We start from the raw sequence: 144,179 nt of genomic DNA on the forward strand, positions 1-144,179 counted from the left end.
AATCCTTTATTTGTCCTAGTGCCACCCAACTGATAAGCCTTGGGTGTTTCTACCACGCCGGTGATTTCAGCAACCCGATAGACAGGTTTACTGTTGTGGTTGCCGATGCCAACCCGCACAAAACATCCTGGGACTGCCTTAGCAAAGAAAGGCATGTGACACCACTGTTCCAGCTTGTGCCGGGATAACCGCGCTCGGTTCAACTCTTCAGGCAGAGAAACTGGCTGGGATTTGGGAGGAACCTCTTCCTTTTCCTCTTCTTCATCAGATGATGTCATCCTAGATGAACCATCTGTCTTCTCACTGGACTTATCGTCCTCATCAGAGTAAACTTCACTTGTTTTTAATGGTTGTTTTTTGGCAAGCAGCTCAGCTGTTCTATTCTTCCGTTTTTCTCTCTCTGCTTTCAGTTCTTCCATGGCCTGAGATTTTTTGTCTAGTTTGTTATCCTGCTTGGAATGCCGCTCCTTATTATGGGACATGAGCTGGGACTCTTGAATCTGTGTAAGTTTTTTCTTCTCTCGTTCTTCTTGTTTTTTCTTTTCCTCTTTCTTCTTGGCTATTTTTAATTTCTTCTTCATTTCAGACCTTCTCTTCAGCACCTCTCTCTTTTCTATCCTGTGAAACAATTCCTGTTCTCTCTCCTTCTCCGTCATTTGTTCTAAACGGGCCCTATCTTCTTCATCTCCCGTGAGGTCTTCTCCATACCCATGATGGAATTCCTCATCCTCAGAAGAAGAATCTGAATCTGAGCTGGAGGAGGAACTGTTACTGTTGGAGTCAGACACTTCACCTTCTTCAGGGGCTGAACTCTCAGCTGAGATGTCTTTGTCAGAGCTGTCTGAGGAAGCAGCTTTGTTTGTCTGTTTTTTCATGGTTCCCTTCTTCTCTATCTTCCTAGTTTTTCCTTTTTTCTTATTTTTTGCACCTCCAACTGTGCACTCATCATCACTGTCTGATGTTTTAGAGTCTGAAGAAGCGGCAGGCTGACTAACAGGTTGCTCCTCCTCCTTGGAGTCACTCCGTTTCCGTTTGGCTAGGGGCAAGAGCTCCTGATCCAGGTTCTCATCACTGCTGCTGTCCTCCATGTCAGAGTGGATCACAACGCGGCTTTTCCGCTTCTTGTCCATGATGGTACCCCAGCTCCCACGCCGGACGCCCTGTTCCGGTGCCAAAATGTAAAGTCCAAGCTTGCCCCCTCTGAAGGGCTCCGAATCAGCCAGAGTCAGGGTAAGCAACAGTCCTTGCCTCGAGTTGGAGCCAAAATGTAGTGTCCTGTTGTCTGTCAATTGCGATCCTTCTCTGGGAGAAGGTTTCTTTTCTGTAAATCCTTTTCTCTGTGAGCAGGTTTCTGGAACCTCCAGCCAGAGAGAAGGTAGAATCTCGAATCCTCTTCTTCCTGAATCCTGGCTCCTTTTATCCTCCCAGAGAATGGTGTAAACTCCTTTAAAGGTGTAAACTCCTTTCAGAAGACTAAAGGTGTAAACTCCTTTAAAGGGGAAGTATGTCCTGTGTAATCGAACTCTAGTGAACCAGTTTTCTTCATGGCATTCAGGGAAGTTCTTTCTCCTATGTAACCATTAACATGCTTTCTTATTTGTGCATATATTTACTTTGATTTCCCAACATTTATCACTTTCCTTTTTTTCTTTCTTTTTTTTTTTCTTTTGATAACTTTTTATTGACAGTACGTATGCATGGGTAATTTCACAACATTATCCCTTGTATTCACTTCTGTTCTGAATTTTCCCCTCCCTCCACTCCCTCCCTTAAATGGCATATAGTTTTATACATGTTAAATATGTTATAGTCTATCTTAGATACAATATATGTGTGCAGAACCGAACAGTTCTCTTGTTGTATAGGGAGAATTGGATTCAGAAGGTAAAAAGAACCTGGGAAGAAAAACAAAAATGCAAACAGTTTTCAACAGGAAAAACATTTCCTCTTCACACCGATGTAACCATGATTGCAGTCTAAATCAAAAGGTTCTCTGGGGAGGGACTGGTCCTTCACCAATGGCTTTAGGAGAATCTGGGAACAGTGGCAAAGGGCGGCTTTTTCTTTTAACAGGGGTGGGCTGGAAGACCTGCCTCTAACACAACTTTGTAACCCCCCATGGAGCAGTGTTGTCACAGAATTTGAGCCCCTGGCTTTTCAGGGTTGGATGGGAAGGCCAGGAAGACCAACTCCTTTCCAAAGAATGCTTCTGTTCAATCACTTGTTGAAGCAACACACATTTATCATCCATTTTCTTATTATACCAGGGACACTATCTGGGATGGAACAGGGATGGAAACACAAAAATAAGGCCATCCCTGCCCTCAAGGAGCTTGTGTTCTGTTTGGGGCTTCATCAACACCTGTGTTTAATCAGCTTTTTTCATTCCCCTTCCTTCATGTATCTAGAGCAAGGCCCCACTAGAGGGGATTCTCCTCCAAACAGCTGAAATTCAGAAAGCAAAAGTTGTTTTTTAGCAACAAGGAAACCTCTGAGCTTAACACTTTTGAGGATAATTAGTGAAAATAGGAAGTTGGCAAGCTCCCTGTGAGCTTCTCCCGGGGCCTTCTCTGTGCTAATCCCATGGGAGGCCCCCTCCTCAGGGGCATCTTCCCAGTATCCTGACAGCCACCCAAACATTGGTTGATTTGAGTTGATTGGAGAGGCCCTTCGGTGTTTTTTGCCTGAGGTACAAAAGTGGCTACTTATTTATTACTGGGTGGACCCTCTTGCTTTTCAGGTGATGAAAGAGGCTTGAGAGGTTAAGGTTTGCAAGTAGCAAACAGGGGAGAGCAGACCCTCTGGCTCCAAGCTCAGAGTTCTTTCCCCTGGCCCTCGGTGGGCAGCTTCGGTCACTGAGAAATTTGCTTTTCCCTTGAGCTGAAGTCTGGATCCACTTCACTTCTGGCCTTTCCCCAAGCCTGACGAAACACCATCTCATTGGTGTGTGCGTATTTGAGATATCTGCAAATAAGAAAATCCTTATTTCTGTTCTGCTAATAACTTTCCCTTCCCTTTTAACCCAGAATAAAGATTCTTCATCTGGACTCCATTTTTTGATGGCTGTATTTTAGTAAAATTGTTTTCCCTTATAATCGTGTGCATTATATTTTATGCATTTAAAATGTGATTCTGAGAAGGGGTTCACAGCCTGCCCAAGGGACATTTAACAACAATGGGCAATTGCTATTGAGTAATGGGCAAAGCCATCAGCTGCATTGAGTAAGGGGATATGTTAAGAAAACACATTTTATTTAACGCTTTTTGTGTCTTAGTTCTATGCTAGAATGGAAGACAAGGTGATACGGGTGGGAAACAAAAAATTGGTTTTAGATTCCGATAGTCCACCTTCCTATTCCCCTTGCTTTCATACTTTCTGTGTGATCTTAGTCAATTTTCCTCCCTCTCTCCCTTCCTTTCTTCCTCCCTCCTGAACTATCCTGTTCATAATCTCTTATAGCACTAAAGTATTCCATCATAGCCACACAACACATTTTATTCAGCCATTCCTCAATTGATGGACAGTCCTTCCATTTTCAACTTTTTGCAACCACAAAAAAGACCTGCTATAAATATTTTTATACACATAGGTCCTTTCCTCTTTTCTCTGACCTTTTGGAGTTAGACCTAGTAGTGGTATTGTTGAATTAAAGAGTATGCACAGTTCTATAGTCCATTAAGCATAGTTCTACATTGTTCTCTAGAGTGATTGGGACGATTCACAACTCCACCAACAAGGGATGAGTATTGAGCAAATTTTGTAACCCCCATGAACCTTAACTTTATTTTATGAGTAAAATGATGGGATTATACTTATGTATTTCTAGTTAAAAGATCTATGAATTTATAATCTAAACTCCTACTGAAATACTCAATATTCAGAATACCACCTCTAAGTTCTCCCTCTCTCTTGTCTGATTTTTATTCTTCCACTGTTGTGCTCTTCCTTTTAACTCTTTCCTATTTATTTTGCATGTATCTTACTCTCCCTGTATTTGTTCTTTACTCATTTGTAAGCTCATTGAGGGCAGGAAATGTCTTTTACCTTTTTTTTTTTTTTTTTTTTTTTTTTTTTTTTTTTTTGTATCCCCAGAGCTTAGCATAGTGCCTATCTTATAGTTGGTGCTTAATAAATATTTATTGTTTGATTGATCTTCGCCCCCCCCCCCCAGGCTGGGGTTAATTGACTTGCCCAGGGTCACACAGTTAGAAAGTGTTAAGTGTCTGAGACCACATTTGAACTCGGGTCCTCTTGAATTCAGGGCTGGTGCTCTTTCCACTGCGCCACATAGCTGCCCCCTGTTTAATCTTCAAATTTTTGTCATGATTCCTTTGATATGAAGGCATTAGCTTCCATAGTATTTTTGGCCTTTTTGCATTCATTATTGTTTTCTTTTGAATTATTCTTTTTTCTTATTAATAACCACTTTTATAAGATTAGTCCTGAAAGCAGTTCTTCTTAGTTGACCATCTCTCTCCTTCACTGATTTAAAACACTAGGAACAACCCCTTCATGGCTCTCTGTGTAGCATAATGAAAGTTTAGTCTCTTGGTTCAGTTCTGCTTTCTTTAGACTGAAAGGTCTTTGGAAGCAGGAATTGGGAATCCTGTTTTCTGTTTTCTACATTATCTAATAGAAGCCTTGGCTATAATGGATATTTCTTTTTTCTTTTTCTTTTTTTTTTATTTATTTATTTATTCATTTTTCCAAATTATCCCCTCCCTCCCTGCACTCCCTTCCCCCGATGGCACGTAATCCCATACATTTTACATGTGAAAACGTGCCAAACTTATAGATGGCAATCGAGTTCGGAAGCTGTCCCCAAGAGAGCCACAGCTCAACCAAACCCTCCCAGTAGTCAGTGGGGCAGCGACCAGACATAAGTTCAAGAGTACAAGAGGACATACAAGTCAAAGGTCAGCTAAAACAGTGAGTCCTAATCTAGGGGACTTGTGGATACTGGGGTTCAGAGCAAGTAGAGGATCATAACCCAGGCAGCAGAAGGAAAATTTTCACAACTGATATTATTATGACAAATAGCTAACGAAACCAGTCAGTTAGAAGCCAAATGTAAGGATTCAGTAAGTCTTAAGGGTTTAGATATGGATACAAAAGGTTAGTTATAAAGTTAGTTAGAATTATGCAGGTTAATTGAGTGTAAGAATGGACATAAAGCTCAAGTACCAGCTATTACCAACTTTGATTCCAAAGCTGTAAGACGCTTTTGAGGCACTGTCCATAATGAGATATATTGTGAAACATATATTAAAAATGAAAACAATGTTCAAGTAAGTTATAGTACATCGTATTGGGGATAAACCACAGATATATGTGGCTGGATACAGTGTTATGGGCATAAGAACGAATGGCTGTGTGAGTCAGTATGAGATGATTGGTTATAATTAGGTAAATAAGCACTCTTGTTTGGAATGAGCCACATGTGGATGGGGATAGAGAGCTGATCCTGAAAAAGCATCCTGGAGGGGATCAAAGAGGTTGAAGTAGGAGGGCCGAAGTGCTTCGGAGCTAGTTTACACCTGCTCCTAGGAGAAGCAATTGTTAAATTTCAGTGTGAACGTTTATACCTCAGAAATTGATAAGCATCATGATTCAGATCTTGATTTATGATTTTGTTAATTGCCCAAATTTAAGAAAATGATGGATAAAATATTAATAAAGCAGATTAAATTTAAAAGTATGTTATATACACTTTTTTTGGATCAGAAACTGATCAAAATGTGAATTCCTTAGAAGCCGCTCACCATCTTCAGTGTGAAAGACTATAACAAGAGCAGGGCTGAAGATGTTAAACTAACAGGTGGAAAATGGTAGAGAAAAATTGGTCCTTTTCCTCTTTTACCCACTGTGTAAAAATGAATGAGGCGTCAATTGTTGTTTGTAATGAGATTCCAACTAGAAAAAGCTTTTCAAGTCTCTGTAATTAATTTATTTATAAGTCAAGTGACACAAACCATACTGCATGAAATGAACTAAAATTGTTAACTGGCTGACCTCAAGCTCGTTGCCTAAGGGGGTAATATCACACAAAGGACTCTGGGTTCATGGTCAGTAGACATAGCTTCTCATTCGGCGATCAGTAAATAAATTATTGATCATCAGCACCACAAGGTTCATCTTTTCCTCTCATGGCACCCCCTATCCATCTTCTTCCTAGTGAGCTCCACCCCCAGCCTTGTTCTCCAATCACTCGAGCTAACACAAGGAAACTGGGCTAGGGGAGCCGGAGTGAAGAGTCCAAAGTCATCTAGCTTGGAGGCATCAATCGGGGAGTGGCCAAGATAAAATCTGCCGGAAATGCTTCGAATGCTAGTTTCCCTTTTGTCTCTGTTTTAGGATCTGGGTATTAGTGTTTTAAAATTTTCAATTTTTTTTTCAGTTCTTATTGTCAAAGTATTATATATATAAATATATAATTACATATATTATTTGATATTATATATATATATAAAATTATTTTTTATTAAATTTTATTTAACTTTTACTTTATATAGCAAAACAACCATTTCTATATATTTTCACACAGGATTGGGAAAAATACAAATTACATTTAATTCTATGAAGTTCAGAATGTTGTATGCTTATTTGTTTTTTAAGGTTTTTAAAAGAAGTCTTTTTTTAAACAGCAGGAAATATGAGAGCAAAGCATTCTAGTTTAGTGGTAGTCTCCACCTTTTCCATGTTGGGAGTGATCAATCATGTGTAGAAAGAGAATTAAAGGGTTCAGGGAAGTGTTCTCTGTACTCTTCTTCCTGTCATAAAAATATTGGGGAAGCATTGATTTGGATTGGATTGGAGAGGCTTCTGATTCAGTGCTCCCTTGCTCTCCCCTTTCCCTCATGTCATCTTTTAAATACTTTTTAATTTAAAAAAATTAAATTTGTGAAACAAGCAATTCCATTACGTAGTATAAAAATTGGTTTCATAAAATTACAAATCTATTATGTACATCTTGTTATTCTTTATAAACATATAAGAGTTATCATGGAAATTTTTTTTCCCTTTTATTCTTTCCTTCATCCCTTCCCTACCCTATACATGGCTACCACTATATACAAATATTATATATATATATATATGTATATATATATATCACTCTATATATTTACTTATCATTTCTTTCTCTGGATGCAGATATTATCTTCCTTCCTACATCCTTTGTGGTTAAGTTCAATATTTATAATAGTCAAAATGGTTTATTTGCTTAAAACCATTCTTACCATAATATTGTTGTTAGCGTATACAGTCGTCTCTTGTTTCTGCTCATTTCATTCTTCATTATTTTGTTCAAAATCATTCTGAAATCATTGAGCTCCTCATTTCATATAGTATGGTAGTATTCCATCACAATCATATACCACAACTTGTTCAGCCATTTCCCAACTTATGGGCATCCCTGCAATTTCTAATTCTTTGCCACTACAAAGAAAGCTACTATAAATATTTTAGAATGTATAGGTTTTTTCCTTTTTCCACAATTATCTTTGAAAATAGACCTTATGGTGCATTGGTCAAAGGTTATAGTCAATTTAATAACTCTGCACATAACTCAAGTTCCACAATGGTTGCATTAGTTCTTAATTCCACTAACAATTAGTGTCTCAATCTCCTCTAGCATTTGTCACTTTGCCTTTCAGTCATTTCATTTTCATTTTCTGATAGGTGTAAAATGAAATATCTCAAGATTGTTTTAATTTGCATTTCTCTAATTAATGTTTTAGAGCATTTTTCACATGACTATAAATTGTTTTGATTTCTTTATCTAAAAACTGCCCGTTCCTATCTTTTAACAATTTATCAATTGAAGAATGATTCATATTTTTATAAATTTGATAAAATATTTTGCATTTGAGATATGAGACAAAAGTTTCTGAGATAACAAACATTACCTGAGAAACTATCTATAAATATCCCCCTTCCCCCAATTTTCTGGTTTCCTTCTGATCTTGGCTACATATGTTTTGTTTGTACAAAAATATTTTTAATTTAATGTCATGGAAGTTATCTGCCTTACACATCACTCTGTTCCCTCTTATTTATTCTTAAATTGTTTGCCTATCCATAAAAATTTTTTTTAAAACAATTTTGTCCATCATGTTCTTTTACAAAGATGGCTTTTCTAATGAAGGACTTGACATCCTTTAAGCACACTTATTTCTTTCATCCTTGGTATGTTTTGTTTTTCAGAGTTTAGGCAAATGATGATAAAGAAGTTTCTAATAGTAAAAAAAAAAAAAAAAAAAAAAAAAAAAAAAAAAAAAATTCACACAGGGAGCCTATAGTTTCCTTTAAAGATAATGACCAACCAAGGCAAATGGTGGGCAGCTGTCCCTCCTAAACTCATGAAGGGGAGGTTTAACTTCAGACTCATGGTTATAAAAAGAGGCACATGCCATAAGATGGTGCACATGGCAAACTGCTTAGGATCCTTCTTTTTCTTTAGGCTTTTGAAACTTCCACCTGACTGGATGCCTCCTCCCTTTTCCACTTCATCTCCTTGCTCTCAGTCCAAGGCTCTGGATTCGGCTCTGTTTGTTAGACATATTTTCTTTATCTTATGGAAGTTCATAGGAAAAAAAAAGGTCATAGTATCATTGATTTGTAATTGGATGAAATCTTACAAGTCATCCCATCTAACTTTGCTCTTAGTGACAGATGAAGAGATTGAAGATCGAAAAGTTAAGCGACCTGCCTAAAAGCAAGTAGATTGGTATTTTGAACTCAGTTCTTCTGGTAACAAATCCAGTATTTTCTATTTTTAGCAAAAAAGAGCAGTTAAGAAATCTATTGCCATAGTGTTAGTCTTGTTCCCTGTGTGTCTTTATCTGTAAAATAGGATAATAATAATACCCACTTAGAGGGTTGTTGTGAAGATTATATAAGATGATATTTGTAAAGTGCTTAGCACAGTACCTGGCACATAGTAGGTGCCTAATAAATGTTTGTTCTCTTCCCCCTTTCTTTCTCCCTCTACCACAATGAGGTCAGAGGTGAAGTTCCTGCTCCCATTTCCTGTTATGCAGCCTTAAAGGTGAGAGAGGAATATTATTCCCCAGGATATCAGTGAGAGTTGGATGTCAGGGAGAGGACTAGGGGGAAAATATAATAATAACTAATATATATTATATAATATATATAATAGTAATTAACATAATAGTACTTCAACATACCTCCTAGCCTTGTGAAGTTATATGATGTTATCATCCTATTTTACAGATGAGGAAATTGAGGGTGGAAAAGATTAAGTAATTTACTTGGAGCCACACAATTCAATGTTAGTGTCTATCACAGTGATGTCAATGTCAGTGTCAATCACAGCTATGTCAATGTCAATGTCAGTCACAGCTAGTCAATATTAGCATCTGTCAGAGTTAATGTCAGTGTCTATCATAGCTAGTCAGTGTCTGTGTCAGCTAGTCAATGTCAGTGTCTGTGTCAGCTAGTTAATGTCAAGTCCGAGGGAGGATTTGAAGTTGGCTCTTCTGGACTCAGAGGCCAGGGTTCTATCTATATACTTTATCATCTACCTGTTGATCTCAAGGGGAATGTCTGCTGAGAATTCCACCTGCTAAAAAGCATTCTTGTCATCACCGAGAAAGAGCATTGATTGTTGAACCCTGAAGTGCCCTTGATGATGCTATATATCCAAAGAACAGTGATACAAAGCAGAGAAGGGAATTAATTATTAACATAGACATGCTAAAGCTGAGAATAAAAGATGGTGAAATTGAATGGAAGGGGTGTGTATATGTGTGTTATGTGTGTGTGTATGTGTGTGTTTGTGTGTTGGGAAGCAATCTTTATTCACACAGCCAAAGGAATCCTCTTTGTGGGTGAGATAGTTATGATCTGATCATTAGGCATATTCAGGATCAGGCCAGATAACTTTGACAGGGGGAGTTCAGAGCATTTTCTGCTAGGTGCGGAGGACTGGGATAAATGATCTGAGAAGTCCCTCGAAGGCTGCTAACCTAATAGACACAACTCAGAGCTGACAGGGGAGGTAGTGATTCAAACTTGGCAATAACAGGATCCAAAAAAGCATTCCTGCTCCCTCCCCCCACCCCATTTTTCCCCAAGAAAAGTGAGGTGAAAGTTTCGGCTTGCATGGAATGTGATTAGATTTTTGTCCAGTTTATCATCTTTCTACCTTTCCTCTCATCTACCAGTGACTGGAGTCAGCCATGAGCACTGGTGTGGAAGTGCTCCTCATGCAAATACTTCTCCCTCCTTTCCCTTTTGTTAAGTGCGCCTTCCAGGAACCAGCACTCAGACAACAGTGACAGTTGTAAGAGGTTATTTTATTAAGTGGTTCTTCCTTAGGAAAATGCAAGTTAATTCGGGAGACTTTTGCTCTGCTTCCGAGACTTCTTCAGGAAGGAGCTGGAACTCTATCTTTCCAGAAATCAGCAGGAGTCGGGATCACTAAATGTCTTTATTCTAGATCTTTACCGTCACCTCCAAGGCCAGGTCACGAGTGCAAGTGAGAGTGAGTTCCACCACCCAAGTTTTTCTTACTCCTCCCACACAAGTCACTTCCTTCTCTTTGTCCCACCAATCAAGTCAGCACAGAACAGCTGGGGAGGGTCAACCTTAAACAAGTTAATAGGGAACCGTCCAATTGGCAATTAGTCTCACGTGCTTCATTATCCAAGTGCATTGCTCAGTTCTAGCCCTTTACATCTCAGGCTTTCTTTTGTTTTAGACCACAGGAGGTCGTGCCATCCCTGACTTTTCAGGGAGATGAGAACCCCAAAAAGGAGGTGATACGCCCCCCCTGACTTCTCAGGAGGGGAGATGAAAGCACTAAAAAGGAGATAATCACACCCTCCCTGACATCTCAGGAAGGGAGATGAAAAGCACCAAAGAGAAGTGAGGATTTGCTAGGGGTTTCTGGATTGAAGGGCCTTATTAGAGACAAGTATCCACAAACCCATCAGCATGGGAGTTATTACACAAGCACATAGCAATAACGCAGAGGCTATTAGTGGTGACTCTCCCCACAGTCAGTGCAGACTCGGTGTGGTGTAACAAACAGGAATTGTACATGCAAGGAGTGATATAACAAACAATATAAATTAACATGGTATTGTAAGAGATTTCCAGAAGTCCTAGAAGGAGGGTATGTGAACACCAGACACACATACCCCTTCTTCAGCAACCAAGAGATAGTCCAAAACCAATCTATTGTCCATTGCTTCACTGTTAGGGAATCCAATGATCCCCACAAGTTTTTGAAATCCCACATCAGTCTTTTTATATGTTAGGGAATCCAATGATCCCCACAAGTTTTTGAAATCCCACATCAGTCTTTTTATATGTTAGGGAATCCAATGATCCCCACAAGTTTTTGAAATCCCACATCAGTCTTTTTCTATGTTAGGGAATCCAATGATCCCCACAAGTTTTTGAAGTCCAGCAACAGTCTTATGATGCCTCAGAGAATCCAATAATTCCTGAGGATTTTCAAGTCCTACAATAGTCTTATGATGTCTCAGAGAATCCAATGATTCCTGAGGACTTTCAGTCCTACAATAGTCTTATGATGTCTCAGAGAATCCAATGATTCCTGAGGATTTTCAAGTCCAACAGTTTTTGATGTCCATGGGTCAAACGCCATAACTGCCAGGTTCTTTCAGTGGTGGGCACAGTCAGCAACAGAACCACCCGATGTTTCTTGGGCCTTCTCCTTCGTTTCAAGGGTCTGCTCTGTCTCTCTCCGATGGACAAGGCGAATACGGCTCGTTGGCACCCATCTGATTCCTTCTCCATCTGTAGAGATACAATCAAACCCTCTCCCCCAGGCAGTTAACCTATCTGGTCCCTTCCATTCACCACTTTCTGGATCTCTCCACATCACCTGGCGATTATCTAAGGACAGTGGAGATGCTCGCACTGGACACTGCCCTTCTGGTGGGTTATAAAACCTGTCTGCCGGAGCCAGTGCATCTTTGTCAAAAATTAGAAAATTAATGGTATAGAGAACTAAATTTAGAAGTTCCCTAGGGCTACCTGTGGCTCCCCCTTTCTTTTGTTTTGGAGTGTCTTAATATCTCTGTTTCTTCTCTCTACTATTGCCTGCCCTTGAGGATTAAAGGGTATGCCCGTGGTATGTAAAATCTTATACTGTGCACAAAAGTGTGTAAAGTGTTTAGATGTATATGTAGGTCCATTGTCTGTTTTTATTGCTTGTGGAACACCCATAATTGCAAATGCTTGTATAAGGAATTCAGTGACCACTCGGGCTGTCTCTTTTGCTGCTGGCATTGCAAATGTGAATCCTGAAAAGGTGTCTACCACGACATGGATAAAAGATAGACGACCAAAAGATTTATAATGGGTCACATCCATTTGCCAAATTTCATTAGGTCTCAAACCACGAGGGTTCTTCCCTGGAGGGAGTGTAGGAGCATGGAAAGGAAGGCAAGCTGTACAGGCTTTTACTATGCTCCTAGCTTCTTCTCTTGTTATTCCAAACTGCAAACATAAAGCTCGGGCAGCCTGATGATATTTAGAATGAGACTCTTGTGCTTCTTGAAATAAAGGAGTACTAGCCAGCATGGTTAGAAGGCTATCTGCCTTTGAATTACCATCAAAAATAGGACCTGGAAGTCCACTATGGGAGTGGACATGCAAAATATAAATCTTACCTGGATGCTTTCTCACTTGCTCTTGAAGCTCTTTAAAGAGCTGATATATATTGGAGGCTACAAATTTTATTTGGGCTGTGGCAATTCTTTGTACCACACCTACTGAATAGGCTGAATCAGATATTATATTTATGTCTCCCGGATAATAAGCAAGAGCATACAATTCATTCTGCTGAGTGGACTGAAAAGGAGTTCTGATTACTTTCTTTATAGTTAAGTCACGAGAATACACAGCGCAAATATTATGTTTGGATGCATCTGTAAAGATAGTTGGTCCTTTAAGAGGAACTTTAGAAACCTTTTCTTCAAGAATCAATTGCCAATTATGTAGCAGTCTGGTTATCTTTAATGGAGACCCGTGTGCAAAATTTGGAGCCATAGTTAATAAAATTTGCCACTCTGGGATGGTTTCGCAGCACACATTAACTTGTGCATTAGTATAAAAAGGTATATATCTTGTCAGGTCTTGTCCCAGATAATTGTACTGCTCGTTTAATGGCCTTTAATAAAATTCTAGCCACAAGCACTGGGTAAGGAATAAGGCTTTGTTCTGGTTGTGCTGGGAGGTTCACCCACTCTATCACACTGTCTCCTTGATGAAGGACTGCTGTGGGGGCCTCTTGTGTAGCAAAAACTGATATTTCCAAGGGTTTTTGAGTGACTCTTTCAACCACATTGGATAAAGCCAGTTCAACTTGTCTCAAAGCCTCTTGAGATTCTTTTGTAAGTTGGCGTGGTGAATTTAAAGCACTGTCTCCCCTTAAAATGTCATATAATGGTTGCAATTGACAGGTAGTCAAGCCTAGCACGGGACGCATCCATTGGATATCTCCTATCAATTTCTGGAAGTCATTTAAGGTGTTTAGCTTCTCTGTTCTTAAGGAGAGTTTTTGTATTGTAAGCACCTTAGGATATACTTCATATCCTAAATATTGAAAAGGAGCATGTCTTTGAATCTTTTCTGAAGCTATGTGCAATTTATAATTCCTTAGTGTTTCTATGGTTTTTTGTAGACATGCTTCTAACATTTGTTCCTCAGGTGCACATCCCAATATATCATCCATGTAATGTAATAACATTACTTTTGGAAATGCTTTTCTTACTGGAGTAAGAGCAGCAGCAACATACATTTGACACATAGTAGGGCTGTTTTTCATTCCCTGTGGCAAAACTGTCCATTCATATCTTTTATAAGGCTCAGCTAAGTTAACGCTGGGCACTGAAAAGGCAAATCTTTTCATATCCTCCTTATCTAGAGGGATAGAATAGAAACAATCCTTAATGTCTATAACCCACAGGGGCCATTCTCTAGGCAACTGAGTAGGAGATGGAAGTCCAGGTTGAAGAGTTCCCATAGTTTCCATCTGTTCATTTACCTTTCTTAAATCAGTCAACATCCTCCATTTTCCAGATTTCTTTTTTACAACAAATACTGGGGAATTCCAAGGCCTTAGAGAAGGTTGTAAGTGTCCTTGGTCAAGTTGTTCCTGTACTATATCTAGTAAGGCCTGAATTTTATTGTTATCTAAGGGCCACTGTTCTATTCACACTGGTGTATCAGTTTTCCACTGGATAGGAACAGGTGAAAGTATTGGCAGGCCTTCAACAGCAGCCCTGCCTAAAAAACCGAAGGACTCATTTTTAACCCTAATTGTTGTAAAATGTCTCTTCCTCACAGATTGATGGGGATTTTTTCAACTATAAAAGGAGTAAAAACTCCTGTTTCACCTTCAAATACCCATCTTAAAGGGGTAGCACTAACTTTAGCTGCTATTGATCCTCCTACCCCAGACATGTAGGTGTCTGCCTTTTTCTTTGGCCAGTGAGTGGGCCAGTTGGCACCTCTAATGACTGTGCCACTGCACCTGTGTCTACCAGTCCTTCTAATGCTATGCCATTTATATAGATGGTGAGCATAGGTCGGTCAGCTGTCACAGCTGCTGTCCAGTATATTCCTGGGTTTTTCTGCTTGGAGTCCGAACATGGGTGACTGTCACCAGGTTGCTTATTAGGAGTCTGTATCAATAAACCTGATGCTACTACTTCCCCTGGTTGATAAGTCACACATTGTCTCCCTGTGTTAGTGACTGGGATATTATCTACACATTCCCCAGTTTCCCACATCAGTGTATGAATGAACACTGTCTTGTAAGTACTCTCAGGAGGTGAAATGGTCAAGCCTACTGTGCCTGGAGGCAAGGGATCCATAGGTTGGAGAGGAACAGATTTCACCTCTCCAGGGGGTATCTCAATTGTCCCAGCTGCATACAACTCTATCCTCCCTAATTGTAGTCCCTTTCTCCCATCATGTTGCTTCCTGGCTGACTGATTGTGTAATCCCTTTCTCCCTTCAGATGGCTTCCTGGCTGATTGGTCATGTCTGGGTATTGGACTTGGAGGCACTCTCTGGGTGTGGCATCGGCTGCCATCATGCCCCAAGTGTTTTTTGCTTGGGGCCCTGGAGCTGGGCCCCTCATCCCGTTTCCCTGAATCAGTCTACACTCTGAGGCCCAATGGAGTCCTCTGTTGCATTTTGGACATGGGGTTTTGGGTCTTGTTCTCCCAGCCTGTCTTCTCACTCTGTCTCTATGCCAACATTGAGCTTTCAAATGGCCTACTTTACCGCATTGAAAGCATTGACGAGTCTCTCGGGAAACCCCTTGCCAAAAGGGACCCTGTCTCCCCATGTTGGGATCTTGGGAAGTCTGCATCATAGCCTGGCTATAAAAGGTACTTGTGCCCACTGTGGCACAGCGTCTTATGATCTCCTCTAAAGGAGCATCCTTACATAGTCCTAGTATAATCCTTCTACAAACCTCATTGGCATTGTCTCTAGCAAGTTGCCTCACCAAAGTGTCTGTTACTTCATTTTCACCATTAATCTGTATGACAGCTGTCTGCAAACGTGCCACAAAATCGGCAAAAGGTTCATTTGGTCCCTGTACAATTTTTGTGTAGGTCTCACCCTTGTAGTTTTTACTGGGGAGAGAAGCCCATGCTTTGATAGCAGCAGCAGAAATTTGCTCAAATGCTGTTATGGAGTAATTAATCTGTACCGAAGCGTCTGCATAAGAACCTACACCTATTAGTAGGTCATAGGTGATGGAAGTATTAGCTGGCACTTTGACTATTTTGTTGGGCTTGAATTCTACAGAGCTCAGTAAATTCAGAAAACCACAACAAATTTTGTCCAGGTTCTAAGCACACTTTTGCAATGACTTTCCAGTCACTAGGGGTTAAGGTTTCATAAGCCAAATTGTGTATTAACATCTTAACATAATCTGATGTAGCCCCAAAGACAGTGCAAGATTTTTTCAGGTTTTTAAGGACATCCATATTAAAAGGAGCATATCTTCTACTCTCTTGACCTGCAGAATTATACTGTTGAATCACGGGAAAAATTTGAAGTTTGAAATCATTATCTACTTCTTTTCCATTTTCAATTACTTCAATAAACCCTCTTTCTAATCTAGTTACAGGAGTGGGCAGTTGTTGGGGGGGGGGGCTCTGTGTGTGTGGGGGGGCGCTGATGATGTCACCGCCCCTCCCACTACTCCTCCTCCCTCCCTCCCTGAAGGTGGAGTGGATGTGGGCTGATCAATAATCTGCTCTCTAGGTGGGGTTGAAATTTCTTCCAGACAATCAGAGTCTACACCCTCAGATTCCTCATTCAAATCCCCTTGCCCTCTGGCAATGTCCTGAGTTTGCCTATCTTCTATCTTTTGTTTCTCAAGCTTCCTTCTCAGTGCCTTTTTAGAACTTTTCCTTCTTCTAAACTCTTCTCCATAGCTAAAGTCTAATAGAATCAAGTTGTATAGATAAAATACCTCTGGGAAAATTTGACAAATCCCATTTTTTGAGTAAAATTCTTTCAAGTTCCACTAGCTTCCATTTATCTATACGTAGTTTTTCTTCATTTAAGAACTAAGGGGACTCAATGAGTGTAAGAGATTATTCATTTGTGGGATGGGAACAAGTAAACTTTTCTCATCAATTATCTTAATTATATCCTCTATAGCATTGCTAGATGAGGCAGGGGCTGGGGTTGGAGCAGGGTCAGCTGAGGCCCAGGATTTACCTAACATCTGCCCCATCTCAGTTACTAGAGATTGCTGATTTAGTCCTTAACAAGGTAAGTTCCTTATTTCTATTAGAATACTCACCTAATCTCCTGGTCACAGGAGGACTTCGGTGGAAGTAGGGTGCCAGCCACACGTTGGACGCCAAAAGCTGGAACTCTATCTTTCCAGAAATCAGCGGGAGTCAGGATCACTAAATGTCTTTATTCCAGATCTTTACTGTCACCTCCAATGCCAGGTCATGAGTGCAAGTGAGCTTGAGTTCCACCACCCAAGTTTTTCTTACTCCTCCCACACAAGTCACTTCCTTCTCTTTGTCCCACCAATCAAGTCAGCACAGAACAGCTGGGGAGGGTCAACCTTAAACAAGTTAATAGGGAACGTCCAATTGGCAATTAGTCTCACCTGCTTCATTATCCAAGTGCATTGCTCAGTTCTAGCCCTTTACAGGAAGGGACAAATAAAACTCAGTTAGGAAAAAGCCGAGCCCAATCATGACCCACTCTAATGCATGATTTTTATCTGGCTTTAGGTAATTTGATAAAAATGGCCTAAGCCCCGTAGCTGGTGTCCAGGATTCAGAGACAGTTACTAGCTAATTTGGTACCCAAGGTAAGAATTCTAAAATTGCATCCTCTTTGCCTTCTGGCCTAAAGCCATCGACTGCTTCCGATAGTAAGTGCAACTTTCAGATGTTTTTCTGTGCCCCTCACTTGGGTGTACCCAAGGCAAGTGCCACGCTTGCCCTGCCCTTGTTATAGCTCTGCTGAATGTTTCTAAATGGCTCATACTTAAATGAGGCTCTCACAAGAAAGCTAGAGGCTTCCCTTTTTTGTCTAAAGAGAGAGAAATGTCAAGAACCAAAACTTTGACGGAGTTAAAACCAGGAAAATTGGTGCTCATCCCAAGGAAACTACCAAGAAGATAACCAACTTTAATAATAATAATGATGATGATGAGAGCTAACATTTACTATGGGCCAAGCACTGGGATAAGAATGTTATAATTTTTAGCTTATTTGCTTTTCATAACAACTCTAGGAGGTGGATAATATCTCCATTATACAGATGAGGAGACTGAGGCAAATGGAGGACAACTGGTTTGCCCCAGATCACATAGCTAGTATGGGTCTGACGCTGGATTTGAATTCAGGTCTACACGATTCCAAGCTCAGAATTTATTTTATTTCCTCATTTCTCCAATGAAATCAACATGAAAAGAAAAATAAAATCCTCCTAACAAATATGTATATCCATGTAAAGCAATTTCCCACATTGGCCATGCCCCAAAATGTGGTTCTCATTCTGCATCTTGACTCTATCATGTCTCTGAGAGGAAGTCTTTATCTTCAATCCTTCTCCTATGAAGTGATCAGAATTCTTAAATCTTTTAAAGTTATTTTTAATCTATAATGTCATTGTAAAAGTTGTTCTCTTGGTCCTGCCACTTTACTCTGCCTCGGTTCATAAAGTTTTTCTAGTTTTCTGTGAAAATGTCCAGTTTATCATTTCTTATAGTTTAAGGATATGTCATTACATTTATGTTCCAGAATTTGTCGCAATTCTCCAAATGATGGCCATCCACTTTCAGTTCTTTGCCATTACAAAAAAGAACTGTCGGAAATATTTTTGTACAAATGACTTCTTTTCTTCTTTCTGTGATCTCTTTGGAGCATAAATGTAGTAGTGATATTGCTGGGTCAAAGGGTATATACAGTTCAGTGACTTTTGGGCCATAGTTCCACATTGCTTTCCAGAAAAGGATGGTCTAATGCCATGAGGAAAACTCTGCACTCTGTGTGTGTGTGTGTGTGTGTGTGTGTGTGTGTGTGTGTGTGTGTGTGTGTGTGTATTTATTGGTTTATTGAAAATAGAGGCTTCAGGTCTTTTTAAAAATTAAAATTTTTTTAAAATTACATGAATCAGTTAGTCCCAAGTCCTACTGGTCCTCCAGCTACTTCCCTGAATCATTGCCCAGTGTGAATATTGAGACAGTTAATACTCCAATTCACTATACCTTACGGGTGCTGCAATAGAGTATTGAAAAGTGAGTCCTGGATTTGAAGTTGGAAGCCCTGAGGTTGAGTCTTAACACTGCTAGATATTAGCCATGTTATTCTAAGCAATTTTAACAAACATTGATTAACCACCACCCTCCAAGCACTGTTCCGTGCTAGTTATATGTGGAAAAAACAAAAACAGTCATTGCCTTTAAGGACTTTATACTTCTGTTCTGTCATGGGAAAGTATCTTTGAATTCAGGCCCTCCTGACTCCAGGGCCAGCGCTCTGTCCACTATAGTGCCACCTTCCCTGACCCTCTGAAGACATTTCTAAATTAAATTGTTTAAGGAAGTTCTGATTGATTTGAAAACCAAGGAAGAACTAAGAAGTCATTGGAAGAATCGCATTTTATTCTCAGCCAGTGGAGAATTGATTGTCAGAGCAGGAAGGAATTGTGCCTCTGGTCTCCACCCCTTGTGGCTAAAATGCTTCCACTCTCTTCCCCTGGGACTCTCATGTGACACTTCTCACAGGAAGCTTTTCCCCATCTCCCTTGATTATGAGTGTTCCCTCCCTCCCCAATTTCTCCTGTATTATCTTCTCTTTGTATATGTTATTACTGCGCCTTATATCATACCTTTGATATTTATCAACTGCACAATTCTGAGTAAGTTACTGGGCTTTTTCCCCCTCTTCCACCTCTTCTCCCAAGTCGGAAAGAATGAAATCTGCTGTGTGTGGGGGGGGAGTAGTTCCGGTATGGGAAGTTCCTGGGGCTGACCAGATCACAGATGTTTTGTGGATCTGGATCACTGTTGTGGCTGCCTTTAGAATGCAAACACCTGGAAGGAAGGAGCTGGTTGTTCTAGTCTTTGTGTGAGCAGTCTGTGGTGCCATAGGGAACATGTACTGGGTTGGATTTACAGATGAGGAGACTGAGGTCCAAAGAAGTTAATGAGTCTCAGAGCTAGTGTCCAAGTGCAGCATCGAATCCGTATTTGTGGATTTTCAGGCTGCTGTTCTCCCTACTGTACTGCACCACTTTTCTCGGCTGTTCCTGGGGAGGGTTAACGGGGCACTCATCTTGGCCCTTTGCTACTGGCGCTGAACAATGGCACAGGGAAGCACTTTCAGAGCAAGGAAGGTGGACCTGCGATTCCCAAAAGGCCATAGATTTGTGTGCATTTCTGGGATCACAATCTGGCCCAACAAGACTTTATTGTGATGCACAATATCTTTGTCAAGCCCTGCTCTCCTTTGCCAAGGTCAAGTCCCTCACACTCGTATACCTTTATCTCCGAGTTCAAAACATACAGTTGTCTGTTAGAGATGAAGGCCCGGATCTCAGGAGGGAAGCTGGAGCTAGATTCCCACCTGGGCAGCAACTACATAGAGATGAGTGCTCGGAAATTGCAAACAAGGGAGAGAAAAGAGGGGCTCCAGACAGAGCTTAGGAGCTCAGCTCCCTTACCATCACCATCATCAGCAGTGAGCATGTATTAATCACTTACTGCATGCCGAGGACTATGCATTGGAAATATGGAGAAACCTTTTGTTAGGTTGTTATGGGGTAAAATTACCCATGCATATGTACTGCCAAAAAAAAAAGAAAGTTATAAAAAAAAAAAAAAAAAGTTGTTATGGGGAAATAGCCTGCAAGTGGCTCTGGACACCCAAGAGGCCCCTACTCCAAGTCAGGAGACCTGCTCTGAACTCTGCCTTGGGTACCTGGTGTATGGCTGTGGGAGCATCACTTGGCATCTCCTGGAATCTCAGAGTTTTGTATGTATGAGAAATCCATGCTCCCAAATTGTGCCCCATTCTGTCTTTCCAAGGAGGAGCCTCTCCCACTCACACAGGCAGAGATGCTCCTGGGGCTTCCGGTTCCTAATGTCCGGGTGTCCAGGGGCTCAGGAGGGAGGCCGGGGATGGCTTCCAGGTCCAGGGGAGAAGCTGGACTGGGGGAGCAGTGGAATGAGCACTGTTACCTAAGCACCTGGGGCCACATCTCAGAATACTTATTATCTCTAGTACTTATTATCTGGGTGGCCTAGGGCTCTGAGTCCCTCCCCTTCGGTCTCACCTGTAAAATGAGGGGATTGTTAATATAACTAGAAGGTGGTGATAAGGGGTAGCTTGACTAACAGAAACAAGACTTGGCTTCAAGTCCTGCACTCCTAAATCTGGGGAAATTTCTTAAACCCTCCGAGCCTTGTTTGTTCCACCTGTAAAGTGGGGATAATCACACGCCCAGGACAGAGAAGAAGAGCCCGAGTCCACCTGAGTGAGAGCAATAGCGATTGAGCAAAGACCCTCCGGAAGAGCTCTGATACTTCGCTGTTTTCCCCTGGGAAGCACAGAGCTCAGACCCCCCTGCCGTCTGCCTTCCAGGGAGATTAGGAGCCTAAATGAGAGGGCATTTATGAAGAGCTTGCAGCCACACGGAAGAAAGGTGCGATCTAATTATTTATTATTATTATTAATGTGACTAATGCGGAGGACTGCGGGCTTTTGCTCTTCCCAGTCTTGGGTTTTAGTGCTTTGGGTTGGGGTGAAGGCTGCACTTTTTTTTTCTCTTGCCCAGGGTCCCCCAGCGAATGCTGCACTTATAAGTCAGCCTTCAGTTGAGACTTTGCTGCCAAGAGCATTTGTCCCTTCCATCCTGCCATTTTCTGCGCCGGAAACAGGAGTCTCCGCATCTCCTGATAGCGTCTGGCTTTTCCGTTCATTCGCGTCGCCCGTAGGTTAGGCACAAGCAGCGGCTTCTCCTGTGACAGTCCCTCCCTGCAGCAGGCGATTCTGGAGGTGTTCGTTTATTTTTTAAGTTGATTTTTAAAAATCACACACGCACAAATATGATTTCCCAGGGAAAGCCCAAAACCAAACCGAGGGGCCGGCGTGGCAAGTGGCCCGGTGGCGACCACTGGTTTGTGAGGGTGGCGACAGGAGCCGAATTTCCGCACTGAGTTATTGTCCCCGGGCACCAGGGGGATCCTGCGGCCCGCGTGACTCTGAATGGCGGCGGGAAGACCCTTATCCACGCACCCCTTAGCTTTCTGTTGGCTCCTGGGCAGAAGAGGAAGTGACTGGCGCTGCCCGCGGGAAAGAAGGGGCCAAAGAGAGGAAACTTGCACCCGGGCCATCTGGCAGGAGCCACACTCGCCCACGGGCTCCAGAGGGGGGGAGCCGGCTCGGCCGAGGGCCGCTGTGGGGGTGCTGGGGTGAGATGGGGGGAACCTCAAAAAGAGGCGGAGACAACAGGAAAACTGGCGCATCTCCTGAGTGACACACACGCATATCCCGTGTGTGTGTGTGTGTGTGTGTATGTGTGTGTGTGTGTGTGTGTGTGTGTGTGTGTGTGTGTGTGTGTGTGTGTGTGTGTGCGCGCGCGCGCGCGCCCGCACGGGATAAGTGGGATACAATCAGTAGCATGAGCTTTGAGGGGTGGGGGCAGATTTTTGGTAGAAGGGAAAATTTCAGCGGGACCTGAAAGGGGGAAGCCGGAGGAGGGACGCGGGGGACGCCAGTCATGCGCTCTAGAGGTGGCGGGCCTTCCGGCGGAGCCGCGCGGACACCGCCGTCCCTGGGCAGCCCAGGCCGATGTGAGAGGGAAGGGGCCAGAAACGACGTCTGAGGGGGATGAGGAGCTTGAGGGGCTCTACAAGGCGGCGGGGGGGGAGGGGCAGAATCGGGCGGGGGTGAGTCGGGCTCTAAAACTGGGGGGGAGGGGAGGGAGGAAGAGGGCCGGCTGTGAAGCGACAGGAGCCAGATCCTCCAGGAGACGTGGTTGCTAAGTGACAGCGCCGAGGGAGAGTCCCAGAGCAACAAATATTGGATTAAAAGTGGATCTCGGAAGGGGCATGTCTATGCAGTTCCCTAAAACCCGTCTGCAGACTAGGTCACAGCCAATAAGCCTTTATGAAGTGCTTACTGCATTCCAGGCACTGCGCTCAGTACCGGGATCCAAAGGCAGCAAAAGAGCTCGTCTGCACTAGGAACTCACGGTCTAATAGACAAGCAATGAACAGCCGCACACAGACAAGGGCGACCCGGGGACATAGCCCTGAAGCTGAGCTGATATTGGGGGGGGACTTCCACGTCACACATACATATACACGTGTCTGTGTGGTAAAGCCTGCGCATGCGTACACGTCTGTACACCCCGAGGGGAGGAGCATCCTCAGTGAAGCTGGATCTGCAGTGAGGGGACCGTGGCGTTTATCAGTCTTGTTGTTAGATGTCCCCCTCACGTCTGACTTGCCTTGACCCCATCTGAGGTTTGCCATTTCCTTCTCCGGCTCATTTTACAGATGAGGAAACTGAGGCAAACAGTGCTAAGTGACTTACCCAGGATCCCACAGCTAGCGCTACTCTATTCCCTCAGGCGCCCCCTGGCGTCGCTCTAGGGTCAGTTATCCGATGTCTAGTGTCTGATGGAATTACTCGGTCTTCCTGAGCCTCACGCGCAAATCAGGACCGAGCCAGCTCCCTCCAGCTCCGTTTCCACATCCCTGATCACGCACATGTGACTGCACACGTGCACACAGACACGCTCCTGCTTCTGCTTCTCACAGAGAGAGTCACCTGACCCTCCGCTTCTCCCCTTCCTTGCATTAGGGACAGAAGCGGTGTGGGGCCACCAAGTGTTAGCATACCCATGATCCCTCGGGTCGGCAGTGTAAATGTGGTCTTTAAATAGCTTTCCGGCAGTCCCCGTATTTTTAAACCCACCCCCCCCCCCATCTGCACGGACCCTCGAGAGCCTCCCGCTCACCTGGCTCTCTCCCCTAGTCTTTGCTATTGATTAGGGACCACTTCCGGCCCCGGGGCTGGTGAATTTCTGCCGGCGGGGGAGGGGCGGGCGCAGGGAGGTTCTTGGCCCCCGCAAGCCCGGGGCTCCGGACACGGACCTCCCTTTCTCGGCTGAGGAAGAAGGCCCGGAGAAGGCCCGGGAGCGCCGCTCCTTCCTCCCGGCCGCGCTCGGCAGCGCTCCGCACCTCTCCCGGGAATAACGGCGCACGCGTCCCGAGAGGGCGCCCGAGGGGCTGGGCCCGGTCTCTTCCTGGGCTCGCGGCCCGCGAAAGCGCGGGCGGCCCTCAGGTTTCCCACGGGATTCCACAGATCTCCCCCCTCCCCCATCGCGGGGAAGATGGCTGTAGGATGTCCCCAGGTGTTACATCCCGAGCCCTTCCGACACTGTTCTCTCCCACCTAGGTTGGAGGAGGCGGAAGCAGGACGGGCAGCCACGCGTGGCCGAGCGGGGCCCAGCGCTCTCCGCCTCCTCCCGGAGAATCGAGGCGGCTCGGTCCGAGGCGGGGGACCGGGGTTGAGCCTGCCCGCCGCGTGCCCGAGGGAGGTTACCCGGGCTCCGCGCCCTGGCCTCCTCCTACGAGAGGAGAGCCTGAAGCGCATAGCCTCGAGCGCGGTTTCAGGCTGCTCCCTGAGCCTCCGGCACAGTTTGGGGAAAGGGGGCGATCGGCGCTTCTGCTAACGGTCCCTCCGACTTCCGTTGTCTCCCAGAGCTTGTGTTTGGTTCCGAAGGCGAAGCGTCCGATCCATTTGTGATACAAGTGTGACACTGGCCCGGCCACCGCGGGAGCGCTGACTTCTAGCCCACGGCACTGTCGCAGACTCTAGTTGGGGGCGATTGGTTTTTTTTGTTTTTTGTTTTTTGTTTTTTTTTTGGGTTTTTTTTGTTGTTTTTTTTTTATCTACTTTGCTGACTTTTTGTCTAGTTTAATATGAAAGCGTTCCCCATTACCAGGGGCCTCTGGGAAGTGTGTGGGGCCACGTGTGAGCTCAGGAGCATGAGTCTTTCCCACTCGCCTTCTAGCCACGGAGCCACAAGTGGGCTGATACCCAACAACTCAACATCAAGAGCTGCCTTTTTGATTATTACCACCTAGTAAGACCCCAACATCCCCCCTTTCTTTTGATTTAGATATTACACATAATGACACGATTCCATAAAGACATAGTATCCTAATACATGTTAGAAGTAGGTAACAAAGAACACGCTCAAATCATCACAAAATGGGACTTTAATACATGTTCCTAAGTCCTTCCCAGCACCCCTGCCGCTCCAGCCCAAAGAGGGCAAACCGAGGGAGAAGAGGAGAAGAGGAACATCCTCGTGGCGCATGCAGGGTCCGAAGCAGCAGGCTGGGCTTGCTCAAATAAGTCCTCGTTGTTTCTTATAATCTTCTAAATTCAGAGATCTTTTGGGGGCACCACCGTTGGCTGGGGGAGCCTTTGGAGTGATGGCCAGTGTCTTTAATTCCCAACTGGGAATTTGCAAGTCGATGTTCACATCAAAATCATGCGCTTTGAACAGGTCCTCTGAGAGGTCACTGGCTGACTTAGAGTCGATGTCTTTGTGCTCGTTCATCTCCTTAGGAGCATCTGGTAATGCCCCCGAGCCATATTGTGCGTTCAGCTGAGCCACGATGGCAGCTTGAACAGCAGGGTCTCTGGAATTGGAGACGATAGTCGGTTTGCAGTGCCGCCTAGTGAAGGGGTCCATCTGTTGATTTTTCATGTTGTGACTTTCAGCCACACGGGCTTTCTCAGCCTCAACAATGTTCCACTCCCGATTTCGTTGGTTGATGTCACTGATGGCAGAAATATTCTTTGTTCGTTGCCGATCTAGGGCCTCTGCCCTTTTCTCCAACTCAATCAGTTGATCTTGGATGTGTTTCGCCTTGGCTTGGTCTCCCAAATCTTCTGCTATGGCCTTCTCCTTCAGAAGCTGCATTTTTTTCATGGCATAGTTGGGTGGAGCTTTTCGGAATCTCGCTTTCTCTTTTACAATCTCTTCGATATCCCGATCATTGAATTGATAATTCAAAGTTTCTTGAATGGACACTTCCTTCTTGTTGATTTCATCCAAGGTAGGGAGCTGCAGGCCAGCAGAAAGCATCGCCTCTTTCCATTTCCTAAATTCACTTTCTGTGAACTCTTGGTTTGAGACAAACTCCAAGCGGATTACTCGCTGGTCGTTGCCATGCCTCAACTGCAATCCTTTATTTGTCCTAGTGCCACCCAACTGATAAGCCTTGGGTGTTTCTACCACGCCGGTGATTTCAGCAACCCGATAGACAGGTTTACTGTTGTGGTTGCCGATGCCAACCCGCACAAAACATCCTGGGACTGCCTTAGCAAAGAAAGGCATGTGACACACCACTGTTCCAGCTTGTGCCGGGATAACCGCGCTCGGTTCAACTCTTCAGGCAGAGAAACTGGCTGGGATTTGGGAGGAACCTCTTCCTTTTCCTCTTCTTCATCAGATGATGTCATCCTAGATGAACCATCTGTCTTCTCACTGGACTTATCGTCCTCATCAGAGTAAACTTCACTTGTTTTTAATGGTTGTTTTTTGGCAAGCAGCTCAGCTGTTCTATTCTTCCGTTTTTCTCTCTCTGCTTTCAGTTCTTCCATGGCCTGAGATTTTTTGTCTAGTTTGTTATCCTGCTTGGAATGCCGCTCCTTATTATGGGACATGAGCTGGGACTCTTGAATCTGTGTAAGTTTTTTCTTCTCTCGTTCTTCTTGTTTTTTCTTTTCCTCTTTCTTCTTGGCTATTTTTAATTTCTTCTTCATTTCAGACCTTCTCTTCAGCACCTCTCTCTTTTCTATCCTGTGAAACAATTCCTGTTCTCTCTCCTTCTCCGTCATTTGTTCTAAACGGGCCCTATCTTCTTCATCTCCCGTGAGGTCTTCTCCATACCCATGATGGAATTCCTCATCCTCAGAAGAAGAATCTGAATCTGAGCTGGAGGAGGAACTGTTACTGTTGGAGTCAGACACTTCACCTTCTTCAGGGGCTGAACTCTCAGCTGAGATGTCTTTGTCAGAGCTGTCTGAGGAAGCAGCTTTGTTTGTCTGTTTTTTCATGGTTCCCTTCTTCTCTATCTTCCTAGTTTTTCCTTTTTTCTTATTTTTTGCACCTCCAACTGTGCACTCATCATCACTGTCTGATGTTTTAGAGTCTGAAGAAGCGGCAGGCTGACTAACAGGTTGCTCCTCCTCCTTGGAGTCACTCCGTTTCCGTTTGGCTAGGGGCAAGAGCTCCTGATCCAGGTTCTCATCACTGCTGCTGTCCTCCATGTCAGAGTGGATCACAACGCGGCTTTTCCGCTTCTTGTCCATGATGGTACCCCAGCTCCCACGCCGGACGCCCTGTTCCGGTGCCAAAATGTAAAGTCCAAGCTTGCCCCCTCTGAAGGGCTCCGAATCAGCCAGAGTCAGGGTAAGCAACAGTCCTTGCCTCGAGTTGGAGCCAAAATGTAGTGTCCTGTTGTCTGTCAATTGCGATCCTTCTCTGGGAGAAGGTTTCTTTTCTGTAAATCCTTTTCTCTGTGAGCAGGTTTCTGGAACATCCAGCCAGAGAGAAGGTAGAATCTCGAATCCTCTTCTTCCTGAATCCTGGCTCCTTTTATACTCCCAGAGAATGGTGTAAACTCCTTTAAAGGTGTAAACTCCTTTCAGAAGACTAAAGGTGTAAACTCCTTTAAAGGGGAAGTATGTCCTGTGTAATCGAACTCTAGTGAACCAGTTTTCTTCATGGCATTCAGGGAAGTTCTTTCTCCTATGTAACCATTAACATGCTTTCTTATTTGTGCATATATTTACTTTGATTTCCCAACATTTATCACTTTCCTTTTTTTCTTTCTTTTTTTTTTTTCTTTTGATAACTTTTTATTGACAGTACGTATGCATGGGTAATTTCACAACATTATCCCTTGTATTCACTTCTGTTCTGAATTTTCCCCTCCCTCCACTCCCTCCCTTAAATGGCATATAGTTTTATACATGTTAAATATGTTATAGTCTATCTTAGATACAATATATGTGTGCAGAACCGAACAGTTCTCTTGTTGTATAGGGAGAATTGGATTCAGAAGGTAAAAAGAACCTGGGAAGAAAAACAAAAATGCAAACAGTTTTCAACAGGAAAAACATTTCCTCTTCACACCGATGTAACCATGATTGCAGTATAAATCAAAAGGTTCTCTGGGGAGGGACTGGTCCTTCACCAATGGCTTTAGGAGAATCTGGGAACAGTGGCAAAGGGCGGCTTTTTCTTTTAACAGGGGTGGGCTGGAAGACCTGCCTCTAACACAACTTTGTAACCCCCCATGGAGCAGTGTTGTCACAGAATTTGAGCCCCTGGCTTTTCAGGGTTGGATGGGAAGGCCAGGAAGACCAACTCCTTTCCAAAGAATGCTTCTGTTCAATCACTTGTTGAAGCAACACACATTTATCATCCATTTTCTTATTATACCAGGGACACTATCTGGGATGGAACAGGGATGGAAACACAAAAATAAGGCCATCCCTGCCCTCAAGGAGCTTGTGTTCTGTTTGGGGCTTCATCAACACCTGTGTTTAATCAGCTTTTTTCATTCCCCTTCCTTCATGTATCTAGAGCAAGGCCCCACTAGAGGGGATTCTCCTCCAAACAGCTGAAATTCAGAAAGCAAAAGTTGTTTTTTTAGCAACAAGGAAACCTCTGAGCTTAACACTTTTGAGGATAATTAGTGAAAATAGGAAGTTGGCAAGCTCCCTGTGAGCTTCTCCCCGGGCCTTCTCTGTGCTAATCCCATGGGAGGCCCCCTCCCCAGGGGCATCTTCCCAGCATCCTGACAGCCACCCAAACATTGGTTGATTTGAGTTGATTGGAGAGGCCCTTCGGTGTTTTTTGCCTGAGGTACAAAAGTGGCTACTTATTTATTACTGGGTGGACCCTCTTGCTTTTCAGGTGATGAAAGAGGCTTGAGAGGTTAAGGTTTGCAAGTAGCAAACAGGGGAGAGCAGACCCTCTGGCTCCAAGCTCAGAGTTCTTTCCCCTGGCTCTCGGTGGGCAGCTTCGGTCACTGAGAAATTCGCTTTTCCCTTGAGCTGAAGTCTGGATCCACTTCACTTCTGGCCTTTCCCCAAGCCTGACGAAACACCATCTCATTGGTGTGTGCGTATTTGAGATATCTGCAAATAAGAAAATCCTTATTTCTGTTCTGCTAATAACTTTCCCTTCCCTTTTAACCCAGAATAAAGATTCTTCATCTGGACTCCATTTTTTGATGGCTGTATTTTAGTAAAATTGTTTTCCCTTATAATCGTGTGCATTATATTTTATGCATTTAAAATGTGATTCTGAGAAGGCGTTCACAGCCTGCCCAAGGGACATTTAAGAACAATGGGCAATTGCTATTGGGTAATGGGCAAAGCCATCAGCTGCAGTGAGTAAGGGGATAGGGTAAGAAAACAAATTTTATTTAACGCTTTTTGTGTCTTAGTTCTATGCTAGAATGGAAGACAAGGTGATACGGGTGGGAAACAAAAAATTGGTTTTAGATTCCGATAGTCCACCTTCCTATTCCCCTTGCTTTCATACTTTCTGTGTGATCTTAGGCAATTTTCCTCCCTCTCTCCCTTCCTTTCTTCCTCCCTCCTGAACTCTCCTGTTCATAATCTCTTATAGCACTAAAGTATTCCATCATAGCCACACAACACATTTTATTCAGCCATTCCTCAATTGATGGACAGTCCTTCAATTTTCAACTTTTTGCAACCACAAAAAAGACCTGCTATAAATATTTTTATACACATAGGTCCTTTCCTCTTTTCTCTGACCTTTTGGAGTTAGACCTAGTAGTGGTATTGTTGAATTAAAGAGTATGCACAGTTCTATAGTCCTTTAAGCATAGTTCTACATTGTTCTCTAGAGTGATTGGGACGATTCACAACTCCACCAACAAGGGATGAGTATTGAGCAAATTTTGTAACCCCCATGAACCTTAACTTTATTTTATGAGTAAAATGATGGGATTATACTTATGTATTTCTAGTTAAAAGATCTATGAATTTATAATCTAAACTCCTACTGAAATACTCAATATTCAGAATACCACCTCTAAGTTCTCCCTCTCTCTTGTCTGATTTTTATTCTTCCACTGTTGTGCTCTTCCTTTTAACTCTTTCCTATTTATTTTGCATGTATCTTACTCTCCCTGTATTTGTTCTTTACTCATTTGTAAGCTCATTGAGGGCAGGAAATGTCTTTTACCTTTTTTTTTTTTTTTTTTTTTTTTTTTTTTTTTTTTTATCCCCAGAGCTTAGCATAGTGCCTATCTTATAGTTGGTGCTTAATAAATATTTATTGTTTGATTGATCTCCCCCCGCCCCCAGGCTGGGGTTAATTGACTTGCCCAGGGTCACACAGCTAGGAAGTGTTAAGTGTCTGAGACTAGATTTGAACTCGGGTCCTCTTGAATTCAGGGCTGGTGCTCTATCCACTGCGCCACCTAGCTGCCCCCTGTTTGATTTTCAAATTTTTGTCATGATTCCTTTGATGTGAAGGCATTAGCTTCCATACTATTTTTGGCCTTTTTGCATTCATTATTGTTTTCTTTTGAATTATTCTTTTTTCTTATTAATAACCACTTTTATAAGATTAGTCCTGAAAGCAGTTCTTCTTAGTTGACCATCTCTCTCCTTCACTGATTTAAAACACTAGGAACAACCCCTTCATGGCTCTCTGTGTAGCATAATGAAAGTTTAGTCTCTTGGTTCAGTTCTGCTTTCTTTAGACTGAAAGGTCTTTGGAAGCAGGAATTGGGAATCCTGTTTTCTGTTTTCTACATTATCTAATAGAAGCCTTGGCTATAATGGATATTTCTTTTTTCTTTTTCTTTTTTTTTTTTAATTTATTCATTTTTCCAAATTATCCCCTCCCTCCCTCCACTCCCTGCCCCCGATGGCAGGTAATCCCATACATTTTACATGTGTTACAATATAACCTAGATACAATATATGAGTGTAAATACCATTTTCTTGTTGCACATTAATTATTAGCTTCCGAAGGTCTAAGTAACCTGGGTAGATAGACAGTAGTGCTAACAATTTACATTCGCATCCCAGTGTTCCTTCTCTGGGTATAGTTATTTCTGTCCATCATTGATCAGCTGGAAGTGAGTTGGCTCTTCTTTATGTTGAAGATTTCCACTTCCATCAGAATACATCCTCATACAGTATTGTTGTTGAAGTGTATAGTGATCTTCTGGTTCTGCTCATTTCACTCAGCAACAGTTGATTTAAGTCTCTCCAAGCCTTTCTGTATGCCTCCTGCTGGTCATTTCTTACAGAGCAATAATATCCCATAACCTTCATATACCACAATTTACCCAACTATTCTCCAATGGATGGACATCCATTCAACTTCCAGTTTCTAGCTACAACCAAAAGAGCTGCCACAAACATTTTGGCACATACAGGTCCCTTTCCACTCTTTAGTATTTCTTTGGGATATAATCCCAATAATAGCAATGCTGGGTCAAAGGGTATGCACAGTTTGACAACCTTTTGGGCATAGTTCCAAATTGCTCTCCAGAATGGCCGGATTCTTTCACAACTCCACCAACAATGTATCAGTGTCCCAGTTTTCCCACATCCCCTCCAACATTCATCATTATTTGTTCCTGTCATTTTAGCCAATCTGACAGGTGTGTAGTGGTATCTCAGAGTTGTCTTAATTTTCTGATCAGTAGTGATTTGGAACACTCTTTCATATGAGTGGAAATAGTTTCAATTTCATCATCTGAGAATTGTCTGTTCATATCCCTTGACCATTTATCCATTGGAGAATGGTTTGGTTTCCTGTAAATCAGGGTCAGTTCTCTATATATTTTAGAAATGAGACCTTTGTCAGAACCTTTCCTTTTAAAAATATGTTCCCAATTTGTTACTTCCTTTCTAATCTTGTTTGCATTAGTATTGTTTGTACAGAAACTTTTTAGTTTGATGTAATCAACATCTTCTATTTTGTGGTCAATAATGATCTCTAATTCTCCTCTGGTCATAAATTCCTTCCTCCTCCACAGGTGTGAGAGGTAGACTATTCTCTGTTCCTCTAATCTATTTATGATCTCATTCTTTATGCCTAAATCATGGACCCATTTTGATCTTATCTTGGTATATGGTGTTAAGTGTGGGTCCATATCTAATTTCTGCCATACTAATTTCCAGTTTTCCCAACAGTTTCTTCCGAATAATGAATTTTTGTCCCTAATATTGGTATCTTTGGGTCTGTCAAAGATTAGATTGCTATAGATGTACCCTTTTTTTGTCCTTTGTATCTAATCCGTTCCACTGATCTACCGTTCTATTTCTTAGCCAGTACCAAATGGTTTTTGGTGACTGCTGCTATGTAATATAGCTTTAGGTCAGGTACACTTAGACCACCTTCCTCTGACTTTTTTTTCATTAGTTCCCTTGTAATTCTCGACCTTTTATTCTTCCATATGAATTTTGTTGTTATTTTTTCTAGGTCATAATTATTGAGTTTCTATTGAGTTTCTTGGGAGTCTGATTGGTATAGCGCTAAATAAATAGATTAGTTTGGGGAGTATTGTCATCTTTATTATATTCGCTCGGCCTATCCAAGAGCACTGAATGTCTTTCCAATTATTTAAATCTGACTTTATTTTTGTGGCAAGTGTTTTGTAATTTTTCTCCTATAATTCCTGACTATTCTTTGGTAGATGGATTCCCCAAAACTTTATATTCTCAACATTTGTTTGGAATGGAATTTCTCTTTGTATCTCTTGCTGTTGCATTTTGTTGGTGATATAGAGGAATGCTGAGGATTTATGTGGATTTATTTTGTATCCTGCCACTTTGCTAAAATTCTGAAGTATTTCTAAGAGCTTTTTAGCGGAGTCTTTTTTTTTTTATTTTATAATTATAACATTATTTTGACAGTACATATGCATGGGTAATTTTTTACAACATTATCCCTTGCACTTACTTCTATTCAGATTTTTTCCCTTCCTCCCCCAACCCCCTCCCCCATATGGCAAGCAGTCTTATATATGTTAAATATATTACAGTATATTCTAGATACAATATATGTGTGTAGAACCGAATTTTTTGTTGCACAGGAAGAATTGGATTCAGAGGTAAAAATAACAATTTACATTCATTTCCCAGTGTTCCTTTTCTGGATGTAGCTGGTTCTGTCCATCATTAATCAATTGGAATTGGATTAGCTCTTCTCTATGGTGAAGAAATCCACTTCCATCAGCATACATCCTCGTACAGTATCATTGTTGAAGTGTATAATGATCTTCTGGTTCTGCTCGTTTCACTCAGCATCAGTTGATGTAAGTCTCTCCAAGCCTCTCTGTATTTCTCCTGTTGATCATTTCTTATAGAACAATAATATTCCATAACATTCGTATACCATAGTTTACCCAACCATTCTCCAATGGAGGGACATCCATTCATCTTCCAGCTTCTAGCCACGATGAAAAGGGCTGCCACCAACATTTTGGCACATACAGGTCGCTTTCCCTTCTTTAGTAGTTCCTTGGGTTATAAGCCCAGTAGTAGTATGGCTGGGTCAAAGGGTATGCACATTTTGATAACTTTTCGGGCATAATTCCAGATTGCTCTCCAGAATGGTTGGATTCTTTCACAACTCCACCAACAATGCATCAGTGTCCCAGTTTTCCCACAGCCCCTCCAACATTCATCGTTATTTGTTCCTGTCATCTTAGCCAATCTGACAGGTGTGTAATGATACCTCAGAGTTGTCTTAATTTGCATTTCTCTGATCAATAGTGATTTGGAACACTCTTTCATATGAGTGGAAATAGTTTTAATTTCATCACCTGAAAATTGTCTGTTCATATCTTTGATCATTTATCAATTGGAGAATGGCTTGATTTCTTATAAATTAAAGTCAATTCTCTGTACATTTTGGAGATGAGGCCTTTATCAGAACCTTTAACTGTAAAAATTTTTTCCCAATTTGCTACTTCCCTTCTAATCTTGTTTGCATTAGTTTTGTTTGTGCAGAAACTTTTTAATTTGGCATAATCAAAATGTTCTATTTTGTGATCAATAATGGTCTCTAGTTCTCCCTTGGACACAAACTCCTTCCTCCTCCACAAGTCTGAGAGGTAAACTATCCCATGTTCCTCCAATTTATTTATGATTTCGTTCTTTATGTCTAAATCTTGGACCCATTTTGATCTAATCTTAGTATGTGGTGTTAAATGTGGGTCCATGCCTAGTTTCTGCCATGCTAATTTCCAGTTTTCCCAGCAGTTTTTGTCAAATAATGAATTCTTATCCCAAAAGTTGGGATCTTTGGGTTTGTCAAAGATTAGATTTCTATTTTTATTCACTATCTTGCCCTGTGAACCTAACCTATGCCACTGATCAACTAGTCTATTTCTTAGCCAATACCAAATGGTTTTGGTGACTGTTGCTTTATAATATAGCTTTAGGTCAGGTACACTTAGACCACCTTCCTCTGACTTTTTTTTTTCATTAGTTCCCTTGCAATTCTCGACCTTTTATTCTTCCATATGAATTTTGTTGTTATTTTTTCTAGGTCATTACAATAGTTTCTTGGGAGTCTGATTGGTATAGCACTAAATAAATAGATTAGTTTGGGGAGTATTGTCACCTTTATTATATTCACTTGGCCTATCCAAGAGCACTGAATGTCTTTCCAATTATTTAAATCTGACTTTATTTTTGTGGCAAGTGTTTTGTAATTTTTCTCCTATAATTCCTGACTATTCTTTGGTAGATGGATTCCCCAAAACTTTATATTCTCAACATTTGTTTGGAATGGAATTTCTCTTTGTATCTCTTGCTGTTGCATTTTGTTGGTGATATAGAGGAATGCTGAGGATTTATGTGGATTTATTTTGTATCCTGCGACTTTGCTAAAATTCTGAATTATTTCTAATAGCTTTTTAGCAGAGTCTTTGGGGTTCTCTAAGTATACCATCATGTCATCTGCGAAAAGTGACAATTTGATTTCTTCATTTCCTACTCTAATTCCTTGAATCTCTTTCTCGGCTCTTATTGCCGAGGCTAGAGTTTCTAGTACTATATTGAATAGTAATGGTGATAGTGGGCAACCTTGTTTCACTCCTGATCTCACAGGGAAAGGTTCTAGTTTATCACCATTACATATGATGTTCACTGAAGGTTTTAAATATATGCTCCTTATTATTTTAAGGAATAGTCCATTTATTCCTATACTCTCAAGCGTTTTTAGTAGGAATGGATGTTGGATTTTATCAAATGCTTTTTCTGCATCTATGGAGATGATCATATGGTTTTTATTAATTTGATTATTAATATGGTCAATTATACTAATAGTTTTCCTAATATTAAACCAGCCCTGCATTCCTGGTATAAATCCCACTTGGTCATAGTGTATTATCCTGGGGATGAGTTTCTGAAGTCTATTTGCTAATATCTTATTTAAGATTTTAGCATCAATATTCATTAACGAAATTGGTCTATAGTTTTCTTTCTCAGTTTTCGATCTACCTGGTTTAGGTATCAGTACCATGTCTGTGTCATAGAAGGAATTTGGTAGGACTCTTTCAATCCCTATTTTTTCAAATAGTTTACATAGCATTGGAGTTAGTTGTTCTTTAAATGTTTGGTAGAATTCACCTGTAAATCCATCTGGTCCTGGGGACTTTTTCTTAGGAAGTTGGTTAATAGCTTGGTCTATTTCTTTTTCTGAGATGGGACTATTTAGACTACTTACTTCTTCCTCTGTTAATCTGGGCAAGCTATAGTTTTGAAGGTATTCTTCCATTTCATTTAAGTTATCAAATTTATCGGCATAAAGTTGAGCAAAGTAGCTCCTAACTATTGTTCTAATTTCCACTTCATTAGTGGTGAGTTCACCCTTTTCATTTTCAAGACTATCAATTTGCTTTTTCTCTTTCCTTTTTTTAATCAGGTTTAGTAAGGGTTTGTCTATTTTGTTGGTTTTTTCATAAAACCAACTCTTAGTTTTATTAATTAATTCAATAGTTTTTTTACTTTCAATTTTATTAATCTCACCTTTTATTTTTTGAATTTCAAGTTTTGTGTTTGTCTGGGGGTTTTTAATTTGTTCCTTTTCTAGCAATTTTAGTTGTAAGGCCAATTCGTTGGCCCTCTCTTTCTCTATTTTATGCAAGTAGGCCTGTAGAGATATAAAACTTCCCCTTATTACTGCTTTGGCTGTATCCCACACATTTTGGTATGAGCTTTTCAGCAGAGTCTTTGGGGTTCTCTAAGTATACCATCATGTCATCTGCAAAGAGTGATGGTTTGATTTCCTCATTTCCTACTCTACTTCCTTGAATCTCTTTCTCGGCTCTTATTGCTGAGGCTAGCGTTTCTAGTACTATATTGAATAGTTATGGTGATAGTGGGCAACCTTGTTTCACTCCTGATCTTTCTGGGAAAGGTTGCAGTTTATTTCTATTGCATATGATGCTTACTGAAGGTCTTCAATATATGCTCCTGATTATTCTAAGGAATAATCCATTTATTCCTATATTCTCAAGAGTTTTTAGAAGGAATGGATGTTGGAATTTGTCAGATGCTTTTTCTGCATCTATTGAGATGATCATATGGTTCCTATTAATTTGATTATTAATATGGTCAATTATACTAATCGTTTTCCTAATATTAAACCAGCCCTGCATTCCTGGTATGAATCCTACTTGATCATAGTGTATTATCCTGGGGATGATTTTCTGAAGTCTTTTTGCTAATATCTTATTTAAGATTTTAGCATCAATATTCATTAAGGAAATTGGTCTATAATTTTCTTTCTCAGTTTTCGATCGACCTGTTTTAGGTATCAGTACCATGTCTGTGTCATAAAAGGAGTTTGGTAGGACTCCTTCATTCCCTATTTTTTCAAATAGTTTATATCGCATTGGGGCTAATTGTTCTTTAAATGTTTCGTAGAATTCACATGTAAATCCATCTGGTCCAGGGGATTTTTTCCTGGGGAGTTGATTAATAGCTTGTTCTATTTCTTTTTCTGAAATGGGACTATTTAAGCAATTTATTTCCTCCTCTGTTAATCTAGGAAGCCTATATTTTTGGAGGAAGTCATCCATTTCACTTAAGTTATCAAATTTATTGGCATAAAGTTGGGCAAAGTAACTCCTTATTATTTCTCTAATTTCCTCTTCATTGGTGGAAAGATCCCCCTTTTCTTCTGTAAGACTAACAATTTGATTTTCCTCTTTCTTTTTCTGATCAGATTTATCAAAGGTTTATCTATTTTATTGGCTTTTTCATAAAACCAACTCTTGGTTTTATTTATTAATTCAATAGTTTTTTTTTACTTTCAATATTATTGATTTCTCCTTTTAATTTTTGTATTTCAAGTTTAATTTTTGGTTGGGGGTAAAATTTAAAAATTTTTAAAATTACATGAATCAGTTAGTCCCAAGTCCTACTGGTCTTCCAGCTACTTCCCTGAATCATTGCCCAGCGTGAATATTAAGACAGTTATTACTCCAATTCACTATACCTTACGGGTGCTGCAATAGAGTATTGAAAAGTGAGTCCTGGATTTGAAGTTGGAAGCCCTGAGGTTGTTTCTTAACACTGCTAGATATTAGCCATGTTATTCTAAGCAATTTTAACAAACATTGATTAACCACCACCCTCCAAGCACTGTTCCGTGCTAGTTATATGTGGAAAAAACAAAAACAGTCATTGCCTTTAAGGACTTTCTACTTCTGTTCTGTCATGGGAAAGTATCTTTGAATTCAGGCCCTCCTGACTCCAGGGCCAGCGCTCTGTCCACTATAGTGCCACCTTCCCTGCCCCTCTGAAGACATTTCTAAATTAAATTGTTTAAGGAAGTTCTGATTGATTTGAAAACCAAGGAAGAACTAAGAAGTCATTGGAGGAATCTCATTTTATTCTCAGCCAGTGGAGAATTGACTTTCAGAGCAGGAAGGAATTCTGCCTCTGGTCTCCATCCCTTGTGGCTAAAATGCTTCCTCTCTCTTCCCCTGGGACTCTCACGTGACACTTCTCACAGGAAGCTTTTCCCCATCTCCCTTGATTATGAGTGTTCCCTCCCTCCCCAATTTCTCCTGTATTATCTTCTCTTTGTATATGTTATTACTGCGCCTTATATCATACCTTTGATACCTATCAACTGCATAATTCTGAGTAAGTTACTGGGCTTTGTTCCCCTCTTCCACCTCTTCTCCCAAGTCGGAAAGAATGAAATCTGTTGGGTGGGGGGGGAGTAGTTCCGGTATGGGAAGTTCCTGGGGCTGACCAGATCACAGGTGTTTTTTGGATCTGGATCACTGTTGTGGCTGCCTTTAGAATGCAAGCACCTGGAAGGAAGGAGCTGGTTCTAGTCTTTGTGTGAGCAGTCTGTGGTGCCATAGGGAACATGTACTGGGTTGGATTTACAGATGAGGAGACTGAGGTCCAAAGAAGTTAATGAGTCTCAGAGCTAGTGTCCAAGTGCAGCATCGAATCCGTATTTGTGGATTTTCAGGCTGCTGTTCTCCCTACTGTACTGCACCACTTTTCTCGGCTGTTCCTGGGGAGGGTTAACGGGGCACTCATCTTGGCCCTTTGCTACTGGCGCTGAACAATGGCACAGGGAAGCACTTTCAGAGCAAGGGAGGTGGACCTGCGATTCCCAAAAGGCCATAGATTTGTGTGCATTTCTGGGATCACAATCTGGCCCAACAAGACTTTATTGTGATGCACAATATCTTTGTCAAGCCCTGCTCTCCTTTGCCAAGCTCAAGTCCCTCACACTCGTATACCTTTATCTCCAAGTTCAAAACACACAGTTGTCTGTTAGAGATGAAGGCCCGGATCTCAGGAGGGAAGCTGGAGCTAGATTCCCACCTGGGCAGCAACTACATAGAGATGAGTGCTCGGAAATTGCAAACAAGCGAGAGAAAAGAGGGGCTCCAGACAGAGCTTAGGAGCTCAGCTCCCTTACCATCACCATCATCAGCAGTGAGCATGTATTAAGCACTTACTGAATGCCGAGGACTATGCATTGGAAATATGGAGAAACCTTTTGTTAGGTTGTTATGGGGTAAAATTACCCATGCATATGTACTGCCAAAAAAAAAAGGAAGTTATTAAAAAAAAAAAAAAAAAGTTGTTATGGGGAAATAGCCTGCAGGTGGCTCTTGACACCCAAGAGGCCCCTACTCCAAGTCAGGAGACCTGCTCTGAACTCTGCCTTGGGTACCTGGTGTATGGCTGTGGGAGCATCACTTGGCATCTCCTGGAATCTCAGAGTTTTGTATGTATGAGAAATCCATGCTCCCAAATTGTGCCCCATTCTGTCTTTCCAAGGAAAAGTCTCTGCCACTCACACAGGCAGAGATGCTCCTGGGGCTTCCGGTTCCTAATGTCCGGGTGTCCAGGGGCTCAGGAGGGAGGCCGGGGATGGCTTCCAGGTCCAGGGGAGAAGCTGGACTGGGGGAGCAGTGGAATGAGAACTGTTACCTAAGCACCTGGGGCCACATCTCAGAATAATTATTATCTCTAGTACTTATTATCTGGATGGCCTAGGGCTCTGAGTCCCTCCCCTTCGGTCTCACCTGTAAAATGAGGGGATTGTTAATATAACTAGAAGGTGGTGATAAGGGGTAGCTTGACTAACAGTCACAAGACTTGGCTTCAAGTCCTGCACTCCTAAATCACCCGACCCTCCGCTTCTCCCCTTCCTTGCATTAGGGACAGAAGCGGTGTGGGGCCACCAAGTGTTAGCATACCCATGATCCCTCGGGTCGGCAGTGTAAATGTGGTCTTTAAATAGCTTTCGGGCAGTCCCCGTATTTTTAAACCCACCCCCCCCCCCCAATCTGCACGGACCCTCGAGAGCCTCCCGCTCACCTGGCTCTCTCCACTAGTCTTTGCTATTGATTAGGGACCACTTCCGGCCCCGGGGCTGGTGAATTTCTGCCGGCGGGGGAGGGGCGGGCGCAGGGAGGTTCTTGGCCCCCGCAAGCCCGGGGCTCCGGACACGGACCTCCCTTTCTCGGCTGAGGAAGAAGGCCCGGAGAAGGCCTGGGAGCGCCGCTCCTTCCTCCAGGCCGCGCTCGGCAGCGCTCCGCACCTCTCTCGAGAATAACGGCGCACGCGTCCCGAGAGGTCGCCCGAGGGGCTGGGCCCGGTCCCTTCCGGCGCTCGCGGCCCGCGAAAGCGCGGGCGGCCCTCAGGTTTCCCACGGGATTCCACAGATCTCCCCCCTCCCCCATCGCGGGGAAGATGGCTGTAGGATGTCCCCAGGTGTTACATCCCGAGCCCTTCCGACACTGTTCTCTCCCACCTAGGTTGGAGGAGGCGGAAGCAGGACGGGCAGCCAAGCGCGGCCGGGCGGGGCCCAGCGCTCTCCGCCTCCTCCCGGAGAATCGAGGCGGCTCGGTCCGAGGCGGGGGACCGGGGTTGAGCCTGCCCGCCGCGTGCCCGAGGGAGGTTACCCGGGCTCCGCGCCGGGGCCTCCTCCTCCGAGAGGAGAGCCTGAATGAAGCGCGCGGCCTCGAGCGCGGTTTCAGGCTGCTCCCTGAGCCTCCGGCACAGTTTGGGGAAAGGGGGCGATCGGCGCTTCTGCTAACGGTCCCTCCGACTTCCGTTGTCTCCCAGAGCTTGTGTTTGGTTCCGAAGGCGAAGCGTCCGATCCATTTGTGATACAAGTGTGACACTGGCCCGGCCACCGCGGGAGCGCTGACTTCTAGCCCACGGCACTGTCGCAGACTCTAGTTGGGGGCGATTGGTTTTTTTTGTTTTTTGTTTTTTGTTTTTTTTGTTTTTTGTTTTTTTTTATCTACTTTGCTGACTTTTTGTCTAGTTTAATATGAAAGCGTTCCCCATTACCAGGGGCCTCTGGGAAGTGTGTGGGGCCACGTGTGAGCTCAGGAGCATGAGTCTTTCCCACTCGCCTTCTAGCCACTGAGCCACAAGTGGGCTGATACCCAACAAGTCAACATCAAGAGCTGCCTTTTTGATTATTACCACCTAGTAAGACCCCAACATCCCCCCTTTCTTTTGATTTAGATATTACACATAATGACACGATTCCATAAAGACATAGTATCCTAATACATGTTAGAAGTAGGTAACAAAGAACACGCTCAAATCATCACAAAATGGGACTTTAATACATGTTCCTAAGTCCTTCCCAGCACCCCTGCCGCTCCAGCCCAAAGAGGGCAAACCGAGGGAGAAGAGGAGAAGAGGAACATCCTCGTGGCGCATGCAGGGTCCGAAGCAGCAGGCTGGGCTTGCTCAAATAAGTCCTCGTTGTTTCTTATAATCTTCTAAATTCAGAGATCTTTTGGGGGCACCACCGTTGGCTGGGGGAGCCTTTGGAGTGATGGCCAGTGTCTTTAATTCCCAACTGGGAATTTGCAAGTCGATGTTCACATCAAAATCATGCGCTTTGAACAGGTCCTCTGAGAGGTCACTGGCTGACTTAGAGTCGATGTCTTTGTGCTCGTTCATCTCCTTAGGAGCATCTGGTAATGCCCCCGAGCCATATTGTGCGTTCAGCTGAGCCACGATGGCAGCTTGAACAGCAGGGTCTCTGGAATTGGAGACGATAGTCGGTTTGCAGTGCCGCCTAGTGAAGGGGTCCATCTGTTGATTTTTCATGTTGTGACTTTCAGCCACACGGGCTTTCTCAGCCTCAACAATGTTCCACTCCCGATTTCGTTGGTTGATGTCACTGATGGCAGAAATATTCTTTGTTCGTTGCCGATCTAGGGCCTCTGCCCTTTTCTCCAACTCAATCAGTTGATCTTGGATGTGTTTCGCCTTGGCTTGGTCTCCCAAATCTTCTGCTATGGCCTTCTCCTTCAGAAGCTGCATTTTTTTCATGGCATAGTTGGGTGGAGCTTTTCGGAATCTCGCTTTCTCTTTTACAATCTCTTCGATATCCCGATCATTGAATTGATAATTCAAAGTTTCTTGAATGGACACTTCCTTCTTGTTGATTTCATCCAAGGTAGGGAGCTGCAGGCCAGCAGAAAGCATCGCCTCTTTCCATTTCCTAAATTCACTTTCTGTGAACTCTTGGTTTGAGACAAACTCCAAGCGGATTACTCGCTGGTCGTTGCCATGCCTCAACTGCAATCCTTTATTTGTCCTAGTGCCACCCAACTGATAAGCCTTGGGTGTTTCTACCACGCCGGTGATTTCAGCAACCCGATAGACAGGTTTACTGTTGTGGTTGCCGATGCCAACCCGCACAAAACATCCTGGGACTGCCTTAGCAAAGAAAGGCATGTGACACCACTGTTCCAGCTTGTGCCGGGATAACCGCGCTCGGTTCAACTCTTCAGGCAGAGAAACTGGCTGGGATTTGGGAGGAACCTCTTCCTTTTCCTCTTCTTCATCAGATGATGTCATCCTAGATGAACCATCTGTCTTCTCACTGGACTTATCGTCCTCATCAGAGTAAACTTCACTTGTTTTTTAATGGTTGTTTTTTGGCAAGCAGCTCAGCTGTTCTATTCTTCCGTTTTTCTCTCTCTGCTTTCAGTTCTTCCATGGCCTGAGATTTTTTGTCTAGTTTGTTATCCTGCTTGGAATGCCGCTCCTTATTATGGGACATGAGCTGGGACTCTTGAATCTGTGTAAGTTTTTTCTTCTCTCGTTCTTCTTGTTTTTTCTTTTCCTCTTTCTTCTTGGCTATTTTTAATTTCTTCTTCATTTCAGACCTTCTCTTCAGCACCTCTCTCTTTTCTATCCTGTGAAACAATTCCTGTTCTCTCTCCTTCTCCGTCATTTGTTCTAAACGGGCCCTATCTTCTTCATCTCCCGTGAGGTCTTCTCCATACCCATGATGGAATTCCTCATCCTCAGAAGAAGAATCTGAATCTGAGCTGGAGGAGGAACTGTTACTGTTGGAGTCAGACACTTCACCTTCTTCAGGGGCTGAACTCTCAGCTGAGATGTCTTTGTCAGAGCTGTCTGAGGAAGCAGCTTTGTTTGTCTGTTTTTTCATGGTTCCCTTCTTCTCTATCTTCCTAGTTTTTCCTTTTTTCTTATTTTTTGCACCTCCAACTGTGCACTCATCATCACTGTCTGATGTTTTAGAGTCTGAAGAAGCGGCAGGCTGACTAACAGGTTGCTCCTCCTCCTTGGAGTCACTCCGTTTCCGTTTGGCTAGGGGCAAGAGCTCCTGATCCAGGTTCTCATCACTGCTGCTGTCCTCCATGTCAGAGTGGATCACAACACGGCTTTTCCGCTTCTTGTCCATGATGGTACCCCAGCTCCCACACCGGACGCCCTGTTCCGGTGCCAAAATGTAAAGTCCAAGCTTGCCCCCTCTGAAGGTTTCTGGAACATCCAGCCAGAGAGAAAGGTAGAATCTCGAATCCTCTTCTTCCTGAATCCTGGCTCCTTTTATACTCCCAGAGAATGGTGTAAACTCCTTTAAAGGTGTAAACTCCTTTCAGAAGACTAAAGGTGTAAACTCCTTTAAAGGGGAAGTATGTCCTGTGTAATAGAACTCTAGTGAACCAGTTTTCTTCATGGCATTCAGGGAAGTTCTTTCTCCTATGTAACCATTAACATGCTTTCTTATTTGTGCATATATTTACTTTGATTTCCCAACATTTATCACTTTCCTTTTTTTCTTTCTTTTTTTTTTCTTTTGATAACTTTTTATTGACAGTACGTATGCATGGGTAATTTCACGACATTATCCCTTGTATTCACTTCTGTTCTGAATTTTCCCCTCCCTCCACTCCCTCCCTTAATGGCATATAGTCTTATACATGTTAAATATGTTATAGTCTATCTTAGATACAATATATGTGTGCAGAACCGAACAGTTCTCTTGTTGTATAGGGAGAATTGGATCCAGAAGGTAAAAAGAACCTGGGAAGAAAAACAAAAATGCAAACAGTTTTCAACAGGAAAAACATTTCCTCTCACACCGATGTAACCATGATTGCAGTATAATCAAAAGGTTCTCTGGGGAGGGACTGGTCCTTCACCAATGGCTTTAGGAGAATCTGGGAACAGTGGCAAAGGGCGGCTTTTTCTTTTAACAGGGGTGGGCTGGAAGACCTGCCTCTAACACAACTTTGTAACCCCCCATGGAGCAGTGTTGTCACAGAATTTGAGCCCCTGGCTTTCAGGGTTGGATGGGAAGGCCAGGAAGACCAACTCCTTTCCAAAGAATGCTTCTGTTCAATCACTTGTTGAAGCAACACACATTTATCATCCATTTTCTTATTATACCAGGGACACTATCTGGGATGGAACAGGGATGGAAACACAAAAATAAGGCCATCCCTGCCCTCAAGGAGCTTGTGTTCTGTTTGGGGCTTCATCAACAACTGTGTTTAATCAGCTTTTTTCATTCCCCTTCCTTCATGTATCTAGAGCAAGGCCCCACTAGAGGGGATTCTCCTCCAAACAGCTGAAATTCAGAAAGCAAAAGTTGTTTTTTAGCAACAAGGAAACCTCTGAGCTTAACACTTTTGAGGATAATTAGTGAACATAGGAAGTTGGCAAGCTCCCTGTGAGCTTCTCCCCGGGCCTTCTCTGTGCTAATCCCATGGGAGGCCCCCTCCCCAGGGGCATCTTCCCAGCATCCTGACAGCCACCCAAACATTGGTTGATTTGAGTTGATTGGAGAGGCCCTTCGGTGTTTTTTGCCTGAGGTACAAAAGTGGCTACTTATTTATTACTGGGTGGACCCTCTTTTCAGGTGATGAAAGAGGCTTGAGAGGTTAAGGTTTGCAAGTAGCAAACAGGGGAGAGCAGACCCTCTGGCTCCAAGCTCAGAGTTCTTTCCCCTGGCCCTTGGTGGGCAGCTTCGGTCACTGAGAAATTCGCTTTTCCCTTGAGCTGAAGTCTGGATCCACTTCACTTCTGGCCTTTCCCCAAGCCTGACGAAACACCATCTCATTGGTGTGTGCGTATTTGAGATATCTGCAAATAAGAAAATCCTTATTTCTGTTCTGCTAATAACTTTCCCTTCCCTTTTAACCCAGAATAAAGATTCTTCATCTGGACTCCATTTTTTGACGGCTGTATTTTAGTAAAATTGTTTTCCCTTATAATCGTGTGCATTATATTTTATGCATTTAAAATGTGATTCTGAGAAGGGGTTCACAGCCTGCCCAAGGGACATTTAAGAACAATGGGCAATTGCTATTGGGGTATGGGCAAAGCCATCAGCTGCAGTGAGTAAGGGGATAGGGTAAGAAAACAAATTTTATTTAACGCTTTTTGTGTCTTAGTTCTATGCTAGAATGGAAGACAAGGTGATACGGGTGGGAAACAAAAAATTGGTTTTAGATTCCGATAGTCCACCTTCCTATTCCCCTTGCTTTCATACTTTCTGTGTGATCTTAGTCAATTTTCCTCCCTCTCTCCCTTCCTTTCTTCCTCCCTCCTGAACTATCCTGTTCATAATCTCTTATAGCACTAAAGTATTCCATCATAGCCACACAACACATTTTATTCAGCCATTCCTCAATTGATGGACAGTCCTTCCATTTTCAACTTTTTGCAACCACAAAAAAGACCTGCTATAAATATTTTTATACACATAGGTCCTTTCCTCTTTTCTCTGACCTTTTGGAGTTAGACCTAGTAGTGGTATTGTTGAATTAAAGAGTATGCACAGTTCTATAGTCCATTAAGCATAGTTCTACATTGTTCTCTAGAGTGATGGGGACGATTCACAACTCCACCAACAAGGGATGAGTATTGAGCAAATTTTGTAACCCCCATGAACCTTAACTTTTCTTTATGAGTAAAATGATGGGATTATACTTATGTATTTCTAGTTAAAAGATCTATGAATTTATAATCTAAACTCCTACTGAAATACTCAATATTCAGAATACCACCTCTAAGTTCTCCCTCTCTCTTGTCTGATTTTTATTCTTCCACTGTTGTGCTCTTCCTTTTAACTCTTTCCTATTTATTTTGCATGTATCTTACTCTCCCTGTATTTGTTCTTTACTCATTTGTAAGCTCATTGAGGGCAGGAAATGTCTTTTACCTTTTTTTTTTTTTTTTTTTTTTTTTTTTTTTTGTATCCCCAGAGCTTAGCATAGTGCCTATCTTATAGTTGGTGCTTAATAAATATTTATTGTTTGATTGATCTCCCCCCCGCCCCCAGGCTGGGGTTAATTGACTTGCCCAGGGTCACACAGTTAAGAAAGTGTTAAGTGTCTGAGACTAGATTTGAACTCGGGTCCTCTTGAATTCAGGGCTGGTGCTCTATCCACTGAGCCACCTAGCTGCCCCCTGTTTGATCTTAAAATTTTTGTCATGATTCCTTTGATATGAAGGCATTAGCTTCCATAGTATTTTTGGCCTTTTTGCATTCATTATTTTTTTCTTTTTAATTATTTTTTTTAATTAATAACCACTTTTATAATAACCACTTTTATAAGATTAGTCCTGAAAGCAGTTCTTCTTAGTTGACCATCTCTCTCCTTCACTGATTTAAAACACTAGGAACAACCCCTTCCTGGCTCTCTGTGTAGCATAATGAAAGTTTAGTCTCTTGGTTCAGTTCTGCTTTCTTTAGACTGAAAGCTCTTTGGAAGCAGGAATTGGGAATCCTGTTTTCTGTTTTCTACATTATCTAATAGAAGCCTTAGCTATAATGGATATTTCTTTTTTCTTTTTCTTTTTTTTTTTTTTTATTTATTCATTTTTCCAAATTATCCCCTCCCTCCCTCCACTCCCTGCCCCCGATGGCAGGTAATCCCATACATTTTACATGTGTTACAATATAACCTAGATACAATATATGAGTGTAAATACCATTTTCTTGTTGCACATTAATTATTAGCTTCCGAAGGTCTAAGTAACCTGGGTAGATAGACAGTAGTGCTAACAATTTACATTGGCATCCCAGTGTTCCTTCTCTGGGTATAGTTATTTCTGTCCATCATTGATCAGCTGGAAGTGAGTTGGCTCTTCTTTATGTTGAAGATTTCCACTTCCATCAGAATACATCCTCATACAGTATTGTTGTTGAAGTGTATAGTGATCTTCTGGTTCTGCTCATTTCACTCAGCAACAGTTGATTTAAGTCTCTCCAAGCCTTTCTGTATGCCTCCTGCTGGTCATTTCTTACAGAGCAATAATATTCCATAACCTTCATATACCACAATTTACCCAACCATTCTCCAATGGATGGACATCCATTCAACTTCCAGTTTCTAGCTACAACCCAAAGAGCTGCCACAAACATTTTGGCACATACAGGTCCCTTTCCACTCTTTAGTATTTCTTTGGGATATAATCCCAATAATAGCAATGCTGGGTCAAAGGGTATGCACAGTTTGACAACCTTTTGGGCATAGTTCCAAATTGCTCTCCAGAATGGCCGGATTCTTTCACAACTCCACCAACAATGTATCAGTGTCCCAGTTTTCCCACATCCCCTCCAACATTCATCATTATTTGTTCCTGTCATTTTAGCCAATCTGACAGGTGTGTAGTGGTATCTCAGAGTTGTCTTAATTTGCATTTCTCTGATCAGTAGTGATTTGGAACACTCTTTCATATGAGTGGAAATAGTTTCAATTTCATCATCTGAGAATTGTCTGTTCATATCCCTTGACCATTTATCCATTGGAGAATGGTTTAGTTTCCTGTAAATCAGGGTCAGTTCTCTATATATTTTAGAAATGAGACCTTTGTCAGAACCTTTCCTTTTAAAAATATGTTCCCAATTTGTTACTTCCTTTCTAATCTTGTTTGCATTAGTATTGTTTGTACAGAAACTTTTTAGTTTGATGTAATCAACATCTTCTATTTTGTGGTCAATAATGATCTCTAATTCTCCTCTGGTCATAAATTCCTTCCTCCTCCACAGGTGTGAGAGGTAGACTATTCTCTGTTCCTCTAATCTATTTATGATCTCATTCTTTATGCCTAAATCATGGACCCATTTTGATCTTATCTTGGTATATGGTGTTAAGTGTGGGTCCATATCTAATTTCTGCCATACTAATTTCCAGTTTTCCCAACAGTTTCTTCCGAATAATGAATTTTTGTCCCTAATATTGGTATCTTTGGGTCTGTCAAAGATTAGATTGCTATAGATGTACCCTTTTTTTGTCCTTTGTATCTAATCTGTTCCACTGATCTACCGTTCTATTTCTTAGCCAGTACCAAATGGTTTTGGTGACTGCTGCTATGTAATATAGCTTTAGGTCAGGTACACTTAGACCACCTTCCTCTGACTTTTTTTTCATTAGTTCCCTTGTAATTCTCGACCTTTTATTCTTCCATATGAATTTTGTTGTTATTTTTTCTAGGTCATAACAATAGTTTCTTGGGAGTCTGATTGGTATAGCGCTAAATAAATAGATTAGTTTGGGGAGTATTGTCATCTTTATTATATTCGCTCGGCCTATCCAAGAGCACTGAATGTCTTTCCAATTATTTAAATCTGACTTTATTTTTGTGGCAAGTGTTTTGTAATTTTTCTCCTATAATTCCTGACTATTCTTTGATAGATGGATTCCCCAAAACTTTATATTCTCAACATTTGTTTGGAATGGAATTTCTCTTTGTATCTCTTGCTGTTGCATTTTGTTGGTGATATATCAGAATGCTGAGGATTTATGTGGATTTATTTTGTATCCTGCCACTTTGCTAAAATTCTGAAGTATTTCTAAGAGCTTTTTAGCGGAGTCTTTTTTTTTTTATTTTATAATTATAACATTATTTTGACAGTACATATGCATGGGTAATTTTTTACAACATTATCCCTTGCACTTACTTCTATTCAGATTTTTTCCCTTCCTCCCCCAACCCCCTCCCCCATATGGCAAGCAGTCTTATATATGTTAAATATATTACAGTATATTCTAGATACAATATATGTGTGTAGAACCGAATTTTTTGTTGCACAGGAAGAATTGGATTCAGAGGTAAAAATAACAATTTACATTCATTTCCCAGTGTTCCTTTTCTGGATGTAGCTGGTTCTGTCCATCATTAATCAATTGGAATTGGATTAGCTCTTCTCTATGGTGAAGAAATCCACTTCCATCAGCATACATCCTCGTACAGTATCATTGTTGAAGTGTATAATGATCTTCTGGTTCTGCTCGTTTCACTCAGCATCAGTTGATGTAAGTCTCTCCAAGCCTCTCTGTATTTCTCCTGTTGATCATTTCTTATAGAACAATAATATTCCATAACATTCGTATACCATAGTTTACCCAACCATTCTCCAATGGATGGACATCCATTCATCTTCCAGCTTCTAGCCACGATGAAAAGGGCTGCCACCAACATTTTGGCACATACAGGTCCCTTTCCCTTCTTTAGTAGTTCCTTGGGTTATAAGCCCAGTAGTAGTATGGCTGGGTCAAAGGGTATGCACATTTTGATAACTTTTCCGGCATAATTCCAGATTGCTCTCCAGAATGGTTGGATTCTTTCACAACTCCACCAACAATGCATCAGTGTCCCAGTTTTCCCACAGCCCCTCCAACATTCATCGTTATTTGTTCCTGTCATCTTAGCCAATCTGACAGGTGTGTAATGATACCTCAGAGTTGTCTTAATTTGCATTTCTCTGATCAATAGTGATTTGGAACACTCTTTCATATGAGTGGAAATAGTTTTAATTTCATCATCTGAAAATTGTCTGTTCATATCTTTGATCATTTATCAATTGGAGAATGGCTTGATTTCTTATAAATTAAAGTCAATTCTCTGTATATTTTGGAGATGAGGCCTTTATCAGAACCTTTAACTGTAAAAATTTTTTCCCAATTTGCTACTTCCCTTCTAATCTTGTTTGCATTAGTTTTGTTTGTGCAGAAACTTTTTAATTTGGCATAATCAAAATGTTCTATTTTGTGATCAATAATGGTCTCTAGTTCTCCCTTGGACACAAACTCCTTCCTCCTCCACAAGTCTGAGAGGTAAACCATCCCATGTTCCTCCAATTTATTTATGATTTCGTTCTTTATGTCTAAATCTTGGACCCATTTTGATCTAATCTTAGTATGTGGTGTTAAATGTGGGTCCATGCCTAGTTTCTGCCATGCTAATTTCCAGTTTTCCCAGCAGTTTTTGTCAAATAATGAATTCTTATCCCAAAAGTTGGGATCTTTGGGTTTGTCAAAGATTAGATTTCTATTTTTATTCACTATCTTGCCCTGTGAACCTAACCTATGCCACTGATCAACTAGTCTATTTCTTAGCCAATACCAAATGGTTTTGGTGACTGTTGCTTTATAATATAGCTTTAGGTCAGGTACACTTAGACCACCTTCCTCTGACTTTTTTTTTTCATTAGTTCCCTTGCAATTCTCGACCTTTTATTCTTCCATATGAATTTTGTTGTTATTTTTTCTAGGTCATTACAATAGTTTCTTGGGAGTCTGATTGGTATAGCACTAAATAAATAGATTAGTTTGGGGAGTATTGTCACCTTTATTATATTCACTCGGCCTATCCAAGAGCACTGAATGTCTTTCCAATTATTTAAATCTGACTTTATTTTTGTGGCAAGTGTTTTGTAATTTTTCTCCTATAATTCCTGACTATTCTTTGGTAGATGGATTCCCCAAAACTTTATATTCTCAACATTTGTTTGGAATGGAATTTCTCTTTGTATCTCTTGCTGTTGCATTTTGTTGGTGATATAGAGGAATGCTGAGGATTTATGTGGATTTATTTTGTATCCTGCGACTTTGCTAAAATTCTGAATTATTTCTAATAGCTTTTTAGCAGAGTCTTTGGGGTTCTCTAAGTATACCATCATGTCATCTGCGAAAAGTGACAATTTGATTTCTTCATTTCCTACTCTAATTCCTTGAATCTCTTTCTCGGCTCTTATTGCCGAGGCTAGAGTTTCTAGTACTATATTGAATAGTAATGGTGATAGTGGGCAACCTTGTTTCACTCCTGATCTCACAGGGAAAGGTTCTAGTTTATCACCATTACATATGATGTTCACTGAAGGTTTTAAATATATGCTCCTTATTATTTTAAGGAATAGTCCATTTATTCCTATACTCTCAAGCGTTTTTAGTAGGAATGGATGTTGGATTTTATCAAATGCTTTTTCTGCATCTATGGAGATGATCATATGGTTTTTATTAATTTGATTATTAATATGGTCAATTATACTAATAGTTTTCCTAATATTAAACCAGCCCTGCATTCCTGGTATAAATCCCACTTGGTCATAGTGTATTATCCTGGGGATGAGTTTCTGAAGTCTATTTGCTAATATCTTATTTAAGATTTTAGCATCAATATTCATTAACGAAATTGGTCTATAGTTTTCTTTCTCAGTTTTCGATCTACCTGGTTTAGGTATCAGTACCATGTCTGTGTCATAGAAGGAATTTGGTAGGACTCTTTCAATCCCTATTTTTTCAAATAGTTTACATAGCATTGGAGTTAGTTGTTCTTTAAATGTTTGGTAGAATTCACCTGTAAATCCATCTGGTCCTGGGGACTTTTTCTTAGGAAGTTGGTTAATAGCTTGGTCTATTTCTTTTTCTGAGATGGGACTATTTAGACTACTTACTTCTTCCTCTGTTAATCTGGGCAAGCAAGCTATAGTTTTGAAGGTATTCTTCCATTTCATTTAAGTTATCGAATTTATCGGCATAAAGTTGAGCAAAGTAGCTCCTAACTATTGTTCTAATTTCCACTTCATTAGTGGTGAGTTCACCCTTTTCATTTTCAAGACTATCAATTTGCTTTTTCTCTTTCCTTTTTTTAATCAGGTTTAGTAAGGGTTTGTCTATTTTGTTGGTTTTTTTCATAAAACCAACTCTTAGTTTTATTAATTAATTCAATAGTTTTTTTACTTTCAATTTTATTAATCTCACCTTTTATTTTTTGAATTTCAAGTTTTGTGTTTGTCTGGGGGTTTTTAATTTGTTCCTTTTCTAGCAATTTTAGTTGTAAGGCCAATTCGTTGGCCCTCTCTTTCTCTATTTTATGCAAGTAGGCCTGTAGAGATATAAAACTTCCCCTTATTACTGCTTTGGCTGTATCCCACACATTTTGGTATGAGCTTTTTAGCAGAGTCTTTGGGGTTCTCTAAGTATACCATCATGTCATTTGCAAAGAGTGATGGTTTGATTTCCTCATTTCCTACTCTACTTCCTTGAATCTCTTTCTCGGCTCTTATTGCTGAGGCTAGCGTTTCTAGTACTATATTGAATAGTTATGGTGATAGTGGGCAACCTTGTTTCACTCCTGATCTTTCTGGGAAAGGTTGCAGTTTATTTCTATTGCATATGATGCTTACTGAAGGTCTTCAATATATGCTCCTGATTATTCTAAGGAATAATCCATTTATTCCTATACTCTCAAGAGTTTTTAGAAGGAATGGATGTTGGATTTTGTCAGATGCTTTTTCTGCATCTATTGAGATGATCATATGGTTCCTATTAATTTGATTATTAATATGGTCAATTATACTAATCGTTTTCCTAATATTAAACCAGCCCTGCATTCCTGGTATGAATCCTACTTGATCATAGTGTATTATCCTGGGGATGATTTTCTGAAGTCTTTTTGCTAATATCTTATTTAAGATTTTAGCATCAATATTCATTAAGGAAATTGGTCTATAATTTTCTTTCTCAGTTTTCGATCGACCTGTTTTAGGTATCAGTACCATGTCTGTGTCATAAAAGGAGTTTGGTAGGACTCCTTCATTCCTTATTTTTTCAAATAGTTTATATAGCATTGGGGCTAATTGTTCTTTAAATGTTTGGAAGAATTCACATGTAAATCCATCTGGTCCAGGGGATTTTTTCCTGGGGAGTTGATTAATAGCTTGTTCTATTTCTTTTTCTGAAATGGGACTATTTAAGCAATTTATTTCCTCCTCTGTTAATCTAGGAAGCCTATATTTTTGGAGGAAGTCATCCATTTCACTTAAGTTATCAAATTTATTGGCATAAAGTTGGGCAAAGTAACTCCTTATTATTTCTCTAATTTCCTCTTCATTGGTGGAAAGATCCCCCTTTTCATCTGTAAGACTAACAATTTGATTTTCCTCTTTCTTTTTCTGATCAGATTTATCAAAGGTTTATCTATTTTATTGGCTTTTTCATAAAACCAACTCTTGGTTTTATTTATTAATTCAATAGTTTTTTTTACTTTCAATATTATTGATTTCTCCTTTTAATTTTTGTATTTCAAGTTTAATTTTTGGTTGGGGGTAAAATTTAAAATTTTTTAAAATTACATGAATCAGTTAGTCCCAAGTCCTACTGGTCTTCCAGCTACTTCCCTGAATCATTGCCCAGCGTGAATATTGAGACAGTTATTACTCCAATTCACTATACCTTACGGGTGCTGCAATAGAGTATTGAAAAGTGAGTCCTGGATTTGAAGTTGGAAGCCCTGAGGTTGAGTCTTAACACTGCTAGATATTGGCCATGTTATTCTAAGCAATTTTAACCGGCACCGGACACGGACCTCCCTTTCTCGGCTGAGGGAGAAGGCCCGGAGAAGGCCCGGGAGCGCCGCTCCTTCCTCCCGGCCGCGCTCGGCAGCGCTCCGTACCTCTCTCCCGGGAATAACGGCGCACGCGTCCCGAGAGGGCGCCCGAGGGGCTGGGCCCGGTCTCTTCCTGGGCTCGCGGCCCGCGAAAGCGCGGGCGGCCCTCAGGTTTCCCACGGGATTCCACAGATCTCCCCCCTCCCCCATGGCGGGGAAGATGGCTGTAGGATGTCCCCAGGTGTTACATCCCGAGCCCTTCCGACACTGTTCTCTCCCACCTAGGTTGGAGGAGGCGGAAGCAGGACGGGCAGCCAAGCGCGGCCGGGCGGGGCCCAGCGCTCTCCGCCTCCTCCCGGAGAATCGAGGCGGCTCGGTCCGAGGCGGGGGACCGGGGTTGAGCCTGCCCGCCGCGTGCCCGAGGGAGGTTACCCGGGCTCCGCGCCGGGGCCTCCTCCTCCGAGAGGAGAGCCTGAATGAAGCGCGCGGCCTGGAGCGCGGTTTCAGGCTGCTCCCTGAGCCTCCGGCACAGTTTGGGGAAAGGGGGCGATCGGCGCTTCTGCTAACGGTCCCTCCGACTTCCGTTGTCTCCCAGAGCTTGTGTTTGGTTCCGAAGGCGAAGCGTCCGATCCATTTGTGATACAAGTGTGACACTGGCCCGGCCACCGCGGGAGCGCTGACTTCTAGCCCACGGCACTGTCGCAGACTCTAGTTGGGGGCGATTGGTTTTTTTTGTTTTTTGTTTTTTTTGTTTTTTGTTTTTTTTTATCTACTTTGCTGACTTTTTGTCTAGTTTAATATGAAAGCGTTCCCCATTACCAGGGGCCTCTGGGAAGTGTGTGGGGCCACGTGTGAGCTCAGGAGCATGAGTCTTTCCCACTCGCCTTCTAGCCACTGAGCCACAAGTGGGCTGATACCCAACAAGTCAACATCAAGAGCTGCCTTTTTGATTATTACCACCTAGTAAGACCCCAACATCCCCCCTTTCTTTTGATTTAGATATTACACATAATGACACGATTCCATAAAGACATAGTATCCTAATACATGTTAGAAGTAGGTAACAAAGAACACGCTCAAATCATCACAAAATGGGACTTTAATACATGTTCCTAAGTCCTTCCCAGCACCCCTGCCGCTCCAGCCCAAAGAGGGCAAACCGAGGGAGAAGAGGAGAAGAGGAACATCCTCGTGGCGCATGCAGGGTCCGAAGCAGCAGGCTGGGCTTGCTCAAATAAGTCCTCGTTGTTTCTTATAATCTTCTAAATTCAGAGATCTTTTGGGGGCACCACCGTTGGCTGGGGGAGCCTTTGGAGTGATGGCCAGTGTCTTTAATTCCCAACTGGGAATTTGCAAGTCGATGTTCACATCAAAATCATGCGCTTTGAACAGGTCCTCTGAGAGGTCACTGGCTGACTTAGAGTCGATGTCTTTGTGCTCGTTCATCTCCTTAGGAGCATCTGGTAATGCCCCCGAGCCATATTGTGCGTTCAGCTGAGCCACGATGGCAGCTTGAACAGCAGGGTCTCTGGAATTGGAGACGATAGTCGGTTTGCAGTGCCGCCTAGTGAAGGGGTCCATCTGTTGATTTTTCATGTTGTGACTTTCAGCCACACGGGCTTTCTCAGCCTCAACAATGTTCCACTCCCGATTTCGTTGGTTGATGTCACTGATGGCAGAAATATTCTTTGTTCGTTGCCGATCTAGGGCCTCTGCCCTTTTCTCCAACTCAATCAGTTGATCTTGGATGTGTTTCGCCTTGGCTTGGTCTCCCAAATCTTCTGCTATGGCCTTCTCCTTCAGAAGCTGCATTTTTTTCATGGCATAGTTGGGTGGAGCTTTTCGGAATCTCGCTTTCTCTTTTACAATCTCTTCGATATCCCGATCATTGAATTGATAATTCAAAGTTTCTTGAATGGACACTTCCTTCTTGTTGATTTCATCCAAGGTAGGGAGCTGCAGGCCAGCAGAAAGCATCGCCTCTTTCCATTTCCTAAATTCACTTTCTGTGAACTCTTGGTTTGAGACAAACTCCAAGCGGATTACTCGCTGGTCGTTGCCATGCCTCAACTGCAATCCTTTATTTGTCCTAGTGCCACCCAACTGATAAGCCTTGGGTGTTTCTACCACGCCGGTGATTTCAGCAACCCGATAGACAGGTTTACTGTTGTGGTTGCCGATGCCAACCCGCACAAAACATCCTGGGACTGCCTTAGCAAAGAAAGGCATGTGACACCACTGTTCCAGCTTGTGCCGGGATAACCGCGCTCGGTTCAACTCTTCAGGCAGAGAAACTGGCTGGGATTTGGGAGGAACCTCTTCCTTTTCCTCTTCTTCATCAGATGATGTCATCCTAGATGAACCATCTGTCTTCTCACTGGACTTATCGTCCTCATCAGAGTAAACTTCACTTGTTTTTAATGGTTGTTTTTTGGCAAGCAGCTCAGCTGTTCTATTCTTCCGTTTTTCTCTCTCTGCTTTCAGTTCTTCCATGGCCTGAGATTTTTTGTCTAGTTTGTTATCCTGCTTGGAATGCCGCTCCTTATTATGGGACATGAGCTGGGACTCTTGAATCTGTGTAAGTTTTTTCTTCTCTCGTTCTTCTTGTTTTTTCTTTTCCTCTTTCTTCTTGGCTATTTTTAATTTCTTCTTCATTTCAGACCTTCTCTTCAGCACCTCTCTCTTTTCTATCCTGTGAAACAATTCCTGTTCTCTCTCCTTCTCCGTCATTTGTTCTAAACGGGCCCTATCTTCTTCATCTCCCGTGAGGTCTTCTCCATACCCATGATGGAATTCCTCATCCTCAGAAGAAGAATCTGAATCTGAGCTGGAGGAGGAACTGTTACTGTTGGAGTCAGACACTTCACCTTCTTCAGGGGCTGAACTCTCAGCTGAGATGTCTTTGTCAGAGCTGTCTGAGGAAGCAGCTTTGTTTGTCTGTTTTTTCATGGTTCCCTTCTTCTCTATCTTCCTAGTTTTTCCTTTTTTCTTATTTTTTGCACCTCCAACTGTGCACTCATCATCACTGTCTGATGTTTTAGAGTCTGAAGAAGCGGCAGGCTGACTAACAGGTTGCTCCTCCTCCTTGGAGTCACTCCGTTTCCGTTTGGCTAGGGGCAAGAGCTCCTGATCCAGGTTCTCATCACTGCTGCTGTCCTCCATGTCAGAGTGGATCACAACACGGCTTTTCCGCTTCTTGTCCATGATGGTACCCCAGCTCCCACACCGGACGCCCTGTTCCGGTGCCAAAATGTAAAGTCCAAGCTTGCCCCCTCTGAAGGTTTCTGGAACATCCAGCCAGAGAGAAGGTAGAATCTCGAATCCTCTTCTTCCTGAATCCTGGCTCCTTTTATACTCCCAGAGAATGGTGTAAACTCCTTTAAAGGTGTAAACTCCTTTCAGAAGACTAAAGGTGTAAACTCCTTTAAAGGGGAAGTATGTCCTGTGTAATAGAACTCTAGTGAACCAGTTTTCTTCATGGCATTCAGGGAAGTTCTTTCTCCTATGTAACCATTAACATGCTTTCTTATTTGTGCATATATTTACTTTGATTTCCCAACATTTATCACTTTCCTTTTTTTCTTTCTTTTTTTTTTTCTTTTGATAACTTTTTATTGACAGTACGTATGCATGGGTAATTTCACGACATTATCCCTTGTATTCACTTCTGTTCTGAATTTTCCCCTCCCTCCACTCCCTCCCTTAAATGGCATATAGTCTTATACATGTTAAATATGTTATAGTCTATCTTAGATACAATATATGTGTGCAGAACCGAACAGTTCTCTTGTTGTATAGGGAGAATTGGATCCAGAAGGTAAAAAGAACCTGGGAAGAAAAACAAAAATGCAAACAGTTTTCAACAGGAAAAACATTTCCTCTTCACACCGATGTAACCATGATTGCAGTATAAATCAAAAGGTTCTCTGGGGAGGGACTGGTCCTTCACCAATGGCTTTAGGAGAATCTGGGAACAGTGGCAAAGGGCGGCTTTTTCTTTTAACAGGGGTGGGCTGGAAGACCTGCCTCTAACACAACTTTGTAACCCCCCATGGAGCAGTGTTGTCACAGAATTTGAGCCCCTGGCTTTTCAGGGTTGGATGGGAAGGCCAGGAAGACCAACTCCTTTCCAAAGAATGCTTCTGTTCAATCACTTGTTGAAGCAACACACATTTATCATCCATTTTCTTATTATACCAGGGACACTATCTGGGATGGAACAGGGATGGAAACACAAAAATAAGGCCATCCCTGCCCTCAAGGAGCTTGTGTTCTGTTTGGGGCTTCATCAACAACTGTGTTTAATCAGCTTTTTTCATTCCCCTTCCTTCATGTATCTAGAGCAAGGCCCACTAGAGGGGATTCTCCTCCAAACAGCTGAAATTCAGAAAGCAAAAGTTGTTTTTTAGCAACAAGGAAACCTCTGAGCTTAACACTTTTGAGGATAATTAGTGAACATAGGAAGTTGGCAAGCTCCCTGTGAGCTTCTCCCCGGGCCTTCTCTGTGCTAATCCATGGGAGGCCCCCTCCCCAGGGGCATCTTCCCAGCATCCTGACAGCCACCCAAACATTGGTTGATTTGAGTTGATTGGAGAGGCCCTTCGGTGTTTTTTGCCTGAGGTACAAAAGTGGCTACTTATTTATTACTGGGTGGACCCTCTTTTCAGGTGATGAAAGAGGCTTGAGAGGTTAAGGTTTGCAAGTAGCAAACAGGGGAGAGCAGACCCTCTGGCTCCAAGCTCAGAGTTCTTTCCCCTGGCCCTTGGTGGGCAGCTTCGGTCACTGAGAAATTCGCTTTTCCCTTGAGCTGAAGTCTGGATCCACTTCACTTCTGGCCTTTCCCCAAGCCTGACGAAACACCATCTCATTGGTGTGTGCGTATTTGAGATATCTGCAAATAAGAAAATCCTTATTTCTGTTCTGCTAATAACTTTCCCTTCCCTTTTAACCCAGAATAAAGATTCTTCATCTGGACTCCATTTTTTGACGGCTGTATTTTAGTAAAATTGTTTTCCCTTATAATCGTGTGCATTATATTTTATGCATTTAAAATGTGATTCTGAGAAGGGGTTCACAGCCTGCCCAAGGGACATTTAAGAACAATGGGCAATTGCTATTGGGGTATGGGCAAAGCCATCAGCTGCAGTGAGTAAGGGGATAGGGTAAGAAAACAAATTTTATTTAACGCTTTTTGTGTCTTAGTTCTATGCTAGAATGGAAGACAAGGTGATACGGGTGGGAAACAAAAAATTGGTTTTAGATTCCGATAGTCCACCTTCCTATTCCCCTTGCTTTCATACTTTCTGTGTGATCTTAGTCAATTTTCCTCCCTCTCTCCCTTCCTTTCTTCCTCCCTCCTGAACTATCCTGTTCATAATCTCTTATAGCACTAAAGTATTCCATCATAGCCACACAACACATTTTATTCAGCCATTCCTCAATTGATGGACAGTCCTTCAATTTTCAACTTTTTGCAACCACAAAAAAGACCTGCTATAAATATTTTTATACACATAGGTCCTTTCCTCTTTTCTCTGACCTTTTGGAGTTAGACCTAGTAGTGGTATTGTTGAATTAAAGAGTATGCACAGTTCTATAGTCCATTAAGCATAGTTCTACATTGTTCTCTAGAGTGATGGGGACGATTCACAACTCCACCAACAAGGGATGAGTATTGAGCAAATTTTGTAACCCCCATGAACCTTAACTTTTCTTTATGAGTAAAATGATGGGATTATACTTATGTATTTCTAGTTAAAAGATCTATGAATTTATAATCTAAACTCCTACTGAAATACTCAATATTCAGAATACCACCTCTAAGTTCTCCCTCTCTCTTGTCTGATTTTTATTCTTCCACTGTTGTGCTCTTCCTTTTAACTCTTTCCTATTTATTTTGCATGTATCTTACTCTCCCTGTATTTGTTCTTTACTCATTTGTAAGCTCATTGAGGGCAGGAAATGTCTTTTACCTTTTTTTTTTTTTTTTTTTTTTTTTTTTTGTATCCCCAGAGCTTAGCATAGTGCCTATCTTATAGTTGGTGCTTAATAAATATTTATTGTTTGATTGATCTCCCCCCCGCCCCCAGGCTGGGGTTAATTGACTTGCCCAGGGTCACACAGTTAAGAAAGTGTTAAGTGTCTGAGACTAGATTTGAACTCGGGTCCTCTTGAATTCAGGGCTGGTGCTCTATCCACTGAGCCACCTAGCTGCCCCCTGTTTGATCTTAAAATTTTTGTCATGATTCCTTTGATATGAAGGCATTAGCTTCCATAGTATTTTTGGCCTTTTTGCATTCATTATTTTTTTCTTTTTAATTATTTTTTTTAATTAATAACCACTTTTATAAGATTAGTCCTGAAAGCAGTTCTTCTTAGTTGACCATCTCTCTCCTTCACTGATTTAAAACACTAGGAACAACCCCTTCCTGGCTCTCTGTGTAGCATAATGAAAGTTTAGTCTCTTGGTTCAGTTCTGCTTTCTTTAGACTGAAAGCTCTTTGGAAGCAGGAATTGGGAATCCTATTTTCTGTTTTCTACATTATCTAATAGAAGCCTTGGCTATAATGGATATTTCTTTTTTCTTTTTCTTTTTTTTTATTTATTCTTTTTTCCAAATTATCCTCTCCCTCCCTCCACTCCCTCCCCCCGATGGCAGGTAATCCCATACATTTTACATGTGTTACAATATAACCTAGATACAATATATGTGTGTAAATACCATTTTCTTGATGCCCATTAATTATTAGCTTCCGAAGGTATAAGTAACCTGGGTAGATAGACAGTAGTGCTAACAATTTACATTCGCTTCCCAGTGTTCCTTCTCTAGGTGTAGTTATTTCTGTCCATCATTGATCAACTGGAAGTGAGTTGGCTCTTCTTTATGTTGAAGATTTCCACTTCCATCAGAATATATCCTCATACAGTATTGTTGTTGAAGTGTATAGTGATCTTCTGGTTCTTCTCATTTCACTCAGCAACAGTTGATTTAAGTCTGTCCAAGCCTCTCTGTATTCCTCCTGCTGGTCATCTCTTACAGAGCAATAATATTCCATAACCTTCATATACCACAATTTACCCAACCATTCTCCAATGGATGGACATCCATTCAACTTCCAGTTTCTAGCTACAACCAAAAGAGCTGCCACAAACATTTTGGCACATACAGGTCCCTTTGCACTCTTTAGTATTTCTTTGGGATATAATCCCAATAACAGCAAAGCTGGCTCAAAGGGTATGCTCAGTTTGACAACTTTTTGGGCATAGTTCCAAATTGCTCTCCAGAATGGCCGGATTCTTTCACAACTCCACCAACAATGTATCAGTGTCCCAGTTTTCCCACATCCCCTCCAACATTCATCATTATTTGTTCCTGTCATCTTAGCCAATCTGACAGGTGTGTAGTGGTATCTCAGAGTTGTCTTAATTTGCATTTCTCTGATCAGTAGTGATTTGGAACACTCTTTCATATGAGTGGAAATAGTTTCCATTTCATCATCTGAGAATTGTCTGTTCATATCCCTTTGACCATTTATCCATTGGAGAATGGTTTGGTTTCCTATAAATCAGGGTCAGTTCTCTATATATTTTAGAAATGAGACCTTTGTCAGAACCTTTCCTTTTAAAAATATGTTCCCAATTTGTTACTTTCCTTCTAATCTTGTTTGCATTAGTATTGTTTGTACAGAAACTTTTTAGTTTGATGTAATCAAAATCTTCTATTTTGTGATTAATAATGATCTCTAATTCTCCTCTGGTCATAAATTCCAGGAAGGAATAATAAAAAGAAAAATAAAATGATAGGAATAATCCTATCTAATAGGTAGAAGGTAGTACCTCACAATTGTTTTAATTTGCATTTCTCGGAGAGACTTTTGCTGGTTATACCATTGGTGAATGTATTCGCTCTCTCCTCCACTTTGAAATCACTTACTCTTAAATCTTTTTGCTGTCTGTCCTTTTATAATAGGCTTTGTCTCCAGATAAAGACAAACTAGTTTTTATTTCATTCTGTGTGTTTCCTGGAAATGAGCAGTTCATATTATGGGGGAGAGTCAAGGGTAACCACGTACAAATTTGCAGATACACAAGAAAACAGAACCTAAGAATGTCTCAGGCCAGTATATGTCAATATGCTTTATGTACCATTTGATGTTGGTGCTAGAAAATTAAACAAAGTTATCCTTTCAAGACTGCCATAGAATCTTACCTGATTCTTATATGTATGGGAAACATCTCGTCCAAGGGAAGCCTATATCGCCGTGTTCTGTTCCATGGAATCACATGCTTTTCTGCAAGAAAACAGTAGACATAGTGAGATCTTATTCTCTACACCCCTTGGCTTGTGTGGCTGTGACTGTGCGGTCTGATGGACATGGTTTGTTACATGCGTACATTGATTTGTTTAACTTAGCTGTTTTTCCTTGCTCTGAAGAATTCTCAGGGAGGCTAAACTGTTGGGAAGCAACAGTGATATAAAAAAAATAACAAATCCAGAAAGTATAAATAAAACTTTCTATTGAAAAGGGAAAAAACCCACTGTAATTTGTTATTGAATTATCTGCCAATGGCTGCATTTAAATTGGGCATGGGATTTAAAACTGGGAGGGACCTTCAAAGGCTTCTAGTCCACAATGCAAATTTTAGAGATGAGTAAACTGAGGCTCGGAAAGGTGAAGTCACTGGCTTGGTGTCACGTAGGTCTCTCTAGTTGTTGGGGTTGTTCATCCTGAGTTCTAGAGGAGGACAGTGCCATCAGGAGGAAGAGGTCTTACACATAATTGGATTTAAGTGATGCAAAACTATCACCCTCAGTCACCAGAGCCCAGGGTTCTGTGGCCTGGTTCAGCTGAGGTATGCCCCAGGTCTCCCTTGTCTGAGGCAACATCCATTCAGGGTATCACCAATAGCCTGAGAGACTTGGTCATTAAAAAAAGGGGCAGCAATGAGGGGGTGCCATAGTCAGGAAAACTATTTCCTGAGTTCAAATCCAGCCTCAGACACTCACTAGCTATGTGAGCCTGGGTAAGTCATTTAACTCGTCTTTTGCCTTAACTGTAAAACGGGTTAATACAAGAACTTAGTCGGGAGACAGATTGGTTCAGACTAGATGGCTTCTGAGGTCCCTTCTAGTTCTCAATCTATGATTTTTTTCATCTGATGATTTTAGATTCATCGAGTGGTGGGATATTAGAAATAGAAGACATTTTAGTTATCTAATACAGAGGTTCTTAATTATTTCATTGTAACTAAAATAATTGATTTCTTTTATATTTCTATCTATTTTATGTAGTGCCACTAGAAACATTATTCTGAGAAGGAGGCCATGGAATTTACCAGACCATGGCCTAGAAATGGTTCACAACCCTCGATTTAGTCTAATGTCCTCAAATTCCAGATAAGGAAATGATGGAGGCTGAGCTAAGCAAGGCAATTTGCTCCCAGCGGTGCATCGTTCTTCTGTGTCCTATCCCATCTGGAGTTTCATAGAACTATTGAAGGCTCTGGGAACCCAAATGCAGCCCCCACAATGCAGAGGGTACTCGGAACTCGTGCTCTTTCTGCACATTAATTCAGAGGTCAAAGTGGAGGGAGGGAGACCCGGACTGGCTTAGGACTTGTCTCAGGCTTGCCCCATCTCACATCTGTTTTCATGGCAGCTAACAGCTCAAGAGTTTCATGCTTCTCAGTGATCCAATTTTGGTGCAAAATACTTAATAGCATTTTTTTTTTCTGTAACAGTGAGGAAAAGGATACCCCTGTGGTATATTTAAAGGGTAAACACTTTCCAAACAAGGCTTCCATATTGAAAATCTTTGTGCTGACTTTGACCTTTTCAGTTTCTTCGCCTCTTCGAGCTGGCCAATCACCAAGCATTCCCAATTCTATTTTTTCCCCCCTGAGGCTGGGGTTAAGTGACTTGCCCAGGGTCACACAGCCAGGAAGTGTTAAGTGTCTGAGACCAGATTTGAACTTGGGTCCTCCTGAATTCAAGGCTGATGCTCTCTCCAAAGCGCCCCCTAGCTGCCCTTCCCAATTCTATTTGACTCAAACAGTACCTTCTTTAGGAAACCTAAAAGTAATAATTACTTCCCACCTCCTGCCATGTTGCACCTTGTTCAATTAAATTTTAAAAGCCCTTACCATGTGCAGCTTATGTACCAGTCACTGGGTGTAAAATAACAGAAAAGGAAACAGTCCCTGTTCTCAAATAACTTACAACACATTTTATTGGAAATAAAAGCCAGGTATACAAATAACTGAGGAGGCCTTGGAGAAGGGGCTCATGAACAAGATGGCGCACGAGGTGAGTCTGAGTAGGGCCGTCACTCCCCAGTGCCGGTGCTGTTCTTTATAGTGTACACTTGAGAAATGCTTGTGGAAACTGTGAATGATTTCAGTCTTCTCAGCCACGCAATGACCCAAGGGACTCCTGATGAAAAATGCCGTCTGTCTCTGGAGAAAGAACTGATTGTCTGAGTACAGATCAAAGCTTGCTTTCTTTTCTTTCTTTTCTTAGTTCTCTTTTAGAAAATGACCAATATGGAAATATGTTTTGTGTGATTGCACACACACACACACACACACACACACACACACACATACACACACACACACACAAAAGCTATATCTGATTGCTTACCATCTCAGAGAGAGGGGAAAGGAGGGAAGGAAGCAGAGAATTTGGAATTCAAAATGAAAAAAAAAAAGTTAAAGTTGTTTGTAATTGGGGAAAAATAAAATATTATTAAAAAAGAAATGCTTGTTGAATTGGTTGGAGACAAAGGTGATGATAAATGTGAAGAGATTAAAAAGTATTTAAAGTTGAAGTTGTATTTTTTCCCCTAGAAGTGGTGTTTTTCATGGTAAGCCTTAGTTGCCAAGGCAAACTCATCACTACATTAATTATATCATTAGAAATACAGCAGAGAAAAATGGGTATTGATCATAAGCTATTCCATTCTACTTCTTCAATATTAATTGAAAGTTATTCCTCAGATGCCACTTAAGAGAAGTCCTCTAAGGCTCCTTGGGAAAAAGTACTTAATATTTTTTTAGGGATGTTAAATGAACTCACAGAAAAGCATCTGTTTTTATTATTATTATTATAAATTTAACATTCTCAATTGATACTAAGAAGACCCAAATGAGGAAATCTCCAAATACAGCCATGAAATTCAAGCCAATTACATTTCTATTTAAAAAGTAAGGGCCTCGATTTGGGTTAAGGATCTGGGTGTTAGACTGTCAGATGGGTGGTCACCAAAACATGCCCTTCTATAGCAAAGGGCCAATGAAAATGTGACCTACATCATTTCCCTGATATTTCTTTGAGTTACCCAAGGAGTAGATGATCATGACACAAAAGATTCAGGGTCACTTTTGAGGTTGTCTTTAACTCATGTGACCGTAAAACTTTTGAAAATTATTTTTCTATATCATCCAATAGACTAACACACCAGGTCATCCTCAGATTTATTGTAAGATTTCAAAGAAATAATGGTTATAAAAAGAGAGCCTTCTGCCCCTTTTCTAAGAAAATATTTAAACAGACTCACTCATTTATTTTGATTTAAACAATCTTGAAAATACCAGAAAACAGGGGGCAGATAGGTGGCGAGGTGGATAGAGCACCAACCTTGAATTCAGGAGGACCCAAATCTGGTCTCAGACACTTAACACTTCCTAACTGTGTGACCCCGGGGCAAGTCACTTAACCCCAGCCTCGGGGGGGGGGGGGGGGGGGGGGGGGGGGGAAATACTATGAAACTCCTTCCTTCCCTGACCTGAATTCAAATCCCAGACCTATTTTCTTTTTTAATCATTTGTAAGATGAGGAAATTGTTCTATCCTTCCTTTTAGCCTTGAATCTCATGACTCTAAATAAATATATGTGTGAGTAAATGCAGATATCTTTATTTATTTATTTTATAATTATAAAAAAATTTTGACAGTACATATGCATGAGTAATTTTTTTTATAACATTATCCCTTGTATTCATTTTTCCAAATTTTCCCCTCCCTCCCTCTACTCCCGCCCCCCCCGGTGACAGGAAATCCCATACATGTTACATGTGTTACAATATAACTTAGATACGATACATGTGTGTAAATCCCATTTTCTTGTTGCACGTTAAGAATTGGATTCCGAAGGTATAAGTAACCTGGGTAGATAGACAGTAGTGCTAACAGTTTACATTCACTTCCCAGTGTTCCTTCTCTGGGTGTAGTTGTTTCTGTCCAACTAAATGTAGATATTTCAACAAAATTCAGTGTGACTAGGGAACAAAAGTTAAGTAAGTACATCAGAAGGGTTTGGGGGGGAGTGAAGGTTGGACTGAGGATGAAAACGTGTTAGTCCCAAACTTATAGATGGCAATCGAGTTCGGAAGCTGTCCCCAAGAGAGCCACGGCTCACCCAAACCCTCACAGTAGTCAGTGGGGCAGCGACCACACATAAGTTCAAGAGTACAAGAGGACATACAAGTCAAAGGTCAGCTAAAACAGTGAGTCCTAATCTAGGGGACTTGTGGATACTGGGGTTCAGAGCAAGTAGAGGATCATAACCCAGGCAGCAGAAGGAGAATGTTCACAACTGATATTATTATGACAAATAGCTAACGAAACCAGTTAGTTAGAAGCCAACTGTAAGGATTCAGTAAGTCTTAACGGCTTAGATATGGATACAAAAGGTTAGTTATAAAGTTAGTTAGAATTATGCAGGTTAATTGAGTGTAAGAATGGACATAAAGCTCAAGTACCAGCTAATACCAACTTTGATTCCAAAGCTGTAAGACGCTTTCGAGGCACTGTCCATAATGAGATATGTTGTGTAACATATATTAAAAATGAAAACAATGTTCAAGTAAGCTATAGTACATCGTATTGGGGATAAACCACAGATATATGTGGCTGGATACAGTGTTATGGGCATAAGAACGAATGGCTGTGTGAGTCCGTATGAGATGATTGGTTATAATTAGGTAAATAAGCACTCTTGTTTGGAATGAGCCACATATGGGTGGGGATAGAGAGCTGATCCTGAAAAAGCATCCTGGAGGGGAGCAAAGAGGCTGAAGTAGGAGGGCCGAAGTGCTTCGGAGCTAGTTTACACCTGCTCCTAGGAGAAACAATTGTTAAATTTCAGTGTGAACGTTTATACCTCAGAAATTGGTAAGCATCATGATTCAGATCTTGATTTATGATTTTGTTAATTGCCCAAATTTAAGAAAATGATGGATAAAATATTAATAAAGCAGATTAAATTTAAAAGTATGTTATATATACTTTTTTTTGGATCAGAAACTGATCAAAATGTGAATTCCTTAGAAGCCGCTCACCATCTTCAGTGTGAAAGACTATAACAAGAGCAGGGCTGAAGATGTTAAAGTAACAGGTGGAAAATGGTAGAGAAAAATTGGTCCTTTTCCTCTTTTACCCACTGTGTAAAAATGAATGAGGCGTCAATTGTTGTTTGTAATGAGATTCCAACTAGAAAAAGCTTTTCAAGTCTCTGTAATTAATTTATTTATAAGTGAAGTGACACAAACCATACTGCATGAAATGAACTAAAATTGTTAACTGGCTGACCTCAAGCTCGTTGCCTAAGGGGGTAACATCACACAAAGGACTCTGGGTTCATGGTCAGTAGACATAGCTTCTCATTCGGCGATCAGTAAATAAATTATTGATCATCAGCACCACAAGGTTCATCTTTTCCTCTCGTGGCACCCCCCCATCCATCTTCTTCCTAGTGAGCTCCACCCCCAGCCTTGTTCTCCAATCACTCGAGCTAACACATAAGGAAACTGGGCTAGGGGAGCCGGAGTGACGAGTCCAAAGTCATCTAGCTTGGAGGCATCAATCGGGGAGTGGCCAAGATAAAATCTGCCGGAAATGCTTCTAATGCTAGTTTCCCTTCTGTCTCTGTTTTAGGATCTGGGTATTAGGGTTTTAAAATTTTCAATTTTTTTTTCAGTTCTTATTGTCAAAGTATTATATATATATATATATATATATATATATTATATATTATTTAGTATTATATATATATATATATATAATTCTTTTTTATTAAAATTTATTTAACTTTTACTTTATATAGCAAAACAACCATTTCCATATATTTTCACACAGGATTGGGAAAAATACAAATTACATTTAATTCTATGAAGTTCAGAATGCTGTATGCTTATTTGTTTTTTAAGGTTTTTAAAAGAAGTCTTTTTTTAAACAGCAGGAAATATGAGAGCAAAACATTCTAGTTTAGTGGTAGTCTCCACCTTTTCCATGTTGGGAGTGATCAATCATGTGTGGAAAGAGAATTAAAGGGTTCAGGGAAGTGTTCTCTGTACTCTTCTTCCTGTCATAAAAATATTGGGGAAGCATTGATTTGGATTGGATTGGAGAAGCTTCTGATTCAGTGCTCCCTTGCTCTCCCCTTTCTCTCATGTCATCTTTTAAATGCCTTTTAATTTAAAAAAATGAAATTTGTGAAACAAGCATTTCCATTACATAGTATAAAAATTGGTTTCATAAAATTACAAATCTATTATGTACATCTTGTTATTCTTTATAAACATATAAGAGTTATCATGGAAAATTTTTTTCCATTTTTTCTTTCCTTCATCCCTATACATGGCTACCATTATATACAAATATTATATATATATATATACATATATATATGTATGTATATATATATCACTTTATATATTTACTTATCATTTCTTTCTCTGGATGCAGATATTATCTTCCTTCCTACGTCCTTTGTGGTTAAGTTCAATATTTATAATAGTCAAAATGGTTTATTTGCTTAAAACCAATCTTACCATAATATTGTTGTTAGTGTATACAGTCTTCTCTTGTTTCTGCTCATTTCATTCTTCATTATTTTGTTCAAAATCATTCTGAAATCATTGAGCTCCTCATTTCATATAGTATGGTAGTATTCCATCACAATCATATACCACAACTTGTTCAGCCATTTCCCAACTTATGGGCATCCCTGCAATTTCTAATTCTTTGCCACTACAAAGAAAGCTACTATAAATATTTTAGAATGTATAGGTTTTTTTCCTTTTTCCACAATTATCTTTGAAAATAGGCCTTATGGTGCATTGGTCAAAGGTTATAGTCAATTTAATAACTCTGTACATAACTCAAGTTCCAAAATGGTTGGATTAGTTCTTAATTCCACTAACAATTAGTGTCTCAATCTCCTCTAGCATTTGTCACTTTGCCTTTCAATCATTTCATTTTCATTTTCTGATAGGTGTAAAATGAGATATCTCAAGATTGTTTTAATTTGCATTTCTCTAATTAATGTTTTAGAGCATTTTTGACATGACTATAAATTGTTTTGATTTCTTTATCTAAAAACTGCCCGTTCCTATCTTTTAACAATTTATCAATTGAAGAATGATTCATATTTTTATAAATTTGATAAAATATTTTGCATTTGAGATATGAGACAAAAGTTTCTGAGATAACAAACATTACCTGGGAAACTATCTATAAATATCCCCCTTCCCCCAATTTTCTGGTTTCCTTCTGATCTTGGGTAAAAAAAAAAAAAATCACACAGGGAGCCTATAGTTTCCTTTAAAGATAATGACCAACCAAGGCAAATGGTGGGCAGCTGTCCCTCCTAAACTCATGAAGGGGAGGTTTAACTTCAGACTCATGGTTATAAAAAGAGGCACATGCCATAAGATGGTGCACATGGCAAACTGCTTAAGATCCTTCTTTTTCTTTAGGCTTTTGAAACTTCCACCTGACTGGATGCCTTCTCCCTTTTCCACTTCATCTCCTTGCTCTCAATCCAAGGCTCTGGATTCGGCTCTGTTTGTTAGACATATTTTCTTTATCTTATGGAAGTTCATAGGAAAAAAAAGGTCATAGTATCATTGATTTGTAATTGGATGAAATCTTACAAGTCATCCCATCTAACTTTGCTATTAGTGACAGATGAAGAGATTGACGATTGAAAAGTTAAGCGACCTGCCTAAAAGCAAGTAGATTGGTATTTTGAACTCAGTTCTTCTGGTAACAAATCCAGTATTTTCTATTTTTAGCAAAAAAGAGCAGTTAAGAAATCTATTGCCATAGTGTTAGTCTTGTTCCCTGTGTGTCTTTAGCTGTAAAATAGGATAATAATAATACCCACTTAGAGGGTTGTTGTGAAGATTATATGAGATGATATTTGTAAACTGCTTAGCACAGTACCTGGCACATAGTAGGTGCCTAATAAATGTTTGTTCTCTTCCCCCTTTTTTTCTCCCTCTATCACAATGAGGTCAGAGGTGAAGTTCCTGCTCCCATTTCCTGTTATGCAGCCTTAAAGGTGAGAGAGGAATATTATTCCCCAGGATATCAGTGAGAGGACTAGGGGGAAAATATGATAACTAATATATATTATATAATATATATATATATATAATAGTAATTAACATAATAGTACTTCAACATACCTCCTAGCCTTGTGAAGTTATATGATGCTATCATCCTATTTTACAGATGAGGAAATTGAGGGTGGAAAAGATTAAGTAATTTACTTGGAGCCACACAATTCAATGTTAGTGTCTATCACAGTGATGTCAATGTCAGTGTCAATCACAGCTATGTCAATGTCAATGTCAGTCACAGCTAGTCAATATCAGCATCTGTCAGAGTTAATGTCAGTGTCTATCATAGCTAGTCAGTGTCTGTCTCAGCTAGTCAATGTCAGTGTCTGTCATAGCTAGTCAATGTCAACCACAGCTATGTCAATATCAAGGTCAGTCACAGCTAGTCAATATCAGCACCTGTCTTAGTTAGTCAGTGTCAGTGTGTCATAGCTAGTCAGTGTCTGTCTCAGCTAGTCAATGTCAGTGTCTGTCTCAGCTAGTCAATGTCAGTGTCTGTGTCAGCTAGTTAATGTCAAGTCCGAGGGAGGATTTGAAGTTGGCTCTTCTGGACTCAGAGGCCAGGGTTCTATCTATATACTTTATCATCTACCTGTTGATCTCAAGGGGAATGTCTGCTGAGAATTCCACCTGCTAAAAAGCATTCTTGTCATCACCGAGAAAGAGCATTGATTGTTGAACCCTGAAGTGCCCTTGATGATGCTATATATCCAAAGAACTGTGATACAAAGCAGAGAAGGGAATTAATTATTAACATAGACATGCTAAAGCTGAGAATAAAAGATGGTGAAATTGAATGGAAGGGGTGTGTATATGTGTGTTATGTGTGTGTGTGTATGTGTGTGTTTGTGTGTTGGGAAGCAATCTTTATTCACACAACCAAAGGAATCCTCTTTGTGGGTGAGATAGTTATGATCTGATCATTAGGCATATTCAGGATCAGGCCAGATAACTTTATGACAGGGGGAGTTCAGAGCATTTTCTGCTAGGTGCGGAGGACTGGGATACATGATCTGAGAAGTCCCTCGAAGGCTGCTAACCTAATAGACACAACTCAGAGCTGATAGGGGAGGTAGTGATTCAAACTTGGCAATAACAGGATCCAAAAAAGCATTCCTGCTCCCTCCCCCCACCCCATTTTTCCCCAAGAAAAGTGAGGTGAAAGTTTCGGCTTGCATGGAATGTGATTAGATTTTTGTCCAGTTTATCATCTTTCTACCTTTCCTCTCATCTACCAGTGACTGGAGTCAGCCATGAGCACTGGTGTGGAAGTGCTCCTCATGCAAATACTTCTCCCTCCTCTCCCTTTTGTTCAGTGCGCCTTCCAGGAACCAGCACTCAGACAACAGTGACAGTTGTAAGAGGTTATTTTATTAAGTGGTTCTTCCTTAGGAAAATGCAAGTTAATTCGGGAGACTTTTGCTCAGCTTCCGAGACTTCTTCAGGAAGGAGCTGGAACTCTATCTTTCCAGAAATCAGCAGGAGTCGGGATCACTAAATGTCTTTATTCTAGATCTTTACCGTCACCTCCAATGCCAGATCACAAGTGCAAGTGAGAGTGAGTTCCACCACCCAAGTTTTTCTTACTCCTCCCACACAAGTCACTTCCTTCTCTTTGTCCCACCAATCAAGTCAGCACAGAACAGCTGGGGAGGGTCAACCTTAAACAAGTTAATAGGGAACCGTCCAATTGGCAATTAGTCTCACGTGCTTCATTATCCAAGTGCATTGCTCAGTTCTAGCCCTTTACATCTCCCGCTTTCTTTTGTTTAAGACCACAGGAGGTCGCGCCATCCCTGACTTTTCAGGGAGATGAGAACCCCAAAAAGGAGGTGATCACGCCCCCCCTGACTTCTCAGGAGGGGAGATGAAAGCACTAAAAAGGAGATAATCATACCCTCCCTGACATCTCAGGAAGGGAGATGAAAAGCACCAAAGAGAAGTGGGGATTTGCTAGCGGGTTTCTGGATTGAAGGGCCTTATTAGAGACAAGTATGCACAAACCCATCACCATGGGAGTTATTACACAAGCACATAGCAATAACGCAGAGGCTATTAGTGGTGACTCTCGCCACAGTCAGTGCAGACTCGGTGTGGTGTAACAAACAGGAATTGTACATGCAAGGAGTGATATAACAAACAATATAAATTAACATGGTATTGTAAGAGATTTCCAGAAGTCCTAGAAGGAGGGTATGTAAACACCAGGCACACATACCCCTTCTTCAGCAACCAAGAGATAGTACAAAACCAATCTATTGTCCATTGCTTCACTGTTAGGGAATCCAATGATCCCCACAAGTTTTTGAAGTCCAGAAACAGTCTTATGATGTCTCAGAGAATCCAATGATTCCTGAGGACTTTCAGTCCTACAATAGTCTTATGATGTCTCAGAGAATCCAATGATTCCTGAGGATTTTCAAGTCCAACAGTTTTTGATGTCCATGGGTCAAACGCCATAACTGCCAGGTTCTTTCAGTGGTGGGCACAGTCAGCAACGGAACCACCCGATGTTTCTTGGGCCTTTTCCTTTGTTTCAAGGGTCTGCTCTGTCTCTCTCCGATGGACAAGGCGAATATGGCTCGTTGGCACCCATCTGATTCCTTCTCCATCTGTAGAGATACAAGCAAACCCTCTCCCCCAGGCAGTTAACCTATCTGGTCCCTTCCATTCACCACTTTCTGGATCTCTCCACATCACCTGGCGATTATCTAAGGACAGTGGAGATGCTCGCACTGGACACTGCCCTTCTGGTGGGTTAGAAAACCTGTCTGCCGGAGCCAGTGCATCTTTGTCAAAAATTAGAAAATTAATGGTATAGAGAACTAAAATTAGAAGTTCCCTAGGGCTACCTGTGGCTCCCCCTTTCTTTTGTTTTTGGAGGAGTGTCTTAATATCTCTGTTTCTTCTCTCTACTATTGCCTGCCCTTGAGGATTAAAGGGTATGCCCGTGGTATGTAAAATCTTATACTGTGCACAAAAGTGTGTAAAATGTTTAGATGTATATGTAGGTCCATTGTCTGTTTTTATTGCTTGTGGAACACCCATAATTGCAAAAGCTTGTATAAGGAATTCAGTGACCACTCGGGCTGTCTCTTTTGCTGCTGGCATTGCAAATGTGAATCCTGAAAAGGTGTCTACCACGACATGGATAAAAGATAGACGACCAAAAGATTTATAATGGGTCACATCCATTTGCCAAATTTCATTAGGTCTCAAACCACGAGGGTTCTTCCCTGGAGGGAGTGTAGGAGCATGGAAAGGAAGGCAAGCTGTACAGGCTTTTACTATGCTCCTAGCTTCTTCTCTTGTTATTCCAAACTGCAAACGTAAAGCTCGGGCAGCCTGATGATATTTAGAATGAGACTCTTGTGCTTCTTGAAATAAAGGAGTACTAGCCAGCATGGTTAGAAGGCTATCTGCCTTTGAATTACCATCAAAAATAGAACCTGGAAGTCCACTATAGGAGTGGACATGCAAAATATAAATCTTACCTGGATGCTTTCTCACTTGCTCTTGAAGCTCTTTAAAGAGCTGATATATATTGGAGGCTACAAATTTTATTTGGGCTGTGGCAATTCTTTGTACCACACCTACTGAATAGGCTGAATCAGATATTATATTTATGTCTCCCGGATAATAAGCAAGAGCATACAATTCATTCTGCTGAGTGGACTGAAAAGGAGTTCTGATTACTTTCTTTATAGTTAAGTCTCGAGAATACACAGCGCAAATATTATGTTTGGATGCATCTGTAAAGATAGTTGGTCCTTTAAGAGGAACTTTAGAAACCTTTTCTTCAAGAATCCATTGCCAATTATGTAGCAGTCTGGTTATCTTTAATGGAGACCCGTGTGCAAAATTTGGAGCCATGGTTAATAAAATTTGCCACTCTGGGATGGTTTCGCAGCACACATTAACTTGTGCATTAGTATAAAAGGTATATATCTTGTCAGGTCTTGTCCCAGATAATTGTACTGCTCGTTTAATGGCCTTTAATAAAATTCTAGCCACAAGCACTGGGTGAGGAATAAGGCTTTGTTCTGGTTGTGCTGGGAGGTTCACCCACTCTATCACACTGTCTCCTTGATGAAGGACTGCTGTGGGGGCCTCTTGTGTAGCAAAAACTGATATTTCCAAGGGTTTTTGAGTGACTCTTTCAACCACATTGGATAAAGCCAGTTCAACTTGTCTCAAAGCCTCTTGAGCTTCTTTTGTAAGTTGGCGTGGTGAATTTAAAGCACTGTCTCCCCTTAAAATGTCATATAATGGTTGCAATTGACAGGTAGTCAAGCCTAGCACGGGACGCATCCATTGGATATCTCCTATCAATTTCTGGAAGTCATTTAAGGTGTTTAGCTTCTCTGTTCTTAAGGAGAGTTTTTGTACTGTAAGCACCTTAGGATATACTTCATATCCTAAATATTGAAAAGGAGCATGTCTTTGAATCTTTTCTGAAGCTATGTGCAATTTATAATTCCTTAGTGTTTCTATGGTTTTTTGTAGAAATGCTTCTAACATTTGTTCCTCAGGTACACATCCCAATATATCATCCATGTAATGTAATAACATTACTTTTGGAAATGCTTTTCTTACTGGACTAAGAGCAGCAGCAACATACATTTGACACATAGTAGGGCTGTTTTTCATTCCCTGTGGCAAAACTGTCCATTCATATCTTTTATAAGGCTCAGCTAAGTTAACGCTGGGCACTGAAAAGGCAAATCTTTTCATATCCTCCTTATCTAGAGGGATAGAATAGAAACAATCCTTAATGTCTATAACCCACAGAGGCCATTCTCTAGGCAACTGAGTAGGAGATGGAAGTCCAGGTTGAAGAGTTCCCATAGTTTCCATCTGTTCATTTACCTTTCTTAAATCAGTCAACATCCTCCATTTTCCAGATTTCTTTTTTACAACAAATACTGGGGAATTCCAAGGACTTAGAGAAGGTTGTAAGTGTCCTTGGTCAAGTTGTTCCTGTACTATATCTAGTAAGGCCTGAATTTTATTGTTATCTAAGGGCCACTGTTCTATCCACACTGGTGTATCAGTTTTCCAGGATAGGAACAGGTGAAAGTGTTGGCAGGCCTTCAACAGCAGCCCTGCCTAAAAAACCGAAGTACTCATTTTTAACCCTAATTGTTGTAAAATGTCTCTTCCCCACAGATTGATGGGGATTTTTTCAACTATAAAAGGAGTAAAAACTCCTGTTTCACCTTCAAATACCCATCTTAAAGGGGTAGCACTAACTTCAGCTGCTATTGATCCTCCTACCCCAGACATGTAGGTGTCTGCCTTTTTCTTTGGCCAGTGATTGGGCCAGTTGGCACCTCTAATGACTGTGCGATCTGCACCTGTGTCCACCAGTCCTTCTAATGCTATGCCATTTATATAGATGGTGAGCATAGGTCGGTCAGCTGTCACAGCTGCTGTCCAATATATTCCTGGGTTTTTCTGCTTGGAGTTCGAACATGGGTGACTGTCACCAGGTTGCTTATTAGGAGTCTGTATCAATAAACCTGATGCTACTACTTCCCCTGGTTGATAAGTCACACATTGTCTCCCTGTGTTAGTGACTGGGATATTATCTACACATTCCCCAGTTTCCCACATCAGTGTATGAATGAACACTGTCTTGTAAGTACTCTCAGGAGGTGAAATGGTCAAGCCTACTGTGCCTGGAGGCAAGGGATCCATAGGTTGGAGAGGAACAGATTTCACCTCTCCAGGGGGTATCTCAATTGTCCCAGCTGCATACAACTCTATCCTCCCTAATTGTAGTCCCTTTCTCCCATCATGTTGCTTTCTGGCTGACTGATTGTGTAATCCCTTTCTCCCTTCAGATGGCTTCCTGGCTGATTGGTCATGTCTGGGTATTGGACTTGGAGGCACTCTCTGGGTGTGGCATCGGCTGCCATCATGCCCCAAGTGTTTTTTGCTTGGGGCCCTGGAGCTGGGCCCCTCATCCCGTTTCCCTGAATCAGTCTACACTCTGAGGCCCAATGGAGTCCTCTGTTGCATTTTGGACATGGGGTTTTGGGTCTTGTTCTCCCAGCCTGTCTTCTCACTCTGTCTCTATGCCAACATTGAGCTTTCAAATGGCCTACTTTACCGCATTGAAAGCATTGACGAGTCTCTCTGGAAACCCCTTGCCAAAAGGGACCCTGTCTCCCCATGTTGGGATCTTGGGAAGTCTGCATCATAGCCTGGCTATAAAAGGTATTTGTGCCCATTGTGGCACAGCGTCTTATGATCTCCTCTAAAGGAGCATCCTTACATAGTCCTAGTATAATCCTTCTACAAACCTCATTGGCATTGTCTCTAGCAAGTTGCCTCACCAAAGTGTCTGTTACTTCATTTTCACCATTAGCCTGTATGACAGCTGTCTGCAAACGTGCCACAAAATCGGCAAAAGGTTCATTTGGTCCCTGTACAATTTTTGTGTAGGTCTCACCCTTGTAGTTTTTACTGGGGAGAGAAGCCCATGCTTTGATAGCAGCAGCAGAAATTTGCTCAAATGCTGTTATGGAGTAATTAATCTATACCGAAGCGTCTGCATAAGAACCTACACCTATTAGTAGGTCATAGGTGATGGAAGTATTAGCTGCACTTTGACTATTTTGTTGGGCTTGAATTCTACAGAGCTCAGTAAATTCAGAAAACCACAACAAATTTTGTCCAGGTTCTAAGCACACTTTTGCAATGACTTTCCAGTCACTAGGGGTTAAGGTTTCATAAGCCAAATTGTGTATTAACATTTTAACATAATCTGATGTAGCCCCAAAGACAGTGCAAGATTTTTTCAGGTTCTTAAGGACATCCATATTAAAAGGAGCATATCTTCTACTCTCTTGACCTGCAGAATTATACTGTTGAATCACGGGGAAATTTTGAAGTTTGAAATCATTATCTACTTCTTTTCCATTTTCAATTGCTTCAATAAACCCTCTTTCTAATCTAGTTACAGGAGTGGGCAGTTGTGGGGGGGGGCGCTGATGATGTCACCGCCCCTCCCACTACTCCTCCTCCCTCCCTCCCTGAAGGTGGAGTGGATGTGGGCTGATTAATAATCTGCTCTCTAGTTGGGGTTGAAATTTCTTCTGGACAATCAGAGTCTACACCCTCAGATTCCTCATTCAAATCCCCTTGCCTTCTGGCAATGTCCTGAGTTTGCCTATCTTCTATCTTTAATTCCTCAGGCTTCCTTCTCTGTGCCTTTTTAGAACTTTTCCTTCTTCTAAACTCTTCTCGATAGCTAAAGTCTAATAGAATCAAGTTGTATAGATAAAATACCTCGGGGAAAATTTGACAAATCCCATTTTTTGAGTAAAATTCTTTCAAGTCCCACTAGCTTCCATTTATCTATACGTAGTTTTTCTTCATTTAAGAACCAAGGGGACTCAATGAGTGTAAGAGATTATTCATTTGTGGGATGGGAACAAGTAAACTTTTCTCATCAATTATCTTAATTCTATCCTCTATAGCATTGCTAGATGAGGCAGGGGCTGGGGTTGGAGCAGGGTCAGCTGAGGCCCAGGATTTACCTAACATCTGCCCCATCTCAGTTACTAGAGATTGCTGATTTAGTCCTTAACAAGGTAAGTTCCTTATTTCTATTAGAATACTCACCTAATCTCCTGGTCACAGGAGGACTTCGGTGGAAGTAGGGTGCCAGCCGCACGTTGGACGCCAAAAGCTGGAACTCTATCTTTCCAGAAATCAGCAGGAGTCAGGATCACTAAAAGTCTTTATTCCAGATCTTTACCATAACCTCCAATGCCAGGTCATGAGTGCAAGTGAGCGTGAGTTCCACCACCCAAGTTTTTCTTACTCCTCCCACACAAGTCACTTCCTGCTCTTTGTCCCACCAATCAAGTCAGCACAGAACAGCTGGGGAGGGTCAACCTTAAACAAGTTAATAGGGAACCGTCCAATTGGCAATTAGTCTCACGTGCTTCATTATCCAAGTGCATTGCTCAGTTCTAGCCCTTTACAGGAAGGGACAAATAAAACTCAGTTAGGAAAAAGCCGAGCCCAATCATGACCCACTCTAATGCATGATTTTTATCTGGCTTTAGGTAATTTGATAAAAATGGCCTAAGCCCCGTAGCTGGTGTCCAGGATTCAGAGACAGTTACTAGCTAATTTGGTACCCAAGGTAAGAATTCTAAAATTGCATCCTCTTTGCCTTCTGGCCTAAAGCCATCGACTGCTTCCGATAGTAAGTGCAACTTTCAGATGTTTTTCTGTGCCCCTCACTTGGGTGTACCCAAGGCAAGTGCCACGCTTGCCCTGCCCTTGTTATAGCTCTGCTGAATGTTTCTAAATGGCTCATACTTAAATGAGGCTCTCACAAGAAAGCTAGAGGCTTCCCTTTTTTGTCTAAAGAGAGAGAAATGTCAAGAACCAAAACTTTGACGGAGTTAAAACCAGGAAAATTGGTGCTCGTCCCAATGAAAATACCAAGAAGGTAACCAACTTTAATAATAATAATGATGATGATGAGAGGTAACATTTACTATGGGCCAAGCACTGGGCTAAGAATGTTATAATTTTTAGCTTATTTGCTTTTCATAACAACTCTAGGAGGTGGATGCCATTAATATCTCCATTATACAGATGAGGAGACTGAGGCAAATGGAGGACAACTGGTTTGCCCCAGATCACATAGCTAGTATGGGTCTGACGCTGGATTTGAATTCAGGTCTACACGATTCCAAGCTCAGAATTTATTTTATTTCCTCATTTCTCCAATGAAATCAACATCAAAAGAAAAATAAAATCCTCCTAACAAATAGGTATATCCATGTAAAGCAATTTCCCACATTGGCCATGCCCCAAAATGTGGTTCTCATTCTGCATCTTGACTCTATCATGTCTCTGAGAGGAAGTCTTTATCTTCAATCCTTCTCCTATGAAGTGATCAGAATTCTTAAATCTTTTAAAGTTATTTTTAATCTATAATGTCATTGTAAAAGTTGTTCTCTTGGTCCTGCCACTTTACTCTGCCTCGGTTCATAAAGTTTTTCTAGTTTTCTGTGAAAATGTCCAGTTTATCATTTCTTATAGTTTAAGGATATGTCATGACATTTATGTTCCAGAATTTGTCGCAATTCTCCAAATGATGGCCATCCACTTTCAGTTCTTTGCCATTACAAAAAAGAACTGTCGGAAATATTTTTGTACAAATGACTTCTTTTCTTCTTTCTGTGATCTCTTTGGAGCATAGATGTAGTAGTGATATTGCTGAGTCAAAGGGTATATACAGTTCAGTGACTTTTGGGCCATAGTTCCACATTGCTTTCCAGAAAAGGCTGGTCTAATGCCATGAGGAAAACTCTGCACTCTGTGTGTGTGTGTGTGTGTGTGTGTGTGTGTGTGTGTGTGTGTGTGTATGTGTGTGTATTTATTGGTTTATTGAAAATAGAGGCTTCAGGTCTTTTTAAAAATTAAAATTTTTTTAAAATTACATGAATCAGTTAGTCCCAAGTCCTACTGGTCCTCCAGCTACTTCCCTGAATCATTGCCCAATGTGAATATTGAGACAGTTATTGTTCCAATTCACTATACCCTACGGGTGCTTAAGCATGGCAATAGAGTATTGAAAAGTGAGTCCTGGATTTGAAGTTGGAAGCCCTGAGGTTGAGTCTTAACACTGCTAGATATTAGCCATGTTATTCTAAGCAATTTTAACAAACATTGATTAACCACCACCCTCCAAGCACTGTTCCGTGCTAGTTATATGTGGAAAAAACAAAAACAGTCATTGCCTTTAAGGACTTTATACTTCTGTTCTGTCATGGGAAAGTATCTTTGAATTCAGGCCCTCCTGGCGCTGAACAATGGCACAGGGAAGCACTTTCAGAGCAAGGGAGGTGGACCTGCGATTCCCAAAAGGCCATAGATTTGTGTGCATTTATGGGATCACAATCTGGCTCAGACCCCCTGCCTTCTGCCTTCCAGGGAGATTAGGAGCCTAAATGAGAGGGCATTTATGAAGAGCTTGCAGCCACACGGAAGAAAGGTGCGATCTAATTATTTATTATTATTATTAATGTGACTAATGCGGAGGACTGCGGGCTTTTGCTCTTCCCAGTCTTGGGTTTTAGTGCTTTGGGTTGGGGTGAAGGCTGCACTTTTTTTTTTTCTCTTGCCCAGGGTCCCCCAGCGAATGCTGCACTTTTAAGTCAGCCTTCAGTTGAGACTTTGCTGCCAAGAGCATTTGTCCCTTCCATCCTGCCATCTTCTGCGCCGGAAACAGGAGTCTCGGCATCTCCTGATAGCGTCTGGCTTTTACGTTAATTCGCATCGCCCGTAGGTTAGGCACAAGCAGCGGCTTCTCCTGTGACAGTCCCTCCCTGCAGCAGGCGATTCTGGAGGTGTTCGTTTATTTTTTAAGTTGATTTTTAAAAATCACACACGCACAAATATGGTTTCCCAGGGAAAGCCCAAAACCAAACGGAGGGGCCGGCGTGGCAAGTGGCCCGGTGGCGACCACTGGTTTGTGAGGGTGGCGACAGGAGCCGAATTTCCGCACTGAGTTATAGTCCCCGGGCACCAGGGGGATCCTGCGGCCCGCGTGACTCTGAATGGCGGCGGGAAGACCCTTATCCACGCCCCCCTTAGCTTTCTGTTGGCTCCTGGGCAGAAGAGGAAGTGACTGGCGCTGCCCGCGGGAAAGAAGGGGCCAAAGAGAGGAAACTTGCACCCGGGCCATCTGGCAGGAGCCACACTCGCCCACGGGCTCCAGAGGGGGGGAGCCGGCTCGGCCGAGGGCCGCTGTGGGGGTGCTGGGGTGAGATGGGGGGAACCTCAAAAAGAGGCGGAGACAACAGGAAAACTGGCGCATCTCCTGTGTGACACACACGCATATCCCGTGTGTGCGTGTGTGTGTGTGTGTGTGTGTGTGTGCGCCCGCACGGGATAAGTGGGATACAATCAGTAGCATGAGCTTTGAGGGGTGGGAGCAGATTTTTGGTAGAAGGGAAAATTTCAGCGGGACCTGAAAGGGGGAAGCCGGAGGAGGGACGCGGGGGACTCCAGTCATGCGCTCTAGAGATGGCGGGCCTTCCGGCGGAGCAGCGTGGACACCGCTGTCCCTGGGCAGCCCAGGCCGATGTGAGAGGGAAGGGGCCAGAAACGACGTCTGAGGGGGATGAGGAGCTTGAGGGGCTCTACAAGGCGGCGGGGGGGGGGGGGGAGCGGCAGAATCGGGCGGGGGTGAGTCAGGCTCTAAAACTGGGGGGGAGGGGAGGGAGGAAGAGGGCCGGCTGTGACGCGACAGGAGCCAGATCCTCCAGGAGACGTGGTTGCTAAGTGACAGCGCCGAGGGAGAGTCCCAGAGCAACAAATATTGGATTAAAAGTGGATCTCGGAAGGGGCATGTCTATGCAGTTCCCTAAAACCCGTCTGCAGACTAGGTCACAGCCAATAAGCCTTTATTAAGTGCTTACTGCATACCAGGCACTGCGCTCGGTACCGGGATCCAAAGGCAGCAAAAGAGGTCGTCCGCACTCGGAACTCACGGTCTAATAGACAAGCAATGAACAGCCGCACACAGACAAGGGCGAACCGGGGACAGAGCCCTGAAGCTGAGCTGATATTGGGGGGGGACTTCCACATCACACATACGTATACACGTGTATGTGTGGTAAAGCCTGCGCATGCGTACACGTCTACACCCCGAGGGGAGGAGCATCCTCAGTGAAGCTGGATCTGCAGTGAGGGGACCGTGGCGTTTATCAGTCTTGTTGTTAGATGTCCCCCTCACGTCTGACTTGCCTTGACCCCATCTGAGGTTTCCCATTTCCTTCTCCGGCTCATTTTACAGATGAGGAAACTGAGGCAAACAGTGCTAAGTGACTTACCCAGGATCCCACAGCTAGCGCTACTCTATTCCCTCTGGCGCCCCCTGGCGTCGCTCTAGGGTCAGGTATCCGATGTCTAGTGTCTGATGGAATTACTCGGTCTTCCTGAGCCTCACGCGCAAATCAGGACCGAGCCAGCTCCCTCCAGCTCCGTTTCCACATCCGTGATCACGCACATGTGACTGCACACGTGCACACAGACACGCGCCTGCTTCTGCTGCTCACAGAGAGAGTCACCCGACCCTCCGCTTCTCCCCTTCCTTGCATTAGGGACAGAAGCGGTGTGGGGCCACCAAGTGTTAGCATACCCATGATCCCTCGGGTCTGCAGTGTAAATGTGGTCCTTAAATAGCTTTCGGGCAGTCCCCGTATTTTTAACCCCCCCCCCCCCATCTGCACGGACCCTCGAGAGCCTCCCGCTCACCTGGCTCTCTCCCCTAGTCTTAGCTACTGATTAGGGACCACTTCCGGCCCCGGGGCTGGTGAATTTCTGCCGGCGGGGGAGGGGCGGGCGCAGGGAGGTTCTCGGTCCCCGCAAGCCCGGGGCACCGGACACGGACCTCCCTTTCTCGGCTGAGGGAGAAGGCCCGGGAGCGCCGCTCCTTCCTCCCGGCCGCGCTCCGCAGCGCTCCGCACCTCTCTCCCGGGAATAACGGCGCACGCGTCCCGAGAGGGCGCCCGAGGGGCTGGGCCCGGTCCCTTCTGGGCTCGCGGCCCGCGAAAGCGCGGGCGGCCCTCAGGTTTCCCACGGGATTCCACAGATCTCCCCCCTCCCCCGTCGCGGGGAAGATGGCTGTAGGATGTCCCCAGGTGTTACATCCCGAGCCCTTCCGGACACTGTTCTCTCCAACCTAGGTTGGAGGAGGCGGAAGCAGGACGGGTAGCCACGCGCGGCCGGGCCGGGCCCAGCGCTCTCCGCCTCCTCCCGGAGAATCGAGGCGGCTCGGTCCGAGGCGGGGGACCGGGGTTGAGCCTGCCCGCCGCGTGCCCGAGGGAGGTTACCCGGGCTCCGCGTCGGGGCCTCCTCCTCCGAGAGGAGAGCCTGAAGCGCGCGGCCTGGAGCGCGGTTTCAGGCTGCTCCCTGAGCCTCCGGCACAGTTTGGGGAAAGGGGGCGATCGGCGCTTCTGCTAACGGTCCCTCCGACTTCCGTTGTCTCCCAGAGCTCATGTTTGGTTCCGAAGGCGAAGCGTCCGATCCATTTGTGATACAAGTGTGACACTGGCCCGGCCACCGTGGGAGCGCTGACTTCTAGCCCACGGCACTGTCGCAGACTCTAGTTGGGGGCGATTGGTTTTTTTTGTTTTTTGTTTTTTGTTTTTTTTGTTTTTTGTTTTTTTTTATCTACTTTGCTGACTTTTTGTCTAGTTTAATATGAAAGCGTTCCCCATTACCAGGGGCCTCTGGGAAGTGTGTGGGGCCACGTGTGAGCTCAGGAGCATGAGTCTTTCCCACTCGCCTTCTAGCCACTGAGCCACAAGTGGGCTGATACCCAACAAGTCAACATCAAGAGCTGCCTTTTTGATTATTACCACCTAGTAAGACCCCAACATCCCCCCTTTCTTTTGATTTAGATATTACACATAATGACACGATTCCATAAAGACATAGTATCCTAATACATGTTAGAAGTAGGTAACAAAGAACACGCTCAAATCATCACAAAATGGGACTTTAATACATGTTCCTAAGTCCTTCCCAGCACCCCTGCCGCTCCAGCCCAAAGAGGGCAAACCGAGGGAGAAGAGGAGAAGAGGAACATCCTCGTGGCGCATGCAGGGTCCGAAGCAGCAGGCTGGGCTTGCTCAAATAAGTCCTCGTTGTTTCTTATAATCTTCTAAATTCAGAGATCTTTTGGGGGCACCACCGTTGGCTGGGGGAGCCTTTGGAGTGATGGCCAGTGTCTTTAATTCCCAACTGGGAATTTGCAAGTCGATGTTCACATCAAAATCATGCGCTTTGAACAGGTCCTCTGAGAGGTCACTGGCTGACTTAGAGTCGATGTCTTTGTGCTCGTTCATCTCCTTAGGAGCATCTGGTAATGCCCCCGAGCCATATTGTGCGTTCAGCTGAGCCACGATGGCAGCTTGAACAGCAGGGTCTCTGGAATTGGAGACGATAGTCGGTTTGCAGTGCCGCCTAGTGAAGGGGTCCATCTGTTGATTTTTCATGTTGTGACTTTCAGCCACACGGGCTTTCTCAGCCTCAACAATGTTCCACTCCCGATTTCGTTGGTTGATGTCACTGATGGCAGAAATATTCTTTGTTCGTTGCCGATCTAGGGCCTCTGCCCTTTTCTCCAACTCAATCAGTTGATCTTGGATGTGTTTCGCCTTGGCTTGGTCTCCCAAATCTTCTGCTATGGCCTTCTCCTTCAGAAGCTGCATTTTTTTCATGGCATAGTTGGGTGGAGCTTTTCGGAATCTCGCTTTCTCTTTTACAATCTCTTCGATATCCCGATCATTGAATTGATAATTCAAAGTTTCTTGAATGGACACTTCCTTCTTGTTGATTTCATCCAAGGTAGGGAGCTGCAGGCCAGCAGAAAGCATCGCCTCTTTCCATTTCCTAAATTCACTTTCTGTGAACTCTTGGTTTGAGACAAACTCCAAGCGGATTACTCGCTGGTCGTTGCCATGCCTCAACTGCAATCCTTTATTTGTCCTAGTGCCACCCAACTGATAAGCCTTGGGTGTTTCTACCACGCCGGTGATTTCAGCAACCCGATAGACAGGTTTACTGTTGTGGTTGCCGATGCCAACCCGCACAAAACATCCTGGGACTGCCTTAGCAAAGAAAGGCATGTGACACCACTGTTCCAGCTTGTGCCGGGATAACCGCGCTCGGTTCAACTCTTCAGGCAGAGAAACTGGCTGGGATTTGGGAGGAACCTCTTCCTTTTCCTCTTCTTCATCAGATGATGTCATCCTAGATGAACCATCTGTCTTCTCACTGGACTTATCGTCCTCATCAGAGTAAACTTCACTTGTTTTTAATGGTTGTTTTTTGGCAAGCAGCTCAGCTGTTCTATTCTTCCGTTTTTCTCTCTCTGCTTTCAGTTCTTCCATGGCCTGAGATTTTTTGTCTAGTTTGTTATCCTGCTTGGAATGCCGCTCCTTATTATGGGACATGAGCTGGGACTCTTGAATCTGTGTAAGTTTTTTCTTCTCTCGTTCTTCTTGTTTTTTCTTTTCCTCTTTCTTCTTGGCTATTTTTAATTTCTTCTTCATTTCAGACCTTCTCTTCAGCACCTCTCTCTTTTCTATCCTGTGAAACAATTCCTGTTCTCTCTCCTTCTCCGTCATTTGTTCTAAACGGGCCCTATCTTCTTCATCTCCCGTGAGGTCTTCTCCATACCCATGATGGAATTCCTCATCCTCAGAAGAAGAATCTGAATCTGAGCTGGAGGAGGAACTGTTACTGTTGGAGTCAGACACTTCACCTTCTTCAGGGGCTGAACTCTCAGCTGAGATGTCTTTGTCAGAGCTGTCTGAGGAAGCAGCTTTGTTTGTCTGTTTTTTCATGGTTCCCTTCTTCTCTATCTTCCTAGTTTTTCCTTTTTTCTTATTTTTTGCACCTCCAACTGTGCACTCATCATCACTGTCTGATGTTTTAGAGTCTGAAGAAGCGGCAGGCTGACTAACAGGTTGCTCCTCCTCCTTGGAGTCACTCCGTTTCCGTTTGGCTAGGGGCAAGAGCTCCTGATCCAGGTTCTCATCACTGCTGCTGTCCTCCATGTCAGAGTGGATCACAACGCGGCTTTTCCGCTTCTTGTCCATGATGGTACCCCAGCTCCCACGCCGGACGCCCTGTTCCGGTGCCAAAATGTAAAGTCCAAGCTTGCCCCCTCTGAAGGGCTCCGAATCAGCCAGAGTCAGGGTAAGCAACAGTCCTTGCCTCGAGTTGGAGCCAAAATGTAGTGTCCTGTTGTCTGTCAATTGCGATCCTTCTCTGGGAGAAGGTTTCTTTTCTGTAAATCCTTTTCTCTGTGAGCAGGTTTCTGGAACCTCCAGCCAGAGAGAAGGTAGAATCTCGAATCCTCTTCTTCCTGAATCCTGGCTCCTTTTATCCTCCCAGAGAATGGTGTAAACTCCTTTAAAGGTGTAAACTCCTTTCAGAAGACTAAAGGTGTAAACTCCTTTAAAGGGGAAGTATGTCCTGTGTAATCGAACTCTAGTGAACCAGTTTTCTTCATGGCATTCAGGGAAGTTCTTTCTCCTATGTAACCATTAACATGCTTTCTTATTTGTGCATATATTTACTTTGATTTCCCAACATTTATCACTTTCCTTTTTTTCTTTCTTTTTTTTTTTCTTTTGATAACTTTTTATTGACAGTACGTATGCATGGGTAATTTCACAACATTATCCCTTGTATTCACTTCTGTTCTGAATTTTCCCCTCCCTCCACTCCCTCCCTTAAATGGCATATAGTTTTATACATGTTAAATATGTTATAGTCTATCTTAGATACAATATATGTGTGCAGAACCGAACAGTTCTCTTGTTGTATAGGGAGAATTGGATTCAGAAGGTAAAAAGAACCTGGGAAGAAAAACAAAAATGCAAACAGTTTTCAACAGGAAAAACATTTCCTCTTCACACCGATGTAACCATGATTGCAGTCTAAATCAAAAGGTTCTCTGGGGAGGGACTGGTCCTTCACCAATGGCTTTAGGAGAATCTGGGAACAGTGGCAAAGGGCGGCTTTTTCTTTTAACAGGGGTGGGCTGGAAGACCTGCCTCTAACACAACTTTGTAACCCCCCATGGAGCAGTGTTGTCACAGAATTTGAGCCCCTGGCTTTTCAGGGTTGGATGGGAAGGCCAGGAAGACCAACTCCTTTCCAAAGAATGCTTCTGTTCAATCACTTGTTGAAGCAACACACATTTATCATCCATTTTCTTATTATACCAGGGACACTATCTGGGATGGAACAGGGATGGAAACACAAAAATAAGGCCATCCCTGCCCTCAAGGAGCTTGTGTTCTGTTTGGGGCTTCATCAACACCTGTGTTTAATCAGCTTTTTTCATTCCCCTTCCTTCATGTATCTAGAGCAAGGCCCCACTAGAGGGGATTCTCCTCCAAACAGCTGAAATTCAGAAAGCAAAAGTTGTTTTTTAGCAACAAGGAAACCTCTGAGCTTAACACTTTTGAGGATAATTAGTGAAAATAGGAAGTTGGCAAGCTCCCTGTGAGCTTCTCCCGGGGCCTTCTCTGTGCTAATCCCATGGGAGGCCCCCTCCTCAGGGGCATCTTCCCAGTATCCTGACAGCCACCCAAACATTGGTTGATTTGAGTTGATTGGAGAGGCCCTTCGGTGTTTTTTGCCTGAGGTACAAAAGTGGCTACTTATTTATTACTGGGTGGACCCTCTTGCTTTTCAGGTGATGAAAGAGGCTTGAGAGGTTAAGGTTTGCAAGTAGCAAACAGGGGAGAGCAGACCCTCTGGCTCCAAGCTCAGAGTTCTTTCCCCTGGCCCTCGGTGGGCAGCTTCGGTCACTGAGAAATTCGCTTTTCCCTTGAGCTGAAGTCTGGATCCACTTCACTTCTGGCCTTTCCCCAAGCCTGACGAAACACCATCTCATTGGTGTGTGCGTATTTGAGATATCTGCAAATAAGAAAATCCTTATTTCTGTTCTGCTAATAACTTTCCCTTCCCTTTTAACCCAGAATAAAGATTCTTCATCTGGACTCCATTTTTTGATGGCTGTATTTTAGTAAAATTGTTTTCCCTTATAATCGTGTGCATTATATTTTATGCATTTAAAATGTGATTCTGAGAAGGGGTTCACAGCCTGCCCAAGGGACATTTAACAACAATGGGCAATTGCTATTGAGTAATGGGCAAAGCCATCAGCTGCATTGAGTAAGGGGATATGTTAAGAAAACACATTTTATTTAACGCTTTTTGTGTCTTAGTTCTATGCTAGAATGGAAGACAAGGTGATACGGGTGGGAAACAAAAAATTGGTTTTAGATTCCGATAGTCCACCTTCCTATTCCCCTTGCTTTCATACTTTCTGTGTGATCTTAGTCAATTTTCCTCCCTCTCTCCCTTCCTTTCTTCCTCCCTCCTGAACTATCCTGTTCATAATCTCTTATAGCACTAAAGTATTCCATCATAGCCACACAACACATTTTATTCAGCCATTCCTCAATTGATGGACAGTCCTTCCATTTTCAACTTTTTGCAACCACAAAAAAGACCTGCTATAAATATTTTTATACACATAGGTCCTTTCCTCTTTTCTCTGACCTTTTGGAGTTAGACCTAGTAGTGGTATTGTTGAATTAAAGAGTATGCACAGTTCTATAGTCCTTTAAGCACAGTTCTACATTGTTCTCTAGAGTGATTGGGACGATTCACAACTCCACCAACAAGGGATGAGTATTGAGCAAATTTTGTAACCCCCATGAACCTTAACTTTATTTTATGAGTAAAATGATGGGATTATACTTATGTATTTCTAGTTAAAAGATCTATGAATTTATAATCTAAACTCCTACTGAAATACTCAATATTCAGAATACCACCTCTAAGTTCTCCCTCTCTCTTGTCTGATTTTTATTCTTCCACTGTTGTGCTCTTCCTTTTAACTCTTTCCTATTTATTTTGCATGTATCTTACTCTCCCTGTATTTGTTCTTTACTCATTTGTAAGCTCATTGAGGGCAGGAAATGTCTTTTACCTTTTTTTTTTTTTTTTTTTTTTTGTATCCCCAGAGCTTAGCATAGTGCCTATCTTATAGTTGGTGCTTAATAAATATTTATTGTTTGATTGATCTCCCCCCGCCCCCAGGCTGGGGTTAATTGACTTGCCCAGGGTCACACAGCTAGGAAGTGTTAAGTGTCTGAGACTAGATTTGAACTCGGGTCCTCTTGAATTCAGGGCTGGTGCTCTATACACTGCACCACCTAGCTGCCCCCTGTTTGATCTTCAAATTTTTGTCATGATTCCTTTGATATGAAGGCATTAGCTTCCATAGTATTTTTGGCCTTTTTGCATTCATTATTATTTTCTTTTTAATTATTCTTTTTTCTTATTAATAACCACTTTTATAAGATTAGTCCTGAAAGCAGTTCTTCTTAGTTGACCATCTCTCTCCTTCACTGATTTTAAACACTAGGAACAACCCCTTCCTGGCTCTCTGTGTAGCATAATGAAAGTTTAGTCTCTTGGTTCAGTTCTGCTTTCTTTAGACTGAAAGCTCTTTGGAAGCAGGAATTGGGAATCCTGTTTTCTGTTTTCTACATTATCTGATAGAAGCCTTGGCTATAATGGATATTTCTTTTTTCTTTTTCTTTTTTTTTTTATTTATTCATTTTTCCAAATTATCCCCTCCCTCCCTCCACTCCCTGCCCCCGATGGCAGGTAATCCCATACATTTTACATGTGTTACAATATAACCTAGATACAATATATGAGTGTAAATACCATTTTCTTGTTGCACATTAATTATTAGCTTCCGAAGGTCTAAGTAACCTGGGTAGATAGACAGTAGTGCTAACAATTTACATTCGCATGCCAGTGTTCCTTCTCTGGGTATAGTTATTTCTGTCCATCATTGATCAGCTGGAAGTGAGTTGGCTCTTCTTTATGTTGAAGATTTCCACTTCCATCAGAATACATCCTCATACAGTATTGTTGTTGAAGTGTATAGTGATCTTCTGGTTCTGCTCATTTCACTCAGCAACAGTTGATTTAAGTCTCTCCAAGCCTTTCTGTATGCCTCCTGCTGGTCATTTCTTACAGAGCAATAATATCCCATAACCTTCATATACCACAATTTACCCAACCATTCTCCAATGGATGGACATCCATTCAACTTCCAGTTTCTAGCTACAACCAAAAGAGCTGCCACAAACATTTTGGCACATACAGGTCCCTTTCCACTCTTTAGTATTTCTTTGGGATATAATCCCAATAATAGCAATGCTGGGTCAAAGGGTATGCACAGTTTGACAACCTTTTGGGCATAGTTCCAAATTGCTCTCCAGAATGGCCGGATTCTTTCACAACTCCACCAACAATGTATCAGTGTCCCAGTTTTCCCACATCCCCTCCAACATTCATCATTATTTGTTCCTGTCATTTTAGCCAATCTGACAGGTGTGTAGTGGTATCTCAGAGTTGTCTTAATTTGCATTTCTCTGATCAGTAGTGATTTGGAACACTCTTTCATATGAGTGGAAATAGTTTCAATTTCATCATCTGAGAATTGTCTGTTCATATCCCTTGACCATTTATCCATTGGAGAATGGTTTGGTTTCCTGTAAATCAGGGTCAGTTCTCTATATATTTTAGAAATGAGACCTTTGTCAGAACCTTTCCTTTTAAAAATATGTTCCCAATTTGTTACTTCCTTTCTAATCTTGTTTGCATTAGTATTGTTTGTACAGAAACTTTTTAGTTTGATGTAATCAACATCTTCTATTTTGTGGTCAATAATGATCTCTAATTCTCCTCTGGTCATAAATTCCTTCCTCCTCCACAGGTGTGAGAGGTAGACTATTCTCTGTTCCTCTAATCTATTTATGATCTCATTCTTTATGCCTAAATCATGGACCCATTTTGATCTTATCTTGGTATATGGTGTTAAGTGTGGGTCCATATCTAATTTCTGCCATACTAATTTCCAGTTTTCCCAACAGTTTCTCCCGAATAATGAATTTTTGTCCCTAATATTGGTATCTTTGGGTCTGTCAAAGATTAGATTGCTATAGATGTACCCTTTTTTTGTCCTTTGTATCTAATCTGTTCCACTGATCTACCGTTCTATTTCTTAGCCAGTACCAAATGGTTTTGGTGACTGCTGCTATGTAATATAGCTTTAGGTCAGGTACACTTAGACCACCTTCCTCTGACTTTTTTTTCATTAGTTCCCTTGTAATTCTCGACCTTTTATTCTTCCATATGAATTTTGTTGTTATTTTTTCTAGGTCATAACAATAGTTTCTTGGGAGTCTGATTGGTATAGCGCTAAATAAATAGATTAGTTTGGGGAGTATTGTCATCTTTATTATATTCGCTCGGCCTATCCAAGAGCACTGAATGTCTTTCCAATTATTTAAATCTGACTTTATTTTTGTGGCAAGTGTTTTGTAATTTTTCTCCTATAATTCCTGACTATTCTTTGGTAGATGGATTCCCCAAAACTTTATATTCTCAACATTTGTTTGGAATGGAATTTCTCTTTGTATCTCTTGCTGTTGCATTTTGTTGGTGATATATCAGAATGCTGAGGATTTATGTGGATTTATTTTGTATCCTGCCACTTTGCTAAAATTCTGAAGTATTTCTAAGAGCTTTTTAGCGGAGTCTTTTTTTTTTTATTTTATAATTATAACATTATTTTGACAGTACATATGCATGGGTAATTTTTTACAACATTATCCCTTGCACTTACTTCTATTCAGATTTTTTCCCTTCCTCCCCCAACCCCCTCCCCCATATGGCAAGCAGTCTTATATATGTTAAATATATTACAGTATATTCTAGATACAATATATGTGTGTAGAACCGAATTTTTTGTTGCACAGGAAGAATTGGATTCAGAGGTAAAAATAACAGTTTACATTCATTTCCCAGTGTTCCTTTTCTGGATGTAGCTGGTTCTGTCCATCATTAATCAATTGGAATTGGATTAGCTCTTCTCTATGGTGAAGAAATCCACTTCCATCAGCATACATCCTCGTACAGTATCATTGTTGAAGTGTATAATGATCTTCTGGTTCTGCTCGTTTCACTCAGCATCAGTTGATGTAAGTCTCTCCAAGCCTCTCTGTATTTCTCCTGTTGATCATTTCTTATAGAACAATAATATTCCATAACATTCGTATACCATAGTTTACCCAACCATTCTCCAATGGATGGACATCCATTCATCTTCCAGCTTCTAGCCACGATGAAAAGGGCTGCCACCAACATTTTGGCACATACAGGTCCCTTTCCCTTCTTTAGTAGTTCCTTGGGTTATAAGCCCAGTAGTAGTATGGCTGGGTCAAAGGGTATGCACATTTTGATAACTTTTCGGGCATAATTCCAGATTGCTCTCCAGAATGGTTGGATTCTTTCACAACTCCACCAACAATGCATCAGTGTCCCAGTTTTCCCACAGCCCCTCCAACATTCATCGTTATTTTTTCCTGTCATCTTAGCCAATCTGACAGGTGTGTAATGATACCTCAGAGTTGTCTTAATTTGCATTTCTCTGATCAATAGTGATTTGGAACACTCTTTCATATGAGTGGAAATAGTTTTAATTTCATCATCTGAAAATTGTCTGTTCATATCTTTGATCATTTATCAATTGGAGAATGGCTTGATTTCTTATAAATTAAAGTCAATTCTCTGTATATTTTGGAGATGAGGCCTTTATCAGAACCTTTAACTGTAAACATTTTTTCCCAATTTGCTACTTCCCTTCTAATCTTGTTTGCATTAGTTTTGTTTGTGCAGAAACTTTTTAATTTGGCATAATCAAAATGTTCTATTTTGTGATCAATAATGGTCTCTAGTTCTCCCTTGGACACAAACTCCTTCCTCCTCCACAAGTCTGAGAGGTAAACCATCCCATGTTCCTCCAATTTATTTATGATTTCGTTCTTTATGTCTAAATCTTGGACCCATTTTGATCTAATCTTAGTATGTGGTGTTAAATGTGGGTCCATGCCTAGTTTCTGCCATGCTAATTTCCAGTTTTCCCAGCAGTTTTTGTCAAATAATGAATTCTTATCCCAAAAGTTGGGATCTTTGGGTTTGTCAAAGATTAGATTTCTATTTTTATTCACTATCTTGCCCTGTGAACCTAACCTATGCCACTGATCAACTAGTCTATTTCTTAGCCAATACCAAATGGTTTTGGTGACTGTTGCTTTATAATATAGCTTTAGGTCAGGTACACTTAGACCACCTTCCTCTGACTTTTTTTTTTCATTAGTTCCCTTGCAATTCTCGACCTTTTATTCTTCCATATGAATTTTGTTGTTATTTTTTCTAGGTCATTACAATAGTTTCTTGGGAGTCTGATTGGTATAGCACTAAATAAATAGATTAGTTTGGGGAGTATTGTCACCTTTATTATATTCACTCGGCCTATCCAAGAGCACTGAATGTCTTTCCAATTATTTAAATCTGACTTTATTTTTGTGGCAAGTGTTTTGTAATTTTTCTCCTATAATTCCTGACTATTCTTTGGTAGATGGATTCCCCAAAACTTTATATTCTCAACATTTGTTTGGAATGGAATTTCTCTTTGTATCTCTTGCTGTTGCATTTTGTTGGTGATATAGAGGAATGCTGAGGATTTATGTGGATTTATTTTGTATCCTGCCACTTTGTTAAAATTCTGAAGTATTTCTAAGAGCTTTTTAGCAGAGTCTTTGGGGTTCTCTAAGTATACCATCATGTCATCTGCGAAAAGTGACAATTTGATTTCTTCATTTCCTACTCTAATTCCTTGAATCTCTTTCTCGGCTCTTATTGCCGAGGCTAGAGTTTCTAGTACTATATTGAATAGTAATGGTGATAGTGGGCAACCTTGTTTCACTCCTGATCTCACAGGGAAAGGTTCTAGTTTATCACCATTACATATGATGTTCACTGAAGGTTTTAAATATATGCTCCTTATTATTTTAAGGAATAGTCCATTTATTCCTATACTCTCAAGCGTTTTTAGTAGGAATGGATGTTGGATTTTATCAAATGCTTTTTCTGCATCTATGGAGATGATCATATGGTTTTTATTAATTTGATTATTAATATGGTCAATTATACTAATAGTTTTCCTAATATTAAACCAGCCCTGCATTCCTGGTATAAATCCCACTTGGTCATAGTGTATTATCCTGGGCATGAGTTTCTGAAGTCTATTTGCTAATATCTTATTTAAGATTTTAGCATCAATATTCATTAACGAAATTGGTCTATAGTTTTCTTTCTCAGTTTTCGATCTACCTGGTTTAGGTATCAGTACCATGTCTGTGTCATAGAAGGAATTTGGTAGGACTCTTTCAATCCCTATTTTTTCAAATAGTTTACATAGCACTGGAGTTCGTTGTTCTTTAAATGTTTGGTAGAATTCACCTGTAAATCCATCTGGTCCTGGGGACTTTTTCTTAGGAAGTTGGTTAATAGCTTGGTCTATTTCTTTTTCTGAGATGGGACTATTTAGACTACTTACTTCTTCCTCTGTTAATCTGGGCAAGCTATAGTTTTGAAGGTATTCTTCCATTTCATTTAAGTTATCAAATTTATCGGCATAAAGTTGAGCAAAGTAGCTCCTAACTATTGTTCTAATTTCCACTTCATTAGTGGTGAGTTCACCCTTTTCATTTTCAAGACTATCAATTTGCTTTTTCTCTTTCCTTTTTTTAATCAGGTTTAGTAAGGGTTTGTCTATTTTGTTGGTTTTTTCATAAAACCAACTCTTAGTTTTATTAATTAATTCAATAGTTTTTTTACTTTCAATTTTATTAATCTCACCTTTTATTTTTTGAATTTCAAGTTTTGTGTTTGTCTGGGGTTTTTTAATTTGTTCCTTTTCTAGCAATTTTAGTTGTAAGGCCAATTCGTTGGCCCTCTCTTTCTCTATTTTATGCAAGTAGGCCTGTAGAGATATAAAACTTCCCCTTATTACTGCTTTGGCTGTATCCCACACATTTTGGTATGAGCTTTTTAGTAGAGTCTTTGGGGTTCTCTAAGTATACCATCATGTCATCTGCAAAGAGTGATGGTTTGATTTCCTCATTTCCTACTCTACTTCTGTCAGGGGACCAGGAAGGTCAGTGTGTGCACGGATGTGGCAAATAAAGAAGGGGTGACTTCTTTCCTGAATCAGATTTTGTAATTGAGCAAACATAGGGGAAGCATTAGTAGAGGGCTTGATATAAGGAACAGTTTCAAGCAGTGGAACAGAATTGGCAATGTATGCACTATCAGTATAAATGTTCATGGGACCGGGGATATTCCTGAATACCCAGAGGATAGCGGCTAGTTCTACAAGTTGAGCAGATGCATAAGGCGTGTGAAAGGAAGTGAGTTTTGAGTCTATTGTGACTGCAGCTGTCCCTGATGAAGAGCCGCCAGTAAATATTAGATGAGCCTTTTTTATAGGGCTAGTCTTGGTTATACGTGGAAAGGTAACTGAATTTTCTGTAAGGAACTTAATAAGTTTATCTGGAGGGTATTGGTTGTTCAATGTCCCTTGATAAGAAATAGTGGCAATAGCCCAAGCGTCACTCCTTTGTTGGAGTTGCGTCAGTTCTGTGCTGGTGTATGGGCAGACAATATGGTCGGGATCTTTCCCAAAAATTTTTATGGAGAGGGTCCTTCCTTCTTGTAGAATCTCTGATACAAGTATGGGATAAGTGGCAAGTATTTTATTAGGAGTTGCTGAGCTATGGATCCAGAACAGGGGCATTCCTTGCCATAGCAAACCGGTGGGAGAAAAGGTTGTGGAAAAAATGAGAAGCCAGAGTTTTTTTGCAGGGTCATAGTATCCAATCTTTTGAGTGGATATTGCCTGATTGACTTTCTGTAAGGCAGTCTCACCTTCCTTTGTTATGGAGCGTGGTGAGGAAGGGTCCGAGTCTCCTTTTAGAATGTCAAAGAGGGGTTTAAGATCCCCTGTAGTTAATTTCAGATAGGGACGTAGCCAATTAATATCCCCTAGAAGTTTTTGGAAATCATTTAATGTCTTAAGATGGGCGGTACGTATCTGGGCTTTCTGGGTTATTACCTGAGAAAAATGTAGCTCAAACCCAAGGAAAAGTTGGGGGAGGGTAGTTTGGACTTTTTCTGGTGAAACTTGCAGGCCTCTCTTTTGGAGGGCTGAAACTAGACTATCAGATACCTTTACTAATTCTAATTCTGAAGGGCCTGCGATTAAGATGTCATCCATGTAATGGATTATATAGAGATGTGGGTATTTTAATCTAAAGGGGTCTACCGTTTGAGCAACATATTTTTGGCAAAGGGTAGGGCTATTGGCCATGCCCTGTGGCAGGACCCTCCATTGGAACCTAAGAGATGGGCCTATACAGTTAATGACAGGGACAGTGAAGGCAAATCTTTTACAATCTTCAGGGTTTAATGGTATGGAGAAGAAGCAGTCTTTAAGGTCTATGACAATCCTATGAAACCCAGCGGGGATTGCTACGGGGGCAGGCAAGCCTGGCTGAAGGGCCCCCATGGGTACCATGGTTTTATTGACTGCTCTAAGATCATGGAGTAACCTCCATGACCCAGACTTCTTCTTGATTATAAATATTGGTGTGTTCCAAGGTGAATTAGAGGGCTCTATATGACCCACGTCTAATTGTAGTTGAACTAATTTAGTTGCAGCCTCTAGTTTTTCTTTTGGGAGGGGCCACTGATCTATCCAGACGGGGGTATCTGATTTCCAGGTGATCTTATCCGCCTGTAGGCTGGGGGGATCAGTGGCCCTTATGAAAAAAGGTTTTGGTTTTGGAAGCCAAGGCCTGTTCTGTCTGATTGGGGTTGCAGCTGTATAGGTTCCCGAATTCCATGATTATTCTTTCCTAGTCCTTGCTTGGGAAGGAATCCTTGTCTCAACATTTGCTCCGTGACAATAGAATTGGGGCTACACATGATAATGCCCATTTGAGATAAAATATCTCTACCCCAAAGGTTGATGGGGAGGTTAGGAACTATAAAGGGGTGTACTATGCCCTTGTTTCCTTCTGCATCCTCCCATATCAGCATTTGTGTAGATTCCATAGTCTCCTGAGTCTGTCCTATGCCTTGGAGATGTGTGAGAGATGGTTGCAGGGGCCAAGAGTTGGGCCATTGGGAGGCAGAAATGATTGTGGCATCAGCCCCTGAGTCAATTAGTCCCATAAAGGATTTGCCTTGTAGTTTTAGTTTTAAGGTGGGCCTCTCTTGTGATAAGGACTGTACCCAATATATGTCAGATGACCCAGGGTTAGATATTCCTCTCTTATTTTTGAAAGCTGGGAAGCTAGTGTCTAAAGGGAGTGGCAGTGCTTGAGCCAAACGTTGTTTCGGGGGAATTGTAATAGTGCGGTGGGGGGAAGAAGCGATGACCTTAATTTCTCCCTCATAGTCATTGTCAACCAAGGTGGGGTGAATAATTATCCCTTGAAGGGTACATGAGGCACGGCCTATAATGAGGAAAAAAGACCCAGGTGGCGGAGGTCCAAAAGAGCCAGTAGGCAAGGCTTTTGGGCCGTCCTCAGGTTTTAATACTGTGGTGGTGGAGGTACACAAGTCCACCCCTGCGCTCCCTGGGGTTGCCCTGTGGAGCTGGGGAGGAATTGGGGCCCCGTGGCTGTGTGAACAGGTCCTTGAGGGGCCCGGGGGGGGCCCCGTCTGCCGTTTCCCGGAAGGGGAGGCAGAGGAGGCAGAGGTCTTCCTTCAATATCATGTGTGGATTTGCAAGTGTTGCCCCAGTGATAGCCTTTTTTACATCTAGGGCACACAGAGGCTGGCAGCGCTCGTCTATTTTGAGCCGTATTGCCAGGAAATCCCTGAAAGTTAGAGGGGCATTGTCGGGCAAAATGTCCTTCCAAGCCACATTTAAAGCAAGTTTTCTGGTGCCCAACAGTCTGTCCTGTATTAACTGCTGCCCCTATAGTGAGTACTGCCTCTGACATGTTTTTCATGGGATCTTGCAGGGCCAATACTGCTTGAGACATTTTTTCTAGTTTGCTCATAGTAGTGTCCTGAACATCTCTGCAGAGTTTGATCATCTCATTAAGGGATTTATCCTGCCACTGGCCATTAAGGACAGCGCGGCATGAACTATTGGCATTTTCATAAGCTAATCTTTTTATAATAGGGTCATCAGCCGCAGCATTCCCTAAAGTACGTTCGGCAGTCTCTAGAAGTCTGCTTATGAATTCAGAATATTCCTCATCCTTTTTCTGGCTGATTCTGTTTAAGGGCATAAAAGGAGAGCCAGTAACAGGGAGGGCCCGCCATGCCTTATGGGCAGCGTGATCAATTTGTTCTAAGAGTCCTGTAGGAAATTTTTTCTGTTTTTTCTCTAGGGCGTATGGTCCTCTGCCTGTTAATTTCTCATAAGTCCAATCTTTATTTTTGGTTTTAAGGTTTCTTTTCTCTATGATCCTACACTGGTGGTCAAATTCAGATTGCCAGTTTATGAACTGTCCTTTAGTCAATACCGATTGAGCAACTTTCACCCATTCGGTAGGGGTCAGTAGACCACCTCTTTTAGCAGCTTCTAAGGCCGACAAGGTAAAGGGAGCATTAGGGCCATAATTTTTAACAGCTGAAAGAAGATCTTTCAAATTTTTAAATCGGGGTTTGACAAAGTCTGTTTCTTCCTCAGAATCCGTCCCTCCCTCATTTTCTTCTGTTTTTTCCTCATTTTCGTCCTCATCTGTCCCTTCATCAGTATTGTCTGCTTCTTCCTCCTCACTCCCCTCTTGCGCCGCATCGGCGCCATGAGTGGCTTTTTTCTTTCTAGTAATGACGGGAAAATTAAAGGAGCTACGTTGTTTAGCTTTTGTAGGGTTATTCCTAGGATCCTTTTTAGGGCTAGAGTTGTGTTTGGCTAAAGTCTGGGAAGGCGGGGCCAGATTTTCAAGATTGAGCAAGGGGGAGGTTTGAAGGGAGGCTTGTAAAGCCGAAAATTCCTTTGTCATTTCAAGATATTGTTTCTGTAAATCTAAGGTTTTCTGCAAGGCAGACATGCGTTTGGTAATATCCTCCTGGACTAGACTAAGATCTGGAGTAACAAAGGGGTGAGAAAGGGAATTCTTAAGGATAGGAGGGGCCGAAGGATGTTGTGAGACATGCACCCCATAGGGATCGTAAGCAGCGGCTTCCTCTTCAGTGAGACTCTCACTGTCTTTTCTATTTCTTGGCTGGTTTTGTTTATAGGGAAAAACAGGAAAGGCCAGGGGGGAACCCTCCAAAGGGGGCAGGGGGGATGATGAGATGGGCGGATATATGGATTTAGGTTGGTAGGGGGGCATTTCAATAATCACAGAGGGAGCCTTTTTAGGGACAGATTCTGGTGGAATAGAGCTATGTGACACGGCATGAGACAAAGGACGCAGGCAAGACTCTGCTTCTATAAGTAATTGTCTAATTTTGCCACTATTGTTTGAATCTTCTACAATGTCATTAATTAATTTCCAGAGGGTTAAAACCTTCTGGGGGACGCTTTCTCCTCCCTGGATTTCTTTTTTAATGAGTTCGTTTAGGTCTTGTCCTACCTTTTGCCATTTTCCTGGATGAATGTCAGGACCGTTTATTATAAACCAGGGGCAAACTTTATCAATATAGATAAAAAAATTTATAAGTTCCTTCTTTTTAACTTTAATACCTCTCTCTTTAAAATTTTCTTTAAGCTCTCTAACAAAATTTTCTTCCTTACTCAACTTAGATCCCATGATATCGACAGACGCGAACACTTACCTCTTTTTACTTTCGTTTCACGGAGCTCCGTAACGCCAGCAGCCTGGGGGAGCGAAATCGTCTCTGGGGGTCCGGACGGGCGGGGGGAGCGTTCTGTCGGGTCAAAGTCCCTATTTTCGAGCCCCATGTTGGGCGCCAGTTGACCTGTCCAGCAGGTCTTCAACGTGGGTCAAAAAAAAGAAGGACATAGACCGAAATTAAGGCAAAAGCCTGCGGGGGCTAAGACAGCCCGGGAACAGGATCTAGAGAGAGAGAGAGGGGAGACTACTCAAAGCAATGGTCAAGCATGTCTCGTTTATTGGCTTACAGTTACAGAATTTATAGGCAGAAAACCGCAATGCCATGTATGCATAAGGATTGGGTAGCATGATAGATGAGTCAAATATTTTTGTAACATTTACCAGGTGCAGATTATGAGACGGTTAGGGGCCCAAGGACAGGGTGGAACAACGTAGTTTTGTCTATTCCATATCAGTTCTGGGAACTGTGGTCTTGACATTCCTCAGAAATCATCAGCCTCAGGGCCGTGGTGACCTGGGTTTGTTCAAGAGGGGGGAAGAGCAAGGGGAAAGGTTGGGGAAGGTTCCTGACAAATGATGGACAACAAAAATAAAGAAAATGGAAGATGAGGTGAAATATAAAAATATAATAATATAAAAATGGAACTGAAGAGGAAATCTGAATGAAGTGTTCCAAAAGGTGTACCATCATGAAGGACACAAATACAACAAGAAAACAAGAAAGAAGGAATACAGCCATGAATGGGAAGTTACATAGTACAGTGGCAAGAGTGCAGACTTGGATTCAGGAAGATTCATTTTCATCAGTTCAGATCTGGCCCCAAACACATACTACCTGTGTGACTCTGAGCAAGTCTACAATGAACCATGTGCTTAGCTAAACAATGACAGAGATGGGTCAAAAGATGTAGAGAAACATATATTGATGATAAATGATAGATGTTATCTATCAACATATAGATTATAGAAGATGACATTAACATGCTTGGGACAGCTAGATGGCACAAAGAATAAAGGGCCAGGCCTGGAATCAGGTATAGACTTGTGTTCCTTAGTTCTAATCTGGTCTCAGAAATGTGTTAGTGTGTGACTATGGGAACGATGCTTTACTTCACTTGTCCCAGTTTCATTATCTGTAAAATGAGTTGGAGAAGCAAGTGGCAAACTATTCCAGTATCTCTGCCAAGAAAATCAAAAAGAGAGTCATGACGAATCAAGTAAGAATTAAAATGATTGAACAGTGATAGATATGTTTAATTGCATTATTTTTATAAATCTTCAAACAAAAGAAATCTCATTTTAACAAGAAAAATAACAACATATGGGAGAAATGTTTCTGGCAAAAATCAGATCAACTGTTAATATCTATAATATTTGAGGAAATCAGTATCTCTTTTCTGGTTAGATACAATGCTATGAAGGCTGTTAAATGTTGCAAAGGCAACTTTCACTATATTATAGACAAATTGTGAAAAGATAAAAAATGCAAATTTAAAACATTTTGATGTAACACTACACAATTATCAAGCAAAAAATATATTATTAAATGCAATGAAAGTCAATGGAGACATGGATGTAGATTAACTGGAATAGTCATTCATTACTTATGGAATTGCAAACTTTGATCCAGAACTATAGCTACCAATACACAATTATAAAAACAAATGAGGAGATTCAAATCAATTCTGCATCACCAACATAACTGTATTACTCCTTCCATGTCTGGTTTATCGAGAAGAAATTTGAAAGCATCTTTCTGTTCTACATTTTGTCTGTTGTACCATCAATTAAAAACACCAAATAAGTTTAGTTTAATTGGATCATTATAATCTTCCTAAACCTTTAAAAGTTAACTTTCACATAATTCCTACATACATGTTTAAATGACTTCAGGGATTACAGATTCCTTGAGGAACACTTTGTGGAACTTGTGAAAAAGTAAAGGATTTCATTGAGGCTACTGCTTTATTGTTGATTAGAGATGAATATGACTGAGTTAGGGTGATTTTCAGCCTACTTCACCATCTTGGTTTACAGAATTCCCTTTTGTCTTCTTATTCCAAGACACTCTTTTACTTTTCCTTTTTATTATTTTTCAGTATTAAGGTTCTCTGAACACTGGAAAATATTGTCTTCTTTTATCCCTAACATTCTCATTTCAATGTTTCAAGATTTGTTTTAGCTGTAATATTCTATAGTTTTATGATATCAAATTCACTAAAACAAGCAAAGCCAAACAGGGGTCACTATGCATACATGAGAGGGAAAAATGAATCCCTTGTCTCTTCAAAAATGTATCTGAGAAAAAAAAAATATATATATATACAAATACTTATGAGTTAGATTTGTTACATATATGGGACACCTATTTCATATGTTTTATTATCATTAATGTAAGAATGTCTTTTATTATGCATATATGTATATGCCATATACATATATGTATATATTATATATAATGTATGTGTATATGGAAACAGTATGGATTATTTCATTCTTTATTTTTATTTCTCCAATTCCTATCATAATGCTTAGTATGTAAGAAATGATAAATACTTGTTAGTTGATTTCTTTGTTCACGTGGTTCTCTTCTTCAAACTTCTTGAAACAGTCCTTCATCTATTTGTCTATCTCCTTGTGCTTTCCCTCTCTATCAGTTGAATACCTGCCACAGTGAGAACCTTTACACTTTTCCCTGCTTTTTTAGTATACTTTCTCTCTAGGTGAATGGAAAGTAAGGTCTTCATAGAAAAGTCTATAAATGAAAAAAAAAAAAAACCCTTCTAAATTTTGAAAAACATTTGACCTTGGTAAAACTTATAAAAGTACTTGTAATAAACAATGAATGACATTTTAGAGGATGGGGAGACTGCTGATTTTAGGAGATATAACTTTATAACAATTAATCATATAACCTCTAAATTACAAAACCATAATGCCTGTCTCTCAAACCAATTTATGATTTCACACTCCAAATTTCCAAAACCTAAAAGGTTTAAAGTTCAGTTTTGCTTTAAGATACTCAATAACCAATAGCCAAATACTGAGATTGTAGAAATACAAAAATTCTATGCAGTATTCAAACAAATTCTATGAACATTGTCCCAAAGCATGCTCAATTAACCATGTTCAAAGAAACAAAAATATAGACTAGTGTTTGCAGAATCCTTTTGTACACTGGGAACATCTGTAAGATGATTTAGTACAACCAATTAAATTAGTCACAATGTCACAATGACAAAGTTTACTAAACCTCACATGCTTAAGAGACTTCACTTAAAACATCTTTGACTTTTTTTTTTCTTGAGTTTAAATCTATCCTGGTATAAAAAGCAATAGATCAAATCATTTCTATATAAAATACTTGTAGATTCTCAGAAACTATAAAATGCAAACAAGGAAGCTCTTTTCCCAGGGCTGATGATTTTGCCCAAAAATTATTTCAAGAATCATTGAAAGGTTTCAAATTGAGGGGAATCACCAATGATCCCAGAGAAGAGCCTGAGCTTTCTGTTCCTGCCTATTCACCCCAAAGATCCTTAGTAGTTTTGTGAACTATGATCATTAATATTACTGCATACACATTCTGTGAAATGGGGTTAGGGTGCTGCACATCCTCATATTTGAAAGTGAATTGATAAGATTTTTACCTCATCCCTATTGTTCGACACATAATAATTACCAATTTTGGGTTTTAACATAATGATAACTCCAAATAAATTCATAATCTTGGAATTTTCATAAGTAATAGTCAAATAATATTAGCTATAATTTCCTCTTACCAGCAAAAGTGGAAATACTTATTTTCCAATATTACATTTATAAAACATGGTTAGCAAAGTTGATAAAATAAAGAAATTTTCCACCTTATTTTAGTTTTTTAGTTTATACTCCAACAACATTCAAGTTACTGGATAACAAACCAATTCTGGGTTCTACAAACCCAGAAAAAAATCATTACTTATCAGTTACTATTCACCGGGTCTCATCATTCAGTAGTGAAACTCAAGTGGTAGCATTTCCTTGCCCCAAGTTTACAGGTCTAAGTTTTAAGGAGACTTTCCCACTTGTTACCTTAAATAAGTTTCCCTTTTAGTTCAAGGAGAAAATAAGATAATTCATAAAATTTAGATAGAACAATATCTATCACAAAAATAGATAGGTGTTTCTTATAATTTACAGTTGTTTCTAATTTTGAACACACATACTAATTTAAGTTATTTTTAAATTAACCAGAATTTTAGTTTGTGAAATTCCCTGAATTCTAACTAGATGTTTTATTAAAAAATAATTACTTTTTTAGTTTTTTCCTTCATACAATTTTCTTTTTTCCTTTTTGTGAGCCAGGAAAGGGTTAAGAGCCAGTTTTTGCTTCAAATGTGATTTTTTTACCTTGAGATTGTTCCTGTCATGGTTCCACAAGCATGAAATTTGATAACAAAGTTACAGACTCCTTGCTGGCCAGTATTAAAGTGTCAGTGTACTGCTTTTTCTGTTTTCCTAAACATTTTCAAACTCTTAAATCCATTTCAGTCTATGCTCTTTTCATTTGCACATACTTAAACTTTCCCTTTTCTTATCTTTCTATATACATATCCATTTAGTGAACTCTCTCTTATTTGGCCATTCTTGCAGATAGGAGTAGGGATGGTGGGATTGAGAGAGTTTCTTTCCTTCAAATTCTTCAATTTTATCAATTACTTTTAAAAACCCTTTTCAACTTTCTAGGGATGTTAATAAATATTTCCCAATGTTCTAACTATGACATAGAAAGCTTTTGTTTTCCTTGCTGACTATATTTTAAATATTTCAAGGTAACAGTATTTTTTTCACAGCATAGAAATGATACAGACATCCTGCAAACACAGAGGCACAGACAAAATAACAAGACAAATACAATTAAAATACTTACAAAGTAAGTCCAATTACAAGATGCTATTATAAGTTAGAGACCCTTTATCAGAAAAATTTCCTAGTTCCTAAGATTGTATCAGAACCAAACAATTTTGCAAAGGGAGATGAGGTGCCTTAGTTTGCCAAATAATTCCCAGTGAAAATGTCTAGGATGTCTTAAGAGACATCACAGGGGTGAATCCTTAGGAATGAAAATAGCTTGCTCCATAAACCACACCTCTTCTTCTATCCTGCAGCATCCCAAATGATGAGGAGAATATGAAAGAAAAAGAGAGAGAAAGAGAAAAAGAGAGAGACAGAGACAGAGACAGGGGTAGATTCAGAGAGAGAGACACAGAGAGAGAGAGAAAGAGAGAGAAAGAGAGAGAAAGAGAGAGAGAGAGAAAGAGAGAGAAAGAAAGAGAGAGAGAAAGAGAAAGAGAGACAGACAGACAGACAGACAGAGATAGAGAAAAAAGGAGAGAAGAAAAAGCTCGCATATTTTAAAATCCCTTCTCTTCTGGTTTTCTGACCAAATGCCCTTATTCTGGACAGACTCAGCGTCTTCCCGTTCTCCTCTTACAGGATATAGCAAGGAGAATCACCCTTATACCCTCATTTTATGATTTTCTCCTAGGGTCCTTCTTTCAAAAGACTAACCTACTTCAGATGAAATCCCAGAATTCTGATTCCCCATTCTGACAGACTGCTTTGAGGACTTTAACTTTTTACTTCATCCAATTCAGGATCACCAAGGAAGAGTACTTAGATCCCTTCTAATCTTCCTTCTGTTCTGTATACATACTTTCTTGGCTTCAGCCACTTCACTTTCTCATCATTTACTGAGGCACTCAGCCTTTTGGAATGTTGAATTCTCTGTCCTTCTCAATAGGAATGGAGAAGCCACTGCCCAAAGGACAAAAGCTGCCAAAGAGGGTGTGGGCATTGGCTTTGTTCTCTGGGGGGGGGAGGTGGCCAAACTAAATACAATGATGTTATTCTGGATGAGCCCCCATATGGTTATAATATAATTCTGAACCCTCTAAAAAAGCACAGTAAATGATCAACCTTAGGATGAGTGAAGTAGTAGCAGATAATATGCAAAGAGACTATTAAGCAAGCTCAAAGAGTAAGAGCCTTCTCCTTATCATTGACCTTGGCTACTATAATCCACTTTGTAGCCTAGCCCTCCTATCAGGACATTATGGTTAAGCTAGTTTTTTCTTCTAAACAGTAGGGCTTGTTATCTTATATAATCTTGAAACTTTCAACACCTTGTAGAACTTGAATAAGTCTTACAACAGATAGATGGACAGATGAAAGATAGATAGATGATAAGTAGATAGATAACAAGCAAATTCAAGAAATTAAAGATAAAACAATTGTATATCAATAGTAAAGATCTTGTGAGAACAGACTAGAATAAAACTTGTGGAAGGGAAACTAAATGCAAAGGTCAAAAAAAGGAGGAAGGGAGAATAAAGCCAATGTAAAAGAAAAAAAAAAATATAACTTCCAAAATAATAATCTTAAATATAAATAGGCAATGGAGTGTATACTGAATAAAAGTTCATGATTTTCTATGTAAGAAAAAAATCTAAAAATAAAGACAATCTTGATGAAAATGAGACCTGGAATAAAATTTACAATAAATCAGGTGCATCCCTAAAAATTGGAGGTGCAATTCTGTTAACACATAACAATAAAAATCCATATTGATACGCAAGATAAAATAGGGTAAGTTCATATACTTCAAGGACCTACAGACAATGAAACAAGCCAGTGGTAAATATACATATACCATATGCCAAGGCCTGTTAAACTTTTTCTACTCATAACCCTTTGAGAAATTTTTACATTATTCTGGGAATATAGGTATATAAAGTAGGCACTCACGGATGGCTCCCTTATCTTCTGTACTCACCTTTTCCCACCCTTTTTTATCCATTCTTATTGATAATTAACTATATTCCATTATTCTAAACACCCTTCTGTGCCCCACCTTAACCTATGCTATTCTTTCCCTCCCTCTTTATCCCTTTCCTATTAATCTACACAACTTGTCTCACTGCTCAAAGTCTACTATATCCTTCTATAATTCTGCTCTATTCTATTTCATTCCCCCCACACTTCTTTTTTAGATTTTGGAGGGTGCTGTATACTTTACGTTTTATCTATCTGTTTGTCTATTGGTCTCTTTCCCTATTTAATTTAATCCTGATTTGAACAGGTTTTCAAAACTATCAGCCTTCTGCTCCACAAATAGATTTTATGAACTCTGGCTTTCCTTATGGGGAAACCAAAATGGTATGTATAAGCTAAGCTATAGCCACCCTTAAGGAGAGATTGTCAGGGTGGGCTCAATAATCACTGGTCTTTTCTTATGCCACTAACCCCTTTGTCTTTGCGGGTACTAATGACAGGATATTGATAAGATAAAGGAATAGTCCTCTTTGGTAAGTGAATCTTAAATAGAGAGTAAAGCTAGGGGAATTAATGGATAGTACAATTGAGTAAAGGACTAGAAGACTTGTTAAGTGATGGGGGTTGGCAGGGTGGCTGGAGTCATCCCAGAAAAAGTGAGGCATTGGCAGAAACAGGGACAACTGGGAAGAGTCCAGAGGCTCAGGGAGTAAAATATGTGGGGATTGGAACTGTGAATAAAACAATAATACAATAGCAAAAAAATCCAACCAGCAACAAATCCATTTTCCATTTTTGGAACTCATAGTAAAAATGAAAGTAAATATTAATACCTTCTTTTGGTTCTCAATAGCTGGTCAAACTGGAGCTGTAGACAAATCAACTTATCTAGAAAAGCTGCCCTTACGCACTATTCCAAAAGAGGAATCTGTAAGTATAGAGGAGATGGTGGAGCAGGCAGATTTAGGCCAAAGCACCTGTTTCACAGCTAAGATCCTCCAATCTGTGGCCCAAGCTATAGCATCCTCCCTCATCATGTAAAGTGGAAAGGGTGGATAAGGAAATTAAACAGCAACTGACTGAATTGGCATTAGAGACACAATTGCCCTGGACCAAGTGCCTTCCCCTTGCCTTTTTAAGAATTAAAACAAAACCCCTGAAGAGATGTGGAATTGTCACCTTATGAATTATTGTATGGTCACCCTTATCCAAAAGGGATTCAAAATTCTTCCTTGTATCCAATATTTGAAACCAAGGATTTGTTTTTAAGGAAATATGCTATGTCTTTACTGTAACATCTGAAAACTTTGCAACTAAACAGGCTTATTGCTCAGACTCCTCCCTTAGGATTCACAGTGCATGAGTTCTAGCTTGGAGATGGGATCCTGGTTCAGACATGGAAGGAGGACAAGCTGACCCTGAGATGGAAAGGACTGTTCCAGATCCTCTTGACATCAGATACAGCAGTGCTATACAGGAAAGAGAGTGGACTCAACATACCAGAATTAAAGGACTGGTGGACTCCAAGGGTGTGGACTTCCCAACTGAATGCAGAGAACAAACTGAGACCAACATTGAAAAACAACTGATGAACTGTGCATGTAAAATCTTGATAGCAGTATTGAAGCCTCACTATTAGATAAAATATCTATTACTGACACCTCTCCCATTTTTCCCTGGTGTCTTTCCAAGACTTGGTCTCAATCATGTCCTACCCCATTTCTTATGTAAGCTGTGACTGAGCCCATGACGGGATTAGTGTGACCCCGGGTGGTGGATGATTTGAGGTTTGACTTATTATTTCCAGAATCATGGCAGTAAGACCACGCAATTGCCATGACGGGCAACCTCGAGAGGTCTGTTTTCCACCCAGGATCTGGTATAACGTATCCCTGAGTTGGTGTGGTTGACCCCGATGACCTAAGACAGCATTTGGTGGCATGCTATTGATATAGATCGAACGCTCACTCCCCACAACCGGAGGCAGGTCACATAGCCTAAGACAGGCCTGTCATCTTACAAATGAAAAAAGGGGGACATGCCAAGGCCCTTCACCCAGACATCTACAAACCATTTTAAGATTAGATAAAAGTCTTGGCCCCAAAGGAATGTCCTGGATGTGTGAGAACTCCCTACCCCAAGGTTTTTCTGACCCAAGCATTAACTGTCAAAAACATGACGAATGTTCCAACCGCAAATCGTCACATATTGCCTTGACTTTCTGATATATGGTCAACAAATGTTATATCTTTTGTTCTATGGAAATTTACTTTGCTACATGGCATTCGCTCCACAACATATAAAAACCCTTTGCTTTGCCTCAATAAACGAGCTATTCTGTCACTACACAGAGTAGTTTCCATTCTTTCTTTCTTTTCAGCCCATTCCCAGGCAAACGCCTTCCCCAGCCTCCGGCTTACAGACTGATGTGTGACTTCAGCTGTCCCTAGTTCGAGACCCGCAGGCCGGGTCAAATTGGTGCCCGAACAGGGACCTGAAGATCCATATCAGCCCGACGGATTGACGAAGAGAAGGAGAGATGAACCGCCTGGCTTACTCTTTTACTTCTCTCTTCACCTAAACACCTCTTACCTTTTATTTCCTCTGCTCTTTTTGATTTCTACTACAATCAGTTTTCTTCACAAGTATCTAGCATTTGTAACTTATACTCTGAAACATACAATTTCATTTTTCTATTATTATGATCCCGAATGTCCTTCTATAATACAGTTATAGTCTCCAAACTTGATTTGATTTAATAGGCAGCTATTAAATAGTCAAGACTAGAAATGTCCAGGATATGAACCAAAATAGGGGATTATGATTGGAAAGAAGCAGAAGAAATTTGAGAGATGATATGGATATCTTTTGAAAACATGGTCTTCCAACTCTGAGGCATCACTACATACACCTCAACTTGACTAAGATAACAGGAAAATATAATAATGAATGTTGGAGGGGATCTGGGAAAACTGGGACACTAATACATTGTTGGTGGAGTTGTGAACAGACCTAACCATTCTAAGGAACAATTTGAAACTTACCCAAAGGGCTATCAAAATGTGCATACTCTTTGATCCAGCAGTGTTTCTACTGGGCTTATATCCCAAAGATATCTTAAATGAGGGAAAGGGACCCACAGGTGCAAAAATGTTTGTGGCAGCATTTTTTGTAGTGGCAAGAAGCTGGAAACTGAGTGGATGCCCATCAATTGGAGAATGACTGAATAACTTGTGGTATATGACTGAAAGGATGAATAAATTATGATATATGAATGTAACAAAATATTATTGTTCTATAAGAAAGGATCATCAGGATGATTTCAGAGAGGTCTAAAAAGACTTAAATGGACTGATGTTAAGTGCAATGTGCACAATCAGGAGATCAGTATACAAGTCAACAACAAGATTACACGAAAATCAATTCTCATGGACTTGGCTCTTTTCAACATTGAGATGATTGAGGCCATCTCCAATGAACTTGTGATGAAGAGAGCCATAGAGAGAGGATAATGGGAACTGAGAGTGGATCACAACATAACATTTTTGCTGTTTGCTTGAATCTTGTTTTCTTTCTCATTTTTTCCCTTTTTGATTTGATTTTTCTTGAGCAACATGATAATTATATATATATATATATATATATATATATATATTTGATTTACTTATATTTTATATATTGGATTACTTGAACATGTATTATAAAACTTTCACTAATATTCTAGTGCTATTCAACTTCCTTTTTCTTTACTTGTCTTTTTGGTCTGGATGTTGTATTCCATTAATTAAAATAGGGAGCTTCATATGAGGAAACACCTGTTGCCAATGTACAGTAGCAGCTGTTCTGCATTTTATTGTTTTAGAGAGTCACTTATGAGCATTGAGAAGTTAAAGGATTTGCAGAGGATCTCATGGTCAGGCTGTATCACAGACCAGACTCCAGTCTTTTTTTTTTCCCTTTAGAAAAACATTCATTCCCAAGTCAAACATTTGGATCACCAAGCCCCATGATCAAAGGTGGGGACACTATACATTCAATGGGCCAGGATTATCTCGGTTTCTTCTCTTAACATCCCAATTGTAAACCTGGGCCATATTGACTTCTATATTGGTAAACTGTTCCAAAGGAAGTCCAGATCTTCCTGAAGTTATAACAGATTGCTGGTGGCAGTGCAATGGTTTTTCTCCAAGAGGGCCTGAGCTTCATCAATGTCATACTCAAGCAGCACATTGGCCACTAACCACAGGTAGACTTTATCCATTGGAGGAACTGAAGCTTTGCAGTAGAGTTTATCAGATAGTAAGAATCTAATCTCTAGGGACTCTGTGGTATCTTTTTTCTTCTGTATATATTTTAAAATGTGTAATGTCTGTCTGCTTTCAGGAATTTGACTTTTTAGTCTTTTTTTCTCATCTGAATAAGGTTAAGTTCCATAAACTTATACTTCTGATACTGCTTATCCAATTTCTTGGTTTTTGTGCATCTCAGGTTCATTAATCTACTTGTTATTCCAAACTGCTTCTTGTTAGGGAGAGCTATCATCTTCTTTGATTGTGCCATACATCCCTTACCTTTTATCACAAAGTCCACAATGTATGTTCCTTGCTTTGATAGCATGCGACTGACACTTTGTAATATATGGGCTTCTCAGACACAATAAGGAATAAGGAAGGAGAGTGCTGAAAAGAGCTCATACCAATTTGTCATAACCAATTGTTAAATTTTCCATGTAAGAAGTTATTTGAGAATTGGCAAGATACAAATCAAGGCTTCACTTATTGTTTTGCTAATTGTTTAAACCTTAGGAAATAATGAAGTAAGTGTTAATAATGCAGAATAAATTTAAAAGTGTGTCTTGCTAGGGAAACTGCATATCAGCCTTATTAAAATTAATTTAGATTTAAAATAAGTAGATAGCATAAAATTGGAATATTGCTGTGACATAAGAAATTATGAGTTAGTAGAATTAGAAAAATATGGAAAGACATTTATGAAGGAAGGTATTATCCATCTTTAGAGAAACCTAGGACAAAAAAATATATGGTGTTATATAGATGTATATGAATGTATAAATGTATATTATAGATGTCTACATATATGTATAAATGTTTGCATGTATGGATATATCTATGTGGCTGTATATTATATATATATATAGTTTATATGTTTCCTTGTGTATGTATATATGTGTGTGTACATAAATATATGTATGTATGTATTCACGTGTGTTTATTGATTCTTTTTTTTAAATTTATCATAGCTTTTTATTTACAAGTTATATGCATGGGTAATTTTACAGCACTGACAATTGCCAAACCTTTTGTCCCAATTTTTCCCCTCCTTCCCCCCACCTCTCCCCCACAAGGCAGGTTGTCCAATATATGTTAAATATGTTAAAGTATAAATTAAATACAATATTAGTGTACATGTCCAAACAGTTATTTTGCTGTTCAAAAAGAATTGGACTTTGAATAGTGTACCAATAGCCTGTGAAGGAAATCAAAAATGCAGGCAGACAAGTAGAGGGATTGGGAATTCTATGTAGTGTTTCATAGTCATCTCCCAGGGTTCTTTCGCTGGGTGTAGTTGATTCAATTCATTACTACTCTAATGGAGTTGATTTGGTTCATCTCATTGTTGAAGAGGGCCTCATCCATCAGAATTGATGATCATATAGTATTGTTGTTGAAGTATACAACGATCTCCTGGTCCTGCTCATTTCACTCAGCATCAGTTCATGTAAGTCTCTCCAGGCCTTTTTGAAATCATCCTGTTGATCATTTCTTACAGAACAATAATATTCCATAATATTCATATACCACAATTTATTCAGCCATTCTCCAAATTGATGGGCATCCATTCAGTTTCCAGTTTCTGGAGGGCTGCCACAAACATTTTTGCACATACAGGTCTCTTTCCCTTCTATAAAATCTCTTTGGGATATAAGCCCAATAGTAACACTGCTGGATCAAAGGGTATGCACAGTTTGATAACTTTTTGAGCATAGTTCCAAATTGCTCTCCAAAATGGCTGGATGTATTCACAATTCCACCAACAATGTATCAGTGCCCTGTTTTCCCACATCTCCTCCAACATTCTGCATTATCTTTCCCTGTCATTCTAGCCAATCTGAGAGGTATGTAGTGGTATCTCAAAGTTGTCTTAATTTGCATTTCTCTGATTAAGAATGACTTGGAGCATCTTTTCATATGGCTAGAAATAGTTTCAATTTCTTCATCTGAGAATTGACTGTTCCTCTCCTTTGACCATTTATCAATTGGAGAATGGCTTGACTTCTTATAAATTAGAGTCAATTCTCTATATATTTTGGAAATGTGGCCTTTATCAGAACATTTGATTGTAAAAGTTTTTCCAGTTTATTGCTTTCCTTCTAATCTTGTCTGCTTTAGTTTTGTTTGTACAAAAACTTTTCAATTTGATATAATCAAATTTTTCTATTTTGTGATCAATAATGATCTCTAGCTCTTCTTTGGTCATAAATTCCTTCCTATTCCACAGGTCTGAGAGGTAAACTATCCTATGTTTCTCTAATTTGTTTCTAATTTCATTCTTTATGCCTAGGTCCTGAAGCCATTTTGGCCTGATTTTGGTGTATGGTGTTAAGTCTGGGTCAATGCTAAGTTTCTGCCATATTAATTTCCAATTTTCCCAGCAATTTTTGTCAAACAGTGAGTTCTTATCCCAAAAGCTGGGATCTTTGGGTTTGTCAAACACTAGATTATTAAGGTTAATGATTGTTTTGTCCTTTGAACGTAACCTATTCCACTGATCAACTATTCTATTTCTTAGCTGATACCAAATGGTTTTGGTAACTGCTACTTTATAATATACTTTTAAATTTGGTACAGCTAGACCACCTTCATTTGATTTTTTTTCATTAATTCCCTTAAAATTTTTGACCTTTTTTTTCCCACATGAACTTTGTTGTTATTTTTTCTAGGTCATTAAAATAGTTTTTTGGGAGTCTGATTGGTATAACGCTAAATAAATAGATTAGTTTAGGTAGTATTTTCATCTTTATTATATTTGCTCGCCCTATCCAAGAACATTTAATATTTTTCCAATTGGTTAGATCAGACTTAATTTGTGTGGAAAGTGTTTTGTACTTTTGCTCTTATACTTCCTGACTTTTCCTTGGCAGATAGATTCCTAAATATTTTATACTATCGGTAGTTACTTTAAATGGAATTTCTTTTTGTAACTCTAACTGTTGGATTTTGTTAGTAAAATATAAGAATGCTGATGACTTATGTGGGTTTATTTTGTATCCTACAATGTTGCTAAAGGTGTGGATTATTTCTTTTTAGTAAAATCTCTGGGCTTCTCTAAGTATACCATCATATCATCAGCAAAGAGTGATAATTTGGTTTCCTTGTTACCTATTCTAATTCCTTTAATCTCTTTCTCAACTCTTATTGCCAAAGCTAGCATTTCTAATACAATACTGGATAGTAATGGTGATAGTGGGCAACCTTATTTCACTTCTGACCTTATTGGAAATGGTTGCAGTTTATCCCCATTACATATGATGCTTACTAATGGCTTTAAATAGATGCTACTGATTATTTTAAGGAAAAGTCCATTTATTCCTATACTCTCAAGTGCTTTTAATAGGAATGGATGTTGGATTTTATTAAATGCTTTTTCTGCATCTATCGAGATGATCATATGTTTTTTTATAATTTGGTTATTAATATGGCCAATTGTATATTCACTCTTAAAAGTAACCTTCTTGGGGTGGGAAGACAGGGAAAAAATTAAGTGAAAAGTGAACAGCAGAGAACAAAAAAGGAGCTACAAGGAAGCAAAGAAAAGATGTGCAACTCTGAACACTGTGTAGTACTTATTACATAGACTTTCTTGACATGGAAATTTATAACTTTAATTTTTAAATTCTCATGTTCTGTGAACATGGCAAAATTTTTTATTTTCTACTTAATATTAAAATTTAAAATAAATGAATGAGTGAATGAATTAATAAATAAATAAATAAGTAAAGTGTGTCTTGCATGCAATTTGGGGATGGGGAAAGAACTGGTTGTTAATCATTTGCAGTCATACTCCTGCAATAGGATCTGTGTACATATGACAGCCACAACCAGGATGAGAGGGTTCTAATTGCTCTGATATAATCAACTTCTGTGCTATATTAGAGGCAGCTACAATCAATTCTAGTTGATTCAATGATTAACATGCTGGACTGGGAGTGAGGAAGACCCAAGTTAAAATTCTGCTTCTTACACTGTCTGATTTTCTGGCCCTTTCCTTGAAATAAGCATTAGGATAATAACATCTACCTCCCAGAGTAAAATAAAATGAGATAATATTTGTAAAGTCCTTTATAAACTTAAAAGTACAATATAAAGGTTAACCATTACTTTTTTTACTTGTCCTTTTATGACTATAACCTTATTCATCGTTTTTCTTGGCCACCCTCAAACTGGCTTTTGTAAATATAAGTATGACGATGATTATCATCATCTTTCTTCCTTATTCCAATATTCCTCTTTTGTGTCCTTTAAATTTTTATCCTCTTCAGTCATCATAGATTCAACTTTGCTGGACATTTTCCCCTTTTTATACAGCCTCTCTGATAAGAGTGACTTTATCCTATGTATTTTAAAAGCATTTATTAAACATCTACCATGTGCCAGACACTGTATTAAGTGCTTTTTAAAATATCTCATTTGACATTACATCCCTGGGAAATATATGCTATTATTAGTATTCCCTTTTTACAGTTAAGGAAATAGAGAAAAAGAGAAGTTATGTGCTCACGGTCTTATATCTAGTAATTGTCTGAAGCTTAGTTTAATCTCTGGGCTTCCTGGCTCCAGATGCAGGAAAAGAAGTTTAAAAATTGAAAATAAATATATTCTATTATTTCTACTCCCCAGAAAAGGGATTTTAGACATAGAATAATTGTAATCTCTCAAGTTACATATTGAAGAAAAAGAACAACTTGATACTGTGGAAAGAGCCTTAACTTTGAAGTCAGAGATGCTGGTTTCAAATCCAACCTTGGCTGTTACTTATCTTTTTTACCTCTGCCTTGCCTGACACTGGTAATTAACCATCTTTCACACCATTGTATACCTGAAGAACATTCCAAAAGCACTCTAAAAAGCTGATTGTAATTGGGTCTTTGGGACCTTATTCCCAAAACATTATGAAGTGTCTGACTTTCTTCATGTCTGAGAGTCATACCTTTAAATTGCTCAGGGAACCTTAAAGGTCCCTAAAAGCAACACGAGATGGATGAAATACGGGGTAACAATAAACACAGACTAATTTCTCAGTGGCCAAGGCAGACCTTCTTCTTTAGCTAGTAAAGTTTATTTTCACTTACTGAAGAGAAAAGAATTTCAAATTAAAAGGATGAAAGGAAAAGAAAGTTATTAAGTTTATAAAGTGCTCATAATTGGAAACCTGAAGGAAAAGGTAAATTAATTCTTTTTTTTTCCTTTTCAGAATAAGGGAAAGATTCTTGGGAGCTGTCATAGGGTTTACATTCAGGAAGATATGAATTCAGATTCTGACTTAGAAACTTCCTAGATATGTAATTCTAGGAAGGTGTTTTAATTTCTATTTCCCTCACTTTCCTCTTTTGTAAAACAAAGTGGCTGGATATGATGGACTAAAATATTTTTCTTAATTCTAAATCTCTGATCCCATGATCACCCTTCTAAGGTTCCACCTGCTTCATTGCATGACTTATTAGAACTAGATAGCCTTTGCTACAGTAAAACAAATAGATGGTGATCATCAGTATTTGAAGGTAATAGAAATTATTTGAAGACTTGTCTCAGTTACTCAAGTTCAAAATGTCTGAATCATGCTTGGTTTCTCTCCCCCACCCTCCGTCTCTTTCTGTATCTCTCTGCTACATGAACATAACTAAATCTTTTAATTCATTTATTTCTAGAGAAGAATCTTGGAAATCTATCTCTTCTTGTACATGGTCATTGCTCATTTCCTTGCTCTTTGTCTTCGGCCATGATTCCTGAATGTTTTCCTTCCTATTAATCTCTTCTCTTAGCATAGTCTAATGAGAATTTAGACTAAGCTACTCCACAATGTTTAGATTATTAATTATGCCTTGTCTCTTTCTTCTCCTAAATTCAAGATAGTTCTGATTTTAAGGTACTTTCTTCAGAGGGTCAACATGTCAAAATATATTATAGATTTAGAGCTAGAAGAGATATTTATGTCCAACACTATAATTTTACAGATGAAGAAACTGAGACCCATAAAGATTTAACAGCTTGTCCTAGGTCAGATCCTTAGATAATATCCTTAGATAAGGATAGGTGTTAAAATTTCAAACCAGTTTCTCATCCTCCAAATTCAGGTCCATTGTACCACTTCCCTAAATATTTATTATTTATATATCACAATGCTTGTCAGTTTTTTTCTTTTTCTTTTTTGTTCATAGCTCAGTGCTCAGGCATTATTATTTCCCTTAAATAAGACTAGTAATTTATAGTAAGGTTTTTTGCAAGTTCAAGATATGATCTTTTTTAAAGTTAGTTCTACATGCAATAGGAAAATATAATTTTACCAATGTCCTTATAACATGACACATCCTAGGAAATTAAAATAATTTTATCATTATTTTATCATTATTAATGGTTAAAATTAGTTTTAATATTTTAACTAATAACATAATATCCAAAATTTCATGGGTTACCAGGCAAAATTGGAAGTGCATTAATGTGTCTTTTACCACACCATTTTAAAACCAGTGAAATATTTGGTGTAAGGTATTATTCTGGGCTTTAAAGGAAAAATAGTCATTGACACCAAGGAATTTGTGTTCTCCTAAGGAAACACAAATCTAAATATATAGGTAAATACAAAATAATTTTGAGAAGGAAGAAACAACAATTTGGTAGATTTGGAAAAATAAGAGAAGGAACACCCTTTGAAACCTTGAAATAAGCAAGGGATTTTTAGAGGTGAAGATAAGGAGGGAATGCATTCCAAATATAGGGAATCACTTACACAAAAGCAGAGAAAGCCGACATCTATTTAAGTTTAAATCACTCAACCTTCTTTTAATTTTTATTACTCACCATTTATGCACACTAAGAGTATTGTTTTACATACTTTAATACTGCCAATGTCTCTCTCCTCTCAATTTCATTCTAATCGACACTTTGGATAGATTATATTGCGTTGATATTTATCATTTCATCTATGTGTTTATGAAGAATCAAAGAATCTCAGAGAGGGAAGGAACTTCTTTGAAAAATGTTTTCAAGTCCAATTCCTCCCTAAAAGTGAATCCAATATTTTAAAAATCTGTCCCTTGCATTCTTTTACATTGCTCATCATTGCATGATGACTACTACTGCTTTTAGTAGTTAACTCAGTCAACTTAGATTTTTGATATTTTGTTAAAATTTTGCTCATTAAAAACAATTTTCTAGTTGTTGACTAGAATCAACATTCTTTAAATTCTTTATTTCTGTGGAAAAGTTTACATTTTAAGAGACTCTTCTTAAAAGGTTAAATGGCATAAAAGAGGAAATAAAGTGGTACATTTTTATGTGTATAAATGATGTTGTCTTTGTAATATTTTCTCTTTATTTTTCAGATGGAAAACAGAAGATAAGAGACTGAAATGAACTGGAGTACAGTGACAGAATTCACTCTGGAAGGATTTTCTCAATATCCCAAACTTGAAATCATTCTCTTTGTCTTGTGTCTTTTAATGTACTTGGTAACTTTACTGGGTAACAGCATTCTCATTACAATCAGCATACTAAATCTTCACCTTCGCACTCCCATGTACTTTTTTCTCAGCAATCTTGCTTTCATGGACATCTGTTACACTACTTCCTCTATCACTCCTATGGTGGTGAAATTCATAACAAAAAGAAATACTGTTCCTTTCACAGGGTGTGCCCTGCAAATGTATCTCTCCCTTGCTATGGGGTCCACAGAGTGTCTGCTCCTTGCCATGATGGCCTATGACCGATATGTAGCAATATGTCACCCCCTTAGATACCCTATCATCATGAACAAAAGTGTCTGTCTCCAGATGGCAGCTGGATCATGGATAACAGGTTGTCTTACTGCCTTGCTTGAAACAAGTTCTGCCCTGCAACTGCCTCTCTGTGGGAGTTCCATCAATCACTTTACGTGTGAAATCTTAGCATTGCTAAAGTTAGCCTGCACAAGTTCATTTACCATGGACATGATCATGCTGGTGGTCAGTGTTCTACTCCTTCCAATTCCAATGCTTTTAATTTGCATATCATATAGTTTTATTCTCTTTACTATTCTAAGAATCAATTCAGCAGATGGGAGGAGCAAAGCTTTCTCCACTTGCTCAGCCCACCTAACAGTGGTGACCTTGTACTATGGTACTGCCCTTTCTATGTACCTGAAGCCATCATCAGCAGTTTCTCAAGAAACTGACAAGTTCATAACTTTGTTTTATGGGGTTGTTACTCCCATGCTAAACCCCATTATTTATAGTTTGAGAAATAAAGAAGTGAAAGGGGCTATGAAAAAGTTACTCAGCAGAAATATCTTTTCAAAGAGACTCTGAAAGGCTTAGTATTGAATTTATTATTAGAAAGAAAATGGTTAGATTTCCATAGAAAGTGCTATGGTGGATTTAATTCTTAGGATGTAGGTTTCAATTTACATAATTGGTGTGGCTACTTCTATTACTGTGCAACTTAGATCATCATGAATTAGGAGGTATATTTCATGAATTTCTATCAACACATAATGGTTAATCTGCTTATGATAGGTCTGTGGACTTAAAATACCTTTGATAGTCCTTAAACTATCTTGTTATCAAGTGTGCTCCAATGCTTCTAGCATGGTCAAATCTGCTAGAGTCTACACTCTCAATATTGCCTTTTAGAATTTATTCTTAATTGCTGTACATTCTGAGACATCAGGGAAGAGTCTAGGAAAATAATTTATCACATTACCAGAAAAAATTAAAAATTGTATGTTCATATTGATGGCTGAATAAAATGTTTTTCATAAAATTCTACACTTTGTGAAGAGAGGGGCAATAATTACATCAATTGGATGAAAATGAGAACTGAACATGGATGATACTTGCCAAGGGTCACATGGCAAGTAACATTGACTCTTAATTTCAAAGTAAATAATGATGATATCCTCTATTTCTATCTTTTAATCACATGTGAGCTAGTATTAACTTGTAGCTTTGTTAATGGAGGGACTAGTAGACTAATGGAGGGGAACAGATGAAGACATTTAGAATTAGAAAGTATGTAGAAGGAGAAACTCTGTTTTAAAAAAAGGTCACAATACCTCAATACTTTGCCATTCTTCATTACTGGACTCATTATTTTCTCAATTATCATATGATCTTCCACATGAAATCTATAGTTTTGTAGATATACAAAAATGGTTTGGTTCAACTATAATTTTTAAAAAATTAAATCTAGAAATTAAGGGCTTTTTCTTCCTCATGAAGAGAAATAGATGTTGTAATTTGAAAGAATAAAATATCAGTAGTTGGGTTAGCTTGGGCAAGTCACTCTTTCTTGTGATTCAATTTATTTATCTGTAAAATGGAATTATATTAGATGATATCTAATGGATACTTCCAGTTTTAATATTCCTTGATTCTCTTAAATTTTCTCTTCTATTCTTTTTTGAAAACTTTAACAGCTATCAATAGAAACATTCCGGATAACAATAAGTTTAAAACATAATGCAAAATAGTCAAATTATTTCATTTCTGATTTATATATTATATATATGCACATAATTCAAAAGTTTTAATAAAAATATTCAACACCAAGCATAATAAGAGAACATGTAGTCTGAGACAAATGGTTATTTTTGTGTCTCAAGCTTCTCTTACTCAATGATCATAACTTTACCCTCCAGAAAAACAAACTGTATATAAACTTTATTACCACAGAGGAGTATAGAAGTCACCATTATTGCTTTTCTGGCTCTCTAAAATTTTTACTACTTTGTGTGTAATAGGAGTTTTTTGTTCTTTTGTTCTTTGCTTATGTTTTATTCTCTGCATCACTTCACAGAAGTCCTTCAATATTTATGTTCTTTATATTTATTATTTTTTATGGTGCAATAATATTTTATTACATTGATCTACCATGATTTACTTATCTTTTTTCCAATTAATAATATATTTGCTTTCCAACCTTCTCCCTCACATCCACTGTAGCATTTTGCTGTTATAAAATATATATGAACATATATATATATATATAATGTATATATACATTATAATATATATATACACATAAAGCCAATAAATTTATAACATAGCACAATATATACACAAAATGAATATATATATTTTATAAATTTGTGTGAAGCACAAATATATATATGTGCATATATATATTATAATGTATGTTGATAAGTATGTAAGTACATACTTATATGTATATGTTATATGCATATTTATATATCTATATATGTATGTATGTATACCTACATTTTTTCTCATCAATAATATCCTTAGGATATAGTGTCAGTAGTAAAGAGAGTAGGTGACTATAAATTCACATTTTTATAATTATATCATTTAAAAAATAATGGGACTAATTTGTAAATGTAAAATCAATATAACAAACTTGTATCATCAGGGTCTATTGTGTACTGCTGTTTTTTAGGTTCCTATCATAAATTGTATCAAAGTCTGAGGCCTTTGACATTTGTTTGCTAAAGAATTTCCTTCTAAACAAATGTTTTACTGCTTCTTTTTATTTCCTTGTATCTGAGACTGTAGATTAAAGGATTCATAATCACATAAAACATGGGAAATATTTAGATTGTAGTTTACAGTTTATATGCATTAAGTAATTCCTTGCATTTGGACATCATTTATATGAAGAGAATAGTACTGTGGAATAAAACTACCATCATCTGCTAGGCTGAACAGGTTAAAAAAAAAGCTTCATTTCTCTCTCCAGGTGAGTTAATTTTAGGATGCTGGACATCATAAAAGTTTAAGAAATTAAGATTTACAACAGTAGAGTCAGGATGAATAATGTATTGGCTACTAGTGTGGTAAATTTGTTACCGAAGATATCAGCACAGGCTACTTTCATGGCAGCAAAGCTTTCACATGTGAAATGATTGATGGCATAATTTCTAGACGCCAAAAAATGTTTTCATCAGTGAATAGACATTTGTTAATCAGGATGCATGTGCTATCTGTTTAAAATGAGGGAGATTGAAGATGACCATATAGCAGTAAAGTTTCATCATGTTAGAAAACAGGCCCTCTATGTTCTGCATAGCTAAGCCAAGAAATTTCTGCATTGCAAATCTGGAAAAGGAATTTTTTCCAGATAAGAAGCTGATCAGCTATTAAGAAATAGAATTAAATATGGACTGTGGAAGTATGTGTCCTGGATGTTGATTGCAATAAGAATGGTGTAACTCAGAAGAATGACCATATACATTAGTTCTAGATATCTTATTTTAAAACATCTTTTTGAGGCAGCAAAAGGGATTAATGTCACAAAAATGGTTAAGAACCTATGTATGAGTGCCAAATCAAATTAAAGCAATAAATCACATTAAAGATACACTAGACCTTTGCTATTTCGGATATTAAAGGAAGATATTTAATTGCAGAAATATTCATCTCTCATGCACTTGATTTGAGGTATAACTACTCTTTTAATGGAAGTTGAATTGGAAGACCAAAAGTGTGAATATAAAAGCAAGATTGGTGCTAACAATTACATAATTCGCATCTAAATGAAAATTTTAACGACACATCCTATATCCACTCATCCTTTGAATTTAGAAGGCAATGCAAATATGTTTGAGCTTTTATAAATCTGTTTGTTTCAGATGCAATTTAAAGGGAAAAAAACCACCAAAGTTAAAAGGTTCTAATACTTGGGTAACCAATATCCTTTAGTTCCATATAGTCTACTTGGTAGTTTGTAATAATTGGAATGTAAATCAAAAACCTAGGTAACACTGTGAGAATATGAAGTCTTTCTCAACTCTATACATTTCTGGTCACTGCCTAAACTCTATTACTATTGGCATTTCACAAGTAACTATTTTCTCAACTGAAGGTCTGTACTGAATATTCTTAGGAAGCTCTTTATTACTCATTTGTACAATAATTCATAAGCTCCCTAACTTTGAATGGGCTGTATATGCTATTAGTAGTTCTATAGAAAATGTTCCATCTTTTTGAACATTAACAAATTAGAAGGTTCTTCTGGACTTCTCTGTGAAGGAAGACTTAGGAATGGGGTTTGAGGGGATTCTATCTATTTCCCTATAGCCTTAGAGAGAGTAGTCTAAAATTTAGTTTTGAGATCTTTAGAAACACTATATTACGATATCTTGATCTACATTGCTTCTGACTTTGATAGATTGTCTGAGATAGAGGTCAGAAACTAAGGAAAATGAAAGAATCTATTTTTTTTTAATTTTTAAAATTTAAAACCTAAATAGAAAATAGAAAGAAAAAGAAAAGAGAAAAAAGAAAACATTGTTATATGTACAGAAGAATATTTGAGAGGCTTAAGAACATAAAACATTGAATTTCCATTTCAAGAAAGTGTGTATAATAACAATAATGAAACACATTGTATTTATAAATGTTGATCTTTGCTTTCTTTTAGATTTTCTTTTCTTCCCTCTGTGAATGTTTTACTTTATTTTCCCCCTTTCTTTCTCTCTATCTCTTCTAAGTAGCCTATCGTTAATCAAGGAAATAGTTATGCTTACATATATGTATATAAATATCCATCCATCCATCTATACACATATATAGATACATATATACACACATACACATATACACAAACATATATACATATATACATATTATACATATATACATATTATCTCTCATTTCCCATGCCTGCTAACTTTTCTACTTTACTTCTAGCTGTTGACTTAATCTCCAAATAATCTCTCCCATACATTCTTCCCTTTTCTTTCCCTTGTTCTGTACCCCTTTTCCATTAACTATACATCTTTTCCTACTCCCTTTTATATAAAAACCCTTCTAAACCCTGTTTAAAAAATTCTGTTCTCTCTCCATCTTATTTCTTTGTAAGATTTTGGAGGGGATTATATCCTTCTTGGAATATAAATTTATTGTTTCCTCTTTAGCCATTTCCAGTGTGAGGATTCCAAAACAACCAGCCCTTCTCCAACATTTTATTGCTCTATTTCAGCTCTTTCTCATATCTCATTATTATTATTAGTAGTATTTGTAATATTATTAGATGTGCAAGAGAAGGAAATGGGCAAACCACTTCAGCTTCTTTGTCAAGAAAACCCCAAATGAGTATATGAGGAGCACAATTGAAATAAGCAAGCAACAGTTGTTTTGTCTTGGGCAAGTTACTTCTCTTTGGAATGTTGTTACTTCATCTATAAAATTAAATTATACTACATGATATTTAATGGAAATATGCATTTTAACATTCTTTCAATCTATTAATTTTATTATTTACTCTGTATATAAAACTTAGTCAACAATAGAACCATTCCATATCACAATAACTTAAAAAATGAAATGTGTAATATTGTTTAACTTATTTTAAAGTTCATTTTATTCTCAACATAATCACAAGTATTCAAACATATGATGAAAGAACATGCAATCTGAAACAAATGATTCTTTAAGTACCTAGAGATTCCCTTACTCATTGATCATTATATTCCTCCCCTAAAGAAACTGTGAATATTCACTTTATCATTATAAAGGAGCATAGTCATCACCATTCTTGTTTTTCTGAAGTTTTTTTTTTTAATCCTTCTCTACTATGGGAGTGATGAGAACTTTTTGACAATTATCATTGTCTTTAATAAATTATCATCAAGCATTTTGTTGTTTTGGCTCTACTTTCTTTATTTTACATCAGTTCGTAGAAATCCTCCAATATTTCTTATGGGATCACCTGTGGAATACTAGATGAGGCAATTAACAATTAATATTGTTTTTTAATCCTTTTTTATTTTTAAGGCTTTTTCTTTTCAAAACATATGCATAACTTTGAACATTCACCTTTGCAAAACCGTGTTCCAAATTTTTTCTCCTCCTTTCCCCATCCTCTCCACTAGATGGCAAGTGATCTAATATATGATTTACACATGTGCAATTCTTCTTTAAATATTTCCACAGTTTTCATGCTGCAAAAAAAAAAAAAAAAAAAAAAAAAATCTGATCAAAAAGGGGAAAAATGAGAAAGAAAACAAAGTGCAAGTGAAGCAACACCAAAAAATGTGAAAATATGTTGTGAGCCATATTTAGTATCCACAGTCCTCTCTTTCTGAGTGTAGGTGGATTTCTCCATCACAAGATCATTGGAATTGCCTGGTACCACTTCACTGTTGAATAGAGCCACATTAATTAGAATTGATAATCAAATAATCTTGTTGCTCTGTATAATGTTCTCTTGTTTCTACTCAATTCATTTAGCATCAGTTCATTTAAGTCTCTCTATACCTTTCTGAAATCATCCTGCTGATTGTTTCTTACAGAACAATAATATTCCATAACATTCATATACCATAACTTATTCAATTATTCTCCAGTTGATAGGCAGTTACAATAACTTATCAGCAGGATAATATGTTATGACCAAACGGGATTTATGCCAGGGATGCAGGGCTGGTTCAATATCAGGAACACTATTTTCATAATTGACCATATCAACAACAACACCAACAGAAATCATATGATCACCTCAATAGATGCAGAAAAACCCTTTTGACAAGGTACAGCACCCATTACTATTAAAAAACACTAGGGAACTATATATAGGGAACTATATATATAGGGAACTATATAGGGAACTTTCCTTAAAATACTAAGCAGTATCTATCTAAAACTTAAGAGTAAACATTATTTCTAAGGGAGAGAAGCAGGATGCATTCCCAATAAGATCAGGGGTGAAACAAACATTCCCATAATTACCACTATTATTCAACATTGTACTAGAAATATTGATTTTAGCAATAAGAAAAAAAAAAAGAAACTAAAGGAATTAGAAAAGGCAATAAGGAAATAAAACTACCACTCTTGGCAGATGATATGATGATAAACTTAGAGAATCCTAGAAAATCATCCAAAAATCTACTGAAAAAATTCACAACTTTAGCAAAGTTGAAGGATATAAAATACACCCACGTAAACCATTATCATTTCTATATATGACTGACAAAGCCCATGAGCAAGAGATAGAAAGAGAAATTCCATTTAAAATTACTCTAGATAAAATAAAATACTTGAGGATCTACCTGCCAAGATAAGCCACAAAATTATATAAATATAATTACAAAATCCTTGTCACACAAATAAAATCAAATCTAAACAATTGGAAAAATATAAAATGTTTTTGGACAGGCAGTGTTAATATAATGAAAATGATAATTCTGCCTAAATTGGTCTATTTGTTCAGTGTCACGCCAATCAAATTGCCAAAACCTTATTTTATAGAACTAAGAAACATAAAATTCATATTGAAGAACAAATATTTAAGAATATCAAGGAAATTAATGGAAAAAAATACAAAGAATGTTGGCTTAGCAGTACCAAACCTAAAACTTTATTATAAAGCAGCAGTCATCAAAACCATTTGGTAATGACTAAGAAATGGAGTGGTAAATCAGTGAAATAGATTTAGAACACATGACACAATAAGCAAGGCTTATAGCACTCTGGTGTTTGATAACCCCACAAACAATGGCTTTTGGAATAAGAACTCACTCTTTGACAAAAATTGCTGGGAAAACTGGAAAAGAATATGTTAGAAACTCAGCATAGACCTACATCTTATACTCCTTACCAAAAGAAAGTCAAAATGGATACAAGATTTGAGCATAAATGATGATACCATAAATAAATTAGGAAAACAGAGGATAATTTATCAGATCTTTGGAGGAGGGCGGAATTTATAACCAAAGAAGTAAAGAACATTGTGAAAGGTAAAATAGACAACTGTGATTACATTAAATTAAAAAAGTTTTACTAAAAACACAACCAACAGAAGCAAGATTAAAAGGGAAGTACAAAGCTGTGGAAAAATCTTTGCAGCCAATATTTCTGATAAAGATCTCATTTTTAAAATACATAAAGAACTGTAACAAATTTATAAGAATACATATCACCCAATTGATAAATGATCAAAGGATATGAATAGACAGTTTTCAAATGGTGAAATTAAAGCCATTTGTAGTTATATGAAAAATGCTTTAAATCACTATTGATTAGAGAAATACAAATTAAAACAACTGTGAGGTATCACCTTACACTTCTCAGGCTGGCTAAGATGATAGGAAAGGATAATGAAAAATGTTGAAGGGGATACGGAAAAACTGGGACTCTAATGTGTTGTTGGTGGAGTTGTGAATTGATCTAAACATTCAGGATAGCAATCTGCAACTATGATCAAAGGGCTACAAAACTGTGCATACACAGTCTCAGCAGTACCATTAGGAAATCTGAAAGGAGGGGAAAGGACCCAAATGTGTAAAAATGTTTGTAGCAGCTCTTTTTGTGGTAACAGAGATTTGGAAAAAAAGCGGATGCCCATCAATTGGGAAATAGTTGAACAAATTGTGGTACATGAAGGTAATGAAATATAATTTTTCTATAACAAATAATGAACAAGCTGATTATAGAAAGGTCTAGAAAGATATACATGAATTGATGCTGAAGGAAACAAGCAGTACCAGGAATACATTGTATACATTAATAGCAAGAATGTGTGATGATCAACTATGAAAAGCTTGTTTCTTCTCAGTAGTTCAGTGATTCAAAGGAATCCCGATAGACTTTGGAGAGAAAATGCCACCTGCAACCAGAGAAACAACTAGAGACTGAAAGTAAATGAGCACAAGCTCTATTCACTTCTTCTAATTTTTTTTAACACTCCTATGTTTTTCTTGTTTGCTCTGATGTTTTTCTCCCAGAATAATTCATAAAAACAATTTGTATTAAAAGAAATAAACTAAAAAGAAATCTATTATGTCCAAACTATACCCAGATTTTTTTTTCCTATCTTGTCACAAGTTTTAGGATTAATTTAGGATTAAGCCCTTAAATTAAGGTCTCTTTCCTCCAGGGTTCCCTCCATTTTTACCTTAATAAAAGTGCCTCCCTAATCATGTCAGTGCCTCCCTGATAATGTGAGTCAAATATAAAGTATGATTTAATTCTTGCTTGTTTCTTGAAATATTAACAGATTAAATTGTCATTAATGCAAGTCAAGAAGTTACTAAAGAGAGAGAAAGCTAAAAAAAAGTGTCTAGATAGAGTTTTCAATAATTAGTGTGTATCATACTTCTATGCCAGGTTTATGATGTGTTTCCAAAACAAATTATTTGTTTCCTCTTTTTGTTTTGGTGTCCTATAGTATACTAAGTTTTAAATCACTCCTGTTTCTTCTTCCACTGTTCTTCATATAAGTGTAAAGTGCTTTTCTTTTATAGTTTTACTATCTCAGGAGATTGTGAAAACATAAAGAATATTAGATATTCTTTTTCAGGACATGATTAAAGAAAACATACAAAAACATACTACAAGAATCAACAACAGAAATAAAATACATTACAACTGCAAAGAGAAACACTGATTCACGTATACATATCTTGTTCTTTTTTTCACTTTTATTTATTTGCTTTTATTGTAGTGGTCTGGAACTTTTGAAACAGTATCTCTGAGGTATATTCATATATACTAATCAAATCAAGGATTCCCAAAACAAAGTTAAATAATAACTCTGTTAAATTGGATGTAATAATTTTTGCATTTCAACTGAAAAGATGTATGAAAATTCCTTAGATTTTAAAATTAAAATGTAATTAAAATATGAAAAATTCAAATTCTATAGTAGTATATTCGATTAGATATATTTTCCAATGACTCATCAACTCAATGATGAAATATTTAACCTTCGAGAAAAAAATTAATACAATGTCACAATATAAAAGACAAATAATTATACATCCTCATAAATACTTCAATGAACTATCTATATAATACAAAAATCAACTTTACTACAAGACTGCAAAGATAAGAATCTTTTTTTGGACTGACTGCAGATATTGACAAGCTAGCCACTTTTAAGGCAAAATGTAATTTCTAATTCAGAACACCAAAATGCATAGGGGGACCCTAAAAATGCAGCAGAAACACTTCTGCACATTGGTTTCAGTATTGTACTTTGTGCAAAAATTGGTTTCTCTAGATTCATTGAATGTGTTTTAGAAGGAGACTTTTCATTTGGTCAACTCTTTGATAGCCTGCAACTCTTCAACTGGTACCCATTTTTAGTTAATTGTGAAAAACTTTTGAGGCCAGTAAGTAATCAAATTTTTCTATGCTTCTGGATTTTTCTTTCTGTTAACAGCACATAAGTAATGAAAAGAGAATATATGGATATAAAGGCTGCTCCAATTCCAGCAATACTCACAGATGTGATGAAAGGAATATGTTCTTTCTTATTCATCCTGAGTTGGAAGAGGTTCATTATTGCAACATTTGACATGGCAGTCAAAGAGAAGAAGCTGTTACATGAATGAGTCTTGCCATAGTTGAGAATTATATTCTTTTTCTTCATTTTTTAAGAGAACTTGTAACATCATGGGGTAATGGCTTGATTCAATTTAAGTGTGATTTTAAAGTTTAAACTTTAACTGGATTTAAGTGGGGCAGATTTGCACAGAAGTGTCAGCATTCATCTTTTTTTTTTCCAGAGTCATCAAATTCCAGTGGCAAAACAAATTGATGATGGTTCAGATGTAGTAGAATTTCTGATGTCTCCCCAAGTTCAAAGCACTCCATAACACCTGCTAAAATTTCTTCATGGCTATTGGAACAAATAGTTCTAATCCAATAATTCTTCTGGGAATAGCCTTCACAGATTTGGGGTAAACATTGTGCTAATTCGCTGATAGGTTCTAAATAGTTGGCTTTCTTTAACATATAGTTGCCAAAAATGTGGAATTATAACCACATAAAATATTTCTCAAGTAACAGAAAAAGGAAAAAAGAAAGAAAGCAACAATCCTGAAATGAAATTCTACTATTATTTTTATTTTGTACTTGATGAAAGTGAAGGAAAAAAAGAAGATAATCCCTCCAAGAGGTAGGTATTATCATTATCCCAATTTTACTACTGAAGAGACAAAGAGAAATAAAAATTGAATGACTTGTCCAGAAATGCAAAGCTGGGAAGGATATGAGGTCAGATTGGAACTTAGGTCTTCCTGACTATAGGCCCCATAATCTATCTATTATACCACTTTACTGCTTTTTTTGCCCTGCAGTATACTAAGCTTGAGATTAGAATTCTTAATATGTCTAGTTTTTTGAAGAAGAAATTAAGATGGAGCCTGGTGACCATAAGTGAAATCCATCCCTCCCAGGATTGAAGCAGATGACTATCATTTCCTATGCTATTAGAAAAAGTTAATTAGATAGTTGTGAGGCAATAATTTGTTTCTCATTTGTCTTGCATGGAGAAGAAGTAAGAGACAAAAGATTGATGGGAACTATAGATACAGTCTTACCACAGATGAAACTTACTATTTAAAATGTTTAAGAAAATGCTAAAGAGTTGCAGGAGTGATGTCAGACTACAATGAATAAATTATGAACATACACAGAGACATTTTAGAAGAGAAAACAAATTGTTGATTTCAGAATGTCCTATTTCACAAGTTATCCAAAAGATGTAAAGTTAAGAATTTTAATAAAATTTCCATCAAATAAGTAATAATCCCTAGAGTAAATGAAATTCAAATAGTGCAGTAATAGATGCATGATACATTCATTTATCATTCATGAAATTAAAACTTTGTAAAATCTTTGTGAGAATAATCTGGAAAGAAATGGAAAAAAAATACAAAAGTAATGATATTTTAGATCAAATAATCCTAATGGTAGGAATACATCCTGAAAGTCATTAAATTTTAAAAGAGTTATCTAAAGATTTGCAAATTAGTAATGGGAAGCAGAAACAATTTAGATGTCCAAAAGTAGAAAATAAGATAAGAAAGTGAAACTTTACTTGATAGGATATAATACAATTAATACAGACAAATATGAGAAATGGAAGGAAACTTGGAAAGATCTTTATGAAATAATGCAAAGAGAAAAAAAAACTACAGAGTGAATATACTCTAATGACTAAAACATGAGAAGAATTATTAATGACAATGAATGGAAAAGTAAAAACTACTGAGGATATTGAGGCAATGACAAAAACAATGCTATGATATCCACTGTGTAAACATTGATTAAAATATGCTAAGAAAGTAATTGATGGTGTTAGTGTCTAGTTTAATTTTTAAATAAAACATTAATTTATTTTAAAGAGTTAAACCATGAGATTAAGGAGTCATAACAATACCAGCCCTCTGCAGACCACAAGTCCTACTTCAAGGCTAGCCCTCACAGTTCTCTAGGGAAGCAACTCTTTTGGAGATGAGTCAATCATTCCTACCACAGTTACCTGCCATTCATGAAATTGACAAGTCAATGTAGCTGAACCAATAAGATATCCTGAAAAGAATAGAAAGCTGCATGTACCATGTAGGTCACCACCTATTTAAATCACTGCATTCCTTCAGATTTCTATGGAAAAAAACCCAGGACCCTAAAATCTAGAATCTTGGAAGTTCTTTAGTCAAGTTTTTCTGCTATCATCCTAAGAAGTAGTCGCAGTGGAGATGCAGCCTGGCAATTGCTATTTGCAAGTGCTACAGCTACACCTACTGAAAACACAGAAAGTAAAGTTATTTTACCAAAGGCTTTTGTATTTTCAAGTGATAGAACATCAGAAACTGTTATGATTTTATTAATGAAAATGATAATAAAGAGGTATTACCATTTATTTGCTTTACCACTACATCTTTAGGACCATGGGATTTTTCATGTGATTTCACTATGTTTTGTTTTCTCTATAAGTATATAAACTTTTTGAGAGTTTATCTTTCATTCTGTTTTCCTAAACTTATCACCATGTTTTGCATGTAGTAAACACTTCATATATGTGTTATTCATTCATTCATTTCTTTATGAGGAACTTTGTGGATCTCAGATCTGTAATTTAACATATCTCTTCCTCTCAAATTTACAACATATATACATATGATAAACACAAAAATCACGTAAAGATTTTGATGACAACAGAACCAAAAAAGAAATCTTTAGAACAATCAACCAGACAATTCCTGATGGGCTGATAGCAATATGGTATTCAACCCATATTGTGTCCTTTTCCTTTAATTAGTTCTAAATTCATCTAACTGTACTCATAAAGTCCTTATCTCTCAGTTCTGTCCATATAAAACCTATTCCATCCATGATTATAGATGGCCAAATTATAATCTTGCCTAGAAGCTGGACTCTTTCTACAAGCTTATTGTTTTTGCCCATTGTGTTAGCAGTTAGAGCTATTGGGAAGTAGGTGAACATAATGAGTTGAACTGGAGTTCTCCATAGCTTCCATATTTAACAACATTTAGACATAAGAGAAATGTTGGAAATTTTGCCCAATCATCCATATAATTGTGTAATTTCCCTATATTTATGTTAGCAAGAAGGAATTTGAAATTGTTTTCTTTTTGCACTTTACTTGTTATGCCATCAATTAAAACTACTTAATAATTTTGATGTAATTAGGTAGTTACAATATCCCTAAAGTTTTAAAAGTTGTTAACTTCCCCACAGTTATGTATAAAGATTTAAATGACTTTAGGGATTAGAAAGATTCCCTAAGGAACATTTTCAGGAAGATTGTGGGAATGGAGAGTTAAACTGGCATCCAGATCCAGTGGTTGATTATTTGGAACCATCCATGGTCCACAGGCTATCTCAGGCTTTTATGGTAGATTATGGTAGAATTGGAAATATAGGGCTTCTCTCTATTCAAAATAATGGCTTGGCCTTAGAGGGGAAAGAGAAATGTTCTCTTGAGCCAGGCAATGATTCATAAACATTTCTGAATAAACAATTCAGATAACATAAGATAAAAGGTAATGCTGTAAACTAGCTTGAATAAAAGGAATTTTAGTCATAAAGGTTAGGTGATAGGCCATAATAATTCTGTTAGTGCTCTCTCAAACCACAAGTGTGCTTAAAATTTTTTGTTCAAAAATAGGAAGAACACAGAAGGGAGGATGAGAAGAGCAACTCAACACCTCAAACTTAGAGGTAAATAAAATGTGGGAAAAGTCATTTTCAGAGATACCAATGGAAATGGGAGTTATGAATGGGCCTTTTGAAAGAAATATTGAAAATAAAAATCATATATAATGAGAGGATTGGACTCAATAATCTCTGAGAGTGCTTTCAGTTCTAAATGTATAATTCTAAAGTTATACATTCTGTGATCATATGTAAGAAACATGGGACCAATTGAGCAAACTGGTAATGGAAGCAGTGGACTATGTAACGTGTACACTGTGTAATGGAAGCAAAAAGGCAAAAAAGAGAAGTATGGTTGCTGAAGCAGAGAGGAACTCTTTAGGATTATTTAAATCTCTTTTCAGATTATTCAAATCTTATTTTCCTGGACTCGAATGATCATAATCTCAGAGCACTCTTTGTCATCCTCTATCAAATTGTTGAGTAATAACTTCTGAGTCACTTTTAAATGTTTTCTCATCTGAGAAATGCTTTCAGTTTCAACATTCTATTTCCTAAAACAGAAATTCTGAACTTTTTAATGTCATAAACACTTTAGGAGTCTGATAAAGTCTATGAATCTCTTCTCATAATCATTTTGCTAAATGCATAAAATAAAAAAGCTAAATTATATTGTAATACTTTCATAAGATATCTTTTACCAAAAAAAAATGCATAGCTCAGGTAAGAACCCTTTAAAGAAGAACTGTTTTGCATATTTTGTCTTCTGCATTCTAAGCTACTGTCCCACCTTTTGATTTTTTCAAAGATTGTATCCTCCCAATTTATGTTGCTTTCTAATATCTTTACCACCACTAGAATACTTAATTCTATGTTTGAGATTTATTCTAACTCTAAGATTCTATGGTTCTATAGTCCTAAATACACTTCAACTAGATAGGAGCAAATTAAGAAAGGTCACTGTACACATCTCAGAGAGAAAAAAAAATTATATTCTTTATGTATTTCTCTTCAAATTATTCAAAGATATGGCTCAATATATAAAATAGAAAATATGTAGAAACTTAAGCTATGTTATTCCACTCTTTGTCTTTATATACTTCATAGATTAGCATAATGGCTGGTACATAACAGGTACTCAATAAAGCCTTGCTGGCCATGTCAATAGATGTGGGATGGAAAATGCCATCCACATTAGAAAGAGAATTATAGGGACTGAATGTGGATTGACGGATAGTATTTTCAGATTTTTTCATATGTTTTTTTTATTTCTCATGATTTTTTCCCTTTTGGTTTGATTTTTGTTGCACAACATGACAAATGTGGAAATGTTTAAAAGAATTGCACATATTTAACTTATACCAGATTGCTTGCTGTCTTGGGGAGGATTAAGGTAAAGTTGGGAGGGAGAAAAATTTGAAATGCAAAGGTTTTCAAAAATGAATGCTTAAAACTATTGTTACATGTGTTTGGAAAAACATATTATTTTAAAAATAAAAATAAAGCCTTGTTGATTGTTTATACTCTCACAATGCTACTGCAACTTGTCTCTTTGCCATTCAGTCTCCACTTCTTTTTCTGAATCCTTATATTCTTTCAATTCCTTTTAGCTGAATGTGCTCCAAAACAGCATCTTTAATAAAAATTACTCTCTACACTTTTTCACCTGCAGAGCTGAGGTAAGTTTATATATGAGTTTGCTTAAAATTGAGAAAGTTACTAGTTGACCATTGTAAAGACTGAGAAAGGTCTTGTAATAACCAATGACTTTTAGAGAATTGGGGAACAGCAGATTTTAAGAGGTATATAACATGAAAATTATAAAATCAAGCTGATTGATAATTTTTTTAAATTGATGTTATCAAATTATAAATGAACTCTCAGAAAATATTCCTTTAAATTTTTGATAAGAGATGGTGAATATGAAGAATTCAGACAACTTGGGAAGTCTTATATAAGCTGATGTGATGTAAAGTATTAAGAGAACAAATTACCAAAGGACCAATTTTGAATATCTATTTCTCTGTATATAACCTAATATTTCTCTGTTTTGTTTAAGACTTCAACTTTACAATCTCCTCTCAACAGGTTAGAGTTAGATCTAATTTAGATTGCAGATCTAAAGTTGAAAGGAATCACATAGGTGAACTTGTTCTAAAGTTGAAAGAAAGTTAATAGATTAGAATATTGCAAAAAATTGCAAGAGTCAGACTGGGGAATTTAAATGCTGCTCCCTCTGATTACAAAGCTAATGGTCTTTTCTCTGTACCTTTTCCTTCTTATGAACTTATTTTTTTTCCATTTTATTGAGACAAATTTCGTCAAATGGACACTATTTAAAGACAGAGAGAGGGCATAGTGCAGGGCTTTTTTCCTAGTAAATTATTTGTTTAATACACATTATGAGAGAAAAATCAGAGCAAAAGGGAAAAACTATGGGAGAGAGAAAAAACAAACAAAAAAAAAACTAAATAAAGATAATTTGAGTTTGAATTAATTTGAGTTAATTTACAACAGTATTCTTAGTTCTTTTTCTTAATGCAGATGGCACTTTCTGTCCAAAGACTATTGGAACTGCTTTGGATCATTGAACCACTGAAAAGAACCAAGTTTTTCATAGTTGATCATTGCATATTCTTGATGTTAATGTGTACAATGTCTTCCTGGTTCTGCTGCTCTCCCTCACCATCAGTTCATGTAAATCCATTCAGGCCTTTCTAAAATCAGCTTGTTTATCATTTTTATAGAACAGTAATATTACCTTGTATTCATATAACACAACTTGTTTAGCCATTCCCCAATTGACGGGCATCTACCCATTTTCCAATTCTTTGCTACCACAAAAAGTGCTGCTACAAACATTTTATACATGTGGGTCCTTTCCCTCCCTTTTAGATTTCCTTGGAATACAGACCAAGTAATGGCACTGATAGGTCAGTTTTATAGCCCTTTGGGGCTATAAACAATGTCACTAGTGTCCTGGTTTTCCACATCCCCGCCAACATTTATCATTTTTTTCCCTATCATCTTAGCCAATCTGAGAGGTGTGAGGTGATACCTTAGAGTTGTTTTAACAATGCAGGTCTTCTTAAACTTTTTATACTCACAATCCTGTCACCTGAGAAAATACTCACATGACTCCAGATATATAGGTATATAAAGTACATATACAAATCAAAGATTTAATTTTGTGAAACCCCCCCAATTAAATTACATGATACCATAAAGTTTAAGAAGTTTTGGCATAATGGATAGAGGGCTGGGCCTGGAGTCAGGAAAACTCAAATTTCTGAATTCAAACCTGACCTCAGACATTCACTAACTTAGCTGTGTGACTCTGGGCAACTCACTTTTTAATTATGTTTGCCTCCATTTCTTCATTTATGAAATGAACTAGAGAGGAAATGGCAAACTACTCCAATGTTTTTGCCTCAAAAATCCTACCAGGGTCATGAAGAGTCAGATATGACATCACAATAATAATACTGCTTCAAAAATGCTTTATCCATTGTGCACTTTAAACTTTTAATTGTCTTCATCTATATTAGTTTTCAAGATGTATTTTAATGATGATTTTGGCTTTACTTTAAAATAATAGATCTACTTCCCAAAAAATTATCACTCCATAGAAACATTCCTTATAGTAAAGATGGATAAGCAAAATAAACCAGAACAAAGATGATGTCCAACTACATCTGTCTCATTTCGTTCTGCTAGACCTTCACTGATTTGCTCAGAGGATGAATATAAGTTCATGGTCAATATTGAGCTATTGAAACCAGGCATTTGCACTGAACAGCTTTCCGATATTTTCTGCCATGTTTTTCTTTCCATCATCATTCTTCTTTGGTAAATTGTTCTCTTAATTCTACTTACTTCACATAAGATTCAATTCTAGCAAGTCTTTCCATGTTTCTCTGAATTCTTCATCTTCATCATCTCTCATCATAAAGTAATTCTCCCTTTCACTCATGTGCTGTAATTTATTCCATCATTTCCCAGTTAATGAGCAGTGACTTTGTTTTCTCACATGAAAGCTTTGTTATAAATATTTGTGGTCATATTTGCTTCAGAGTGCATGTGCATTTTTTGCATTTTTCTAATTTTTGATTTTCTGCACAAATTAAATGGGTATACTTCCAAATGAAAGAAAAATACCAATATTTTTTAAATACTTAAAAATATGAAGCTAATTACAAATATGTTATTATTTATTCCAGTTTCATTAAGGTGTCTTTTGCTAAATTCTGAAGTTGGCAAGTTAAAATAATATGAACAAGGGGAATTACACAGCTGTGACTGAATTTTTTATAGTCTGGCTTTCTCATTCCCCAAGCCTCCTGTTACCTCTTTATGTGCTCTGCTTGATGATGTACCTAGTGATCCTGTTGGGAAACAGCATGCTCATTATCATCAGCATTCTGGATCCTCGTCTTCACACCCCTATGTATTTTTTCCTTGGAAATCTCTCCTTTTTGGATATCTGCTACACATCCTCATTTATTCCTCAAATGCTGATAATTGTTATGTCTGAAAGGAAATCCATCTCTTTCCTTGGATGTGCCCTGCAGATGGTTATTTCTCTTGGCTTGGGTTGCACAGAATGCATTCTCCTGGCAGTGATGGCCTATGACAAGTATGTAGCCATCTGCTATCCCCTAAGATACACCATCATCATGAACAAGGGACTCTGTTCACAAATGGCTGCTTGGACATGGATAACAGGGTTTCTAATATCTTTGGTACAAAGTGTGCTTGCCCTTATAAATCCATTTTGTGGGAATATTATTGAACATTTTGTCTGTGAAATCCTAGCCATACTCAAGCTTACCTGTGGAGATATCTCCCTCAATGTGTTCATCATGACAATTGCAAGTTTTGTTTTTTTAGTTACTCCTCTACTATTCATTTTCTTTTCTTATATTTTCATCATATCCACCATCATGAAGATCAACTCTAGTGAAGGCAGGAAGAAAGCCTTTTCTACCTGTTCAGCTCACTTGACTGTGGTGATCTTATTTTATGGCTCAGCCCTCTTCATGTACATGAAGCCCAAGTCCAAGGACACTAAGACATCTGATCAGCTTATTGGGATGTCCTATGGAGTTATCACTCCAATGCTGAATCCCATTATCTACAGTCTGAGGAACAAGGAGGTAAAAAGTGCTGTGCAGAAATTCCTTATTAGAAATCTATACTTCAAAAGAATGTGAAATGCTCTAAGATTTAGAGTTGGTTTTTATTTTCCCTTGAACACTGTGTTTGGTATTCATTGATAATATTACTTTCCCTGGTGTCAAATATATTAATGTGCTTGCGGTGTTTAAAGTATGATTCTCCTCCTTTAGTACAGAATATTCATGTATTATATTTGACATAGTTCTTTTCCCTATATCTCTTATTATATGTCCTTTATGGGTCTACCTCTTGCTCTTGTGTTTTACAAGCATTGTATTATAATAAAGTACACAAAACAGAAATTCATTGCTAATAGATTGACAACTGAAAAAAATCACATTTCCATTTGGTCAATATCAGATTCAGCAAAATTAGGATACATTAAAATATAGAAATATTTTTATTATCAAAACATATGCAAGGATAACTTTTCACTATTGACCCCTGCAAAATCTTGGGTGTAAAGTTCTTTTTCTTGACTCAATTTCCTGGAGATCTCTGGAAGCAGCCTTCATTTCAATTCAGAGTAATCACCACAAGTGCAGCCAGATGTTAAAGTCCAAATCCTCTATTGTCTCCTTCAAAGTCTTACTTATCTCCTTTCCTGGGCCTTGGTAGCTTTCTTAGAGGCCTATTTCTCTCCTTGGGTCTAAGAGCTTAAGCTCCTGCTGCTAGTCCTTTGTATTCTCTGCCTCCGCCAGCTTCTTGAGGTCCTCCTGAATGTGTATTGGTTTCTGTGGGGGAGGCAGGAAGACCTCCACCACAGACTCTGTCTTCCAGTTCTGATTCTGGCTGAGTTTGTCCAAGCTTATATGCTCTCTTATCAAACGTGTGAATCTTGTAGAACTATAGTAGGTACTAAGTACATGTACTGAACTAAAGAACTGTTAAGCATAATGTTAAACAACTATTATCTCTATCAATTCCACTGACTTAGCATCTTGTTTTAAATTCTGGCCCATAATACTTGTGTTTCAATTTCCCCCCATTCTTCCCACCCCTTCAATATAGGAACTTGTGAGTTAAGACTATAATTTATTTTGATATATTCATTCAAACATTAAACATATTCATTAAGCACCATACTGTATACCACATTGTGATAAGTGATGTAAGAAACAAAAAGTTTAAAACACACAAGTTCCTTGCTCTCACAGAGATTATTCTCTAATAAAAATGAAAAAAAAATGACAAAATAGAAGTTTTTAAAGGATTCTCAAAGATTTTCTTGATCAAATCATGACCTGGCTTTATCATTTCCAAAAATGGTCATCCAACCTCATGTGAAGGATAATTTACATCTCCAGCAACTAGCATAGTACCTAGTATATCATAGGTACTTCAAGATAGAGCAATGGAAAAAGTGCTGAACCTGGCAGCAGGAGAAGCTGACTTCAAATAAAGCTTAATGCTTAAAATCCATGTAACTTTGGGCAATTCTCTTGAGTTCTGTTTTTCTCAATTTCCTCAATTGTATAATGGGGACATGGGAGAAGGCCATGGCAAACTACTTCAGTATCTTTGCCAAGAAAACTTCATAAAAATGGGGTTATGATGAATCAAAAATGATTAAATCATCTAACAACAACAATTAATGGGGGAGATGAAGCCCATCAAACCATTTTTAAAAGAAAGAGAATAATTTATATCTTTTAAAAATGAACAATAATACAAAATTCTTGCTGAAAAAATCAATTTATCATTGGAAATTTAAGAAGACAATCATTTTTGAGCTGAACTTCATAGTTGTTGTAATGCTGATATGGATTGTAGAAAGTTAGAAATCATCATATTGGAGCACCAGTTACACACACACACACACACACACACACACACACACACACACACACACGTATATATATATATTTAAGGATTGTAATGCTTCACCAGGAATTAATTGATGTTATATATAATTTTTTAGGTAATTTGGACTTGATGAATTTCAAGATAACAAGAAATATAAAATCTATTGGCATTGGATTATAATTCCTTTTACCATCTCTATTCTTTCCTGTACACCTACTTGCTAGTACCCTCACTTTTTACCTTATATTTACCTACTTTAGATATATTTTTATTTCTTCTGAATACTTTTATTCTGGATAAATGTACATGTGTGCAAATCTTCTTTAATAGAATGCAAGCTCATTATAAAATGGGATTATTTCAATTTTGTCTTTATATTTCTATATTTTTAGTGCCTGGGTTATACCTGGAAAATGCAAAATTTTAATATATTTATATTTATTGATTATTTGAGAATTTCTCTATTTGGTGATTCTCGTCTTTGGTTGTTATTGATCATAGTTGATTAACAACTTTACCACACCTCAATTATGATGATTTTTAATGAAATAACATATGAAATACCAAAACTGGGGGTTATAAATAAAATATTTCATCTAAATAATTCAATGTATAAATGTCATAAGATTTATGCCAAGTATTTGTTTCATGTAACATGTTGTTTGTATTATTTATGTTTTGTTCAACAGGTTTTTTAACATTTTAGGATAACAGAGATATTTTTGAGAAACTTTGTTCTTAATAATTGGAAGGGATTACAATATAGTTGAGACTTAGATATATTTACATATATTGATACATATACTAATGCATATGCAACATTTTGGGTTGCAATTAGAAAATCTAGTATAATAATTGGTTTAATTATTAGTCATGAATTTTCACAAAACTACATCCATGCATACATATACAGATACACTCACCTTAGAATATATAAATATACATGCTTAATACTTCCAGTTTTCTGTGTCTTTCTTAGAGGGTGGTACTCCAAAATGAAAAGAATACTTCAGATGTGGGCTGCCCAGGAAAGAACACTGAGAAATAATGATAATATTATTCCTAAAAATAATCCTTCTATTTTGCATTCCAAAATTTGTTTTTCAGGGCTACTGTATCATATTAAAGATTCATACTGAATAACCAATTAAAACTCCAGATCTTTTCTTTCAAACTATTGTTTGAACATGTCTACTTCATACTATAATTATACCCTGAATTTTAAAAAATAACTTTAGTACTTCTTTTATTTCTCCTTATTGGAGTTCATTCCTATTAGACTTAGTGCAATAATCTAGCTTAATGGTATTATTTTGGAACCTTGCTCTGTCCTTTGTGTGAATTATCCCTCAGTTTTGTGCCCCTTGCAAATTTGATGAATGTGTTATCTATGCCTTTATTTATAAAAATGTATGAAAAGGAGATAGATTATTGGAAGTCTCCTGGAGACTTCTTGTGAACTTGACTTTGAATCCTTAACAACTCCCAGTGAATATAGCGATTCTACCAATTCTAAATATATCTATCAAAACGTGTTGGAATTATCACTCCACATTATAAATAACTTATCACATGAATAGTAAGAAGTAATTTATAAAATGATTTGCAACAGTTTAGGTAAAAATTTTTTGCTGAATTCCTATTTTTAAAAAGTTCTATTAGAATAGAAAGCAAAGTTGGTATTACAATCTGTTTTTTCTAAGGTGATATTAGCATTTTATAACCAATGAATGTTCCTAGATTTCCATTAATGAACTCTAGAATTTTTCTAGGAACTTAAGCCAAGTTCACTTGTCTATAGATAATGGACTATGTTTTGTTCCTTTTCAAAAAGTCATTACAATATTAATCTACTTAATAAAAAAAGCAGGGCAGCAATGCTGATCTCAGATCAAGAAAAAGCAAGGATAGATCAAATTAAAAGAGATAAGGAAGGAAACTATATTTTAATAAAGGGTACCATAGATAATGAAGCAATATCAATACTAAACATGTATGTACCAAGAGGCATAGCATCCAAATTCTTAGAGGAGAAGTTAAAAGAGATGCAAGAAGAAATATACATCAAAACTATCCTAGTGGGAGATCTCTCTCAGAACTAGATAAATCAAACTGCAAAATAAATAAGAAACAAGTTAAGGAGGTAAGCAAAATGTTAGAAAAATTAGGTATGATAGATTTTTGAAGAAAATTGAATGGAGACAGAAAGGATTTTACTTTTTTTCTCAGCAGTTCATGGAAATTATACAAAAACTGACCACGTATTAGAGAATAAAACCTCAAAATCAAATGCAGAAAGGCAGAAATAGTACATGATTTTTTTTCAGATCATGATGCAATAAAAATCATATGCAATGTAAGGTCAGGAGAAATAGATCAAATGTTAATTGAAAATTAAATAATCTCATCCTAAAAAATAAATGGGTGAAACAGTACATCATAGACACAATGAACAATTTCATCCAAGAGAATGACAACAATGAGACAACATACCAAAATTTTTGGGATATAGCCAAAGTGGTTATAAAGGGAAATTTTACATCTCTAGATGCTTACTTGCATAAAATAGAGAAGGAGAAGATCAATGAACTGGGCATGCAACTAAAAAAGCTAGAAAAAGAACAAATTTAAAATCTTCAATTAAATACCAAATTTAAAATTCTGAAAATAAAAGGGGAGATTAATGCAATTGAAAAATAAGAAAACTATTGAATTAATAAATAAAAAAGTTGGTTTTATAAAAAAACACAACAAAATAGATAAAACTTTAGTTAATTCGATTAGAAAAAGGAAATAAGAAAATCAAATTATTAGTCTCAAAAATGAAAAGGGAGAACTGGAAAGTGAAGCAATGAAGAGGAAATTAGAGCAGTAATTATTTTGCCCAACTATATGCTAATAAATTTGATCATCTAAATGAAATGGAGGAAAATCTACAAAAATATAGATGCCCAGGTTAATAGAAGAGGACATAAATTATTTAAATAATCCCATTTTAGAAAAAGAAATAGAACAAACTATTAATCAGCTCCTTAAGGAAAACATCCCCACGGCCAGATGGATTTACATGTGTATTCTATCAAACATTCAAAGAACAATTTATTCCAATACTATATGAAGTATTTGAAAAAAATAGGAAAAGGTCCTGCCAAACTCCTTTTATGACACAGATATGGTGCTGATAGCTAAACCAGGTAGTGTGAAAACAGAGAAAGAAAATCATATACCAATTTCCCTAATGAATATTGATGCAAAAATCTTAAATAAAATATTAGCAAAGAGATTACAGAAAGTTATACCCAGGATAATACATTATAATCAAGTAGGGTTTATACCAGAAATGCAGGGCTGGTTCAATATTAGGAAAATTATCAGCATAATCAACTATATCAACAACCAAACTAACACAAATCATATGATTATCTCAATAGATGCAGAAAAAGCATTTGATAAAATATCCATTCCTATTAAAAACACTAGAGAGTATAAGAATTAATGGACTTTCAAAATAGTCAGTAGCATCTATTTAAAACCATTAGCAAGCATTATATGTAATGAGGACAAACTAGAACCATTCCCAATAAGATCAGGAATGAAACAAGGCTGCCCACTATCACCATTACTGTTCAAATAGTGTATTAGAAATATTAGTTTGGGCAATAAGAGAAGAAAAAGAGATTAAAGGATTTAGAGTAGGCCATGAAGAAACCAAATTATGACTTGTTGCATATGATATGATGGTATACTTAGAGCACCCTAGAGAATCAACTAAAAATTATTAGAAACAATTCACAATTTTGGCAAAGTTGCAGGATACAAAATAAATCCACATAAATCATTAGCATTTTTATATATTTCCAACTAAGTCCAGTAGCAAGAGATACAAAGAGAAATTCCATTTAAAATAGCTGTTGATAGTATAAAGTATTTGGGAATCATTCTGCCAAGACAAAGTCAGTAACTATATGAGCACAAATAGAAAACATGTTCCACAACAAATAAAGCCAGACCTAATCAGTTGGAAAAATATCAAGTGCTCGTGGGTCAGCTGAATGAATATAATAAAAATAAAATAAAATGATACTATCACCTAAATTAATCTATTTATTTAATGACATAACAATCAAACTCCCAAGAAATTATTTCACAGATCTAGAAAAAAATAATAACAAAGTTCATCTAGAAGAACAAAATGTCAAGAATTTCAAGGGAATTAAAGAAAAAAAATGCTAATGATGGTGGCTTAGATGTGCCAGATCTAAAACTATATTATAAAGCAGCGGTCATCAAAACCATTTGGTACTGGCTAAAAAATAAAGTAGTCAATCAAATCAGTGGAATAGGTTAGGATCACAGGACAAAATAGACAATAGCTACAGCAATCTAATGTTTGATAAACCCAAAGAACTCCCAATTTTTGGGTTAAGAATTCACTATTTGACAAAAAACTGCGGGAAAAATTGGAAACTTATTATGGAAGAAATTAATGCTCAACCCACCTCTAACACCACATACTAAGATAAGATCTATATGGGCTCATGATGTAGACATAAAGAGTGATATCTTAAGCAAATTAGAACATAGAATAGTTTACCTCTCAGATCTGTGGAGAAGGAAGGAATTTTGTCCAAAGAAGAATTGGAACTCATAGTTGAACACCAGATAGATAATTTTGATTATATTAGGTTAAAAAGTTTTTGTACCAACAAAACTAACACAGACAAAATCAGAAAGGAAGCAATAAATTGGAAAATCATTTTTACATTTAAGGATTCTGATAAAGTCCTTATTTATAAAATATGTAGAGAATAAAAATCCAAACCATTCTCCAATTGATAAATGATCAAAGATATGAACAGACAATTTTCAGATGAAGAAATTAAAACTATTTCTAATCATATGAGAAGGTTTCTAAAGCACTATTAGTCAGAGAAATGCAAATTAACCCTGAGATACCACTCTGTACCTCTTAGATTGGCTAAGATAACAGGAAAAGACAAGGATGAATGTTGAAGGGGATGTGGGAGAACCTGGACACTAATACATTATTGGTGAAGTTTTAAACAGATCTAGCCATTCTGGAGAGCAGTTTGGAACTATGTGCAAAAAGTTATCAAATTGTAGATACCCTTGGAACCAGCAGTGTTTCTATTGGTCCTATATCCCAAAGGGATTTTAAACGAGAAAAGGGACCCACATGTGCAAAAATGTTTGAGACAGTCCTTTTCATAGTGACAAGAAATTGATGCCCATCAGTTGGAGAATGGTTGAATAAGTTATGGTATATGAATGTTATGTAATATTATTGTTATAGAAGAGGATTATTTTAGACAGACCTAGAGAGATTTACATGAACTGCTGCTAAGGGAAATGAGCAGAATCCGGAGATCATTGTACACAACAACATCAAATATTATACAATGATCAATTCTGATGAATGTGACTTTCTAACAATGAGTT

The 144,179-nt window shown here is 39.0% G+C and overlaps 3 protein-coding genes and 4 pseudogenes across 3 annotated transcripts; 2 read left to right on the forward strand and 5 right to left on the reverse strand.

Moving 5' to 3' along the window:
* The window catches only part of LOC141549960 (RNA polymerase-associated protein RTF1 homolog pseudogene), a 2,238-nt pseudogene extending 966 nt beyond the window's left edge, over nucleotides 1-1,272 (reverse strand).
* Nucleotides 1,273-24,800: 23,528 nt separating this feature from the next.
* LOC141550132 (RNA polymerase-associated protein RTF1 homolog) lies at nucleotides 24,801-39,830 on the reverse strand. The gene is given in 5 exon segments (XM_074280433.1): nucleotides 24,801-25,927; nucleotides 25,930-27,337; nucleotides 38,121-38,236; nucleotides 38,943-39,045; nucleotides 39,514-39,830. Coding segments are annotated over 5 exon segments (2,949 nt in total). The 3' UTR covers nucleotides 24,801-24,922.
* Nucleotides 39,831-40,735: 905 nt separating this feature from the next.
* On the reverse strand, nucleotides 40,736-53,262 carry LOC141550138 (RNA polymerase-associated protein RTF1 homolog pseudogene; annotated as a pseudogene).
* An 898-nt stretch (nucleotides 53,263-54,160) lies between these two features.
* On the reverse strand, nucleotides 54,161-80,310 carry LOC141550143 (RNA polymerase-associated protein RTF1 homolog pseudogene; annotated as a pseudogene).
* Nucleotides 80,311-83,009: 2,699 nt separating this feature from the next.
* LOC141549962 (RNA polymerase-associated protein RTF1 homolog pseudogene) lies at nucleotides 83,010-85,247 on the reverse strand (annotated as a pseudogene).
* On the forward strand, nucleotides 85,077-118,175 carry LOC141550146 (olfactory receptor 2K2-like). The gene is made up of 2 exons (XM_074280475.1): nucleotides 85,077-85,205; nucleotides 117,216-118,175. Exon 2 carries the CDS (start codon nucleotides 117,243-117,245, stop codon nucleotides 118,173-118,175), a length of 933 nt encoding a protein of 310 aa, XP_074136576.1. The 5' UTR covers nucleotides 85,077-85,205; nucleotides 117,216-117,242.
* Nucleotides 118,176-136,006: 17,831 nt separating this feature from the next.
* LOC141554698 (olfactory receptor 13D1-like) lies at nucleotides 136,007-136,948 on the forward strand. The gene has a single exon (XM_074286912.1). The coding sequence runs from the start codon at nucleotides 136,007-136,009 to the stop codon at nucleotides 136,946-136,948; it is 942 nt and encodes a 313-aa protein (XP_074143013.1).
* Nucleotides 136,949-144,179: the final 7,231 nt, after the last annotated feature.

The sequence above is a fragment of the Sminthopsis crassicaudata genome, chromosome 1, assembly GCF_048593235.1.
Source record: "Sminthopsis crassicaudata isolate SCR6 chromosome 1, ASM4859323v1, whole genome shotgun sequence".
NCBI classification, from domain to species: Eukaryota; Metazoa; Chordata; class Mammalia; order Dasyuromorphia; family Dasyuridae; genus Sminthopsis; species Sminthopsis crassicaudata.

Excerpts from the sequence above, each read along its gene's own strand:
- LOC141550146 (XM_074280475.1), top strand. The coding sequence starts at position 117,243 with ATGAACTGGAGTACAGTGACAGAATTCACTCTGGAAGGATTTTCTCAA.
- LOC141554698 (XM_074286912.1), top strand. The coding sequence starts at position 136,007 with ATGAACAAGGGGAATTACACAGCTGTGACTGAATTTTTTATAGTCTGG.